Source organism: Callorhinus ursinus, unplaced genomic scaffold (genome assembly GCF_003265705.2).
Source record: "Callorhinus ursinus isolate GAN/ISIS: 27379988/994484 unplaced genomic scaffold, GSC_fseal_2.0 scaffold4, whole genome shotgun sequence".
Classification (NCBI taxonomy): Eukaryota; Metazoa; Chordata; class Mammalia; order Carnivora; family Otariidae; genus Callorhinus; species Callorhinus ursinus.
This window is the reverse complement of record NW_027397066.1, coordinates 139,777,217-139,921,395: the sequence shown is the minus strand read 5'-3', so window position 1 is coordinate 139,921,395 and position 144,179 is coordinate 139,777,217. Positions and strand designations below refer to the sequence as shown.

Here is a 144,179-nt window from a genome sequence, read left to right as displayed (position 1 = left end):
TTCATGTCACTTTTAGACATCTGTATGGGCATATTTAAGCTCCCCAAGCCTCCATTTCCTGCGTCACTTCTACTCTTTACAAATTTAGAAACTATCTCTTCCTGTATTCCAAACCTTTTATTCTCCCTTCCAAAGCCCCATCTAAAACTGATCTACTGGACATCAGTTCTGTGAGCACATCGCTCTATATCTATCCAGTGGTGTGCTGGTAAATGTTTACCACTCAGCTCTCTGGGGTGGGGGTGGGGTAGGGTTGGGAAGGAGTGTGGAGGACCTGATTTAGAGTGTTTGCTGATTTCCATGGTGTAAATATTCCCACCACGGCTGATTTCAAATTATCGATGTGACATCACCAAGCATGGGTGCTGAGAAGAGAGAAGCATTAGCACACCTTTCTATGGTGTGGTGGTGTGTACAAAGTCTTTATATTCCTCCCTTTCAAGAGGTAGAGCTTAATTCCCTACTACATGAGTGTAGGCAGGACTTAGGGACTCAATTCTAATGGACAGAATACAGCAGAAGTGATGTATCTACCTGTCCATCAACAAAGGAATGGATAAAGAAGATGGAAATATTGTAATGTTACTCGGTTTTCATGAACCTTCTACATCAGAATCACCTGGTAAGCATAGCCACATTCCAGACCAATTGGATCCAATTTTCTGGGGATGGGGTTTGGAAATCTGCATTTGAATAAGCTCTCCCCACCCCACCACTCCACCCTCTCAGGGTGATTCTGATGCACGGTATGATTGGAGGAACCCTTATTCCAGAGACTGGTTTTGAAATTTGACAAAACAGTGTTCTAATTCCAGGACAACTTGTTTTGGAAAACTGCTCAATTACTTCACCTGAAAATGAGGGACACTATGAGCATTCCATGAAATAAGGCCTGCAAGGGGGTGGGCACAAGAAAAGGGCTCCATAAACAGAAACCTTCCATTGCTGGGACAAACTGCCATCATGGTACCCTCTTACTGGCCACTGGAATGCCCCATCCAGGTACTCCTGCTTCAGAATCCTTCCTCCTACCTTCTGAACACCAAACACCAATGTCTGACTTTCCTTGTTAGCACTGAGGAAATCCTCTCAGCCAGCCACCACTCAACCATCTCTCTGTTCACACCTGAAACGCTCTGGGGGATGCCCATATCCCTGGCCAGGGCTGGGGTTGGTCTCACTTCTTCCCTCACTGCTCATTTCTCACATCTCTCACAGTTCTCTCACCACTGGCTTGCGTGCATATCAAGGTCAGTCAGCTGTGCCACCAGAATGTTCATGCCACTTCCACGTGTGGTTGGGTCCTTACTTAAAGAGGCAAACACAGGGCGCCTGGGTGGCTCAGATGGTTAAAGAGGCAAACACATAAACAAGAGTAGAAAAAAGTTGAAAGCTTTGGATGCACTTGAATTTTCAAAGTGAATTAGGTGCAGATGAGGAAACAGTGAAGGGCTGAGGAAAACTTATAAAAATCTCTAAAACTTCTGCTCTTAGATTTGTTCCCAAACCTGTCACTTTACCATAAAAGAACCTGATACCATTACCACCATAACGGTAGGAAAAGCATTATCGCATAAAGGCCTTGTTCCTAAAACAACCAAGAACCAACCAAAGGATGAGCCTATGCTTATGTTAAATTTAAGTAAATTATTTAAATTGTGCTTGTATGCTTCATTTTTTGTTTTTCTTCTTTAACTGATTTTTTTCCATTAACCAACCCACTAAATGTCCCAGTTGTATCGGGTAAGAAGGGAGACGTGTACCATAGCCAGCGGGTCACAACCAAATGCATTCTCAATGTTCCACGTGAATCAGTGCTGATAATACCCCATCTACAAGTATCACCACCTAAATATCGAATTACCGACTCAAATTGAAGGTAGTCCAAAGGGTTTATCAATGTTTTTCTACAACTCTATCTTGTATCAATTTCTCTGTATCCTAGAGGCCACCCCAGTATTACCGACCTCCCAGCAACATTGTCCAAAAACATGTAATGTGAACCTGATGTGTAATTTTAAATGTTCTAGTAGCCATGTTCTTAAAAAGTAAAAAGGAACAGGTGAAATTAATTTTAATAATAAATTTTGCTTAACCCAATGTACCCCAAATATTATCATCTCGGCTTGCAACCACTTTAGGATCTATTAACGAAATATTTTTCCATACTAAGTCTTCAAAATCAGTTGTGTGATTTACATCATAGCCCATCAGTGCAATTCAGACTAGCCATATTTAAAATGCTCAATAGCCACTTATGGCTAGTGACAACTGTATCGGACAGCTGACAGATCTTGCTGTTCTTACATTCTGATCTTCTAAAATTATTCCTCCTGATTTATCTTCATAGTTAATGCTGTGGTCCAAGCGCTCACTGGTTATTTCTTTGCCTGGACTATGGCAACATCCTCCCTTGGAGATGACTCTTCTCCAGCACTGGTTAATCCGAGTTTTAAATCTTGCTGCCAAAACCACCTTCTCTATCATTCACCTTGGTTACACTATCTACCATTCCTGTCATGTCCATCATTCAGTGGATCAAAACCAAAGCTGCGATCCCCTTTGTGAAAATTTAATAAAGGGAAACCTTGCTCAGAATGGAGTCAGGAGGCCAGCAGAGGGAGCTCTCAGCCCTACCACTCCTGGCCCATTGCAGACCCAACAGGAAGACAGACCTTGCCAGAAGATACTACCTTACTACCCCAGCAGAAGAAAGGAAGGTTTCCTCCTCCCCTGGCAACAGCCCAGCCAATGAGAGACAGTTACAACTCAGCCAGTGAAAAGCCACTATACTTCCAGCTCCCAGTTTACTCCAATGAACTTTCAGTTTATAATAGCCTCTCCCAACACCTCCCCTCTCCTCTCTATAAAAATGTATTCCTCTGTTTAGTTCTGCAGACTCACCTGTGGCTTTGCCCTAGCTTGCCTCTCCTGGGTTAAAATTCTCTGCTATTCCTGACTACACCCATCTTTTTCTGGTGAAACAACTAGCCATTTTATTTTTAAGGTTAACGCCTTCTTCAGAGAATTTTACTGGAGAGCCCTGGGAAATCTTAACTTAGTGTATCTCCTGCTGCTTCTCTCACTACATCGTTTTATCTCCCAACCTATTACTTTGAATTCCTGCACCACCGTCCCCCAAACTACAACCATATTTCTATCTACACCATCCTTACCTCCTAAGCTGTCTTCCCTCCCCGCAGGGCCAACCCTACCCCCTAACCCTATTCCCGGCCTCCTCTCCTGCGCCAGGCATTCCCCCTCTCCTATTCTTTCTGGCATTCCCCTTTGCACCATTCTCTCCTATTCTCGTTGAAAAAAAACCGAAATTCTGACTTGAGTTCACCTTCCCCAGCTAGCACCCAAACACCTCAACTTTGTCACATCTCATTTACTCCTTCACTCAACTTCTACTCTGTAGGTTCTACACATTTAATAAGACTCAATATTCATTGACCTTTCCTGGGCTGACTCAGGACCCTGCACCCAGCTTAGTGTTCTTCTCCCTCTTCACATGCTCACGGTTTCAGTTATCACCTCCCTGTTCCCAAGATCCAGAGTCCCATATCCATTCCCTCCCACTCAGAGACAGAGTCCGCCTTCCTTGTGTGTTTGTCTCCACAGCCTACCACAGTGGAACCACAATCATAGGTCGATATGTTTGCATGTGAATGAAGGAGTTAGTAAATCTGCTAGCACCTTCCTAACTATGGCACTCAGACCCCTCCCCATGTTTGCAATGTTCTGCTTACTCAACAAGCTGTTGGATTCCCACCTTCTCCTATAGGAGCCCTTCCTCAGCATGACCCAACCACCACAGCTTTCTCTTCACTCAGCAACCACAGTTACCAAGTCGTTTGCATGTAACGTAAGTCATTTGCCAATTTTCTCATCTGATCTGTGTACTTATTCAATGGAGTTTCTATTTCTCTCTCCCTTATTATTGTCCGTATTTTAATTTCAATTGTACCACACGACAAATACAATATTCAGGAAAGAAAATTGGGTTTTCTATTATGTTCTTACCTTTGGAAACCACACTGCTGAAATGAAAATCAGATTGCCAATTTCCATTGCCAAAGAATGACTGGTTTTGCCCTCAGCTGCTGGAAGTTTACCAGTACAAACAATGCAGAATAACTTTATGATGGAGGATGTTAACAACTTTATGGTGCTCAAGAACGTTAAGTATTACAGAGATGTACAAACAAGTACTGGAATCTTTCATTATAAACAACAACCATGCCTTATCTATTGCGTCACTTTTCAATCCATAATATTTCTTGCACCTTTTTAAATTTCAAGTGTCCTTGGGGCGCTTGGGTGGCTCAGTAGTTAAGCACCTGCCTTGGGCTCAGGTCATGATCCCAGGGTCCTGGGACTGAGCCCCGCATTGGGCTCCCTGCTCAGCGGGAAGCCTGCTTCTCCCTCTCCCACTCCCCCTGCTTGTGTTCCTTCTCTCTCTGTCAAATAAATGAATAAAATCTTTAAAAAAAAAAAATTCAAGGGTCCAAAAAAGAAAGAAGTTCACCTCTCTTCGTTTCATACAACTTACAAGACATCAGGGTGAAACAGTCTCTTATTTAGTGAAAGCTGCTCACTTCTTCACAAGACTACAGAATTATCAGCATATGTAAACACATTGTGTGTCCATACATATATGTTAAAGTATCTCCTGCCCAACACTTTGGAAACCTTTCTGCTACTAGATGGACTGACCAAGACGCTAATTAAGTCAAAACTAATGAGGGTAATTATGTACACAGAGAGCAAAACAAACAAACCTCTTACTCATGATCAGGACTATGCCCTTAATTTCAGGAAAGCTTTGTGCGTGACAACAAACCCAACTCCACTGAAGCTTAGGTTAGATGGCTGTAGGTGAATGAGTGGTCAGTCATATTATATTAGCAAAAAAAGAAAAAAAAATATACAGCACATTCATCAAGTAGATGCTCAAACAATATTCACAATAGCAATGATTTTCATGTAGTACCATTACACAATTATTGCTGTTATGCTCCTCAATGCTGACTGATTATAGGCCTTGAAGTTAAATCAGGGTCCTCCTACACCCTGAACACAACACTTGTATTGGCCCTTTTGTTGAAAAGTAACCCGTATGTGGAGTCAGTCCAAGTTAATGAAGAAGGGGGCTTGGTTTGCTCCCCATGTGGTTGCACGATTTACTTCAGGGGCCTGCATCCTCAGATATGTAACTTGGGAAAGGGTGGATCATTCCACCAGGTGGATGAAGGGCCTGGAGGTATGGAGTGGTCACTGCCCAGCACAGTCCCATTAGTGGCTGAGCCTAGGTCTTGGGGCCACGCTTGCCTTCTCAAGAGTGACTTCATGGATTGTGTCTTTCAGTGGAAATCCTGTGGTCAAAAGAATAGAGTTCAGATGAGAACTTACCTCAGATTTGTGTAAGCGAAGAATGGGGAGTATGGGGTGGAGAGAGAGAGAGAGAAATAGTGAAAAAGAAAGCAAAGGCAGAGGAAGAAGAGGAGTAGAGGAAGGGGAAAGAATAAGAAAAGAAGGGAAGAGGGTCACCTGGGTGGCTCAGTCGGTTAAGCCTTGGACTCTTGATTTCAGCTCAGATCTTGAGCTCAGGGTCATGAGTTTGAGCTCCCCGTTGGATTCATGCTGGATGTGGAGTCTACTTTAAAAAAAGAGACAGAGAGAAGGGAAGAAAAAGCAAAAGTAAGGCAGTCAAGAATCCAGTACTATCTCTATTCAAGGGCTTTAGAAACTTTATAAACTTCATCTACTTTAGTGTGAAAAGTGTGGGAAATTTACCTTCCTTATGGATGATTAATCCTAAATCAAACTGAGGAATCTCTATATCTTATGCAAGACACACAGTAGCATAACAAAAACAAAAAGCCTAACATTTATAAAGTATTTCAGTGGTTACAAAGTGTTTCTCCTGCATTTTCCAACTTGATTCTCCCAATGACCTCATTTTATTAACCACATTTTACAGATAAGCCACCTGAGTTCATGGAGGATAAATTCAAAAGCAGTGATACACAAGATCAAAGAAAAATATTATTAACTCAAAGACATATTTTAGAATTACCCCTTCATTTAATTTTTTGGAGCTGACCTCTTTCTCCTTTAGGAAAACGTACTCTAAATCTAAAGTCTCAGCATGTTACCCCAGCCAGGAGCAAATTGATTTTCTGTGTTTTTCTCCTGTCTATGAAAAAATTATTATTTCTGTGCCTTTAACAACTATAAAATGTGGTGTTCATCAGACTTAAAATGATATACTCTACTATTTTAAAAAAAGGTATCAAAAATGGAATAAAAAAGATAATACAATAACTTGCTTCTAAAATATTATACTAGGCCCTAGTAACTAGGGGAAGGTATTGTTTTTTAGTCCTTAATTTTTCCACTAATATAATACATAGAAAAAAATCAAAAGTGCATTTTCTCTTATATACCCATGTTTGGGAATAAAATTACTAAAATGAAAATCAGGTGCCAGGCTCTCATGAGACAAATGTCACAAAGGGTGGATGGTTTTCTCTTTAGCTGTAAGATGTTGGCCATCTTATACATTTTTAAATCTTATAAATTAATAAATCTTGTAAATAAATAAGGTCTTTAATTCTGGATCAAGTTAAGTTGCTCAGGAATCTACCGTGGTAACTCTAAACATTACACAGATGCACACAGCAGTACACGAACCTTTCATTATAATCAATAATCATATCTACTTGGATCTTTAATACTCTTGTCAAAGAATGGTCCCCACTTCCCTTCCCGACACACACACACACACACACACACACACACACACACACACAAAAAAAAAAAAAAACCCGTGTGTTTCTCCCAGTGTGTTTCATCTCAGAAATGGCCTCATTTTCAGGGTGCCTGGGTGGTACAGTCCATTAGGCATCCAACTCTTGGTTTTGGCTCAGGTTGTGATCTCAGGGGGGTTGTGAGATCCAGCCCCACATAAGGCTTCACATTGAGCAAGGAGTCTGCTTGGGATTCTCTCTCTCCCACTCTGCCCCGCTCACACTCTTGCTCTCTCTCAAATCAATAAATAAATCTTTATTTAAAAATAAAGAAATGACCTCATTTTCTATTTGTTCAATAAAATTACAGTTGACAGCTCGATCTTCCCTTTCTCCTCATGCTCCACATCAGCAATTTCCATCAATTCTATCATATATATAGATATCTATGTATATATCTCTATATATGGCATCCACCCCTTCTTGCCACAACCACTGCTACTACCCTAATCTCAGCCACCAACTTTTCTCACATCAACCATTGCGATTGCCTCCTAACTGATTTCCCTGCTTCTATACCTGCCCACCCTGAATTTATTGTTCACACTGCAGTCCATCTTCAAAATGTAAATCAGATTATATCATTCTCCTGCTAAAACATCCCAGGAGCTTTCCAAAGTACTTGGAATAAATTCCCACCTTCTTACCATGACTTTCGTAGTCTACGGACTCTGTCTCCTGCCTACCTCGTCCATCTCCTCGAGAGCCACTCTCTTGGGATCTCCATGTGCAGTGGGCACTCCCAGGTACTATCTATCATATCTTCTTGTCCATTACCTTTGACACACTGATCACAAAAATGCTGTTTCTTTACTTATGTTGCTTTTGTTTCCCCTATAGAAGATGAACACCTGAGGGTAGGTTCCTACCTCCAGAGTCTAACCTACGAAAGAGATTTAATAAATATTTGTTGAAAACATGAGATTTATGTCCACAAGAACTTTACACCTTTTAAACTTTAAAGATTTTAAGGAAATAACCAATCTGTCTCTAAAAGAAGAATATTATCCCTGATAGACTTAATATCTACAATCTTTTTTAAAAGATTTTATTTATTTATTTATTTATTTATTTATTTATTTGTGAGGGGGGAGGAGAGAGCATGAGCGGGGGGAGGGGCAGAGGAAGAGGGAGAAGCAGACTTCCTGCTGAGCAGGGAGCCTGACACAGAGCTCCATCCTAGGACCCTGGGATCATGACTTTAGCCAAAGGCAGACGCTTAACCCCCTGAGCCACCCAGGCGCTCTGAACTAAGCACTGTACTAATTATTGGCTTTAACCTTCCACCTTGTACCACATTTTACAAATAAGAAGACTAAAGTTTAGAGATGTTAAATAATTAGTACAAGTTTATATAAATAGGAAATGATGAAGTCAGACTGGTGAAGAAAGATAGCATCATTTCCATGGCATGGGCTTTCAATTCATTCATTTATTCATTCAATAAACTTTTATTTAGAACCCACTATATGCCAGGTACCTGGTAGTTACTTGGTGGGATGTGGTCAGTGAGGAATTGTAAATGGATTAACATATAGTCCCTGCCGAGAAGAGCTCAGAGTTCACTTCACTACAGATATGAGACTGCCTTGTCCAGCGATAAACATGTTCTCTGGCTAGAACCGATCACCATGCATAGGAGAGTTTACTTCAATTAGGATGTAGCAGAATTGAAATTTGGGAAAAACACAACCTGTTAAGAAGTGACTTGTTGAGTATTTTTAACACTTTGAAAACAATATACAATAAAAATTCCAATATCTAATTAATTCACAGGTTCAGAAGACACCACACCCCAGCTGCTTAGGAACCCACTTGTGGCAGGAAGTGTTACCAAACACATTGAGTCATTAAGACTTCCTAGTTGGGTAAAACAATTAGGTTCAGCTGCCACATTGCTCAAAATTGCTTCATGACGGATTCTCTCAAGTTTCAATGTGTTATTTATTCTGTCTGGTTCCTTGCCTCAGCAAATGCATATGTGGACTCCTTGACTTTGCCTAAACTTTATTTAACACTTACAGAAACCCCAACAGCCCAACCACTGTCCCCTCTTTAATCTAGTTTTACCTCTTGCTGGGGAGTAGTTTCTTATCTCCTTGTCATGTTCAGGCTGGTATTCCATCTACCACTTCAGTGACCCGCCCCTGGATGTCTTTGACTAACCCACGCTTGGCTGGACAGCCAACAGGGGCCGGAACAACAGCACCAAGTAGAGAAAGGCTCAAGTGGTCCCTTGAACTGATGGGATTATGTAGGAGTGGAAATAGAGGGCAAGTGAGAAATGAGTCACACACAGGTGCTCTGATGGAAAATAAGCCACAAGCCCCCTTGGCCGTTCTTCCACCTTGGCTTGTCTCTTGCTCACTCCTCAGAGCAAGGCAAGCTCCCTTGTCTAAAGTGCTTCAGAAACAAACTCCAAAGCACATCATGAGCTAGCATTATTCTCCATCTTCTCTCATCATCGCCCCCATTGCTTCCATCCTTCTGTCAGTATGTGGCATATTCCACACTCTGACCACCGGATCTTAGTGCATATTGTTTGCTTTACTTGGATTATTCTTCCCCTTCTGTCCCCACTCCCTTTCTGGGTAACTTTTGTTGTCAGTCAGGTCTCAGATTAGACATCCTATGGAGGAAACTTCCCTAACAGCTTCCATCAGGCAAGGCTGATGTGATCCCAAAGTTCCTTGTGCCTCTCTCCCTTCTCAGAACTTTTTAATAATTACTTCTTTAATTGACCATAATCTCCTTTACACTATAAATGCTGTGAAGGCAGGAATCATGTCTCTCATGCCTTCTAGTGTCTTCTAGACACTAGCGTGTTCTAGTGTCTTCTAGGGTCTAGCAGAGTTTGATACAAAAGTGAAACTAAACAAATATTTATTGACTGGATGAATACATAAATTCTTAAAGAGATCAAACTGTGCTTCTCCATTGACATCTGATACTCCACCATTTAAATTGAGCTTCATCATCCAAAAATAACTTGCTCAAAGTCTACATCCATTAAGCTGCCACAGCTTGCATAACTATAAAAAACAGCTCGTGGTTATGGATGTATGTAGATCTGAGGGAAACGTTGTCCTAAGCTTGAGGAAGAACCCATCACCACTGCCTACTTCTGCCAGTTCACATGGAACCTGGAATAGAACTCTACTGACTGAAGTCCTGAGTAGCTGAACTAGTCAGGACTTGCTTCGTCGCAACTAAAATAAACCGAATTCAAAATGGCATAAGTAAACAGGAAGGAAGGGCAGAGGGACGTGAGGAGGGAGGAAGGAGGAAAACTAATTCACAAAATAGAGTTGGGGGCACCTGGGTGGCTCAGTCGGTTAAGCGTCTGCCTTCAGCTCATAACCCGGTTATGATCCAGAGGTCCTGGGATCGAGCCCCGGGTCAGGCTCCCTGCTCAGCAGGTTGCCTGCTTCTCCCTCTCCCCACCCCCTCGTGCTCTTTCTCACTGTCTGTCTCTCTCACATAAATAAAATCTTAAAAAAAAAATAGAGCTGGCCTCTTTCCCAACTTCTTCCAAAGACTCCTCCAGCACCAGGAATCTCCATCTAGCTATCCATCCACCTGTGGGTCCCTTTCTTGCCACATCCTTCTGTGTTAGCGTCATTCTATCCGGTGAGAAGGACTTCCACAGGGATTTCTGCAGACGCAGTCAGCACATTCAGTCAATGACCATACATAACTTCCTGAAGAAAGATGATGGATCAGCTGCAGACTTGGGTCAGGTGCCTATTTTCAGGCTAATTACTGGAGATAAGAAAATGGAGCACTATGGTAAGTTACACCTCAATTTTTTTTTACCTAAAAGTCTAGAACAAGTCCAACCCCCAACAGGGTCTCTATAAAGACTAGAAGCACAGGTAAAGATACATTATGTCATCCAAAACATATTCAATCTGTAATAAAAATAAAATAATATTATCTGTGTTTTCGGGCTTTAAAGACTTCATAGACTAGAGTTGTGCCTTTAAATAATGTTCATGATCTAAGTTGAGGTCAAGATCTTCTTGTGACTTTTTTCTAGCTCAATCCTTGTTTCTGGAAGACTTTCTCCACCCATCCCTCAGCCAGAATCGGATGGAAATCATTGCCAAGTTCTCAGTCTGGGACTCTTCAGGCTGTAAACAATTAAAGCTGCAGAGCCGGCGTGCTGCCATAGGAAAAGGGAATATTTTTGAGTAGAAGTCTCAGAATAGTGACGGCTCGGAGTATTTTGCCATCTTGTGACTTGTCCTCACTACACTGAATTAGTACTTTAGAAAATCATTCTTTACTCAGTTCTCAGAGTCTCGTGTAAGAAATTCTTGCTAAGGGACGCCTGGGTGGCTCAGCCGGTTAAGCGTCTGCCTTCAGCTCAGGTCATGATCCCAGGGGTCCTGGGATTGAGCCCCGTGTGGGGCTCCCTGCTCAGTGGAGAGTCTGCTTCTCCCTCTCCTCCTGCCCCTCCCCCCTACCACTCATGCTCTCTCTCTCTCTCTCTCAAATAAATAAAATCTTAAAAAAAAAGAAATTCTTGCTGATACGTAAGCTAAGGGATGGCCGTAGACTACCCATAGACTACATGGTAAAAATAAACTGGAACAGAATGAACAAGACTCAAGAAGATCATTTGCTTTGGTAAACAAAATTGTCTGGGGGAATAGCCACCTGGACTATCTAGTTCCAGAATTATTTTACGATTTCAATCCCGCATAGCATTCCTCACAGTAGGAAAATCACTTCATTTTTGAGGTGTTGTAAGAGATGCTGCAAAATAGAACATGATTCATTTGGACTAAAATAAGAAAAACTGATAAAATGCCTGATAAAAATAATTTTCATGTAGAACTTCCAATCGAGTTGAAAACAAAATTTTAAAGTTTTTGTTCTTATAAACCTGCTAAATTAGAGTGAACTGATAACTATCTGAAGTTCAAATGTGCACTTGGTATTTCTATCAATTCAGTTTAATTTATTGAATATATCTACCCTCCATATTTTATGGAAAGATATTTGTAAAATCTGTGTATATCCATTGGTATAAATAGGGGGAAATAAGAGCTTCCAATGAAAAGGATAATTAGGGGCACCTGGGTGGCTCAGCTGTTAAGCATCTGCCTTCAGCTCAGGTCGTGATCCCAGGGTCCTGGGATCGAGCCCCGCATCTGGCTCCCTGCTCGGGGGGAAGCCTGCCTCTCCCTCTCCCTCTCCCTCTCCCCCTGCTTGTGTTCCCTCTCTCACTGTGTCTCTCTCTGTCAAATAAATAAAATCAAAAAAAAAAGAGAGAAAAGGATAAGTATTGGTTCCAAATTGTCCATTTTCCTAACAGATCATTTGAAAAATATTAGTCAATTAATTCAGAAAATCAAACTTCAGTTGTCTTCTTCAATTTTCAGCTTTTTGTTGCTGTTGTTTCTATTTTGTGTTGGGCAATTTGCTGGGTTTTGTTTTTTGTTTTTGCATGACCTGAGCTAAATGTGTTTAATCCTTAAACCCTTGTAAGATAAGCATGAATACTCCCATCTTACAGACAAGGAAACGGACACTCCAGCAACCTGCCCAAGATCCCAGGGAAAACAGCCAGAGTCTGACTCCAAACTAAGGTCGGCACAGCTCCTCTGCCCTTTCCTTGGGCCTCACGCCTTCAAGCAAAATTGCATCGCCAGATGGGGGAGGGTGAATTGGCTCCCTCGTGGGCTCAGCTCGAAGCTTTTTCTCGTGGCTAATACAGAAAAGAGATTCGAGTCTAGGTAGGTGACCAAATTAAACAACTTTTAAGGTGACTGAATCACACAGAAGCATTATTTTTTTTAATATTTAACAAAGCCCTGCGTGTGTCTGCGAACCCCTGGACGGTACTTCCAGGGAGTTGGTCCGACAAAGCGCAAAGAGTTTAGCAGCTGAACACGTAGGATGCTTGGACAGACATCCAGGGACTGTGTTTAGTGCTCTATTTTATGGGGAGAAAAGGACTTGGTGTTTGAGGGCGCTGGCGCATCTTTACCTTCCTAATTCTTCTCATCTGATAAAAAAGCTGTGTCTCTCAACAGATGACAAGAAAAATCGATTCAGGGTACCTGGGTGGCTCAGTTTGTTAAGCGTCTGCCTTTGGCTTAGGTCATGATCCCGGAGTTCTGGGATCGAGTCCCGCATTGGGCTCCCTGCTCGGCGGGAAGCCTGCTTCTCCCTCGCCCTCTGCTGCTCCTCCTGCTTGTGCTCTCTCTCTCTCTGTGTCAAATAAATGAATAAATGAATAAATAAATGAATAAATAAATAAATAAATCTTAAAGAAAAAGAAAAGAAAAATGGATTCAATAGGGGAAGGAAGAGAAGCGAATACCTGGTTCAGTATGTGGTGATTTCCCACAGACCCAATCATCACCCTGCTTAGCACACACCCTGGGGTTCCTTAAAACCCTGAAATGAAAGACACCCATGGAATTCTCTAGGTCATTCATTCATTCATTCGTTCATTCATTTATCTTTTATTCTGGATGACTTCAGATACTATGCTGGGATTTTTTATTGAAAAATAATTGACATAAATATTGTATTAGTATTGGGTATACAACATAGTGATTAAATATTTATATACATTGTGAAATGGTCACCAAAGCAGGTCTAGTTACCATCTGTTGCCGTAAAAAGTTTTTACAATATTATTGACTATACTCTGTGCTGTTTCTTACATCCCTTGTCTTATCTATTTTGCAGCTGGGAGATTGTACCTCTTCCACCCCTTCACATGTTTCACCTTTCCTCCCACTTTCCCCGCCTCTGGCAACCACCAGTGTGTTCTCTATGAGTCTATATCCAAGCTGGTTTGTTTTTCAGATTCCCCAAAGGCGTGAGATCATACAGTATTTGTCTTTCTCTGTCTGACTTGTTTCACTTAGCATTATACCCTCCGGGTCCATCCGTGTGGTTGCAAATGGCGAGATCTCATTGTTTTGATGGCTGAGTAGTATCCCATTGCACATGTAACTATATATAGACCACATCCTCTTTATCCGTGGGCTAGTGATGGATACTCAGGTTGTTTCTGTATCTTAGCGATTATAAATAACATAAGTTGCTATAAACATAAGCTTGAATATGTCATTTTGAAGTAGTGTTTCCATTTTCTTCAGATAAATACCTAGAAGTAAAATTGCTGGATTGTATGGTAGTTCTGTTGTTAACTTATTGAGGAATTTTTATACCGCTTTCCATAGTGGCTACACCAGTGCATGAGGGTTCCCTTTTCTCCACATCCTCCAACACTTGTTATTTCTTTTTCTTTCTTTCTTTTTTAAGATTTTATTTATTTATTTGACAGAGAGAGAGACACAGCGAGAGAGGGAACAAAAGCAGGGGGAGTGGGAGAGGGAGAAGCAGGCTTCCCACCGAACAGGGAGCCCGATGCGGGGCTCGATCCCAGGACCCTGGGATCATGATCTGAGATGAAGGCAGACGCCTAACGACTGAGCCACCCAGGCACCCCTCTTTTCTTTTTTTTTAAAGAATTATTTATCTATTTTAGAGAGAGAGAGAGAGAGAGAGAGAGCATGAGCAGGGGGAGGGGCAGAGGGAGAGGAAGAGAAACAGACTCCCCACTAAGCATGGAGCCTGACACAGGGCTTGATCTCAGGACCCTGAGATCATGAGCTGAGCTGAAATCAAGAGTAGGATGCTTAACTGACTGAGCCACCCAAGCACCCCTCTTTTTTGTAATAACAGCCATTCTGACGTATGTGAGGTGATATTTCATTGTGGTTTTGATTTGCAGTTCCCTGATGGTTAGTGATGTTGAGCATCTTTCCATGTGCCTGTTGGCCATCTGTATGTCTTCTTTGGAAAGATTTCTATTCAGGGGGCGCCTGGGTGGCTCAGTCATTAAGCATCTGCCTTCGGCTCAGGTAATGATCCCGGGGTCCTGGGATCGAGCCCTGCGTCAGGATCCCTGCTCAATGGGAAGCCTGCTTCTCCCTCTCCCACTCCCCCTGCTTGTGTTCCTGCTCTCACTGTGTCTCTCTGTCAATAAATAAATAAAATCTTTAATAAATAATAAGAAAAAGATGTCCATTCAGTTCCACTGCTCATATTTTAATTGGACTGTTTGGTTTTTCGTGCTGAGTTGTAGGAGTTCTCTATATAATTTTAATGTTAACCCCTCATTGGATATACCATTTGAGAATATCTTCTCCCATTCATTAGGTTACCTTTTCATTTTGTTGATGATTTCCTTTGCTGTGCGAAAGCTTTTTAGTTTACTGCAGTCCCATTTGCTTGTTTTTGCCTTTGTTTCCCTTGCCTGGGGAGGCATATCCAGAAAAAAGTTGCTTCACCATTGAATTCTACTAAATATATAAAGAATAGTTAATACCTATCTTTCTCAAACTCTTCCAAAAAAATTAAAGAGAAGGAAAAGCTTACAAACCCATTTTATATGGCCAGCATTACCCTGATACCAAAACCAAACAAGAATGCAACAAAAAAAGAAAATTACAGGCCAATGTACCTGGTGAATATACATGAGAAAATCCTCAACAGAATATTAGCACACTGAACTCACCCATACATTAAAAGGATTATATACCACAATCAGGTGGGATTTATTCCAGGGATGCAAGAATGGTTCAATATCTGCAAATCAATCAACATAAGACATCACATTAACAAAGTAAAAGATAAAACAATATGATTAATAGATGCAGATAAAGCATTTGACAAAGTCAACATCCATTCATGATGAAAACTTGCAACAAAGTGGGTATAGAGGGAATATACCTCAACATAATAAAGGTCATATATTAAAATCCTATAGCTAACATAATACTCAACTATGAAAGACCTGTCCCCTGAAAATTATAAGATACCGATGAAAGAAACTGAAAAAGATGCAAATAAATGGGAAGATATTCTGTGCTTGTGGATTAGAAAAATTGATATTGTTCAAATGTCCATATTACCTAGGTCAATCTACAGATTCAATGCAATACCTATCCAAATTTCAACGGTATCCTTCACAGAACTAGAACAAATTCTAAAATTTGTATGGAACTACAAAAGATCCTGAATAGCCAAAGCAATCTTGAGAAAGAATAGCAAAGCTAGAGGCATCAGTCTCCCTGATTTCAAACTATACTACAAAGCTGTAGTAATCAGAACAGTGTGATACTGATATAAAAAGAGACACAAGGATCAATGGAACAAAACTGAGAGCCCAGAAATAAACCCACACATCTATGGGCAATTAATATATGACAAAGGAGCCAAGAACATACATCAGAGAAAGGACAGTCTTTTCACTAATGGCAATTGGAAAACTGGACAGCCACATGCAAAAGAATGAAACTAGATCACTATTTTATACCACACATAAAAATTAAAGACTTAAGAAATTAAAATAAAATAATAGATTAAAGACCTGAAACCATAAAATTCCTAGAAGAAAACATGGGCAGTAAACTCCTTGACATCAGTCTTAGCAATGACTTTGTGGATCTGACTCCAGAGTCAAGGGAAACAAATGCAAAAATAAGCAAATGGGACTACAGCAAACTAAAAAGCTTCTGCACAGCAAAGGAAAACCCATTATCAAAACAAAAAGACAACCTACTAAATGGGAGAAGATATTTTTAAACCTTATATCCTATAAGGGGTTAATATACAAAATATATAAGAAACTCAACAACAACAACAACAAAAGTAAGCACTCTGATTTAAAAAATGGGCAGAGGACCTTGGACTTCTCCCCAAGGAAGACATACATATGGCCAACAGACACATGAAAAGATGTTCAGCATCACTAGTCAGGGAAATGCAAATCAAAACCACAGTGAGATATCTCCTAACACCTGTTAGAATGACTGTTATCAAAAAGATAAGAAATAACAAGTGTTGGAGAGGATGTGGAGAAAAGGGAACCTTCAGACACCATTGTAAATTGGTGCAGCCACTATGGCAAACAGTATGGAGATCCTTCAAAAAAATTAAGACTAGAACTACCATATGACCCAGCTATTCCAATTTGGATATTTATCTGAAGACTATGAAAACATTAATTCAGAAGGATATATGTGCTTCTACATTCATTGCAGCACTATTTATAGTAGCTAAGACACAGAAACAACCTAAGTGTCCAAAAATAGCTGAATGGATAAAGAAGACATGGTAAAATTATACAGTGGAATATATCATAACTCAGCCACAACAAAAAAAAGAGAGAGAGAGAATTCTTGCCATTTGCACTAATAGGGATGGACTTGAGGGTATTATGCTAAGTGAAATAGATCAGACAGAGAATAACAAATACCATATGATTTCACTTATATGTGGAATTGAAAAAGGAAAACAAATGAACAAACAAAATAAATCAAAAACAAACTTACAAAGAACAGACTAGTGGTTACCAGGAGGGAAAGGGGATCAGGGAGTGGGTGAAATGGGTGAAGGGGGTTAACTGTATGGTGATGGGTGGTAACTAGACCACTAGGTGGGGACCACTATGTAGGGTATTCAACAGATGTTGAATCATAAAACTGTACACCTGAAATTTATATAATAAAAACATAACAACAACAAAATTAACTTTACATTTCTCAGACGAATGCCATCTGATAATGTATAAATAATCCTTCTTTATATCATACTGGATTTGGTTTTCTAGTATTTTCTTATGGATTTCCACATCTACATTCATAAGGGATATTGCTCTGTAGTTTTTCTTTGTTGTGATGTTATTGTCTAGTTTTGGTATCCAGGTAATACTGGTCTCACAGAATGCATTTTACTGAGTTTTAAACACTGCTGTTCTCTCTCTCTCTCTGTCTCAATCTATCAGGTCACTGTCAAGTGTTTTCACTTTCTTGAAAAGTTTATAGGCCTACAGGTATTCCTGATATGGGTCAATAATGATTGATTAAATATTCATCCACTTAATAAATAATTACAATGAAATCATTTTTTAGAAGACTTTTGTCAGCCTATTCTGGCTTCAGTCCAAAATAGTGATATTTTAACTAGCATTCCTAGGAACACCCAGACTCTGTGTAGGAACTAGGAAGGTGACTCTGGATAAGATAACCACTATGACAATCCCTGAGTTTAAGTCTGTTGGGAGATACAGACCAGCACATTGCCCTTTGCATCCAGTGTGCTAAGTGCCATGATTAGGAGAAGTCAATAGTCAACAGAGAAGTACCTACGTCTGACCTGAGAGAAGAGGTTAGACAACGTTCAAGTGATGTCTAACCTGAGACCCAAGAGAGTAGGTTTATTCTTTCGGAGAAAAGGAGTAGAAATTGAGCAGAAGAGGCTCAGGTATCTCCAGATACTAGGGAGGCCTTGGATGAGGTGGGCATGAGGCCAAGAAGAGAGGGATTCTGTGAAAGGGCACTACTGACCCAGGGCTCCTAAGGCCCTTTCTACACCTGATTCCCAGAATGAATCTGGGCATCAGGGTATATTCTTCCCCAGAGATTGGAACAGTCTTCTCTGGAGAAACTGAACCCAACCTACAGAAAAAGACAAAGTCTGAAATGACTCACTTGCTGTCTGATTATCTGAAATGATTTCACAATCACATTTGCAAATTCTTTCCCTCCTCAGGAACTTGGAAATTTCAAAGTGCATTTAAAGCTACCAGGCAGGGGTGCCTGGATGGCTCAGTCAGTTCAATGTCTGCCTTCGGCTCAGGTCGTGATCCCAGGGTCCTGGGATGGAGCCCCTGCTCAGCGGGGAGTCTGCTTCTCCCTCTCCCTCTGCTTGCCGCTCTGTCTACTTGTGCTCGCTCTCTCTGTGTCAAATAAATAAATCAAATCTTTAAAGCTACTAGGCACTTGATGAACTATTTCCTCCTCTCTCCTGGGATTCAGTTCTCTCTTAGCAGGGCAATCTTGCTTCCTTTCCCAACTACAGATCGTGTTCCCTTGACACGGGAGTATAAGAGCGAAGTCGTTCAGACGGCTACTCCAGAGCAGTGACCTTGTTCTTACTTCTTACTCTCTCCTTCTTCTATTCCTAGCAGATGAATGATTTTATAGCAAAAGAGAGCTCACTGAATCTTCATGGAATACAAGAAGTTTCACTCAAATCTGCCAGAAGGCTAAATAAAATTTTAGATGTTCTTTATTAGGTGGACACAGTCTTTTGTCAAGTTCAACAGACATGCATGCCCTCCGAATATATTAAGCTGCATTCTCCATAGCAATCTACATTAATGAAGTCAGACTCTAAGCTGCCAAAGCATGAAAGTGCAGCCAGACCTCAGCTGACCCAGGCAGCCCCAACGCAGGGTTCCACCTCCCGCAGGTACTTCAAGAACCCCACTTTGCCCTCTGCTCTCCCCATCATTTGCTGTTATTACTTAAGACTTTCTGAATTGATCGTTACAATAGCAGCGCAATCGCTAAATCCTATATTAAGATGCTGTTACAGGCTCTCCCCTTTTTTTAATCGGTAGACATTTCTCAAACTATCCCATAGGAGGCATCATGTCAGATGTACAAAGGATACAGGGGAAAATACAGAGAAGAGGAAAATCCCAGCTCTGCAGGCAGCTTAGCCACTCATGACCTTCATGTCTTTGACCATATGAATGCCCCTCACTGAGCCTCTGTTTCAGGCGGAGAGATTAGTATGAGCAATGACACAGAAGAAGGGAAGCACATGGTGCAAAATAGGTATCTTTGGCTAAAAAGAGGTAGCAATACATAGTAGCATGTGCCAAGCAGTGATAGAGACGAGTGATGCAGAACCCGGAGTGGGGAGAGCCATGAGAGATTGCGGTCACCCGAAGCAGGAATAAGACCTTCTAGGAATAAGAAGGTGGGAGTGGTTCGGTGAGCCTTGAGCCGGGTCCTTAAGAATAGGGAACGTAGGGAATTTTTAGCAGAATAGTTAACATTTATTGCACACGGCAACACACACTTCACATGGAGCATCTTACTAAATCCTCACAAAACTCCTATGAATTACTATTAGCCTCATTTCATAGGTAAGGAAATGGGTTTCAAGGAAGAGGAGGGGAAAAGGCTTTCCAGGAAGTGAGCGTGGCTTTGTCTCTCCTGATGCTGTCCCTGCAGTGTTGGGTTCAGTCTCCCATGAGCAAGCAGCTCCCGTGGTTACTTATGCTGTGCCCTTCTTCTCTGCCACCAGCCCTTTCCTTTCTGTACACAGTGAGCATGCCTCTGTCCCCTGAGTTCTGTGATTTTCTTAGTAGGTTGAAGGTAATTTCAGATACTGGATTTTTAGCCTCCCACATCCCCTTCCTTTTGACGTGTGGAACTCAACAGCTAAGTACACGTTCTAAAGACATTTCACATGGTCCTCCACTGATGTTAGGTAAGAATGTCAGCATTTATGGTGAGCACTGTGAATTGTGCAAGACTGTTGAATCACAGATCTGTACTTCTGAAACAAATAATGCAACATATGTTAAGAAAAAAGAAAAAGAAGAAGATAGCAGGAGGGGAAGAATGAAGGGGAGTAAGTCGGAGGGGGAGACGAACCATGAGAGACGATGGACTCTAAAAAACAAACTGAGCGTTCTAGAGGGGAGGAGGGTAGGGGGATGGGTTAGCCTGGTGATGGGTATTAAAGAGGGCACGCTCTCCATGGAGCACCGGGTGTTATGAACAAACAATGAATCATGGAACACTATATCAAAAACTAATGATGTAATATATGGTGATTAACATAACAATAAAAAAATTTTTAAAAAAAAGAATGTCAGCATTTGACGGTCACCTGCCATTCATGTGACCAGAGGCACATCACTCTTCAGAATACTGGCAGAGATTATAATCTTCTGGAAGAATTGATTAGGAGCTAAATCCTCAGAGATGAACATACAACCTTCTGACCACCCGCTACCGAATGGTTTAGAGTCTTTCTCCAGCAAGGGAGGATATGGGACTTGAAAATGGATTTCATAGCCCGAGGCTTTATGTGAGAGCAGGAGACCTGGGAGCTGCAGGACAGAGGGAGGTCTTGTGAAATATTGCAAACACAGGCTTTTCTAAAGGTCTAAATGTCTTTAGCCAGAAGATGCAGAAGAGTAAAATACTAGTTAATTGTGACATTATAGATGTAATTCTAACATATTCTGCTATTCATTTTAGCTACAATGTTAACCTTAAGCTTCAGTAAAGTCCCATAGGTAATCCAAGAAACAGAACATTTTACAATTTTCTAGAGTAGAATCAGAGCTATGTGTTGTATTTGTACTCTAGTCTCCATGTGTTATTTTTGACAAGTACAAATAGAAAAGAGATAGAAGCTTAACCCAGGTAATTTTAAAAGAGGTTGGCCAGTAAATCATATTAAAATTTGCACTAAAGTGTTGTATGTGAACCTTACTTTCTGGGTAGCTACTGGTTTAGAATTTCTTCTCAGACAACCTCACATAATGAGGGAAAAATTTGGAAACCTATCCTGTGAGATTTTTCTAGAAGATGCAAGTCTCCAGTGTAGTGAATATAGTAGCTGCAAGCATAGCTTCTGATGTCAAAAGGCTCGCCCAGTGATCTTGAGTAACTTAACCTCTCATATATCAAATCCCTCACATATAAATGGAGAAAATGGCATTTGCCTCAGAGACTTAAATGAGATTATGCATTAAAAGCTCATGGGAAACAGTACATTAAAAGGATCGTTCACCACGACCAAGTGGGATTTATCCCTGGGCTGCAAGGTTGGTTCAACATCCACAAATCAATCAATGTGATACAACACATTAATAAAAGAACGAACAAGAACCATATGATCCTCTCAATAGATGCAGAAAAAGCATTTGACAAAGTACAGCATCCTTTATGATCAAAACTCTTCAGAGTATAGGGATAGAGGGTACATACCTCAATATCATAAAAGCCATCTATGAGAAACCCACAGCGAATATCATTCTCAATGGGGAAAAACTGAGAGCTTTTCCCCTAAGGTCAGGAACGCGGCGGGGATGTCCACTATCACCACTGCTATTCAACATAGTATTAGAAGTCCTAGCCACAGCAATCAGACAACAAAAAGAAATCAAAGGCAACCGAGTTGGCAAAGAAGAAGTCAAACTCTCACGCTTTGCAGATGATATGATACTTTATGTGGAAAACCCAAAAGACTCCACCCCAAAGCTGCTAGAACTCATACAGGAATTCAGTAAAGTGGCAAGATAGAAAATCAATGCACAGAAATCAGTGGCATTCCTATACACCAACAACAAGACAGTAGAGAGAGAAATTAAGGAGTCGATCACATTTACAATTGCACCCGAATCCATAAGATACCTAGGAATAAATCTAACCAAAGAGGCAAAAAATCTGTTCTCAGAAAACTATAGAATACTCATGAAAGAAATTGAGGAAGACACAAGGAATGGAAAAACTTTCCATGCTCATGGATTGGAAGAACAAATATTCTGAAGATGTCAATGCTACCTAGAGCAATCTACACATTCAATGCACTCCCCATCAAAATACCATCCACTTTTTTCAAAGAAATGGAACAAATAATCCTAAAATTTGTATGGAACCAGAATAGACCCTGAATAGCCAGAGGAATGTTGAAGAAGAAAAGCAAAGATGGCGGCATCACAATTCCGAACTTCAAGCTCTATTACAAAGCTGTCATCATCGCTTCTCAGCCTTTTGGCTAAGATCAAGTGTAGTACAAAGCTGTCATCATCAAGACAGTATGGTACTGGCACAAAAACAGACATATAGATCAATGGAACAGAATCGAGAGCCCAGAAATGGACCCTCAACTCTATGGTCAGCTAATCTTCGACAAAGCAGGAAAGAATGTCCAATGGAAAAAAGTCTCTTCAACAAATGATGTTGGGAAAATTGGACAGCCACATGCAGAAGAATGAAACTGGACCATTTCCTTACACCACACACAAAAATAGACTCAAAATGGCTGAAAGAGCTAAATGTGAGACAGGAGTCTATCAAAATCCTAAAGGAGAACACAGGCAGCAACCTCTTCAATCTCAGCCGAAGCAAATTCTTCCTAGAAACATCGCCAAAGGCAAGGGAAGCAAGGGCAAAAATGAACTATTGGGACTTCATCAAGATAAAAAGCTTTTGCACAGCAAAAGAAACACTCAACAAAACCAAAAGACAACCGACAGAATGGGAGAAGATATTTGCCAATGACATATCAGATAAAGGGCTAGTATCCAAAATCTATAAAGAATTTCTTAAAATCAACACCCAAAGAACAAATGATCCAATCAAGAAATGGGCAGAGAACATGAACAGACATTTTTCCAAAGAAGACATCCAAATGGCCAACAGACACATGAAAAAGTGTTCAACATCGTTCGGCATCAGGGAAATCCAAATCAAAACCTCAATGAGGTATCACCTCACACCAGTCAGAATGGCTAAAATTAACAAGTCAGGAAACGACAGATGTTGGCGGGGATGCGGAGGAAGGGGAAGCCTCCTACACTGTCGGTGGGAATGCAAGCTGGTGCAACCACTCTGGAAAACAGTATGGAGGTTCCTCAAAAAGTTGAAAATAGAGCTGCCCTACAACCCAGCAATTGCACTACTGGTTATTTACCCCAAAGATACAAATGTAGTGATCTGAAGGGGTACATGCACCCCGATGTTTATAGTAGCAATGTCCACAATAGCCAAACTGTGGAAAGAGCCAAAATGTCCATCGACAGATGAATGGATAAAGGTGTGGTATATATATACCATGGAATATTATGCAACCATCAAAAGGAATGAAATCTTACCATTTGCAACGACGTGGATGGAACTAGAGAGTGTTATGCTGAGCGGAATTAGTCAATCAGAGAAAGACATGTATCATATGACCTCACTGATATGAGGAATTCTTTTTTTTTTTTTAAAGATTTATTTATTTCGAGACAGTAAGAGAGAGCACATGAGAGTGGGGAGGGCCAGAGGGAGAAGCAGGCTCCCTGCTGAGCAGGGAGCCCGATGTAGGACTCGATCCTGGGATATGAGGAATTCTTAATCTCAGGAAACAAACTGAGGGTTGTTGGAGTGGTGGGGGGCTGGGAGGGATGGGGTGGCTGGGCGATAGACATTGGGGAGGGTATGTGCTATGGTGAGAGCTGTGAATTGTGCAAGACTGTTGAATCACAGATCTGTACCTCTGAAACAATACATTATATGTTAAAAAAAAAAAGAAGATAGCAGGAGGGGAAGAATGAAGGGGAGGAAATCGGAGGGGGAAATGAACCATGAGAGATGATGGACTCTGAAAAACAAACTGAGGGTTCTAGAGGGGAGGGAGGTGGGAGGATGGGTTAGCCTGGTGATGGGTATTAAAGAGGGCACATTTTGCATGGAGCACTGGGTATTATATGCAAACAATAAATCATGGAACACTACATCAAAAAAAAGCTCATGGTAGTGGGGATCCTGGGTGGCTCAAACATCCAACTCTTAATTTCAGTGCAGGTCATGATCTCAGGGTCCTGAGATTGAGCCCCACATCAGGCTCCATGCTCAGCAGGGAATCTGCTTCTCTCCTGACCCCACCCCTTGCTAGCCCACAGTCTCTCTCTCTCTCTTGCTCAAGTATTAAAAAAAAAAAAAGCTCAGAGCAGAATTCAGAGTATACAGTAAGTTAACTAGTGTGATGAATTAGGCATACCAAGTTGTTTAGTACCATTTCCAACGGTAGAGGTCACCCTCCCCCCAAGTACTGAGAGTCACCTTTAACTAATTAGGTGCCTGTGCATTCTATCAATATTAGAGAACAAAAGGTAGAATAAAACTTCCTATAGATTACAATTGAACAGCACGATTTTAAGCACAGCCCCCAAATCGGCTTGAGAATGAAGAGCTAACATATTAAACCCACACCCATGAGAGTAGGGGAAGGGACAGAAAGGGCAAATGGAAAGGGTCATAGGACTAGGCACAAGTTAGAAAACATGGTCTAGCAGATTATTGTTTAACTTTCTGAATCCTTATTTGATCTCTTTACTGTGTGTTTTCAAAAGAAGGAAAAGAAACAACAGAAAATGGCTCCATACTATAAATAACAATTTGGTACTATCATATACTGTTAGAATTATCAACTGTTTTGAGTTAGAATTTAGATACCAGATTTAAATCAGCCTTAAAAAGTTTAACTCTAGGGGCGCCTGGGTGGCTCAGTTGTTAAGTGTCTCCCTTCGGCTTGGGTTATGATCCTAGGGTCCTGGGATCGAGCCCCACATTGGGCTCCCTGCTCGGCGGGAAACCTGCTTCCCCCTCTCCCACTCCCCCTGCTTGCGTTCCTGCTCTATCTCTGTCAAATAAATAAATAAAATCTTAAAAAAAAAGTTTAACTCTATTCTTCCCTCTGTACAGAAAGCATACATCTTCTAACCAGAGAAGAGCTGTCTCAATACTAGGTCACTGGAATTCCCCACAATCATAGCTGATAAATACATGTTGAAACTGCCCAAGAAGTTCAGCAAATGAAGCACTTAAAAAACGTAGAATTATTCCTTTTATTACAAAACTTAATGATTTCTGTACTTTTTCCTTATAAGAATAAAATAAAACTGATGTTCAAAATTGGAAACTGGATAATCAGACAAAAAAATCACATTTATTTCAATAGTCCAAAGTGCAAATACAGCAAGTCAGTTCACGTTTCAAGATACAGCTTTAAGTATAATGAAAACTTGAAATACAAAAATGAAAGGGTAAATAGAAATAAAGCTCAATTTTTTAAAAAATTCAAGTAACCCGAAAACCTTTAGACTAAAATATTCCACTTACAACAATTCAGAAATGCCTTAATTTATACATACTAGTACAGTGCAATCCCAAAAGACTTCTCAAAGAAAGAGAATCACCCCAAACCGGTCAGCTCAGGACAAGAGCGAAGTTCTTGGTACTGGCTATTCCTGATTCGGCAGCCTCACTCACTGTCAACTGATATGGTTCAACCCATGATACTTTGATGTTTAAGCAAATTCTAAAAAATGTTTAAAGTTCAATATGAGGCCAACACCCTACTAAGAGTTTCTGAAATGGCCACTATATATTTAAAAGAGTTTAAAGACCAATTTCAACTTCAGGCCTATGGTATTACTAGGCGAAAGACAGAAATTAATATTTTTTCCATTACTTAAAACCTTTCTGTAAGGTTAGCAACATGGCCTTTACAACTTCCTCATGAAAATCGTACTTAAATATATACTTATTTCTACACATACAGAACTTTTATGTAAAGTAGAAAAAGTTCCCACTAGGAAGATAATTAAAGGTTGTTAATGTTCTTTGTATCACTTAGCAGCCAAGACATGTTTATTTCTGCTCCGCAGAAGCAATGTTAGCTACTCGCTTCAATTCAGGAAAGTGTGTATGTTCAGGAAGGTTTAGATATTTATTCAGTCTTTTTCTCAATCTTCTTCATCTTTTCAATGTAGGCAATAAATTGAGAGTCTGTTCCAAAAATTCTATCCCACCATGTAAATGTTGAAGCATAGTTTCCGATGAAGTTCATGTGGTGGAAATCATGATGCCGAGAACCAGCATAGAAAGGGATCAGATTTAAAGGGTTGAGAGGAATGTCATAACCACTGAAATAAAAATGATAAAGATTATTAAGGAAATAAATACATTTTAAATAACTGACATTTTCATTGATAGTAATATGCCTGTTAACTAATTCAAATAATATTCCACTTTACCTAAGTCACTTTGTTTCTGACAGGTTTATACAAGACAAAAACTCACAGAAAAATGGTACATATTCCAGAAACCATTTTAAGAAATTAAAAAAAAGCCTTGAAAGATCTATGGAATTTATTACACAACAGGGGATGAAAGAGGGGTTATGGTAATGAATCTTTAGACACAGATTTTCAAGAATTATTTTTCTTTTCTGTTTTAGAGGAGCTTTCTCACCAGTTTGTAATGCCCGTAACAGTCTATGTCCTTTAGGAAAAGTTAAATGAAATGAGTATCAAGCACTAAGAAGGTTAAACCTGAGAATCACTATGTAGCAATTCTTTTAGAGTATCCTCCTTTATTTCCAACAATAAATCTAGAATCTGAGAGCCACAACTGTACAGCTCTGAATCACCCACCCCCTCCCTTCCTCAGAAAGCTGAGAGGGCAGGAGGGAGAAGACAACAGTGGAAACAAAGAATGAAGGAAGGAGACATCCTTTACAATTTAATCTGTCCTATTAGTCTGCTTAGAAATAAAGATGATCTTATGACCATGAAAACAAAGATATTTTATATTTTGATACCTTACACCTGAATAGAAACCATAACTCACCTATGGACATCAATAGTTTCTATCAAACGAATAGTCACCCATGCCCAAAGGAGAATGACATGATCACATAAAAGCATGATTCCAATGAAAAATCCAGTTCCAAGAATCAGAGTTTCTAAGGGATGTGCATATTCAGCTTCCATTCCAAATGGAGCCTAAAATAAATAGATACGAATTCCTTAATATATTGTGACTGTTAATTTTATGTGTCAGCTTAGCTAAGCTACAGTGCCCAACTGGTTGGTCAAACACCGTACGGCTGTGAAGGTATTTTGTAGATGTGACTACTAATCAGTAGTAAGGGAGTAAGTAAGTAAGGGAGATTACCCTCCATAATGCAAGTGGGCTTTAATCAACCAGTTGAAGGCCTTAAAAGCAAAGACTGAGGTTTCACGAGGAAGAAAGAATTCTCACGGCTACAATAGAGAAACCCTGCTTGAATTTCCAGTCTGTGGTCTGTCCTACGCATTTCAGACTTGCCAAGCCCCACAATCACATGAGCCAGTTCCTTAAAATAAATGTGTGTGTGTGTGTGTGTGTGTGTGTGTGTGTGTGTGTGTGTGTGTGTATGTATCTCCTACTGATTTTGTTTCTCTGAAGAACCGTGACAAATACATATATTCTAATTTATGCACAAAGTTTTATAAAATTAGATTGTTTCTATAGGTAATGACATATATCTAACCATAGATATATAAACAAGTAACAGTAATTCTTAATAAAAACATCTTTTTGTTCCTACCAAACATCAAAAGGTCTAGGGATATCCTTAATAGAATCTTAGTAACTGCCTTTGATGGTTTAAGATAAAGGCATTAAAAAATTATTCAGTCTTCTAAATAAAGTCTAACAATCTGAACATGTATTTGGCAACCTTTGTTTCCTAGATACGTATGAATTCTTGTATTTTCTTTCAAAAGTTTCCAGTAAAAAGAAGATGAGCTAAGTGGGTGCTCCTCTTTATGGTGATGAACATGGGAGGGGTATGAAAACATGTGCCAAACCCTTCCCAGATTCCCACATCCCCAGGGGCAAGAATCAGTGAAATTCTGGATCAGACAGTCCCAAAGAGTTTCCCTAATCTTGAGCATTAGTCAGAGCCCAACCTATACCTCAAAGTGCTCATGATCTGTCTATTATTCTTTATTTGACACTGTAAATTCAAATTCTTTGTCTTCCTGACGCCGGAAAATTTGTCAAAAGAATGACTCACTGGGTTCAACAAGCAAACATCAATAAAAATATTAAATATAAAAAAGATAAAGGCATTAAACAATTGACTTAAATTCTAATTTTGGTTTATGCTTCTGAATTTGTTCTGCTAAGAAAGGGATACTTGATTTAGCATACCATGTAATCAGGACCAATGCGGAACATATCGACGAAACCAGTTTGACAAAGGTACATTCAAAGCAGTTCTGATAAAATCAGTTTTTGTGGGGGTCAGAATGAGGTGAGAATGTGTTCATCAAACAAGTTGGTAATTGTTTTAGAAATTTAAAGATGAAAAGTTCATTGTTTTGGGGTCCAATTTAAATGACCTTAACATCACTATGGTCTCTATTAATCTGCCACGTCCAACCGTGACAGGATAGCAGTCTGGCCCCAAATGAAAGACTGAACTATTTCATGTAACACTTCTCTTGAAAATTTATAGAACTGGCTGTGTGTGTGTGATGTTCTTAACATGTTCATGCCAAAGAGAAAGAAATAAAAACATCACTGACAATTTTTTTAAAACCTCGGAAGATTTTAAAAAAGCATTTTGCCTCTAATAGAAAAAAAATGTGTTAAAAATAATTCTAACATACCTGAAACTCATGATGAACTTTATGAATATATTTATATATTCTTTTGTGATGTAAGAGCCTATGCAGGAAATAGTGCCAGGTATCCTCAATCACTGCACAGCCGAAGCATCTTGCCAAAAGCAGATACCTTTAGGATGAAAATACTGTAATGAGTATAAAATAACTTTTACTTAACCTAAACTTTTACTTGGGATCACTGTTTGAAGAATTACATGAAACCAAATACCCACTGACCAGCTTGACCAACCTCGATACATAGCAACAAACTCTCACAACTGCTACGTACAAGGTGGCTATATAATACCTCCTGCAGCAGGGTTAAAGGGATTGACCACTATTCCAATTCTAGTTCATTTTTTAAAAATTCCCATGTACAGGGGCGCCTGGCTGGCTTAGTAAGTAGAACATGCAACTCTTGACTGCAGGGTCATGAGTTCAAGCTGAATGTTGGGCATGGAGCCTACTTAAAGAAAAAAAAACTGAAAAAATTTTCACATGTATAAAATCAAAGTTAAGAAACAAAATCCAAAACTTCTAGGAAAAGAGTAATATTGATAAGGACGGATGAGGGATTTGAACTGAGATTATCAATAGTAAAATCATCACTTTTTTCCACCAAAGAGAGGGACATAAGTGCAATGGGCAAAACATTTTATATACAAATAAACACATACACAAAAACTTTTCTATTACATATATTACAAAGAAAAAGTATACACCTATATATTGGTATATCTGTATTCAGATTATGTCAAGAGCAGATAGTTGAATTATTTGAACACAACTACTAGTGCTCAGGTAATATATATTTGCATCTATATGGACACAACTTTTATAAACCTCACAATTACTCTTTTCTTTTTATTCATTTCAGACTTAAAATGTAATATAGTTTTTCTTGGTATAAGCGGGTGTATCTGTATAAAATAATATAAAGGATGCTACCGAAACTTCTGATGTAAGAAATCACTTTCCAAAATAATAAATACATAAGTCACTTTCCAATAAAATATTACATTAGAACACAGGACGACAGAAAAATGGAAACGTTTTAAGTTTCTACTATGGCTTACTTTTCTACATTTTATTTACTTCTAAAGTTTAGAACAAACAAGAAGAAAAAGATAAATATGAAGGGTATTTTAACTGGACGATAAACCATGACTGAGTATCAAAATCAAATCTTTATCTACATACCATCTTGGCATTCTTTCCCAATCATAAGGTATATTAAAATACTCTGTAAAATAATAAGTTCCACAGATCAAAGGAAGCTGGATACAAAAGTGATTAAAGAGAAGTACTTTAAAACATTTCCATTGGTTTTCCCATGTTTCTGGTTTATCCTATGGAGAAAAATCACAATATTTACTATTAGCCTCTGCTATCAGTAGTTTGACTTGATACTTAAGAGTGAATTCCTAATTGTTTCTGTAATGTTTCTAGGTGACCGTAATTCTACATTATTTAATTAATCTTATGATGTGAATTCTATATTACAGTGACTATGTGACAGTAACTGAGGCCCAGGAATCACAGCCTCCTCCCCTTCTAACTTCTTGACAACTGTGATCACTAGTTTAAATAGGTAAAGAAACTGTTAATACACAAGCCCAGACTAATGATCTCAAACAAACCAAAGAAACACTACAGAATAACTGTCCAGTCTCTGCAGCCCACAGATCATTCGCTTCTGTCAGCCAGGACTCTCAGAGCAGAAATGTGTTATGCTAAGATCACAGGTGGGTTCTCCCAAATGTCACGGCAGTCCCGCAGGCAGCACCAGAAGCCTCTATTACAAAGGGAAATCGATGTTGCCAGCCATTCAGCGGTGCTCATTCCCAGCAATAAGCATAGTTTTGTTCACATATGATGACAGAATTATAAACTCTCTGAGCTGGAAGAACTTCAGAAATGGGTCCAGTGGTTCCCAAAGAATGGAGAGCTACTGCCCCACAGATAACGATGTTCAAAGATGAAAGCCAAAACGAGAAAAGTAAGATCAGTGTAGTAAATGTTCAAAAAAACCTCATCAGGATATCGACTTGCTTAGCAAGCCATATAAAAAACCCTAAGTTTATTCAATTTATTTATTTATTTTTTTTTTAAAGATTTTATTTATTTATTTGAGAGAGCGAGAATGAGAGAGAGCACATGAGAGGGGGGAGGGTCAGAGGGAGAAGCAGACTCCCCGCTGAGCAGGGAGCCCGATGCGGGACTCGATCCCGGGACTCCAGGATCATGACCTGAGCCGAAGGCAGTCGCCCAACCAACTGAGCCACCCAGGCGCCCAAGTTTATTCAATTTAAAGGGCTGCAGTTAGGATTGCCTGGGTGGCTCAGTCGGTTAAGCATCTGCCTTCGGCTGGGGTCACGATCCTGGGATCGAGTCCCATGTCCATCTCCTTGCTCAGTGGGGAGTCTGCTTCTACCTTCCCTCTGCCCCTATCCCCACTCATGTTCTCTCTCTGACAAATAAATAAAATATTAAATAAAAAAAAAAAAAAAAAAAGCTCAAAGTAGGGATTTTTAACAGTTGTGAAACTCAAAGGAAGACAAAGCAATGTGAAGCCACACTACCCAGTCTTTCAATTCTGTTTATAGGGTGCCTAGATGGTTAAGCATCTGCCTTCGGCTCAGGTCATGACCCCAGGGTCCTGGGATCGAGCCCCGCATCGGGCTCCCTGCTCGACAGGGAGCCTGCTCCTCCCTCCTCTCCCTCTACTGTTCCCTCTGCTTGTGCTCTCTCGCTCTGTCAGATAAATAAATAAAATCTTTAAAAAACTACCCGTAACCAACTAGACAACTACTTGTACTGTCTTTTGCCACAGTTTATTTTAAAATCATACATAAAACCATGACTGAAAAAGGCCTTCCTCTCTCTGGAAAATTTACCACCTCTGACCAGCGAGTCAAGGGCCAAGGGGTGGAGGACAAGGGTACTGTGGCCTGGCCAGACACACCATGAACCAGCCCTACCAACCAACACAGGGGTGACACACTGCAGCCGGAGTCACCCCAAACATGCATGAGAACTTCACACCCAAACCGAATTCTGCTTTTCAAAGCAGGCCCTGTTATAAAAAGCATTTTGGAAGTTCTGTCCTTAATTTAGGGTAACAGAATACTCCCCTTTGGACATGTCCCTTTTTATTTCCTCCCCCTTTTCCTTTTACTCCTCCCTCCTTTGGCTTAGAGTCTAGTGGCCTGACCCCATGCACTATCCCCAGAGAGGATCAACAACAACACTTGAGTGAGCCCTTAAAGTGAGACTCACTGGGAGAGGCAACGGGGCTACAAGACTGATGGGAGAGAAGGTGCACGATGACTGCCACCCGATGTGAACTTGGTGAGTACAAATTAGTCTCCACAGGTGAACACTCTCAAGATGTCCACTTTCTACCAAGACCATGTGCCCCCGAGTTTCAGTTTGGCATGACTTTTTAGAAAAGTAAACAGCAAGTATTAGACACAACTATGGCTTTGCCAAGTGCTGATAAATCATCTCTGATAAGCTAGTCCAGATTCTGTTCCTGGCACCCTGTCAAGCTCTAGTCTTCACAGTGGTAGAGCTGTTTTCCCCAAGACTACAACTAAAAAGAGGCACTGTGTCTACCTCAACACTTTGTCACACATGGTGGGAATCTCAAGGAACTTAGTGCATTGGAGCAAATACCTAGATTCTAGGAGCATCGTGACTTCCTCATTTGGGATAACATGAATCCTGCAGAACCACCATCATATATTTAAGGAAAAAACAAAACTTTTAATAGCCCTGATCAAGATTTTACCATATTAAACATACACTTAGTGGCTGAGAAATCAAGGGTTGGAGTGAATTGCAAAGTATCTACAAATCCCCGTAACTTCTCTTTCCAGCTAGTTTAAAGATTATAAACCCAAATTAGATAAATGTCACACCTACTGAAAGCACAATTTAACAAATTACTCTTGAAACATTATCAATAGTGATCTAGGGTTGTCCAACGTGGCAGGAACTAGAAATATGTGGCTAGAGAACACTTTAAATATGGCTAGTCTAAACTTAGATGGGCTAAAATTAATGTAAAACACCCAATTTCAAAGACATTGTGAGAATATGAACATAAAACATCCCATTAAGTACTTTTAAATTCTGATTACTTATTGAAATAATTTCAATTTATTGTGTTAAATAAAATATATTAAAACTAATGTCCCTATTTCTTTATACCTTTTTATGTATTCTATCAGAAAATGTAAAATTACATTATGTTCCTTCTTTTTCTATCTATTGGACAGTCCTGATCTAGGTTCTCTTAAAACCAAGTTACATTTACTTTTAAAATAGTCAACATGAATAATAACATTTCACTGCAAGTCCATCACACTCACCTTTTGAATTTTGTACTTTTTCATGTAAGGTATAAATTGAAACAAAAATCCAGGTAAACAGAACAAGAAATAAAGGACCTCATGAACTATCAAGGATCCCCATGTTGCAATCTGGAACTTTGTATAATTATTCAACATATAGTTCCAAGCATTTTTAAATGTTTCTTGTAGAGGGTTTTCAGGTAAAAGTGAATCTACATACTCCACAGCCAAGGATGCTGAACTAAAGATGCCGATACTTTCATTTGTTGCCATTTCTCAAATCTCTGCTGAAAGCCTTAGAATTCTGTAAAAATAAATAAATACATAAGCAAGCAAGCAAACCAAGTAAGCCAAACAATGAAATTCCCAGAAAATAATTTTTAAAATTCATCTTCTGTTAATTTTAAAAACCACAAATACTAAGGTACCAATTCTCAGATCCTAAACATGTGATTAAAAAAAAGGTCTACTGGATATCATCACCATGTCCATTTGTAGACACTGATTTAAGAGACACTCGATCTTACGAAACAAAGTGTGGCTTGCTGGAGGGAGGGGGTGGAGGGATGGGGCAACTAGGTGATGGATATTACAGAGTGTAGGTGTTGTAATGAACACTAGGTATAAGACTGATGAATCCCAGACCTGTACCCCTGAAACAAATAAAAGCATTATGTTAATTAACTGAATTTAAATAAATAAATAAATAAGCAAGCCAGCCAGCCAGCCAGCCAGCCAGCCACATGTTGGGGCACCCGGGTGGCTCAATCAGTTAAGGGTCAGGACTCTTAGTTTCTGCTTAGGTCATGATCTCAGGGTCATGAGATCTTGCTCGGCCTCCACTCCGGCCTCCACTCCGCAGGGCAGAGTCCACTTGAGATCCTTTCCCCCTCCCTGCCCCTCTTTCCCTGCTACTCCCCCTCCCTTATGAGGGTGAGGGCTTGGGTGAGGGCATGTGCGCTCTCTATCTCAAATAAATAAATAAATAGGGGCGCCTGGGTGGCTCAGTCATTTAAGCATCTGCCTTCGGTTAACCATCTGCCTTCAGCTCAGGTCATGATCTCAGGGTCCTGGGATGGAGTCCTGCATCGGGCTCCCTGCTCAGCGGGGAGTCTGCTTCTCCCTCTCCCTCTGCTGCCACTCCCCCTGCTTGTGCTCTCTCTCTCTGTCAAATAAATAAATAAAATCTTTTAAAAATAAAAAAAAGCCACATGTTAACTTTCAAGAGCAGGATCTAAACAACAGTGGACAAAGAATTTCAAACTACCTTTAAAGAGACTTTTCAATGTGGTCTCCATGGAAAAATTTGTAATTTCAATTAGCAATAGTGGCATTCGGGCGTCATTTAAAACAAAACAAAACAAAAAAACCCACAAAAAAAACCACCAAAAACCCTATAAAGAAACCTTACTTACTCTGCCAAGTAAGACTACATAAAAATTAAATACTTCTAACTGGGGGATAAATAGACAATTATAAATAAAGTCAAAGATCAAATGACAAACTGGAAAAAATATTTCCAATACTTATGACAAAAGGCTGAAAAGTGTGCTTTAGAAAAAGACTAAAAACCCAATAGAAAAATGACAAAGGCCATTCCCAAGGGGTTCACGGAAAAATAAATACAAATGTTCACTAAACAAATAAGCAGTTCAGTTTGACTCAAATAAAGAAATACGCCCTAAAACAAAAATCTTTAAAAGTTTTAGTGTTCGGGACCCAGTACTGGTAAGGGTAACAATTTGGGGAAACAGACACCATTATACTTGTTAATGAAGGGATTACTAGGCCTTTGAAAAAAAATTCACAATATTTGTCACAATTCAAAATAAATATACTCTTTGACCCAGCAATTTTCTCACTAAGGCACACTAAGACTGAAAGAAGCATTGCTTATAGCAGCAAAAACAAAGAAAAAAGAAAAAGAGCAGAAATAGGTCCATCAACAAGAAAGGAGTTAAAAAAACCCTAAGTCCTTCCACAGACAATTATACAGCCACTTAAAAGAACAGGAAAATCTCTATGTTCCACACAGAAAGATGTCCAAAATACAATGTTAAGTGAAACAGCATGTTGTAGAATAATGCACATAACAAGAGCACCCCCCTTTTGTTTTTGTGAAAAGGTTATATATTGTGCACTTTCATGCCTATGGACAGGCGGACACAGACACACACAAAATGTATGGAAGGATATCCAGGGAACAACTGAGAGTGATGACCTTTAGGGAAAAGAGATCAAGAGGTAATAGATGCTCGCATTTGCATATGTGCACACCCAGTGGGGGGGGGGACAGTAATGGAGGAGAGGAGAAAAATTTCTTTCCATTTTATAGCTTCTTACAATTATAATTTTCTTACGAGTATGCTTTATCTATACAACAAATAAGCATAATACGTCACCAAATCAAAAAAGAAAAGTTTATAAAGAGTGACATTTTCCTAAAAATGTTCACTGGTTGTTCCTAATTTATTATGATACACTACTTTAAAAACAAAATTATTTTGGGCGCCTGGGTGGCTCAGTTGGTTAAGCGACTGCCTTCGGCTCAGGTCATGATCCTGCAGTCCCGGGATCGAGTCCCACATTGGGCTCCCTGCTGAGCAGGGAGTCTGCTTCTCCCTCTGACCCTCTTCCCTCTCGTGCTCTCTCTCTCGAATAAATAAATAAAATCTTTAAAAATAAAAAATAAAAAATAAAAAAAATAAAAACAAAATTATTTTAAGCCTCAGAAGCACTCTTAATAGTGCTTAGAATGCCCCACTTCCCATACTGACCTCCGACCAGTTCCTCATGGAGGGTCTGGGAAGCTTACTTAGCCAGCTTCCTCAGGTCTCTGAATTCACTCTGCAGCCTTATTTTTTTGTCCTAGTCATTCTCAATGACTTATACTATGGAAGCTACAGTTACATCCTGGGCCATCCCAACCTCAAAATTCCTCTTTTCTCACTCCCCCTCTCTGAGAGTGACCAGTCTTCTGTTCTTATTTTACCTGAGAACCTGTCTGTCACTTATCCTTTCTCATCTTTCGTTCTTCCCTCTTCACTAAGTCCACCCCCTCAAGTTTAAAAACATACTCAAGTCTTCATTTCTAGAGCAAAGTTTTCCTAACCTGTATCCCCTCCTCCCCAAGCCACTGTCCCTCTTCTTTTTCTTTGAACCAGCTTCTTTCTCTAGGGAGAAATCAACAAAAAGCCTCCCCCTGCTTTGCTCTTACCCATACAACTCACTCAATTACTTACAATCTAGCTCCCGCTAACACCGAGGTATCTTCGGTCTTCTAACTTGCAAGGTAAAACAGTCATTCCAATCCTCATTTTTCATGAGGTCGTCGCCAAATTTGGCAATGTTGAACCAACACCACTTACTAGCTGTGTGACCTTGAGCAAGTTATATAACCTCTCTGAGCCTCAGTTTTATCATCTGCAAAATGCACAGAATAACAAGAATAACAACAGTAACTAGATGGTGGGGATCTTTTCACAAGGTGTGTGTGTGTATGTATATATATATATATATATATATATATATACACATATATATATATTAAATCACCACAATGCACACTTTAAATATCTTACAATTATACCTGTCAATTATACCTTGATAAAGCTGAAAAAAGAAAAACAATAGTTCTAATGGGTCTAAGACCTAATGTTAAGTACTTAACATACGACCTTACACATAGTAGCTACAAGAAGCTAAGAATTTTGGGCACTTCTTATACGCCAGGAACTGTGTTTTAAGAGTTCTGTATGCTCTCTCTATATTAAAGACTTTAATCCTTACCATACCTTCATGAAGTAGGTAATTTTATCATCTCTATCTTATAATTGAAAAACTGAGGTTTAGAAAGAGTAACCCAAGTAACTAAAATACTAAGTGGGGGAGCCTATGCACTCATCTCTTATGCTCTACTGTAATCAGAAATAATAAAGCACACAGTAAATATTATAGTAAAAAGGGAATAATTCCTATAGCTTTCCCAAGGCTCCTTTAAAGATTATTCTATACAGGTTGTCTTCATATTCACATTTCCCATTTACTCTCCAGCTTTTACAATCTGCTTTCTGTGCTCATCACTGCACTGAATTCACTCTTACTAATATAATCACTAAGGCTCTCCTAGCTGCCAAATCCAACAAACATTCTTTACAGTTTATTTTATCTGACCAATCTGAAGATTTGCTACTTCTCTCCTTAAAAGACTCTCCTTCCTTGGTTCTTGGGATTCACACTCTGATTTAATTTGCGCTACTACGTGCAGCTGCTGTGCTAGCTGCTGTCCCCACCCCTGACTTCAAAATAAATACAAACTCTAAAGAGGAATACAAAGCAATAATCAGACTATCATAAAATTATGTGATAAGAACAATAACGGGTTGGAAATATAGAGTGCTGGAGCACAGAGGACCAGGAAAGAGTTCTTAAAGAAAGATGCCATCTAAACTGAGACCTGGAGCTAAGGGGGAGGTGGCCTGATTAAAAGAGAGTAAAGTAGGGTGGGGTGGGTGGGAGGAACAGGGAATGTTTTGAGTAGAGGGCACAACAGATCCAAAGACTCAACCAGGAGGCGAGAAAGACAGCACTTTCTGATTTAGTATTTTTGTGCTACAGCTTTTGAGAAAGGAAGACTTGAGAACTGAGGCTAGTTTCCCAAGAATGCTTTCCTTACTCCTTTCTAACTATTTCAGAGTACCTAGAGTGATAGTAACTATTTCCTGTTTTATTTTTATTTTGTTTTAGATTTTATGTCTTTATTTGACAGAGACACAGCGAGAGAGGGAACACAAGCAGGGGGGAGTGGGAGAGGGAGAGGCAGGCTCCCCGCGGAGCAAGGAGCAATCCCAGGACCCTGAGATCATGACCCAAGCAGAAGGCAGATGCTTAACGACTGAGCCACCCAGGCGCCCCTATTTCCTGTTTTAAAAATACACTGATAACCTTTCTATCCTTAGCAGCCCTCTCTCCTAAACTCCAGGTTCTGATTATCTAAAACTCTACTGGCCATCTCCCATCAGTTCAGAAGCCCATCAAACTCAACATGTCCAAAAGTTCAGCAACTGCCCCCTGCAACCCTGCCTAAATACTCTACCTTCTTTAACCTCTAATTTGGTGAATTGCACCATCACCTATTTCGTCATTTCTGAAGGCATGTTCTAAGTCTCTCCTGTCTCTGCTGCCTAAGTTAAGCCTTCAAACTCCCGCTCAATTTAGAAATACCTGGTTTAATTAACATTCAGGAGTTTACTCTCCCAACACAAGAAAGTGGATACACCTTTGCCAAACGAACCAACACAAAAACTAGGAATTGAGGAAGGAGAAATAGCGAATTTTCTTTTCCTTTTCTCATCCTTGTGCAACCTGATTGACTGAAAGTCTGCTCTATCCTCAGAAAAAAATTAGTTACCTGTGGATTCTCTGAGAAACCGTTACGTTTAGCCGTCCGAGGACGGTCAGCCAGTGTCTGTCCTTTGGCCCTATACCTTAGTTGAGCCTGGACTGCCTAAGATTCCTCATTTGTTGGAGTTGCCCAATCTCCAACCTTGCCCTCCTGAACCGATACAATGCCAGGATATTATCTAAACAGGGGAGTTAACCCCCTTCTCTAAACAAATTTCAAGGGAGTGCCTCCCTTAAAGACAAAGACCAAGGCCCTCAGCCATGCAAAACCGGCCCCGCCAGGCCTTCCCCGCTCTCCGTCTCTCGCATCTCCCGCCTCGCCGTATTCTTATATTTCACGTGTAACGTTCACAGCATTCATCCTTTGCCGGTAATATCCAACTCCTACTCATCCTTCAGTAACCTCCTCTCAGACGCTCTTCCCAACCACACCACGTCCACTGCACAAACACAACAGATCTTATCTCCCCGGTAGTGCTTCCGTTTTGTAAAGCTGTCATCACTCCTTCACCCTGTGCTGTTAACTCTCTCTTACTATCTCCCGTCTTCGATGACTATAAAACTCTTCAAGGGCAAGAAACATGCCCCAGCCCAATTCCATCATTTAAGATTTCATTCCGCTTTCACCTGTTCCCCTTGCCCGCGGTCCTCACATCCGGCATTGGCGCCCCGAGCGCGCTTCCACGCCGGACCCCGCTCCCCTCAACACCACGGAGCAGCTGGCCGGAGCCAGCCGCTCCCCCTCCCTGACCTACCGGACTCTCTCCCAGCTCCCTCACCTGGACGACCCCGCGGGAACTGCGGGCCCCCGTCACCCAGACTCGGCCGGGTGCTGCAGCCTCGGAACCTGCCTCTCGGCGTCGGGGGTGGAGCCAAGAGCGCGAGGCCGGCTTCTTTTGCCGTTATTGGCTTGTGAGGGCTCCCAACCCGCCTTCTCAGCGCTGTGATTGGTCCTTGAGGTTGCAGGCATCGTGTGACTCACGCGAACGAATCCCTGGCGATCTCAGCCATTGGCTCCGCGGATGGAGTGAGGATAGTGAGACCGAGACGTCTAGCCAGTAGTCAGCCCCGCAGCGCGCCTAGGGGCGGGGAAGCGCGAGGACGCGTGACGGCGTGAGGGGGTTGGACTCGGACGGCCACTACGTGCGGGCCGCCGCGAGGGGTTGCCTTGGCAACCATGGTTCCTTCGTGGTTCCTGCCGCGCCAGCGCTGTGCGGGTAAGAGGGTACCAGGCCGTCCTCCCCGCGACTTTAAGATGTGATTTGTGTAGCAGTCGTTTCGCCAAAAGAGAATAGTATAAATGCAGTTTGACTGTTTTGTGTTTACAGATAGCTCCGCCTTTCTCTGGCGTACCTTGGATTTAGGTCTTTCTCCTTCCTTGCTTCTTCCCCAGCCCCAGTATCCTTTAATCAACTATATATATGGAAGATGGAGAATTTCCATTGCAGTATATCTCCTGCGACCATCTAGAGAGTTATCATTATCCCCATTTTGCAGATGAGAAAACCGGAAGCTAGAAAAAGTTTAGAAAATGATTTGACATAACAGATGGCAGATGGCTGCTCCCCTGAGGGGGGTTAAGGCCTTGACCTAGCCAGTAGTGCATGGGCTGCGAGAACGCCCAGGTGGTATAATCTACGGGGAAACAGGGAGCTCCAGAAGCCCGGGGGTGGAGGGGCACAGAGGATTTGACACACTTGCAACTTGTCTACTGCCCTGGCCTCATCTCAGCCATCTCTCAACACTAAACCACTTGTGTACAAGGGAATAAGAGTAGCGTGTACAGATGGTGTAATAATATACGAATTTAAACCTAAGAGTGCCTTCTAAAAATTCACACAAAGGCACCATTTGGCTAGTCGAAGGCACTTTCTATTCAGTAGTTTGGGGAAACAGGATGCTGTTCTCTCAGGGCTATGCTCAAACTAGTTTTTCTGCCTGAAATAATCAGCCATCTCCCCACCCCCCCATCACCTATCAATTCAGGGTCATCTGCTTGAGGCAGTTCCTTCTTGAGGGATGTCTCTCGTCTAACTGTCCCATGTCTGACAAGGACATCTCTGTAAAGTATCATGACAGTGAGGTCTAATCAAATGAAAAGAAATGGGATCTACCCTTTGGGTGGTCAGAGCCCTATCTTTAGAGGAGGCCTGTGAAGGAAGGTGAATGGTGTCCTGGAGTGGATGCTGCGGTGCACCACTCAGGTCCCCTTCTTCAGGACTGAAGCAGGCATTCAGCTACTGAGTGTTGGCAAGGAGAGCCACCTCTCCCCACTGGCACATCCTCTCTCCAGGGGGCAGCCTGAGTCCGGTGACTGGTTGATGCAGGATTACAATGGCCGAGCCCCTCACCAGCTCCAGAGCTCCCCCTCTTACTGGCTGAGGTTGTGGGTGTGACTGCATCTGCAGTCGGCTTTTCCATCTGCCCAAACCTGCTGCACTTTCTCCAGTACTGTGAAGAACATGCACTAGGGGTCAGATTTACCAGGCTTTGTCAATTAGCAGTGTGCTAACTTCTCCAAGTTTTATCTAGTACCTCTGTAAAAAAGTTTGTTAAGAGGGTAAATATTATTTATGTAAGGCCATTTGCATAGTACCTGGAATACAGGAAGTGCTCAGTAAATGTTGGTTATCATTTCAGACTTGGAGTCCTACCACAGTAGATATATTTTCTAAATCAGAACAGGTGTATGTATTGGAGGGGTCAAATTACTACTTTAAGTCTTGGACATTTAGAGCTGAAAGGAAATACAGATATGGCAGCTCACTTATTTCCCTACAATAAAGAAAGGGGGGGACCAGAGAACAGTAACAAAAGTGGTAATTTATTGAGGGTCCTCTGTATTCTAGGCATATTCACATACATCATTTCTTTCAAATTCCACAATAACCTGTGACGGAGACACTACTGTTGCCATTTTAGAGCAGAAAGATAAGGATCAGAGGTTAAGTAAATGTCTAAAGTCACAGCTAGCAGCTAATGGGGGGGGATGCAAATTCAGAGCCTTATAATTCTTATGCCCATAGATTTTCCAATACACACACTGCTTTTTTCCTTGGAGTCATGAAGCCAGGTTGGAACCCCAGAGTCTTGATTCAAAGTGTGATTCCACTCTCCCATGTAACCTTTTCTCCAAAACGAGGCACTGACTGCCATACAAGTCAGGACTGAAACAAGAGGCAGCCTTGTTTAGCACATCACAATGTAGTATTATGCTGTCCTTGTATCTATTAAAGGAGAAATTTCATAACCCGTCAGCAGCTGAGATTATAAATACCCAGGTCCCCCTGCTATAAGGGATGATAATAAAAACCAGGAATCATATGCCAGAGTCCACAAGGAAAAGGAAGGGAAGTCAAAGTCTCCTAGCAGTATACACATCATCCACCTTAACTGTAGCCACCAGCGCTTTTGGCTAACAAGGCATAGATCCAAGCAAAGCAGGGAGCAGAGTTGCTTCACAATGCGGGTACCCAAATCTAGCCTTGAACGCTGCTCAAACCTGGTGCTGTTTCCTTGGCACGATTTCTAAAATGCCTCTCTGCCTCAACTTCTGATCTCTCTTTCTCATACAATAATAGAACAAGCCAGGAATACTTCTATATGCCTTTTTTTTTTTTTTTAAAGGTAGGGCGTTCCAAACTGGAAAGACAGAGGGGTATGGGGGAGCAGGGTATATCCAAAGCCTCTGAAGACAGTTATGAATCTACCTACTGACAAACCTTGGCAAACTAGTTTATAGTCTAGCTATTAAAGCTTTGAAGGAAGTAAAGACAAGGAGGTACTTGACATGCTAAGTAAGACTTTATAACCTTAATAGATTGCATTTCAAGAAAAGCTTAAAAATTTATTTTTTTGATAAATCTTTAATTGATAATTCACAGAGGTTTCATAGAATATTAGTGTTTGGAAGTGATCAGGAAAGATAATGACACACATTTTCCTTGATGCCACCAAAACAGCTAATAGTGCTCCAAGTTCATTAGATCTTGAACATGTTTGTTGACAGTGGATGTGCCTGGAGCCACACTGATGCAGAAATGCATTCATTTTTTTTTTTTTTAAGATTTTATTTATTTGACAGAGAGAGAGACAGTGAGAGAGGGAACACAAGCAGGGGGAGTGGGAGAAGGAGAAGCAGGCTTCCCGCTGAGCATGGAGCCTGATGCGGGGCTTGATCCCAGGACCCTGGGATCATGACCTGAGCCGAAGGCAGACGCTTAAGGACTGGGCCACCCAGGTGCCCCAGAAATTCATTCTTTCTTAAGGTAAGCAGAGGCTTTTTCTTTTTCTGATTAAATACCTTATATTTCCATTTATAATTAAAAGTTCAAATAAGTATTAAGTATGGTTTTATGTTTAAATTTCAGTACTCTGTATTAAACTAAATGGAAATTTTATCATAGGTATAATTCTTGCTCTTGATTATCGATTGTTCTCCCTAAACTTCTGTTCATGAGTTAATTCCTCTTCCGAGGCAGAGCCACCATACCCCATCACACTTTCTCCTTCTCATCCCCCTCCCCTCTGCACCCTCTCAGGGTCCGCAGCCTAAGCTGTCCATCCCACTCCTCCACCCCCATCCTCTCAATTCCTTTGATTTAGTATCAAAACCACAATTTATTTCTCAGTTGCTCGGGAGTAGGTATTTTTTCTTTGACTTACTTTTTGGTCCTTTGCTATCTGTTTTATTGTCATCTTCGACTCGTATTAGGGACAAAGGAATATAAAAACTTGAAATTTCACCAATACTTGGGAGACTTTTCCCTGATGGTTGAGATAACTTTTTCTTGGATCGCAAATTTTCAACGACTTCAGTTACTTATAAGAGACTTGCTTTTTAGGTTCCTTTGGCAACAAGTTAAAAATACTGACTTGTGAAGTTAGAAAATGCAAATTTTAAAAAAGAACAGAAAAACAAAACAGGCAACTTTTTAATATGAAACTAAATAGATAAAAATCAAGGACAATGTGAAACAAATAATATACAAACTTTTATTCAAAGATATTCAAGAAAGACATGTTTTGGTCATTTTAAAGTGAGATTAATTGAAGATCTCAGAAAAACTGTATTTGATCAACACACATGGCTACTCACAGAAAATTCTCTCTTCTGTTAATAGCAGCTAAATTTATACACACAGAAAAAATTCTTAAGACCATGCAAATTCAGTTGAATTCCATACATTCATTATATTCATCAAAAACCTGTAGTAATGTTCATGCCAAAGAGTTACTTTAAGAAAAAAATTAAAAATACACACCAAAACATGACCAAGATTAAACTAAAGAAAATAATAAATAAGCATAATTTATATTTTATTTAAAAAAGTTTGGCATCACACATATTTAAGTGTGTTACACCATGTTCATTCCTCAGAAGTGGCATTTTAAAGTGTTAAGCATTGTTAAATATCAAAAAATACAACTCTGTTTTACAATGTAGTACTGGCATAATTCAAAGTACTGTGCCAATTATAAATAGTATAATCAAGTTTCAAACATCTTTTCAAACATATTTAAAGGAAAGCATATGACACACATTTATATGCACACAATTTATTATACTCATGTAATCAAAGATATTTTATAAAAGCAAACAGTTTTATCCCTCAGCTACTTTGTATACTTACACAGATTTTAATACCTGTTCAAAGATTTTCAGTTCCTGTGTATACAGATTTTCAGGAGAAGGAAGATAAAATTTAATTTTACAAGAACACACATTACTTTATCGTCCTTCACAAAATAATCCATAGTCATTCAAGGTTGGTAAGAACTAGTCTTTAAGAAAGCAACTGTTGTCTAAAGACTACAGAATAAGTACTGTAGTCCTGGTTTCTTATTAAAATTCAGTCAGCTGCTGCTCATTGCAGAAAAAGCCTATGCAGTGCTTCTACCAAAAATAATCTTCAGTATCTGAGGCCTATTAAGGCAGCCGATCTGATCTTCTGCTGAGACTTAAAGAGCAGCCACAAGTGGAGAAGTGCTAGACTCTGAGTCGCTTCAGAAATACTTGGTGAAGCCTGCTTCTCATGTATAAATATGCCAAAAATGTCCTTCCGGCTCATAATGGTTTATCAATAACTGTGACCCCTGAGCAAAGAAAGAAATAAAACAGAAGTCACAGGCAGCATTCTGTACGTCTGAGAAAAGAGTGAATTCTTTATTACTGAAACAATAGGGACTGAACGAATCATGGTGTTTCAAGATCTTTCTTCAACTTGAATACTACTATCATTTTAATCTAAATGACAGTGAAATCTCTACTCAGTTATGGACTAGAACTATATCAGACTACTTAATCCAGAACTACTCTTTTGCTCTTTATGGTTATAATTAAGGCAAAATAATTTAAGTTAGGAAATATCAAAATTCACCTAATACTCAAAGGGACACAAGAAACTTTTGGGGGTGATGGATATTTTCATTATCTTGATTGTGATGATGGGTTCATGGGTATATACATATGTCAAAACTAATAAAACTGTACACTTTAAATATACACTATTTATTCTGCGTCAGTTATATCTCAATAAAAAGCTATTAAAAAATTTCACCTAATTTTGAGCCATGTTATTCTTGGAGCCTACTGTATATAGTTCTTCTATTAGGTGTTGTTTTGGATGATACATAAATAACAGTGATGGCTAATTAGTATAAACTCTTTAATCTCCACTCCTGGGTCAATATTAGAATGAATATTAGAATTTAAAGCAATATACATATGTATCTATCATCAGAATAATATGCAACATAAACTTTAAAGACTCATCATTATATTCATTAAAGATTATTACTATTTCTCTTACTAAGAGAATGGACCCAAAATGGTATTTTATCATTCACCCAATGCTATGCTTAAGTAAGAAAAATTACTCCACAGTCTCACTAAAGTACTATTGCATGGCACCCTGCCAGGGGAGATGTTGTAGTAGTCCTATTTTTTGGATATCTGAGTAATGAAAGCCTTACCACATAGTGAACTCCACTCTACTCCATACAGATTTTAGCCATATTAGGTTTTACTATACGATTCTGCACTAGAAAGGTTTGGGATTTTGAATTCAAATGACTGGAGAATGACAAAACAATACCAGTGCTTTATTTTAAAATATATACATCCAATATTAATTATTTTGAGAATAAGAAATTACTTTGAGAAAATTCTCCCTAGAACATTCTTAATATAAAAATCATGACATAATTTTTTTTCATTTAATAGAAGACCGTAAGAAAATTAGACAATTATTACCTGCATAACTTCTCCCTGTGCTCATACAAGATGACACAACTGTCCATTTATCAGTTGTTGGATTATAATATTCTACAGATGCCAAGTTACAGGAACCATCATCCCCGCCAACTACATATAACAGACCATTAACTGCACAAACTCCTTTAAAAAAATTATGCAGAGAGAAAACAATTATTTTAAAAATTTGGGTAAATATAAATATCCCTATATGTATTTGGTGAGGTCATCCAGAGACACTTATTTCCTTGAAAAGGGGCAAGAAGAGAAGATGGTGAACATGAAAACAATTCCCTTTATATGTGACAGTCAATACCACTTCCAAGCTCCTCCTCGTTCCATTTATGTAGTAGTTGTTTTATATGGGCATTGTTTCAATTAATCTTTATAATCTTACTTTATAGATCAGAAACTATTTTAATTCTTACTTTGTTAAAAAAAAAAAAAATTAAAGGTCAAACAGTTTAGTTAACTCTCCCGAAGTCAGCTTCTTAGGAAATCCTAAAGAAAAAATATATATTGGTAGAAGGTAAAAATTATTCTGAATTCTGAAATGATACTGAATGATTAACTATTTTATCTCCTGTAAAAGGAGAGAAAAGCATTATTTATTTCATTATTACTAGAATAACTCATTTTTGGCAAAAATTCAAAATATCTAGAAAAGCATATATAAAAAAAGATCAGGGGTGCCTGGCTGGCTCAGTCATTAAGCGTCTGCCTTCGGCTTAGGTCATGGTCCCAGGGTCCTGGAATCGAGCCCCGCATCCGGCTCCCTGCCCAGTGGAGAGCCTGCTTCTCCCTCTCCCACTCCCCCTGCTTGTGTTCCCTCTCTCGCTGTGTCTCTGTCTGTCAAATAAATAAATAAAATCTTAAAAAAAAAAAATCACCTCTAATTCTGTGCTAATTAGAATAATGACCATTGAAATTCTGATCGCTATTCTTGCTGACTCTTATCTATGCATATATACTCAGATACTTCTTTTTTTAACCTTAAAGTTGCTTATACTACACACACTACTTTATTACCCACTCCCAAACAACATACCTTGGACACTTCCCTAAGTTAATAAATATACATATACATAATGTTTAATGGCTGCATAGTATTCCATCTATAATCCATAATGTAATTGTCTTTTGCTGATAGATATTATTTTCAGTTTTTTTTTGCTCTTATCAATGATGTTGCAATGAACAAGGATCCCTCTTGTATACTTTTTTGCATACTTATGCAACTGTTTTCTAAATGTAAAGTTTTAAAAAGAAAATTGAGTTAAAAAGTAAACTTGTAAAATCTCTTTATTTTAATATATACTTTAAAAGCATATTTTTAATAATTTTAAACAAGATTCAGAGCTAACTGGTACCAGAGAGCATCAAAACATCCAGAAGGATGCTGCCCACACACTGGTTTCTGTAGTTTTGTAGATGATTTTGCTAACATAATTAACAGATGCTTGTAGATTTTTAACATAACAAAGTAATGAGTCCAAACCTCTATACAACATTTAAAAGTGCACTATCAATAGTATCTTTTTTTTTTTAAGATTTTATTTATTTGGGAGAAAGCAAGAGAGCACAAGCAAGGGGAGTGGCAGAGGGAGAGGAAGAAGCAGGCTCCCTGCTGAGCAGAGAGCCCAATGTGGGGCTCAATGTGGGGCTCAACCCCAGGACCCTGAGATCATGACCTGTGCCAAAGGCAGATGCTTAGCCGACTGAGCCACCGAGGCGCCCCAGCAATAGTATCTTCTGTGCAAATGGAATGGATATTCTCAAATTCAGTTGTGTTACTATTCTAATCTCTTGACAAGAAGCAAACTCATATCATTTTAATGTAGTTCAGCTGCTTAAAAAGAGCAAGATGATAGTTCTGCATATACAAATTACTGCCTTATTCTTCTAGCTAGAAGAAATGAGCTAATTTTGATTTGAAAACAATAAAACATAGGTAGAGGGGGAAAAAATCAGACTATTCCAGTGTTTAGGAAAATAATGAAAGCTCAAAATGCAAATAAATTTCCCAATGCAGCAAGGCACATGCACATATTACTGTGGCTTTTCTAATTTAATATGTATATTAGGGTCAAGCACTTATTCTATTTAGGGCCCAGATTTGTAGGTCTTACCATGGTTCTGGACTATCTATAGCCAAGAGATTTTTAGTACCTCACCAAATACAACTGATTGGATGAAGGGAAAGATCCTTGCAGTCCCACTTACTTACTTTTCCCTCACAATCACATCACTTAATTAGAAATTTTTTAAAAATAAAGAGAAATTAAGAAGAGCATTTTGGGGGGGATGGAGGGTGCATCTTGCAAAATCATCCAGTGGTGTACAGTGAGTTTGAGAATCAAGAGGAACTTATTTTGGACTATGGGAAATGGCATGGAGATAATGGCATTTTAAAGATGACTCGCATTTCCTGAAAAGACGATTTATCTATCCTGAATCTATTTTCCATTTCTATTTCCCTTCCATCAGTCTTCTTTTTAAGCAGTTAGTTCCCTAATCGTGAAGACCTCAGCTTTCTTAAAATTACTTGCTGTTGTAGGGCACCTGGATGGCTCAGTCGATTAAGTGTCCGACTCTTGATTTCGGCTCAGGTCATGATCTCAGTGTTCTGGGATCAAGCTCTATGTCGGACTCCATGCTCAACAGGGAGTCTGCCTGAGGATTTCTCTTCCTCTCCCTCTGCCCGTCCCCCTGCTCATGCTCGCTCTCTCTCTCAAATAAATAAATCTTTAAAAAAATTACTTACTGTTGATATGTTGTTTTAGCTTTCCCAACTTTAGAAATCATGAACTATATTAAATTAGGGTTAGCTTCTTCAAGCTTCAGATTCAAGATAAACAATGAGCTTTTAACCTGGTATAAATATTTACTCAACCAGACTAAATTCCCTGAGGACTGGGATCTCCAGTACGTGATACATGGTACGCACTCAAAAATATCTGTGGTAAGAATGGATGAATTTAAGCATCAAATATAGAGGGCTCTTCCTCTAATTTAGTCTACATTATCACCAATAAGTAGCCACTATGCTAGGCATTCACTATATAGGATTACTACATAAGTTTCTGTTTAAAGAGCTCATCTATTAGAAAACCCAAATCAGTAAAAGAAGAATGAAAATATACGGCAATACTAGTAAAACTGAATACAAATCAATATAAATTCCATAATCGTAAGCTAGACAGATACCTGCATTTCTTCTGCACATGTTCATATCTGCAACCTGTCTCCATGTATTGGTGGTAGGATCATACACTTCAACACTTTTTCGTACTAAAGGACCATCATGACCCCCAACAGCATACAGTAAGTTGTTTAACACACCAACACCTATAAAACACAAAGAACCAAACTATAGTAGAGTAAAAGTGACAAATTTGTAACATACTAGGGTTTATTCAAATGACTTACAAAAGTAAGTCAATATTAAAGCACACAAAAAATGGAAATGAATTGATTTGACAAATGAGAATCTCAGTAAGAACTATTATTCTATGTTTAGAGCAGCAATGTCCACGATAGCCAAACTGTGGAAAGAGCCAAGATGTCCATCAACAGATGAATGGATAAAGAAGATGTGGTATATATACACAATGGAATATTATGCAGCCATCAAAAGAAATGAGATCTTGCCATTTGCAACGACGTGGATGGAACTGGAGGGTGTTACGCTGAGTGAAATAAGTCAATCAGAGAAAGACATGTATCATATGACCTCACTGATATGAGGAATTCTTAATCTCAGGAAACAAACAGGGTTGTTGGAGTGGTGGGGGGCTGGGAGGGATGGGGGGGCTGGGTGATAGACATTGGGGAGGGTATGTGCTATGGCGAGTGCTGTGAATTGTGCAAGACTGTTGAATCACAGTTCTGTACCTCTGAAACAAATAGTGCAATATATGTTAAGAAAAAAAGAAGAAGAAGAAGATAGCAGGAGGGGAAGAATGAAGGGGGGGGAATCGGAGGGGGAGACCAACCATGAGAGATGATGGACTCTGAAAAACAAACTGAGGGTTCTAGAGGGAAGGGGGGTCGGAGGATGGGTTAGCCTGGTGATGGGTATTAAAGAGCGCAGGTTCTGCATGGAGCACTGGGTGTTATGCACAAACAATGAATCATGGAACACTACATCCAAAACTAATGACGTAATGTATGGTGATTAACATAACAATAAAAAATTTAAAAAAACTATTCTAAGAAAGGCATGTCAAATAAAATAAAAAATAGTATGAGGATGAAACACAGGGAGGAAAGTCATTTAACATAATCCTTCTGAAAACAACTTTCACGGGAAAAGGAAACCAGTTTTAAAGCACAAAACTTGTAAGAAATGGATATGAAGAGACTTGATTATGAAGTTCGAGAAGAACTAAGAACAAAAACTCAAAGAATGCCAAAAAATATAAATAATTAAGTGATACAAGAAGCCTTTAATATAGCACTTAGGAATTTTACAAAGTGATCTTTAATTATAATTAAAGATAATTAATTCAAAAGATTTAACATTGTTATTAAAATCAGTATATATATTTTCTGGTAATATAAAGAGAAGCCAATGAATCATTTCACTTGTTTATTAATTCTTTTCCATCATTTTTGTGCTTTAATCTAAATGAGTTTCCTACATACCGGCTCCACTCCGTCTGGTGCTCATTTCTGCTATATAGGTCCATTCATTTGTTGTAGCATTATAGCATTCTACTGTGCTAAGACATTGACGTGAAGCTCCATCATACCCCCCTACAGCATAGAGCAAACCTAAACAGGGAATCACAAAGAAAGCCAAATTCATAAAAAGCTATTTTTTCAAGGCATAAAGTATTTTCCTCCAGAGTAGCAGTTTCCCTTTTATTACTGATTTTTATAAACTATAAAGATCTTGCCTAATGGTGATCGAAGAAGTTACCAAACCACATTATGAAGATCTGCAGGGTGTATTTGATGATATTAATTTAACATTTTCATTAATAAACCTGAATAATAAAACAAAGTACACTCATTGCATCTTTGGATAATATTATTTGGTAAGCGAACAACATCGTGGGAAACAGAATTAAATATCCTGGTAATCTTAGTAAAATGGGAAAAAAAGTTAAATCAAGAATTAGTACCAGTATACAGTGGAATATTATTTGGTGATAAAAAGAAATGAGGTACTAGTAAATGCTACAACACAGATGAACCCAGAAAACATTATTTTCAAAGAAGCCAGTCACAAAAGATCACATACTGTATTATTTCATTAATATGAAACGTCCAAAAATGGGAAATTTATATACAGACAAAGTAGATTAGTGGCTGCTGAGGTCTGGGGAGATGGGGGTGACAGCTAAGGGAAGTGGGGCTGCTTCTTGGGGGAATAAAAATGTTCTAAAATGAATTGTGATGTGTGCACACTGAATTGTACACTTTGAATGGGTGAATTGTATGGTATGTGAATTATATCACAATAAAGTTTTTAAAAAAAGTTAGTACAAAGAATTATACCAATAGTAGGGAGAGAGCGAGAACCCACAAATTTGCCCAAACAGATTAAAAAAAAAAAATCACACCAAAAAATAATAGCTATAGCCTTTCTTAAGCTCTTTTGGTGGACAAGGTAGGATATAAATAAATAATCGTGGCAACCCATCCTCTTAAATGTGAAACAGCCTTTCTCCAGAAGTAAAATTTTGCACATATGTCATCTGATTTGTTCCCTAAACAACTGAATTAAGATCAGTTAACAGTTTTATATAGGTCACACAGACAGAGAGAGAGAGAAAGAAAGGGGTGAAGAAGACGGAGAGAAGGAGGGGGAGAACGAGGGCTTCCACAACTTAGGTTATATACACAAGCTAATTTTTAAAAAATAATACAATTTGGCAATGGCTTTTCCTTTCCTTGTTTAAATGATCGTTTGCTTGCCCATTTAGAAAACTGGTGTTTAGGTTATTGGAAGACTCCCCTGGAGCAATCAAGAAGCCATCCGTGCCTGGAAAGGTTCACCTGAAACGACTGTCAGCACCCACCTCCGACAACACCGACACCTACGCTGCTCCTCCTTGTGTTCATTGGAGCCACGTGAAACCACTCATTAGACTTTATATTATATGCTTCCACGGATGATAAACCTGTAATAAAGCACAATGCTCTTCACTTCCTCCTCTAAAAAAAAAAAAAGTGAGGTGACTGTTCCTTTATATATATTATTAAGGAAGAGTACTTCAGGTTATGTTAAATTGGACTAAATTAAAAGAGGAAAATGCTGGAATGTAAACATATCGATTACATGATACATAGGACTAGCCTCTTTTTCCCAGGGCCCCTACCCAAGCTACTGACACTTCTTACCTTTTTAAACGTGATTAAGAGGACTGATGGTGATATGCATAAAGAAGAAAATTTATATACTTAGTACTCTTCCATTATTTAAAAGAACTATTTTTTTTAAAAAAAGATTTATTTATTTGAGAGAGGGAGAGAGAGTGAGCACACAGAGGCAGAGGGAGAAGCAGGCTCCCTGCCATGCAGGGAGCCCAATGCAGGACTTGCTCCCAGGACCCTGGGATCATGACCTGAGCCCAAGGCAGACGCTGAACCCACTGAGCCACCCAGGCGCCCCTTATAAGAACTCTTCATGGGAGATTTTAAACTTACCTTTATAATACCTGTAGAACACTCAAATGTCTCCTAATTTTGCCCCAGTTTATTCCCTAAACTTGACTGCTATGTTAATTCTAATGCAACATAGAAAAGACCAAAAGGAAGTTACCTGTGCTGCCATCAAAGCCTCCCACAGCATATAACAATCCATTCAATACAGCGGCCCCCAAAGTGCTTCTGCGGTCCCGCATGTTTGCAACGCTGGTCCACTGATCTTTCACGGGGTCATAGGAATCTACAGTGCGGACTCTCAAGGAGCCATTAAAGCCACCCACAGCAAAAACAAGCCCAGCCATGTAGACCATCCCTGCAGAAGAAATCCGGCAGTTAATGATGAATATGCAACCAGACTACCACACTATCTAAAGGCTGTATTCCAGTAAGTCCACAGCTGTTTTCAGAATATAAACTGCTCTTAGGAGAACACTAACTAAATAGAACTCTATTTATTAGCAAGAATATCTAACCACTAAATTGTCCTCCTTTCTAAGATTATTAAAAAATGCAATGGTGTGGGCTGAGGTATTATTTTGACTCTTGGCTTTTTCAAATATTTATTTACAGACTTAAATACTGAAGCAATATTTGCCAACTACTTAAACCTGTATACAGCTCCCACAGCTTTCAAATTTTGGATCTTCTACTCTGTATGTTTATACTCAATTTGCATAACATACTCCTGATTTATCATGTTAGTGAGCTAAATCAGGGGTCGTGATTATTTTTTGTAGAACCTATGAGCTAGGAATGGTTTTTACATTTTTTTAATGGTTGAAAAACAACCAGAAGAAAAAGAATATTTTGTGACCCAGAAAAAATTAGGCAAAATTCAAATTTCTGCACCCACAAATAAAGTCTCACTGGAACACAGCCCCACCCACTCATTTATGTAGGTCTGTGACTGCTTTCACACTGTTGGGGCACTTGAGTTGTGACAGAGACCATATGCCCCACAACTCCTAAAATACTTACTCTCTGGTCCTTTAAGAAGTTTGCTGACCCTGGGCATTAATGAGGGGTTAGGGAATCCCTGGATGGAGAAGCCAAATTGCTATCCTCTGGGTTTAACCACCTTTTCACTTTTCTAAGCTTTTTCCTGTGGCTGCCCTGACCTGAGAAGCCCCTCTCACCATCCATTCTGCTTTCTTTAAGTTTCAAGTCACAGTGAAAGTTCTACATTCTCTCCAACCGCTTTAGCCTGAAGGGATTACCTCTAGCTCCTGAACCCCCCAGAGCAAATCACACCTAGATAGTACATTTGAGATTAGTAAATCTTGCACAGTCTGCATTATCATCACTTTACACTGTTCAAAGTTCTACTGTTCTTCAATTCTACAGTGCTTATGTCACTGCTCGGCATGGGGGCAGGCACTGTGCCTCACAGTTCTCTGAATCCAGTTGGGAGATCAGGAATCACACCAGTCCTAAGTGTTGACCAGCTCAATGCCTCATATGATGTCATCAGGCAAGGCATATACCATGACCCCCGACTGTCTTACCCTCTGGTGCTTTATCCCCCAGCTCCCAAAATATGTATGGATGTGCAGTCCTTCCTACGGCATGAAGACTCTTTACAGTTCAAATGAAACTGCCTGTGTTGGCTGCTGTCAGGGAAAGGAATGACTTCTCAGTCCCTGGTTCAATGAGGAAATGAATACTCAAGCTACTTTCTGGTAAATCTCAAGTATTTGAGGAGAGCTATGGGCAACAGACATTTTAAGTAGGCAGAGAACTAATGAAGGATGAAGAGTAACCCCTGGATTTCCTGAGTGCCCTCGATAAAGAAAATGTGGTATGTCTCCTGGGAAGGCCTGGGCAGCCAATGAGCAGTGAACACAGCAGGCAGGATATTTCAGCATGAAAATGCCCTATATCCCAAATGATGAGGAACACTGAGAAAAGTTCACTATGGGAATTTGGACCACTGCAATCTTCATTTTCTTCTCTGTACGAACAAAACAAAAATCTATCATCTCTCAGAGATATGTAGTATGCTTACCAAGTGCTAGAGTATTTCAGGTGACAAGGAAGAAAACAATGTATGAGTCCAAACACTCTGGGTGGAGAGGGGGTGAACTAAAAGAACCGATACTCCCTAAAGTTACAGGGAAGCGCCCAGAAGTTTGAGTAATGTGGCCAGAATTCCACAGTTTAAGGGCATCCACTCTAGTCTGAAGTGGGTGGGGAGGCATATTGTGCTTTCACGAGGGCACAATGAAGGTAAAATTCATGCATGAACAGTACACTTCGGAATGCACCCAGTCTAATGAGTTATGGTGTAATAAAAAGGAAACTGAATCAGGAATCAGATACGAAGTAAGAAACCACTTATAAATATCAGGGAAGACTCCAAGAGTAACAATAAAGATAAACACCTAAGAATAAACTTGCCAAGAAACATACAAATCCATATGAAGAAAAAAATGTTAAAAACCTACTGAAGAAAGAAGATACAAGTCCTATCACCAGTCATGTAACTAGTTCCATCGTATCTTAAAACAAATTATAAAGCACAGTAATTGTAATGATAACTGCTCTGTTTTGATGCATAGACAAGATAAGTCAATGGAATAGAACAGAATATTTAGAATAAAACCAAATAAATGTAGAAACTTAGTATATGATAAAGGCAGCATTTCAAATGAATGGAAACAGCTGGATTAGCCAATAAAAAATCTTTGGACAACTGCCTACCATTAAAAAAACAAATTCCACGGGCGCCTGGGTGGCTCAGTTGGTTAAGCAACTGCCTTCGGCTCAGGTCATGATCCTGGAGTTCCTGGATCGAGTCCCGCATCGGGCTCCCTGCTCAGCGGGGAGTCTGCTTCTCCCTCTGACCCTCCCCCCATCTCATGCACTTTCTCTCTCATTCTCTCTCTCTCAAATAAATAAAATCTTTAAAAAAAAAAAAAAACAAATTCCACACTTACTTCTTATATCAAAATAAAGTCTAGATGCTTTGATATGAATATAAAAATTAAAACTCTGCAAATACTAGAAAAATTCATATTTTAAAAATATAATTTTGTTTTAGGGGAGAAACCTAGCAGACACCACCTTCACCAAGTGACTGAGGTTAACGTCACCAGAGAAAATCATGATAACCTCCATTTAATCATGAGAAAACATCAAACTGAGAGACATTCTTCAGAACAGCTGACCACAGAATCAAGGGCATGAAACATAAGGAAAGACTATGGAGCTATCACAGATCAGAAGAGACTAAGAAAATATGACAACTAAATGCAATATGGGATCTGAAACAGAATAAGGACACTAATGAAAAAACTCATAAAATATGAAGTCTGTAGTTTAATAGTAATGTACCAATGCTAATTTCATAGTTTTGAAAATTGTATCATAGTTGTGTAAGATATTAATATTAAGGAATGAATATATCAGAACACTTTGTAGTATCTTTGCAACTCTTCTCTAAATGTAAAATTATCTCAACATAAAAAGTTTAAAAATAATTTTTAACTTCAATAAAAAACATATATATGTATACACACACACACACACACACACACACACACACACACACACACACACAGAGTTTTGAATAAGGCTTTTCTACACAATAAACAAATCCTTAAATCCAAAGGCAAACTTTGATGTACAGGACTTCATAAAATGGCAAACATTTTTTATGGTGAAAATAATACAAGTAAAATCAAAAAAGAAAAGATTAATACAAATAAATATTCACACCACATATGACAGACAAAAATGATACCTGCCTTACCATATATCTGTCAAGCCAATGAAATAATAAAAAAATGGCAAAAATCATAAACTGACAACTCAGAAAGACATTGAACTTTCCTCATAATAAAAGAAGTACAAGGTAAGATGAGATAACATTTTCCATCTACCAGAGTGGCAAAACTCAAAACATTTAATCACAACGTGTTGTTGGGAATGTAGGGAAATGGGCACCTTCGTATTTCACTATTAGTGGTAGTAGTAATTGGTGTTTCCTCTTAGGATACCCTTTGAATCAGTAATTAAGTTCTAGAGTTTTACCCCACTAAAATATATTGGCACATGTACATAATGATGTATGTGTAAGGGAATCACTGTAGCACTGTTTATAACATAAGATTAAAAACAATTTTAATGTTCAATTAAAAATTAACAAAAACTATACTACATCCAGGACCCCCACCCCCAAATATTAAACAGCTCTTAAAGAATGAGGTAACTATGCTGATATGTAACCATCACCAAGATATACTGCTAAAGTACTACCTTCTATTTTGCTATGGGAGCTATGAATTATGGACCCAAGTTTGAGTCCCAGGAAGAACGCTTAGGGTTTACAACTGCCTTTCTGCTTGCAGTTTTGGCTAAATAAGGTCTATTTCAACAAATGTTTATAAAATGCATGCCTGGAAGAAGGCGACTAACTGTGGTTTATAGCAAAGTCGGGAAATCTCTTAGAACAAAGGGTCCCAACCTAAAGAATTATTTCTCAACACTTCAGGAAAGGTAACCAGGAAAATATCCAGCAAATTGCTAGCTAGGCCACCTTATACTAGAGAATCAGAAAGGTATGTAAAGGTGAAGACTGAGTGGCTATCCCCAACAATATCTTGGGGCATTAATGACACATCTATTTTAATCAAAGCTTTTCTAATAAAGATTCTTCTAATTAATAAAATAAGACCTGAGAGGGAAGCTCCCAATGACCCAGCAGCACAGAAATGACCAGAATGCATCATGCTTACCTGCCCTACATCTCCTGGAAGGTAATTCTGCTACTTGGTGCCATCGCTCTTCTTTAAAGTCATAGCATTCCACACTTCGGATAGCCTTTGGTGCCTGGCCCCCAACTACCACCATCAACTGGAAGGGCAGAAATGTAAGCACTTGAATAAACAACTATTGCATATGGAGGGATTTAAAATGTCTTACAAAGACACTGATGAGGAGAGTGTTAGGATGAAGATGGTAGGGTGAGCTGGGGAAAAACAACCACCTAATCAACACTTAATAAACATCAACAGAGGGGGCACATGTTAGAACTACAGTTCTATTATCTAGCACATTTAGTCAAAAATAAGGATTTCAGAAACTAGAATATGTTTCTGATCCTTCAAGCAAAAGCAGTATTAAAGCCAAAAAACAGCAGGCAGTAGCACTGGCAAGGCTGCAATAAGTCAGAGGGCTTGCTGTAAACTAGACCCTGGCTTTGTAACAACCAGGGATTAGGTCTCCACAATCCAGGAGAACAGACAGAAGTGAAATTCATGTTAGTGGGTAGGTGGGATGAAAAGGGCAGTAAGGTATTAAAAGAAACATGAAAAAAGGGGTAAAAAAAAAAAAAAACTATTGAAAAAGGGGGAGTAATTGAATTGGAGTTCACAAGAGAGCACACATTCCTAGATCTCAAGTAGAGACCTCCCTTGATGCCACAAAAACCAACCTAAAGGACAGATACTGGAGATACTAGAAATCCCAATGAATGAAAGTACAATAGGCTAGTGCTAAGAATAAACAAGGTCTACCAATTCCTTCAATTCAACTCAATCCAACTATTTACTAAGTGCCTATCATCTATATTTGTCCAGAACTGGGCTGGGTGTCATACACATAAGAAATATAAGACATGGTCTCTACCTCCCAAGAGCTTACAGATCTCACTAAGGAGACAAGACCCATGAAGTAGTTCAAGAACAATATACAATTATGTGTGACCAAAAAGGTGTATGATTAGTATAAACATGAATCACTAATGCTGATCAGAAAATGGAATGTTGCCATAATTCAGTGAAAGCTTCCTGGAGGGGGTGGAACCTTGAGAGACAGATGGAATTTAGCTGTCACTGGGTTTGTCTTTTACTGAGTACAAAGGGGCACTCTGGCAACACTGAAAACACAGCCATCAAATCGGAAGAACATAAAAGTTAATGATATCACACATGGAAAACTTTAAAGAATGGCAAGGACCCGGGGGGAAAGATGATGTGATGATAGGAGAAAACAGATGTTCAAAGGAAATAAAAAATCAAAACAAAAGAAGATGGAATGACTCATACACACAAAAAGGGGAGGTTTGTAACCTTAATGAAGCAATGACCTACCTGTACTTAGAACTACAGAAATACGGGTACAGAGAAAATAGGATTCCTGAATCAGAGTAAATCCCAAGTTTCCAAAAAGAAGCCTCTTTTAGCAATGTATTAACTGGAGAATAGAAGAAATTTTAAAGTCTTAAAAAAGAAGACTGAGCATAGACCAATCATATGATTTTTTTCAGATGTGTCATTCTTCTAATGCTGATGCAAATAAGTAAAAGGAAGAATTAAGAAAATCTGCAATACTCTCCCCGCTTTTACCCAAGAGGAAAAAAGTAGGCGGGGGGAGAAGAAAGGCAAGGTTGTAAAATCATAGAGGTAGAACAGACAGAAAGATCAATCTCATATCCAGCTATTTATGTAAGATCGGTCAGCATTTAAACTTCTAAACACTGCCTCGCAGTAAGGCAGTAGTTAAAAGAGGCTTGGTTAACATCTCTGAAGGTCACTTGAAGAACAAATCTCTGAAGGGAATGCTTTTCAAAAAGTCCTTGAGAAACAATACTGACTTATTAGATTTCGTGATTCTCAAGCTTTGAACCTCGTGTTTTCCATGCAGTAGCTCCCTTCTACATGTCACAGTGAGGACGGAAGGGAGAGTACACTACTGAATAGAGAGAGCAGCAGTATTATCTGTCCTGCACTCAGTCAAGAATAGTAGAATGAGTTGAGGATTCGTGACTCCAAGAATCACAGAACAGGGACAAAGAATGGATAATGGGAACACAAGAGAGCAGGGATATTTGTATGAGATCAAGAGACTGCATCAAAAACCACTGTGCTGCTAACCATCAAAAGAGTTGATCAGGACTCTGACACCCCAGTTATTTGTAAAAGACATCTGATCTCATTGGAGAAACACCAAACTAATTATGCTAATGTAAAGGAATACAAAACTGGGAACATTTTTTTGTATGGAAAAGTTAAATGTGACATAATATTTAAGGAAGGCAAGGAGTAGGGAGTTAAACAAATTCAAGCGACCATCCTAAAATGTAGATTAAACTTTGTTTTTTCATTTTCTTCACCTATTAAATTATTAGTTACAAAATGCCTCCTGAAAAATCAAGTTTCATAATTTCCCAATTGGAAATTTCAAAAGATATCCTGAATAGAGAAAAATACATACACAAATAATATAACGCTTGTAAAAATAGATTCCAAAGTGAAAAAGCAACCTAGTAGCAAACATAGTTTCTCATTACGATGTCCAAATCCAAGACTGCCTAACACAGTCCCAATACTGTTTATTGAAGATGCAAAACTAATGTCTGAGATATAAAAAGAATCATTCATGCTAATCTGTATGAGTCCGCAGAATCAGAGCCTAATATAAAAAGTACTAAGTCACTGTCATGGTAGAAATATTAGTAAATATTACACAAGTTTCCTTAGCACTACTACCACATTTTGTCTGATGTGACTTGTTACTATGATAAAATACATCACTATTTTGAAATATGTAAGCATGAGAAATTAATCTTTGCTTCATTCTTACCTACCTCCTCAGAATTAATGTTGAATATAACCATTCTAAAATGACAGTGTTGCTGAAAGAGCATCCGATACAAGCATCTTTTCAAAAATATGTGTAGATAAATAAATTCTGAGAAGGGATCATGCGAATGCCAAGTCAAAGCAACAGTGGAGCTCCCTGCCATCTGCCAAGTCTGCTGGCCCTCCTCCCTAGCCACCCGAGAGAGCAGAATGAATCAGAACCTTCTTGGATAGTATGCCCACCACAAAATAAAAGCTAAAAAATTGAGAAATCCAGAAGTATACATAGAGTTGGAAGGGCCACTCCAAAGCCACAACCAGAAAAGCCGAGAAACAATATAACTGAACAGATGGATCACAACTCTACAAAACAGAAGATAAAATACTTGATAGGACTTTACCAAAAACTCTTCAGAAAGTTTCCAAAAGTGACATGTTTATTCCAGAAATTGGAAGAGAGTTAGTTTTCACTCTAAAGGTCACAGCAGCATAGTTAAAGACAGCAAAACTAAAGATGCCAGAAGAAGGAATATACAAAAAGAGAACTTTTACAAATATGGAATGTTTAAAAAAGTGTTAAAGATAAAACAAACTACTTAGAAGGATGCTGAAAAAAACTAGCATAAAAAGAAATGGTAATTTAAATGGGCTAAGACTATGAACACTTTATAAATCTTTTTTTTTAAGAACAAAAACTGACACCAAATAATATGGACAAATATGAAGTGATGTAGACTTATAAAGATGGCTATTTATAAAAGCAGGTAAAAGGGTATTTGGAAAATGTAAACATTTATAAAATCAGCAGACCCGGATGGCATGCATACTAAAGTGTTAAGGGAACTAGCTAATGTACTTACTGAGCCACTTACAATTATTTTTGAAAAATCTTGGAGAACTGAGGAGAGATCAGAAAATTTAAAAACGGCAAATACCAATTTTCAAAACAGGGTAGGAAGTGAATGCCTTGTAAATACCTTCTAAGTGATAATAATTCTGAGTAAAAATTTAGAATATTTTGAGAAAAGTATCCGAACCTCTAGGAGACGACAAAATGATGAGTAACACGCAAAGGGATGTTAAAAAAAAAAAAAAAAAAAAAAGCATGCCAAATTTGAATCTATTTGATCCTGACTCTCACTGGATGTTACAGGCCAAATTACTTATTTTTGGCTTAGATAATAAACATAATCCTATGGACTGAAATTTTCTACAAATGGACTATGTCAGTGAGTGGGTATTTCTAGCAAGGTGTCACCAGGAAGAGTGCTGAGGTCCATTCTAAATTAAAATATTTACTAATGATCTAGAAAAAGGAGTAAATAGCATACTCGCAAAATACACAGTTGGTTCTAAATTGAGAACTGGTATTAACACTGGGCAGAACAGAAAAACAATACCAATATAGATTTGAAGAAATTAAAAATGTACACTCCAAAAACAAAACTTGAAAAAACCACTAAGTAAAAGCATTAAGTGAAAGAATTTAAAAGACAATTTAATGGAAAGGACAGAGTGGTAACTAAAGATGACATAAGAAAACAATGGGTAACAGATTAATTCTTATTTCTTAATCCATCATTGCCCCACACACATACAAGAGCTAAAAATAAATACATAAATAAAAGCATTATATTATGGATCATTCTGATTAGACCATACACAAAATGATGCATAAAGTGCTGGTTTTCTAGTACTGTGAAGATGGAAAAAGGCACAAGAAATTGCAGAGACAGAAATGCGGGGTTATTCTGTAAGGAAAATTAAATCAGTAAAACATAAATGGTTCAACTAAAAAGATAAAGGTAGAGTATGAACTCTCACACAAACGGAATGTGAACACTGGTGATCTGGGACAACAGAGGGGAGACCTATGCTGAAATGGCTACAGACGATGCATGAATGAACTGTCAGACAGTATACAACAGGAAAGATGAAGGAAATGAACCGAACAAGCTATTTATCAGCCTTAACTCTAATATGTAATTCTGTGAAACTGCTTGGTTTTCGGTTATTACCTAAACACATAGCTTACAGACAAATCTTTCTACCTACTCTGATTTTCCTTTCTACTATAAAGCTAACAAAACTCTGAAGGGACAAAAATCAGTTGCTTTCTGTTCCAGAACAGTGACATCATGTGGTTTATAAAGATTAAAGGAACCAAACAATCCCCACCCTCCACACACAAACCCAAAAGAGAAGTTGAATTATATACACTACAATGAATTCTCAGGCACATGGAAATTCAGGTGAGTAAAAATATTAACAGCCTCACTATGGGCCTTTCAGATGAAGTAATAACAAGTGTGAACAATAGATCCTACTTTGGGAAGGTTCATGGGTGTCCTCAGTCGGGTCCGAACACTCTTCATTAATATACGCTGTTCTGTTGGCAGCAAATGATACTTCATAGCTTCAATGAGGTAATCTTTGCAAGCACTGCTATTCTTGACCAATGCTTCCTCTTCGACCCTCTGTAAGAAGAAATAAGACATACTCCATGATGGGGACAACTATTTCATGATAAAACTGGCAAAGAAACAGAAGTAAAGAAGAGGGAAAAAAGTAATAACTATCCTCTCTGGTTCACACTAAGAGAAAAATAAATGAAGCCAAAAAAATGCTCAAGTATCTGGTCTGCAGAGAAAAAAGTATGTAAGTAATAAAGAGAAGAACTGCAATCAAAATTATATACCTCAACATCAGCTATAAAATAATCTTTAGATAATACTATATTCACCTATCTCTCTCTCTTTTTTTCCCCCCCTGGGTATATTCACCTATTTCTTATCTTTAAACATCAAGCCAAAGAGTAAGAAAAAAATTTAGATAATGAGTTCTTCAGGTGGAGTAGGCGATACTAATAATTAAAGACACTTTTCAAACACAAAAAGGCAAATAAAATATCCAAAAAAGGAACTCAAAATACCTATACCAACATGCCTACACCACAAATAAATCTTGTCCCTGCTACTCCTGATCTCAAATGCAGGACAGATTTTTCTATTCATTTTCTTAACAATGGAGTGCCAACGATTACGCAGATCACAACAAATAATGAGGCTTCAAGAAATCCTAAAATGCTCAGATTGAATCTCTTAATAAAGAATGTTTCCTTAAATGGTTTCAATTATAAAAATGTTGAAATGTTCCTAGTAGGATGCTAATAATAAAAAAATAAATTCAAAATTGTTCATAGACTGCTAAAATCCATTTATTTCTACTTATTTCAAATACCCCAGTTTTCCTAAGATTAGAAACCAAATGCATGCCACTGTAAAACTGTGAAGTAGAATTAAATAGTATTTGGGTCAAATGTCAAAATTCCATTTCTGCAGGGCAATCAGAAGCTATCAAAAGAAAAGCAAAGAAGATGCAGAGCAGGGACACAGAGGCACAGGTGCATTTATTCACATGTAAATGACCACAAATACTGCCTGGATAAGCTCTAGCATTTGCTTGCCCACGTCAAAAACAGGGGGAAGCAAATTTCTAAGAATGGGGAGTGGTCAAAGAAGGAGCAGCTGCCAAGGACTGCAGGTGCCTTTACTGTCCTCTGTCCTGTGCCCTGTGGATCTGTATTCTGTGTAACAGGCATCTCCATGCTGTCAGCCCAGTGACAAAGTGCTACCACGGACGAACTGCTATGTGTACTCATGTGTTTTGGATATGCTTTTACCTGAACTAAATATTCCCGAGGAAGCAAAGGTAACCGCACGTGTTCCATCAGCCGAGCCATAAATTCTTGCCTTACATCCTTGTCATGGTTTACCCAAGCTATTACTGCTTCAAATACCTTGCAGAATATATGGGGAAAAGAAAAATAAGTAATGAGTTATGTACCATGGCATATGAATGAAGTATGAAGAGATTACATTTTATTCACTGTTCTTGCTAAGACATCCAAGTTTAATACATAGCTCAAAGTTTTCAAAATCCTGACCTGTGCTGTACTTAAAAAGCTATTCAGTCTATCTCTTTCTTTTAATTTGGTATTTGTAAGTACTTTATTTTTTTCCAGCTTCACTGAAATATAATTGACAGATAACATTGTATAAGTTTAAGATGTTCATTTGATATATTTATACATTGCAAAATGATGACATCATAGTTTTAGCTAATACCTTCATTATGTCACATAATTACCACTTCTTTTTCGTGGTAAGAACATTTAAGATCTACTCTCTTAGCCACTTTCAAGTATATAATACAGTTTTGTTAACTATAATCACCATACTATACGTTCCCCAGAACTTACTCATCTTATAACCAGAAGTTTGTACCCCTTCACCAACATCTCATTTCTCCCATCCCCAAACCCATGTAACCACCACTGTACTTTGTTTCTATGAGTTCAGTTTATTTAGATTCCACATATAAGTGATATTATACAGCATTTGTCTTTTTCTGACTTATTTCACTTAGCATAATGCCCTCAAGGTCCACACATGTTGTCACAAATGGCAGTATTTCCTCCTTTCTCATGGTTGAATAATATTCCAGTGTGTGTGTGTGTGTGTGTGATATCTTCTTTATCCATTCATCCACTGATGGGACACTAGGTTGTTTCTGTATTTTGGCTCTCGTGAATAATACTGCAATAAACCAATGCACATGGGAGTGCAGATGTCTTTTCAAGACTCTGTTTTCATTTCCCTTGGATATAACCAGAAGTGGAATTGCTGGATCATACGGTAGTTCTACTTTTAATTTAGTAAGTACCTTCAGTACTTTTATGTATTAAGTATTTTTCTTTTGGTATTTATTAAGCATTTCACCAACTACATTATCTAATCTTCTTGAACTTAAGTGGTAGCTGTGATAATCTGATGAAACATAATCTAATTCCCTGTTGATAACCTTCCTAATTTGAATTTGGTTCTAACTTACCTAGATTTAAATCTCAAGTCTCTTTGGAATAAAGCACCCAAAATAATAAAGCAAAGTGATATTGTGGAATGAAAATCGCATGCCCTTATAAACAACTATTTTTGGCTTTTTCTTTAGGTTTACAAATAAATGTTAACCGTTCACTTCTAAATCAAGGGTCTGCAGAATAGATGAACTCTCTTTTCTCACAATGGAATATATTAAAATCTAGTATTTTTGAATTTTCTTAAAAAACGAAATAATAAGGGCATTACAACTTAATAACATATACCTATGAAAAAGCTAATAAGCTAATATGAAGACCGTATTTAGCTATATAATTTCCTTCCAGGCTGATGAATATATAACCCAGTAATTCTTAAAGGCTTGTAGAAAATGCTTGATGATAGCTAAGTGGATTATTGGAAACAAAACTTCTGCTGAGGCAGGAACAGAGCAAGAAACTAAAAATAATCTACATTATAATTAACATGCCTCTTTAATTCATTCAGTCAGCAGGTACCTACCAAGTACCTCTATATGTTGGGTGCTAGAAATAAAAAGAATCCTGTCAATTCTATCTACTATTTCTCACCTCTGCTCCTTTGCTCTCTCTTCTCCACCTGTTTCAACCATCCTACATCAGATCCTGTTGCTCAATGGTATGACTTTAACATCCTCCTATCTGATCCTCACCCCACTTTTGGTTCATTCAGCACACCACCACTGTGACAGCTGGCCTCCAAAATGGTCCCCTAATAAACCACATCTCTGAGTATCCATACCTTATATAGTAAACCTGCCATAGGGAATCTAAGTTGGCCCTGTGTAACCCCCCCCCCAAAAAAAGCAGCAGAAGCAGTGTTGTGTGACTTCTGAAAGCTGGGTGATAAGAAGCCTTTTGGGGTGCCTGGGGGGCTCAGCCATTGAGCGTCTGCCTTCTGCTCAGGTCATGGTTCCAGGGTCCTGGGATCGAGCCCCACATCAGGCTCCCTGATCAGGAGCCTACTTCTCCCTCTCCCACTCCCCCTGCTTGTGTTCCCTCTCTCACTGTGCCCTCTCTGTCAAATAAATAAATAAAATCTTAAAAAGAAAAAAAAGAAGCCTTCCAGTTTTCACTCAGGTCTCTTGAAATGCTCATTTGGGGGAAGACAGATGTCATGCAAGAAGTCTGATTTCTTGAGATCACCAGGCTATGAGGAACCCAAACTAGTCACAAAGAGGGAGGGTAGGGAAGGGCCAGGGGGAAGAGGGCAGAGGTGGAGGGAGATACCAACCAAACTCCAGCCCAGGAGCCAGAGAAGTGAATGAAGGAGCCACTGTGGATATTCTGGAGACATAAGATACCATGTGCAGACGGACTGAAGCTCCAGTATGGCTCATCTGGTATCATGCTGGTATCTCCAGACATTCAAGCCAAGCCAGCAGAAGCCCCAGACACTACAGAGCAGAGATAAGCTGTCCCAATATGCCCTGAATGAATTCTGCCCACAGAATTTTGAGAATAATAAAATGGTTATTGTTTTGTGTCACTACACTTTGCAGTGGCTTGTTATGCAGCAGTAGAAAATCAAAACAGCTTTCATGACATTTCTATTATGTAGGTGTTATCATGACATTTTCCTACCACTTAAAACCCTTTAAAGGCTCTACATCACTAGGATGAAGTCAAGGTTCTTTGATATGGCTGAGAAGATATTTTATGTCATCTTCCCATCTTATCTCCTACCACTCTGCCAAACATATTCTAAACTCTAACCATACAGAACCAACGTAATGCCATTATTCTCTCACACCTTTTTTTACATTTATGTATTCTACCTCTACCTGGAAGGCCCTTCCCATTCCCACCCATCCAAACTTCCCAGGCAAACTCATACTCGTTTTCTAAAACTTGGATCCTACATGTAAGACAGGCTGAACTGCCATGCCCATCCCAGGAATGATGAAATGCTCCTAAGTACCCTCTACAGCATTCCATAATCACTAATTTACCCCACTTGTTCCTCTAGTCTGTGGAGTAAAGATTTCTATTTTGTTAATATTTCTGTATCTGTGACGCTATGGCGGTGTCTGGTACTCAGCAAGCACTCAATACATGTCTGTTAATATGACCAGTAATGTCTTCCTCTTTATATTTCTGAAGTGCTAAGATTATACATCTAACAACCACTTCTCACATACTTTTTTCATATGGTAAATATAATAGTAAATGTGCCTTTTTATGCCCAGGCAAGATGGTTATCTTTGAAGAATAAAGCTAAATTTCATACAACTTTAAATGCAAAGCACACAAAGGAAAAAATGTTTCAGTTTCTCCAAACTCAGTGTGTTCACAAGCTTTTGTGTCCTGATTCCCAAAGAATACAACACCGACCCAAAGAATAAAACCCACTAAGAGAAGAAAAAGGCGCCATGGGGGGGGGCGCCTAGGTGGCTCAGTCAGTTAAGTGGACGACACCTGACTTCAACCCAGGTTGTGATCTCAGGGTTGTGAGATTAAGCCCCATGTCAGGCTTCATCCTCAGCACAGAGTCTGCTTGAGATTTTCTCTCCCTCTCTCTCTCCCTCTCTCTCAAATAAATAAATAAATCATAAAAAAAAAAAAAAAGGTGCAGGTGGCTGACAAAGGCAACTCAAAATGTGGAGAGAGGGAGGCTAAAGCCAGACAAAGCAGCTGCTCTCTGGAAGGGAGAAGGGAAGCACTGGTAGGGGTGTGGTATGAGTAGCAGGAGATCAATTTAAAGGAAGAGTATGGTCAAGAATGTTCAGTCTAGGGCACCCGGATGGCTCAGTCAGTTAAGCGTCTGCCTTCAGCTCAGGTCATGGTCCCAGGGTCCTGAGATCGAGTCCCACGTTGGGCTCCCTGCTCAGCAGCAAGTCTGCTTCTCCATCTCTCTCTGCTCCTCCCCCCTGCTCTCATGCTCACTCTCTCTCTCTCTCAAATAAATAAAATCTTAAAAAGAAAAAAAAGAATGTTCAGTCTAGAACAAGCTACTACTCTGTTATCCCCAGTAACTTCTTCCAACTCACGTGATAGTAAAATTACTTTGGTTTGAGAAATACTGCATTTAGATCACAATTTTTATAGGCATCTAGCTTTGGGAAGAAACCCAGCACCAAAGGACTTGTTTCAAACAGTTTAAAGTGTGCCAGTTCTTGCTGTGGGGGTCAAGTACAAAACTCTAATGTCTAGCAATTCAGGGAACTTCCTATGGAGTGAAGAAACAGTAATTTGCACAATCAACAAGTTAACTAATTGAGTTTCTAATAACTTCCAGATCAAAGATCACTGGCTGTCACTACACATATAGGATTACAAAGTTATGAAACAAAGTGAAATAAAGAAGGGAAAGGTACTACATCACAATATTACCAGAAAAGAAAAATTTAATTACCTTCTCTTCTGAGGAGATGGTAAGTTTGTCACTTGAGATTAAGCTGCACACTTGTTCAATGCCAAGATTGAGAAATTCTTCACTAAGTACAACATCTGCAAAATGCTGCTCTGTTTGGAGGTTAAAAATAAAATCCATTAACACCAACATTCCACTGTCCAGCTTCAAACTGCTTCAAAAGAAAGAGGTTTTTCTTAATCTAACCTAATAATGAGAAAAACAACGGCATTTCCTCAAGGCAAGAGCTAACGAAATCCAAACAATCTCACCTGGGGAAGTGCTCTCACTTGAGTAACAAAGTAGAGGCACAGGTAGGAAAACTGCCTTATATACTCAACTGAATCTCTTCTGCTTCACACGGTGGTATTTCATTAAACATGTATTCCTTATGTGCTAATAAGACTATCAATATTTAAATCCGTAAAACCTTTTGATTACATAAATCAGATAAAGTACATGGTATTAATATATTCACATGCTTGAATGTACTATGTAAAACATCAGAGGACTCCAAAACATAATGGAATTAGGAGGGAAACCTGCTTTATTTGAAAACTTTAAACAAATTTTAAACGGTGGTCAGTCTGAACATATGACCATCATTTAAAAAAAACAGAACTGATTTATAATATAGATAGCTCTGAATTCTGTGGCAGTTTATCTGGGACCAAAGTATACTATTATATACCCTCAACCCCTTTCCAGAAACTGGGAAAACTAGTAATTCTTGAAATACTAAGAAAACCTTTCTTTGATTTCACAAATATACCCAGTCCTCCAAAGGGGGGGGGGGGACTGTTCATATAATCAATGACTTTACAACTTTAAAAATTAATCATTTACAAAACAACCTTTCCTGCAAAGCCAGCTCTCATTTATAAAGTGTGAGTTCACAAGGAAATGTGGTGTTTGGGCTTTGGAGTCAGACAGAGAGAGTTAAATCCCAGCTCTGTCATATGCTAGCTTGTAAAACCTTGGGCAAATTATATCATTTCTCTAAAGCCTTGGTTTCCTCATCTATAAAATGGGAATAATAAGAATACCTTACCTAATAAGACCACTGTGAGGATTAAACAAATTAAAAGTTTATAAAGCACCCAGAACTGTGTATGGTAGAGAGTAAGGATTTAATAATTTAGCTCTTACTGTATTGCTATCCTTAAATTCTAAAGTAAAAATTTGCCAGGAAACCTAGGTATTTTCTAGGTCTTCACAAGTAATCATATTCTAATAGTGATTTTTTTAAAAAGGCTTTCTAAGATGAAATAAAGATTCATTTCAAATGTGTTTCAACGTACCATAGAAAGGATTAGTTGGCTTCCCTCTTTTCAGAAACACTTCAAAATCTGCATTTACATAAACCCCGTAACTATTCACTTTACAAAAGAGTCATCACAAAATGACTTTAAAAATGATAAGCAGCTCTAGGATCATTATGAAATGATTTGGATTTACAAAAATCCAACTGACACAATTTTTTTCTATTGGAATATATTTTTCTATTTCTTATTTTTTTATTGACGTATAGTTGACACTGTTAATAGTTTCAGGTGTATAACAGTGACTCAACGATTGTATCCATTATGCAGTGCATACCAAGGTAAGTGTAGTTACCATCTGTCATCATACAGTTATATTGTTATTGACTATATTCCTTATCTGTACTTTTCACCCCTGCAACTTATTTATTTTGTAAATGCAAGTTTGTAACTATTAATCCCCTGCCACTATTTCACCCTTCCCCCTCCCCCGCCTCAACAACCACCAGTTTGTTCTCTGTATTTAAGAGACTTTACAGGTTTCATGTGTTTGTTTTGTTTTTCAGATTCTCTATAGAAGTGAAATCATATGGTATTTGTCTTTCTCTGAGAAAGGTACACCGCGTTGTTGTGAATGGCAAGATTTCATTCTTCTCCAAGGCTAACATTCACTGTACACATACACTACTTGTTCGATAGATACCTATCTATTGATAGATATTTGGGCTGCTTCCATATCTTGACTATTGTAAATAATGCCACAGTAAATGTTAAGGGTGCATATATCTTTTCAAATTAGAGGTTTGGGTTTCTTTTAGGGAAATACTCAGCAGTAAAATTACTGGATCATATAATATTTCTATCTTTAACTTTTTGAGAAACCTCCATACTGTTTTCCATATTGGGTGCATCAACTTACATTCCCACCAAGGGTGCACCCAAGAAACCTTTTCTCCACGTCCTTGCTAACACTTGTCTTTTCTTGTCTTTTTGATACTAGCCACTGTGACTAGTGTGTGATGATATTTCATTGTGGTTTTGATTTGCATTTCCCTGATTAGTGATGTTGAGCATCTTTTCCTGTGTCTGTTGGCTGCCTGTATGTCTTCTTTGGAAAAATGCCTAGTCAGGTCCTCTGTCCATTTCTTAATCAGATTATTTGGGTTTTGGTGTTGAACTGTATGAGTTCCTTATATATTTTGGATATTAACCCCTTATAGGATACATTATTTGTCAATATATTCTCCCATTCAGTAGGTTGCCTTTTCATTTTTTTGTTTTATGGTTTCTCTCACTGTGTAAAAGTTTTTAGTTGGACGTAGTTCCAGTAGTTCACTCTTGCTTTTGTTTCCCTTGCCTATGGGGACATATCCAGAAAAACATGAAAGCTGATGTTTTCTTTTAGGAGTTTAATGGTTTCAGGCCTTACATTTAGGTCTTGAATCCATTATGAGTTTACTTTTGTGTATAGTAAAAATGTAATGGTCCAGTTTCACTCTTTTGCATGTAACTGTCCAGTTTTCCCAGCACCATTTATTGAAGAAACTATCTTTTCCATATTCTTGTCTCCTTTGTCATGAGATTAACTGACCATATTATTTATGGGCTTTCAATTCTGTTCCATTGGTCTACGTGTCAATTTTTATGCCAGTACCACCTCTTTTGGTTATTATAGTTTTACAATATAGTTTGAAATCAGGAAATGCAATGCCTTCATTTTTGTTCCTTCTTAGGATTGCTTTGGCTATTCATGATTCCATAAAATTTTTAGTATTTTTTTTTCTAAACAATACCACTGGAATTTTGATAGGGATTATACTGAATCTATAGATGGATTTGGGTGGTATGGGCATTTTAACAATATTAATTCTTCTGATTCATGAATGCAGGATGTTGTTCCATTTATTTGTATCTTTTTCAGTTTCTTTGATCTAAGTCTTGTAGTTTTCAATGTGGAGATTGTCTACCTCCTTGGTTAAATTTATTCCTAAGTATGTTATTGTTTTTGATGCTATTATAAATGGGATTGTTTTGTTTTTCAGATATTTCATTGTTAGTGCATAGAAACTCAAGTTTGCATGTTAATTTTGTATCCTGCAAGTTTACTGAATTTATTGATTAGTTCTAAGGTTTTTTTGGTGGAAACTTGGGATTTTCTATATATATGAAATCATATCATCTGCAAAGACAATTTTACTTCTCCCTTTCCGATTGAATGCTTTTTCTTTCTCTTGCCTGATTGCTCAGCTAGGATTTCCGTAACATGTTGAACAGGAGTGGTGAGAGTGGGAATCCTTGTCTTGTTCCTGATCTTAAAGAAACCTTTTCATTTTTTCACTGCTGAGTATGAAGTTAGCTATGCGTCTGTCATATATGACCTTTACTATATTAAGGTTTAATATATTAACGTATGTTCCTTGTATACCTGATTTGTTGAGAGTTTGTCTCATGGAAGGATGCTATATTTATCTTTCTTTCTATTCATGAGCTGTATGTACTGCATTTACTGATTTACACATGTTGAACTATCCTTGAATACTATGGATAAATCCCACTTGATCATGGTGTATTATTCTTCTATGGACTGCTGAATCCAGTTTGCTAATATCTGGATGAGAATTTTTGCATCTACATTCATCAGCAATACTGGACTATAATTTTCTTTTCTTGTAATGTCCTTGTCTGGCTTTGGTATCAGAGTTTTAACCCTGGCCTTTAAAATGAGTTTGGGAGTATTCCCTCCTCTTCTGTTTTGGAAGAGTTGGAGGATTAGTGTTAATTCTTCCAGTGATAGAATTCATCAGTGAGGCCATTTGGTCCTGGACCTTTCTTTTGCAGAGCTTTTGGATTACTGATTCAATCTCCTTAGTTGCTATTGGTCTGTTCAGATTTTCTATTTCTTCATGATTCAGTGTTGGCAGACTGCATGTTTCTAGAAATTTATCCTTTTCTTCTGGTTATATTAGCATATAAGTGTTCTTACTAGCCTCTTATGATCCTTTCTATTTCTGTGGTATAAGCTATAATGTCTCCTTTTTCATTTCTGGTTTTATTTACTCGAGTCTCTGTTTTTTAGTCTAGCTAAAGGTTTCTCAATTTTACCTTTGCAAAAAAACCAGCTCTTAGTTTTATTGACCTTTTCTATTGTTTTTCTGGTCTCTATTTCATTTATTTCTACTCTGACTTTTGTCATTTCCTTTCTTCTGCTAACATTGCATTTGGTTTGTTCTTTTTCTAGTGACTTGAGGTGTAAAATTAGGTTGCTTATTTGGATCTTTTTTCATAACAGGCCTTTATCATTGTAAACTTTCCTCTTAGAATTGCTTTTGCAGCATCCCATAGATTTTGGTGTGGTGTGTTTCTGTTTGCTTCAAGGCATTTTATTTCCCTTTTGATTTCTTCTTTGACCCACTGGTAGTTCAGTATGTTGTTTAATTACCTCACATTTGTGAATTTTCCTAGTTTCCTCTTGTTATTGATTTCTAGCTTCATGCCACTGTGCTCAGAAAAGACAACCAGTATGATTTTAATCTTAAATTTGCTAAGACTTGTTTTGTGACTTATCATACGATCTCTCCTGGAGAACATTCTGTGTGTGCTTGAAAAGAATGTGTATTCTGCTATTGTTGGATGGAATGTTCTATATATCTGTTAGGTCTGTTTGGTCTAAAGTATGACTCAAGTCCAACGTTTCCTCATTGATATTCTGTCTAAATGATCTATCCATTGTTGAAAATGGATACTGAAGTCTCCTACCATTATTTTATTATGCCTGGTCTGTTAGTATTTCTTACTATACTTAGATACTCCAATGTTGGGTCATATGTATTTTTAATTGTTACATCTTCTTGATGAATTGAACCTTTTGTCACTATGTAATTACCTTCTCTGTCTCTACTTACCATTTTTGGTTCAACATCTATTTTGTATGATATCAATATAGCTACACTTGCTCTCTTCTGGTTTCCCCTTGCATGAAATATCTTTTTCCACCTCTTCACTCTGAGTCCTTAAAGCTAAAGTGAGTCTCTGCTAGGCACCATACAGTAGGGTCTTGTTTTTTTAATCCATCCCACCACTGTACGCCTTTTCATTGGAGAATTCAATCTATTTACATTTCGAGTATTTATTAATAAGACCTTACTAATCCCATCTTATTAAATGTTTTCTGGTTGTTTTATATTTCCTCTGTTCCTTTCTATGGCTTTTGATGTCAAAATTTACCTCTTTTTATATTGTGCGTTCACTAACAAATTATTGTAGCTATAGTTATTTTTAATATTCTTGTCATTTAATCTTATGCTATACTTAACACAACACCATATTACATTATTAGAGTATTCTATTCTATTCTGTTTATTTATTTGAGAGAGAAAGAGCATGTAAGAGTGTGTATATGAGCAGGGGAGGGGCAGAGGGAAAGGGAGAAGGAGGAAGCAAACTCCCCACTGAGCCTGGAGCCCAACATGGGGCTTAATCTCATGACCTTGCAATCATGACTTGAGCCCAAACCAAGAGTCAGATGCTTAACCAACTGAGCCACTTAGGCACCCCTAGAGTATTCTTAATACAACTGTATACTTGCCTTTACCAATGTCTTGCATGTTTTCCTATGTTTTCATGTTACTAATAATTAACAAGTCTTTTTATTTCATTTTTGTCAGCATTTCTAAGGCAGGTCTAGTGATGATGAATTCCCTTAGCTTTTTTGTCTGGGAAAGTATCTTTCCATTTCTGAAAGACAACTTTGCTAAATAAGGTATTCTTGGTTGGCAGTTTTGGTTTCTTTTCCCTCTCAGCACCTTGAATCCCACTCTTTCCTAGCCTGTAATATTTCTGCTGAGAAATCCCCCCGATAGCCTTATAGGAGCTCCCTTATAAGTTACAAGCTTTTTTTTTCCTTGTTTCTTTTAAGATTATCTCTTTGTCTTTGATTTTTGACTGTTTTAGTGTAATGTGTCATAGAGAAAATTTCTCTAAGCTGATTTTGTTTGGTGACCTATAAAAGCTTCATGAACTTAGATGTCCAAATCTTCACACAGATTTAGGTAGTTCTCAGCCCTTCTTTCCTTTTTTTTTAAGATTTTATTTATTTATTTGAGAGAGAGAGAGAGAGAGAGAGAGCACAAGCAGTGGGAGGAGCAGAGGGAGAAGCAGACTCCCCGCTGAGCAGAGAGCCCAATGCAGGGCTCGATCCTGGGACCCTGAGATCATGACCTGAGCCAAAGGCAGGCGCTTAGCAGAGTGAGCTACCCATGGCACCTCAGCCCTTATTTCTTAAATAAACGTTCTATCCCCTTCTCCCTTTCTTCTTCTAGAACTCCAACGATTCACCATTTGGTCCTTCTAATGGAATTTCATAGATCATACAGCTTTTCTTCACTCCTTTTCATTTTTTTCCTTGTTCTCCTCAGACTGCATAGTTTTAACTTCCTAATTCTTTCTTCTGTGTAACCTTCTCAACTGCATTTTTCATTTCATTCACTGAATTCTTCAGCTCCAAAATTCATTTGGTTCTTTTTTTTTATGATTTCCCTTTGTTAAACTTCTCATTTTATTCATGTATTGTTTTCCTGAAATCACTGAATTATTGGTGTTTTCTTGAAGCTCACTGAGTTTTCTGAAAACAGCTATTTTGAATTCATTATCAGGAAAATAACAGATCTCAAAGTTTTTGCATTTGGTTATGGGAAGATTACTGTGATCTTTTGGTGGTGTCATGTTACCTTGATTTTCCATGTTTCTTGGACTTATGTGCTGCTGTCTCTGTCTTTGAAGTAGCAGTCATCTCCTCCAGTCTTTGCTATCTTCAGGGGAGTAACAACTGCCTTCAGCCCTGCTGGAGATTCTGAGGATTTCTTGGACCTTCTATGGATATATCTGCTCTAAGTTTCTTATTCCCTTTTGTGGAAGAAATCTTAAGCTTGTATGCTTGTCTTCATCCTGCAACACACCAAGCTGAGTGCTCACAGCCTCTCTTTTGTTTTCTCAAAGGTGGTGCTATAGCTGAAGTTTGTGGTCTCTCCCTGGCCCACAGATTTGGGCCTGCTGCATGTGCTTATATGTCACCTTCCAAAGCTCACTCTTGCCTCTTCCTACAAAAGCACAAACAGGAAACTGGCCACATAGTGGTGGTGGGGGGCATAGCACACAGGGGGTGGGGGTGCCTATGGGTCTGCTGAGAGGATCTGAGAGGGAGGCTTTCCCAGCAGCTAGTGGGCAGGCTTTTTGATGGGAGTCCACCATGCAGTTAGTAGAACTGTGTCCCTCGGTGCTCACTCACTCTCCATTTTCTGAACTTAAAGAATTGCAGACTGAGGAAGATCTCTCTTGGCCCTGAGCTGTACACCTTGGGGAGGGGGTGATATGGGTAAAGTCAAACTGTTCCAACCCACTCTAATGTATCCAAACTTCTTTTTTTCTCTGATACGTGCTGGATCTTCCCCTCTAGAAACCTGGACTTCTTCAAAGGCTCTCCTCTTGTCCACAGGTGACTGTCTAGGTCAGTGTTCTCCAGCAGCTCCCTGACTGTGGTCAAGAGGGGCTAGAATGGGTTCATGAATCACTTCAGAATCCACAACCAAGACAGGGGACTGTCTGCCTAGTATGCAATGCACAAGTAGGCAAGACTCCCACTGGATCCCTTGGTGTATGGTGCTGAACCCCACAGGTCCCACAAAGCCACTTTGTTCGTGCATGGATACAGAATACTTGTTGTTGGGGGCATGGGGGGGGGGCAAAAATGAAGAATGTCTTATGCCACCATGATTAAAAACAAATGTTTTTAGAGGAAGGGAAAAGACGGTGGAGGAGTAGGGGACCCTATTTCAACCGGTCCTGGAATTGAGCTGGATATCTACCAGACCACTCTGAACACCCACAAAATCAGCCTGAGATGTAAGACGATAGATCTGGATATCTACAAACAGAATATCACAGGCGGTTGGTTTTGAGGTATGAAGCAGTTCTGCAGGAAGATATCAAAGGATAAATGGAAGGGGGAGGGAGCTGACCCGTCGGGATCCTACACCGCCAGTGAGCAACAGCCTCCCGCGCTGGGGACCGGACACAGACTCGCAGATTGGTAGCAGCAGGGAAAGGACTTTAGGGCAGCCCCCCCCTGACAGAAACCCGGAGCGCATGCGAACTGGGGGCGGCTGGCGGTTTTAGAAGCACAAAGGGTAGAGATATGCCCTGACCTGGAGGCAAGGACTCGGAGTGCTGCTGAGAGGCCCACAACCCAGGATGCTGCAGTTTTAAGCAGCACAGACAGAAACGGAGATAGTGTGGCCTGGAGAGCTCACTGAAGAACAGACTGTGATCTCTCTGCTCTGAGGCAGAGAGTTGGAAACGGTCTTTTCTGCTCTGACTCTCAGAAGAGATGCAGAAAGCCGCCAGGGAAAACCGCCAGAGAACAAAAGCCCCCCCAAAACAGTTTTCACTAAGCCTATACCCCCCAACAGGAGGCAGGGCAACTCTGCCCAAACAGGGTTGCCAGAGTAACAGTGCAGGAGGCCCCTCCCCCAGAAGACAGGCTGGGAGAACAAGAGGCCAACAACCCTAAGGTCCCTGTAAAAAAGGTACATCTTGCTTGGGTTGTGGTCAATAATTTGGACTCTGTACATTCCCACAACCACCCCTCAACAGAATGACTAAGAGGAGGAATCCCCAAAATAGTAAAGACTCAGAGATTGTGACCTATGCCACAGATTTACAAACGAATACAGATATAACCAAGATGTCAGAAATGGATTTCAGGGTAACAGTTACAAAGCCCATAGCCAGAATGGAGAAATCGATTAATGGCAACATAAGTGTCTCTAAGGGCAGAAACGAAAGCTGAATTGGCAGAACTTAAAAATGCTATCAATGAGATCCAATCTAATCTAGATACTCTAACAGCTAGGGTAAACAAGGCAGAGGAACAAATTAGTGATCTAGAAGACAAACTGACAGAAAAAAAGGAAAAAGAGGAGGCCTGGGAGAAACAGCTCAAAATCCATGAAAACAGAATTAGAGAAATAAGTGACACCATGAAACGTTCCAATGTAAGAATTATTGGGATCCCTGAGGTGGGGGAGAGAGAAAGGACTAAAAGATATATTTGAGCAAATCGTAGCTGAGAACTTCCCTAATCTGGGGAATGAAACAAACATTCGTGTCCTAGAGGCAGAGAGGACCCCTCCCAAGATCAAGGAAAACAAGCCAACACCTCAGTAATAGTAAAACTCGCAAATCTTAGAACCAAGGAAACCATCTTAAGGGCAGTTAGGGGGAAGAGATTCCTTACGCACAGAGGGAGGAACATCATAATAACATCAGTCCTATCCAGAGACCTGGCAGGCCATCAGGGGCTGGCAAGACATATTCAGTGTACTAAACGAGAAGAACATGCAGCCAATACTTTATCCAGCAAGGCTGTCATTTAGAATAGATGGAGAGATGAGGGCTTCCAAGACTGGTATAAACTGAAAGAATATGTGACCACTAATCTGGTCCTGCAAGAAATATTAAGGGGGAGAGGGGTCTGTAAAAGGAGAAAGACCCCAAGAGTGATATACAACAGAAACTGACAATCTACAGAAACAAGGACTTCACAGGCAACATGATGACAATAAATTCATATCTTTCAATAACCACTCTCAACATGAATGGCCTAAATGCTCCCATAAAACGGCACAGGGTTGCAGATTGGATAAAAAGACAGGACCCATCCATATGCTGTCTACAAGAGACTCATTTTAAACTTAAAGATACATCCAGACTGAAAGTGAAGGGATGAGATCCATCTTCCATGCCAACGGACTGCAAAAGAAAACTGCGGTAGCAATTCTTATATCAAACAAGGTAGATTTTAAGCTAAAGACTGTAGTTAGAGATACAGAAGGATACTACATCATTCTTTTTTTTTTAAGATTTATTTATTTGACAGAAAGAGAGAGACAGTGAGAGGGGGAACACAAGCGGGGGAGAGGGAGAGGGAGAAGCAGGCTTCCCGCCGAGCAGGGAGCCTGATGCAGGGCTCAATCCCAGGACCCTGAGATCATGACCTGAGCCGAAGGCAGACGCTTAACGTCTGAGCCACCCAGGCGCCCCTCTAAACTTTTTAAGTTTTTATTTTTTTTAAGTAATCTCTACACCAATGTAGGTCTCAAACCCACAACCCCGAGATCAAGAGTCACACACTCGGGATGCCTGGGTGGCTTAGTCAGAGCATTATATTCTCCTAAATTTTCTTCTCAGGGTCTATAAACTCCATAAACTCCTAAGTCTTTTGAGCATTTCTTGTATAATATCACTTGGGGTCTTCACCATAATCCTGGATCCAAATTCAGGGTTTCCATTTGTCAATCTGTCTCAAAACACATAACCTAAAAATGAACTCAGTTCCATAGATAATTGTCTGACCCAGGAAGAACAGAATGAGATAACCACCTTACATCTTTCTAGACACAGTTACAGTATTGTTACTGAATACACTATCAGCTAAAACTCTAACATCTTTGGATTGGCTTGACTACTACAAGTCTAATACCTGTCACAAAGCCAAGATAAGAAATTCTTCTTTTTCATTGAATGAATTCTTATTAAGCTTACTGCACCTCAGTAAGGTACAGTACAAAATAACAGCTACTGCACACTGGAATAAATACGCACACAGTAAAATGCACCCACAAAATACTCAAAAAGTTATGCTAAAGGGCAGATCATGTCAGAGTTTGGTCTGTTTCCTCTACTCATATCCAGGGTTAGTTTCCATATCCCCAGTCTGGCTTCAGTCACCCCCTCTCTATCTTCATTACCATGGTTCTCCCTTACCAACCTCAACTATTGTTTCTAATCCTTTCACTCACATGTTCACAAATTACTCTGAGAGCTTTCACTGTGACTTCAGTAACTTGCCCTTACTAGTTTATCACTGCTACTGAATAAAGCCAACCTAGTTATGCCGACATTTAATAATTAGTTCCTTTTCTGTAGAAAAATCCCACAACTGCAGGAGGGCATAATTCCCAGCAGTACGACTATATCATGAATGTGCAATACACATTAAACACATCTATTGTGCATATATGATATACATACATATTCTTCCTTATATATAAGAATTCTCTTCATTCTCTAAGACAGCTGAACTTTCCTGTTTGCTTCCCTTCTGCACCTAAAATAAGATTATCAAGAAATGAAAGACAATCCTTAAGGATTTGTCACACAAGGTCTACTAGGCACGTTAGCTCTGGTCCCTCATCCTAAATTAAGCCCAATGAAATCAATAATAAAAGTCTAAAGTTTTGCTTGTTCAGTTTTGCACCCAACAATAAGCTACAAAGTATGCTTTATGTTTGATTTCCCAACACCAAACACCTTTTTGATCAAAATTAAGTGCCGTGAAGAATTCCTATAATTCCTCTATATTCCACCTAGTGCAGAATTCCATCTGAGAAATGAGGGTAAGTGCATGAATAATAACATATTTTAGACCCACAAACAGCTTATCCCTGAGAGACAAAGTGTTTCTGGAAAAATAAAAATCTCCCTGGTCTTCATTATCCTAATTAATAAAATAAATGTTAGACTAGATAACCACTAAGGTCCCTACAAGCGCTAATACTCTGTGATTCTTTCATTCTGAATACTATTAGTCTCTAGGAAAAAAAAAAATTACATATAGATCTCCAGCAGCTCCATTAACACATAACAGCTTTGGTGAAACCCAGAAACAGCTAACTCATCTGAATGAGAAAACTGTCAACCCAAAGCAGAGCAGAGAGATTGCATGTCGCTTACTAGGACACAAATGAGGACCATAATGAATGTAAAAATATAAAAATGATTAATTCTTGTAAGAAGCATCAATTAAGTCGGCATGAATTCATCAAGAAGCACTGTATATCAAATGCTTTCATGGTTCTCCAAAGGAAGAATCTTCCATATCAGTAAATTAACATTGCAAAGACCCTCAGATAATCAGCAACTAGTTTTTAGTATGCATATCACATAGTCAAGGCTAGTAATGCTACTATTAAAACCACTCTCTCAACACAAGTTTCTTTCAAAAGGGCAGCTTTCAAAATCATGGGCTTATTTTGACAGATGTTTACCCTAAGCAGTGATTCCTAGCCTAAATTATAGAATGGTGGGCAAATGACTGAAGCAAACTAATTGCAAAAAAAACAAAATAAAATGTTATAGGAACTACTTTTACAGAGAATAAGACATAATCAAGACACAGTGAATTTGGGCATAAGTGGAATATTACTGGCCTAGAAACTCCTTGCAAGCAGGGGTTAAATTGCACTGAGCCTCTTTAACACCCACAGCAGCCTGGGTAAAGCCAGGCACATAAAGAAGGTAGTTTTGAAACGACTGACCATTGCCTAAACGACCAAGAGATTGCCAGGTAAAGGGCCAAGAGATTGCCAGGTTAAGTGGCATTAGAGAGCAGATTTATGAAGAAATACAAGAGCATGAGGAGGCAGGAATATAGTCAGCACAAAGCTGTTTCAAATACCAACAAGGCGTTCAAAATACAAACAAGGTTCAACATGCCGTGGAACTGAGGTTTAAAGTGGCAGGCGGGTTTATGGAGGAAAGATGGTGGCCACAAGCAACTAGGAACAGGGAATCTCAACCAAGCCAACAGTATAGATCCTGAGATTGCTGATGGCAAAAGAGAGGAAGTAGAGAGGGAGGAGACAACCTAGGTGTCAAAGACAGAAGCAGACACGGAGGTCAGGAGAGAGAACAGGCTGCAGAGAGAATGCTGCAGGCCGCCAGTCACGCGGTGCAGAATGGAGGATGGTGACAGGGACAGAACAACAGTCTGAAGTCGTACCCCTTTACCCACCTCCCCGGCGAGTTGGGAGGGTGGTCCTCTAAAGAAGTTTGCCCCCAATTCTCAGGTTTAGAGGGAAAACAAAGTTTCATTTAAGACAAAGGGAGAAGGAACACACATGAAAACAGCTGGGCATATAAAAAGTGTGGTCACTGTGCAAGCATGGTGGAAAGGCTAAAAGTAGGGCAGTTCAGGCCAGGATGTAAACAGACAACAGGGTTAAGAGCAAGAGGAGGACGAGAAAGAAATTGAAAGTATATCAGGGACTGGAGAAGACTTCTTTTCAGGTTTTCCTGGTACTGGGGAATGCTGAGTGTTCACCAATCCCAGAATTTCAGCTGGAACACTGGCTTGAAAATGATACTGCAAATCTCCCCAAAGATCACTAAGAACTGATAGTAAGTAGCTTCTCAAACTTTTAGTGTAGGGAGTGGTGAAATGAAGGAATGATTAAGAATCTAAAACTGTTGTTTCCCTTAAATGTGTTTGAAATTCTTAAAATTCCACAACTGGCAACTTTTGTTTGTCAACACAGAGGCTAAACAAAATTCATATTTCAAGTTAAAATTAAAACCTAACTTCCAAAACAGTCTGGGACTATTAAAATGCCTTGAAACTAGTAAGTTTGGTTTTTATCTCCTCCATATTTTTATCCTGGAGAAAATGCTAAAAACAAAGGTATTCGTGATTTGCAAAACTGTTAAAATATGGACACCGCTCAAAACACATGGGAAGTAAAAGCATCCACAAGCTAGCCTTATCCAAACAAGTCTCTACAACCTGAAATTAGGTGTGAAAATTTTCTTTTTTAGGCATGCAGCAAAAATAATTTCATCTAGCTGTTTAGCTAAGAAAATAATCATTCAAGCACATCACAAAAGCTGATTACAGTCCAGAACACCATGCCTCAACATGCAGATCATTTAACCTGGCTGGTCTGGTCGCCATCAGCTGTCTATGATTTGAAGAACATGTCACTACAGGCCCTGGTGAAGCCGCATGGGCCAGCGTGACTGGCTGTGACTGCCAGCACCACATGGCCAAAGCCACGAGAGTGCAGCAGGATAAGCAGCAAGGATTTACACCCTCCCTGCTCAGGCTTTGTACCCCGCCCACTGGTTTCTCACATTTTTACTTTCTTTAAAAATGTGGTATTATGAAAAATAAGCATGAGTTCATAGAAGAGACTTCCACGGAGCACCTTAATTCTTTCATTATACCTGTACAATTTAATTCAATTATAATACACACAAGAGAACTCATTTCCACTCTGCAAGAGAAAGGAATGAGGCAGATCTTATGTCTAGAATCTCTGGTGAGTTTTCTTTTTTTTTTAAAGATTTTTATTTATTTATTGAGAGAGAGAGAGAATGGTAAAGAGAGAGCATGAGAGGGAAGAAGGTCAGAGGGAGAAGCAGACTCCCTGCCGAGCAGGGAGCCCGATGCGGGACTCGATCCTGGGACTCCAGGATCATTACCTGAGCCGAAGGCAGTCGCCCAACCGAGCCACCCAGGCACCCTCTGGTGAGTTTTCAAGGGACAGGAGTGCTCCAGGCATGCTTGGGATCAGAAAGTACCCTGAGGTTAAACAAGCCTTCTTTCCTCTCCCATCCTTTCTCTCTGTCAGGCCCCCTTTCTCCTCCGCTCTCTTTCCATGCCTGTAAGCATGTATGTATGAACCCTTCTATTGCTCTATGTTCCTTCCTTTCTCTCTTTCTTTCTTGCCTAGAAAGGCCTGTCACAGGCCTACTGTCTAGGACAGAAAAATGAAAAAGGAAGGTATTAACTTCTTTAATTGCCACTGTCCCCCTTCACTCTCCCAGACCTTTCCACATGCTCTATGATTTGAATTTGAAAGTAATTTAGGAGTTTGGGTAGATTTTCTGGATGCATAAAGTGCTTGAATTGCAAAAAGAAAGAAAGGAAGGACTAAACAATTATTTGTTCACGGCAGAAAAAAAGACCATTATCTTCCCATATGAACTCCTTACCTCCCCACCTCCTATTTGCGTAAGATATAAACAACAATCAGGTATTTTCACTAGGAAAAACAACTGTTTTTTAGGATTATTCTGAATTATTTACTTTAGAAAGTGTGTTATTAATATACCAAAGTATATGGAAATAGTTTCATTATATGAAGTTGGTCACTGCGATTTTATTTCTTTAAAATTATAAGAATGAAATAGATAATAATGACAAAATTGCTTCAAATAATACAAGAGGATGTAAAAATTCATCAAGATGGAGACTTGCCACTGTGTACTTTTCTATATACATATACATATGTATGTGTGTGTGTGTGTGTGCATATATATATATAGGATTTCATTAAAAAGTTTACATGTAAAAAATAAAAAAACATAAAATAAAAAATAATAACAGAAGAGGGGGATAGTTAGAGGGGTATATAGTTGAAACAAGATTTTTCATGAATTGACAACTCCTAACGTTTGATGAATAGTACTATTCTATTTTCGCGTGTGTTATAATTTTTCATAATAAAAGATGTTGTAAAATGTTACTTATAAACTCAAGCAAATATAAGATTCAAAAGCATGATATAAAAGCAGTATATCCTTTACTAGACTTTGATTTAAGATATAGTGCATTAGGGGCTCCTAGGTGGCTCAGTCAGGTAAACATCTGACTCTTGGTTTCAGCTCAGGTCATGATCTCAGGTCGTGAGAACTGAGCCCTGAGTTGGGCTCCACATTCAGCACAGGGTCTGCTTGAGATTCTAACTCTCCCTCTCCTTCTGTCCTTCCCCACCCTCTCTCTCTTTCTCTCTCTAAAATAAATAAATAAATCTTTTTTTAAAAAAGTAAGTAAAATAAAATATAGTGCTTTAAAAATTAAGCATTAGGGGCGCCTGGGTGGCTGGCTCAGTCTGTTGAGCGTCCAACTCTTGGTTTTCAGCTCAGGTCATGATCTCGTGGGTCATGGGATAGAGCCCCAAGTGGGGCTCCGAGCTCAGCAGGGAGCCTGCTTCCCTCCCTCTCCTCCTCCCCACACTTCCTCTCTTTAAAATAAATAAATAAATCTTTAAAAAAGTTAAGAATTAATTTTTCTTTATAATTTTGCTAAAAATGACATTAAACTGTCCACAAAAAATTCTTTGCATAATTATGAAGAAGGACTCTACAAACTCATATTTTATAGTATACCACACTAAATTTAAGATTTTAAATAAGAGAAAGAATTAAATCTAATAAAAAATCTTCTAAGCACACAGTACATGAGCTGGTTCTGATAGGAACAGAACTAAGAGTTCCAGTACATCTGTGAATTATGTGTGGACATCTTTTGCATGAGTCTTCTTTATTCATTCTGTTCCCAGTCCCTTTCCCTATCTCTTAAAAGTCAATAACGTGTATCAAGTCATATGAGACAACTAGCTGCCCAAGAAAGATATGTTTAACAGTGACTGTTTCATGCAGAAAAAATTATCAAAAAATATATAAGCCTCCTTCATTCTCCCAATATAAATCACTTATAACAAGCACCATTATGTCTAGAGTTAATGGATCTTACAAATTTAGACAGAAAATTTTCTACTTAGCTGAAGAACAGCTGAAGAACACTGAAACACATCAGTGAATCCAAATTTGTCTTTGGTTTTTCTTAAAATGTCTCATCCCACTCAGAAGGATTACATGAATATCATTACATATTATAGGCATTCCCCAACTTACAGAAGGGTTGTGTGCTAAAAGTTCACCTGTAAATTAACTTTCTGAAATTCAGATCACATCTTCCCACTGAAAGAATTTTATAAAGGGTAGTTGACTAATCAGGTCACCCCAAAGAAATCTATAAAATTCAAATTTACTGGACATATTATGTTTCACTGCAGCACTGCAGGGTTTTTTCTCCAACTAACCACTTACCATTATTTCTTTGATAAATATAATAGGGATGCTAGCATTACTCCTCTCCAGTGCTTTGTGCATGCACATGTACACACACACACACACACACACCCCTCTTATCCGGGTCAATGTGCTAGAGTGTCCCTTACTCATCAGAGTAAGCACCATGGAGCAGAGTTTAGACAAGGGGCTCCTGCATTTGAAGGTTGGAGGAAGTTGGGGTTCTCAAGCATATTAAGGGGCAGGGTCATGGAAGGTTCTATAGTAACTGTTCTTATTGGATCTCACAAATACAGGACAGAGATGGTGGGTTATAACTTCCACCAGGCTTATCGTCCCAAAGATGGTTAAAAAAATTAGAAACTTCCTAAGAATCACCTTTAATATGTATTTTTTAAAATGCTTATAAATTCAGAGCAAAATAAACTATAGGTTACTTTTGTGTACTTTACCTAAATCCAACACAATAACAAGAAACTCTGCTCCTCAAATGGAGATACAGGGGATCAGAGGGTCCTATGCAGCAACCAAAGTGATGGCTTCCTTGACAACAGCAATGGGCTGCCCTCTGCCACAGGAGGGTGCCAGCAGGTCCTGCGAACTAGTATCTAAGGAGAAAGAGGCCTATATTTCGGATCTACTTCTCCACTCTGCCCAAAGGCAACTAGACTTTAACACCTTGAAAATTTTTAAGCCAGAAAATTGTTCTGCTGGATTCAAGAAAAGGGGATACAAAGCGACAGAGATTAAATGACTTAATTTCATATGCAAATATTTTCTCGTATGTATGTTAATTTGACAATTTGAAAGAAAAAGACATAGGGATTCAATACTTGCATAAAACTATCTATTCTATTTTTTAGGCCCAATACCAATTTATAGGTTTTTTTTTTTAAGTTCAGAATTTTATAAACATGGTTCATTTCTGCAGTAATACATCGTAAGATTTTAGTATATGTGCTGCCAAAGCGAGCACACATCGTAAGATTTTAAATGTATTATTATAAAGTCCTGATCCAGAAACATGACACAACTTTCTAAAAATCACTATAGAATCCTATCAGAACTCAAGAGTTCCAGATTCCTCTGTCTCAAACTCAGCCGAGGTCTATTCCACTTGCCTGCATAAGTGTTGGCTTTGTTCAGGAGGTCTGTGCATGCATGCATATCAGCAAAAGCCCGAATTCCTAAGCAGTTGACAGGGTGAAGCTGAGACTCCAAAAATTCACAGCAGGTCTTCTTCACATCCTGTAACTGTAACAGACCAGCTGCTGGGAGAAGTACCTGCAACACACAAGTCAGTCCAGTTAGGCAGGTGGACAGAGGAACACTATTTACCACTCCTATACAGATCACAACATATGCAGCCATAACTTATGATCTGCATCCAGCCGCGAATACTCCATGGAAGTAATGGAATAATTATTTGCAAAAAGGGCGATGCCCCACATTCCCATATTTCTATAGAATCTTTCAAAGATCCCTTCTTGGTCATAAAAATATAAGAGATATCAGATATTAGATTAATCGTTCTTTTTTATAAGCATAAACAAAATGTACCTTTGAATTTTAAAAACATAAATTATTAGGATGCTAGGGAGTGCTATGGTTCAGTCAAAATTTTTTTTCCCCTCAATTCAAGCAGTCATGACCTTCAGTGATTTGTGGGGAAGGCAGGAGCCCAAAGTAATACATACCACAACAAAGCCTCATTTTGCTCTTCCACTGTCTGAATAACACAACAAACTACTTTCCTTAGGAGACAGAACAATTTTAAATTCAACAGTCTCAGTACAATCAGATAGTTTCTCTAAAATGTAATATATGTGCTAAAAAGGAAAACACAAAAGATAATTACCTAATATTAACTTTTTAATTTGTATTTGAGTAATTCCAAGAGATTTTGTATTAATTATGAGTTTTCCTATGGGATCTCACCAGTATCTTCACTATAAACACTATATCCAATACCACAACTGCTTTTCAAATAGGTCAATAATGGAAACATTTTTTTTTCCTTTTAAGCGAATTAGTGTGAAGCTATGCTAAGTACATTTGAAAGTCAAATTAAAGAGGAAAGCTTCATTAAAAAAAGAAGTTCTTGAACATCTGCTCCTCTTTTATAAAAGCCAAAAGAAAAAAATAAAACTCAACTATTAGAACAATGGTCGATTTTAGAAAAGATCACATTAGCATAAAAAAATAAATAAAACCTAAGTCCCTTCAGGAATTGACTCTCATATATGCCAAGCTGTAGACCAAAGAGAAAAAGAGAAAAGAAACAGTAGTTTAGGATATCTTTTATAAGTTTTCTCTACCAATGTAATAAATCCTAAATGTGGACAAGAAAGAGTGTGTTCATGTCTTTCTGTAACACAAACTAGTCTACTTGTTTAAATGAATCACAGAAGTTTTACCTCCCAATCTAGAGGCTGCATGTGTAGTTAACCCACATGTACACAATGAAATGGCCAGAATTAAGGACTGAGAGAATAATTTCATGTGTTTTTAGTGCAACTTCACCAACTAATATTAGTTTTCTCTAAAAAAATAGAAACAGTATCTAGTGCCCTTTTCCTTCTGAATTTAAGAAAAACAAAATGCCAATAATGCTGTTTATAGCCAAACCTTTTGTATAATATGTATAGTGTGTTTCATTATGTTATGAGAATGATCTCCATGGAAACCTTTAGTTGTTGATAATTTGCAAATTGGAGGTTTTTCTACACTGGTATAATTGTGCTCTGAAGCAACGTAAAGTACATTCCAAGATGTTTAACAGTGCTGCCATTTAATTCAGCAAACACATACAGTTAAGAAAGTGGTCTTCAGTGTAAGATTTAATCTCTGTGAAATCTGCACAAATACTAACGATCACCCATTTAGTTAGCATTTTCCCACAGACAATACAGTGTGAGAAAGTATTCAAACTGGTGGTAATATAGAAAGACAGGAGCCCTGGGGGGGGGGGGGAAGCGGTTGAGCAGAAACGGGCTCACTCATGCACTATTGGTAGGAGTGTATACTGACTCAACGTTGTTGAAAACCAATTTGCCAATATCAGTCAAAATTACAAATACACATATCCTCCAACCCAGCAATTTAACCCACAGATACACTAACAAATGCACAAAATCTCACATGCACAAGACATTCATTGCAGCGCTATTGGGAATAACAGCAGGAGTTAGGAAAAAGCCTAAATGTCCATTTCAAGGAGACTGATTCAAACACTTATATCCCCTTCACTCAATGGAATGCTCTGCAGTCATTCAAAACAATGAGGAAGCTATATGAATGGGACAGTTTCTAAGATATATTCTTAAGTGAAAAAAATTAGTAATTGATGCACACTATGCTAACATACACAAGTACGCCCTCACTTATATACACATCCATCTAAAAAAGCTACAGCAGCCTTTTAAAATTTTTATTTTGCTTCCTTACCTTCAACTTCATCACTACCAAGCCCAGATCTACCTTATCAGGAGAATGAAATTCATAAAACTGTGGAATATATACACCAGGGACAGAAAAGTTATTTCAATTGTAGGCCATGTATCTGGAAATTCATATAACTTTTAATTAATGGCAACGATGAGTCAAGTGGTCCCATGGCTGGCAAACAATATATATTAAATATACCTTAAGTGTTAGTCAAATGTATAAAACAAGTTTATTCATAATATCTTTCTGTCAGTAAATCCTTTAAAAATGCCTCAGTTTTAAATAACGCAACATATTTTAAGAAAAAAGAAAAGAAGAAGATAACAGGAGAGGAAGAAAAGGGGAGTATGTCAGAGGGGGAGACGAACCATGAGAGATGATGGACTCTGAAAAACAAACTGAGGGTTCTAGAGGGTAGGGGGGTGGGGGGATGGGTTAGCCTGGTGATGGGTATTGAGGAGGGCACGTTCTGCATGGAGCACTGGGTGTTATGAACCAACAATGAATCATGGAACACTGCATCAAAAACTAATGATGTAATATATGGTGATTAACATAACAATAAAAAATTTTTTTAAAAAGCCTCAGTTTTATGATGTAACTTTATTACGACTAAATTTTAATAGCTTGTTAATTATTAATTACATACAGCTTCAAAAACAATGAATAATTGACCCAGGCTTACTAACATGACCCATGGTGACCATCAGTTGCTCATAATGAAAACAGGAAAGCAGCCAGGGGCACACCAACTTTCTAGATTACTTTGTCTATTAGATAGCCAGCAAAAACAAAACAAAATAAAAAGTGCTAATTTCAGATGAACCATATCCCACAATCAGAACCACTCAAACAGTTGACAGCCTATGAGCTGGATGCCTTGAGATCAAATCAGATCAAACCTTCTAATTCGTCTGATAAAGAAACCAAATCCTAGAAGAGGCCAAAAGACTGGACCAAGTGGTACAGCTGGTCAGTGGAAAGCTAAGAATATCATCAAATTTGCCAACTCTTTGGTCTACAGTTCTTTCCACTACCTTGAGCCCTCTCCATAGGTGCAGAATGGAAATGTTTGTTCAATTTCCAAATCTCCAATACTTCTCTTTTCAGCAAGAGTAATAAAGACAACAATCACTTCAACAATACATTCTTGTAATTGCTTCCACTTAATGAGCAACTGCTACATCGGCACTGTGCTAAGCACTTGGCAGGCAATAATATCTCATTACCCCCTTTATATACAAGTGAACACAGAGGCTTGGAGAAGTTGGGTAACTTGCCCAAGGTCACACACCTGGTATGAGACAGATCGAGTCTGCTATGAGAGCAGCATTAACCAGAGTGAGTATAATGCTTTTAGATGGCACTCAGAGAAACATTCTTATGTCATTAGTTAGGAGTAGGTTTTTAAAGTTACCCTCTATTTATTTCAATAATATAAACTTTTTTTAAGTATATTTATTTAAGCAAGAATTGAGTCAACATAAAAACATTAAATATTTAATAGTGCCAGCAGTATAGAACATAGCAAAATCATGAAGGTGACACACAAATTATTAAACTTTAGAAACCTCTGATTTGGGAGATCACATTTAGTATTCTAATCTTTCAATATGTGATCTCATTCTGATTCTTATGGCTTTTGCCTATCACCAAAAAAGAAGGATATGCTTTAATCTGGAGCTATCGCAATCCCATGGCATATTTTCTACAGAGTGGATAAACTTTACTATTAGTAACAAATGTGGGAAACACCTTAGCAATGTAAAAGGTGGTTTCTTAATTTGCTATGTAGGTCACAAAAATATCTTGGGCATTGTAATTAAGAGGTCTGAAGAATAAATTTATGCCTTAAAAACTAATTTTTCTGAGCTCCCTAGAGCAAAGGTGCAGTTGAACAGTGCTTCTTCTTATATGAAGTGGAATTATATTGACACAATAAACCTCCAGCCACATAGCGTTATGACCTAATGGAAAATTTCCATTTGCTCCATTTTCCACATTAACGTTGAGATTGATGAAAATAACCCAAAGGCACTCTAAGATCTAGAGTGTATTCTAAAACATCAAAGAAAAAGCAATTGTTTGTTATATAATATAAATGTTAACAATATAGTCTAAGAATTGAAAAGTGATTAATTCCCATACAGTATATACACTGAGGGAGGGCCACACTCCAAAAACTGAAATATCTCTCTCGATTATGTTGTGTTTTTTTTTTTAAGATTTTTATTTATTTGATAGAGACACAGCGAGAGAGGGAACACAAGCGGGGGGAGTGGAAGAGGGAGAAGCAGGCTTCCCTCAGAGCAGGGAGCCCGATGCAGGGCTCGATCCCAGGACCCTTGGATCATGACCTGAGCTGAAGGCGAACGCTTAACAACTGAGCCACCCAAGCGCCCCGCTCGATTATGCTGAGGCCTAAGGAAAAATATACAGCTGGCAGTGTGTCTTGGGGTCCAGCCCTCCCTCTCCTTCCAGCAGCCTCTTCCACATTCCCTTTTAGTTCTATTCTATCAACCCTGAGCTTCTCCACTCAGACCCTGGTGATCTCACCATGATCTCTCAGTCCCTTTCAGGTCACCACTAACAGCATCACACCAGCTTCATCTGCTTTGTAACACTTACCATTGTCAGAAATTATTTTATGTATCTGCTCCCATGTTTACTGTCTCTCTCCCTGCAGAAGAATATATGCTCTGGGCCTGTGAGGTCATATCTGTTTTACCCCCATTATAGCCCCAGGTACTAGAAGAATATCTAGATGCAAAATAAATGAATCAATTGAAATGTATTCTCCTGGGTATTTGTATTTTAAAAGAGATACAATTTTGGATGTCCTTTGACCCAGAAATACAAATTCTATTTCTAGAATGTGTCTATATGGGACACTTGTGTCCTACTGCAAATCTTCTGAGCCCTACCTCTTGCTCAAGCCACCACTGCAGCAACCAGGCCCAAGTAGACTTTGATCACCTCCATGAAAATGTAACTTAACAGAGCCTCACCCCCCCCACCTCCACCTCCTACCATACCTCTCTCTGGTGTCCCAGCCAGGACATGCACTGGGGACTCACAGCTGCACCATCTGGAAGGTCAGGGAAACACTTGTGGGGCCAGCCCTGACCTATGAAGAATGGTCCAAAGAAAGATGATAGCTAAATGCTTCCCCTCTTTATTCCCAAGCAGATAGTTCTGAGACACATTTCATAAGCCTCCTCAGATGGTCCTGGTGGAAAGCAAGTACAAGAATGCACATCTGGATCTCTAGAATTCTAACCAAGGTAGCAATGGTAAAGGCAGCTATTTATTTGGTGATTATCACCCACCACTCACCAGACATGGCTTCAGTTTGGCCTGTCCTCTGAGTACCATGAGTCTCAAAGGCCTATGATCATCCAACTAGTGTTCTGTAGAATGTTACATAGGTTCTACACATTATTCTTCTTGTTCATGTGAAAAGCATTATCTTTAAGTGCCGGGAAAAACACGAAGTAAAAGAACATGACCAGCTAATTAAATAAACAACTTCAAATCAATTATTTTGGTAAATAGGAAAAATTTATTTTCACCTAGATGCGATTTCCAAAATACGGAGACAATAAAAGCCTAAACATTTTACACTATGGAGACGTTCTCTGCAATGAACAAAGAAGCAGGGGAAAAGCTACCACTGATTAGAGAAGACAAGTGGAACACCAGACATGGAAAACACCAGAGACAAACAATTAGCACTCGTGTGACACTCTTACACCAGCTGCACATTTTAAAGTAAGATGCTTTCATCCTACTTCACTTTGTTTGACAAGCCAAATTACACATAAGATGTTTCGCTTAGACAAGTACACTCCTTCTGCTTGGCTATTAGGATCTGCAATTTATTTTCAGCTTGGGCATTTACTCCATAGGGGGAAATAATTTATCTAGTCTTTTAAATCCTGAGCCATTAGCAGTGTGTTTATTAGAAAAGACTACCAAGGGGTCTGACTGTTCCATACACAAGATTTCCAGATGTCTATGAAAACATGCAAACATGAAATAGCTCAGCCACTATTAACTTTACAATGAGTGTACTGTTAAAAAGGTTTTTATTAATTTCCCAGCCATTTATATTCATATCAAAAGCACCTGTCTGTTTAAAAGCAAGGGGGTGGCTCAGTCAGTTAAGCGTCCGACTCTTGACTTCAGCCTAGGTCGCCCCACATCAGGCTCTGCACTCAGCAGTGAGTCTGCCTGAGATTCATTCTCCCTCTCTCGCTGCCCCTCCCCCGACTCTAGCGCAAGCGTGCTCTCTCTCACTCAAATAAATAAATAAATCTTTTAAAAATAAAGAGCAAGGGCCTTGTGTGCCAGGAATGACCTAAAAACAGAGAAACAGCAGTTCAAAAGACATGAAGAGAGAGAAGAAATTATTCCCAAACTTAAAGAAGCTATATGCTGCTGGACCAAAAAAATCTCATTATAAAATATAACCTATAACTTTCAGTACTATACATCTTCTAAAATCTGCATTTAGTCTCCAAATTATAAATAAATCATGTTCCACAAGTTTATTTTTTCAACTGGCTTCTTGATGCTCATTTAGTCACAAAACAGTATTAAAAATAGTTATAAATTACAGTATCAATTAATATACCACTTGACTGCTGCGGCCTCATGGGGCATTGGGTTCAGGAAACAAGGAGAAAGAAAGTTTCCTTCCTCTTTCTGGGATGTAGGCCTGGCTGGGTGCAGAGTTTTGAAATAGGAAGTGTTTGACCATGGCATCCTGCCACCTCATTCACACTTCCACGTCTCAAAACCCTAAATCTCAACCACCACGAGCTGGCCTCTGCTCTGTGCACCCAGCTATGATTCCCCACACAGATCCGCCTTTCCTGACTGCTAAGTGTTTCATCCTCTAAATAGATTTACCTCACCCCCCTCCTCCCAACCCCCCCACCCCCACCCCCCGTCCCAAGCTCCATCCCTCGGGGTAGCTACTGCCAGCAAAGTCAAAAGGAAAGCCATCTTATTATTAATTAATACTAATGGTTAATAATGCATCACCTTGGGGCGTCTGGGTGGCTCAGTCATTAAGCGTCTGCCTTCGGCTCAGGTCGTGATCCCGGGGTCCTGGTATCCAACCCCGTATCGGGCTCCCTGCTCCGCGGGGAGCCTGCTTCTCCCTCTCCCACTCCCCCTGTTTGTGTTCCCTATCTAGCTGTGTCTCTCTCTGTCAAATACATGGATAAAATCTTTAAAAAATAACAATAATAACGTATCACCTTCCAGGATATTTAAAGTTTTAAGAGAGGCTGACTCTTAAGCAGAATACATCTGTAATTGAGGTCATTTCCAATGGTATAATAAATGAGGCAGAAAGGCAAAAGTAGTACAGAAAGAGGAAATATGTGGGCAATGTGGCTTTCCCACAGGCTGAAAACTACCCCTCCTCTATTATCCTTTCTACAGCTGCTTTTTCCATTCTTTTTAACCTAAGTTTTCTCTAAAACTCTCACTTCTTCAACAGTGGCTCAAATGTATAACAAACATAGCACCTACCGTATAGAGTTGTTGAAAAAAAATAAGTTGGTCTACCATTCAACACAGTGCCTGGCACATGGCAAAGGAGCACATTAGCTCTAATTCAAAGTTTCTTCTTGGACTGAATCGAACATTCAATCCCATAACAACAGAATGCCAGGATTTCCTTTCTCCCTCACAAGATGATGTTCTATGCCAGATCATTTACAATAAGCATAAGGTTGCTTTCTTTTTTGATCAAATATTCCCAAAGTAAAAGATATAATCAGGGACAATTTGAAAAAGAACAAACACCGCATACAAAAACAGGAAATATATTTGATATCCCACTGCTTATTAAATAAATATGAATTAAAATAATGAGAGCATTTTATGACTATTGATATTCTTTTTTAAGATTATTTATTAGAGAGAGAGAGTGAGATAGAGAGAGAGCATGAGCAGGGGGAAGGGGAGAGAGAGAAGCAAGCTCCCCGCTAAGCAGGGAGCCGGATGTGGGGCTCCATCCCAAGACCCTGGGGTCATGACCTGAGCAGAAGGCAGACGCTTAACTGACTGAGCCACCCAGGCACCTGACTATTGATACTTTCAACCACATATATTCAGGCCAAGGGATAGTAAGCCTTGGCTCCTATCACATTTTTGCCCTCACTGTAAACTAGTTAACTCTCTTAGAAAAGAAACAGGCAATATTCATCAAGAGTTACCAAAAATTATAAAAGTTTAAAGGTTTTGATGATGGAAGTATGTTCCCAAAAATTTACCCTGAGAAAACAGTTCAAAAACTAGAACAGGCTACCTCCATGAATTTTACTTTAGCATTATTTATAAGAATAGGGAAAAAACCAGAAATAACTACAGATTTAGCAATATGGCAACAATTAGGTGAATTATGTTAAACCCACATGATAAAATATTATATTCAATGACAATGGAGACTAATAATGGTTTTAAAAAACTAATATTTCTAAAATATTTGCAATAACATATAAAATGAGATGGACACAGCTAGCTCTAACCTATTATTATATTAGAAAAACTTAACATTCAAGTTCCTTTGATCTCATGGAACTTTGTTAGTACAACAATGTTGAGACAGAAAAAACACGTAACTGAACATTTCCACATGATTTAGTTTTTCTAACACATAATGGACATAAGTAAAGAAAGCGGTTGCACGGGTCTTTTTTAAGAACAGCTTGGCTCCCTGCCCTCACATCTGTCAGCTCTATAGCTGGCAGCACTGGATCTGGATCCAATCCTGTCTCTAATCAGAGAGAACATCTCTCAGCTCTAACTAGAAGCAGCTCAACCTGGTCAACTTCATGTCAGTGCTAATGCGACCTTGGACACTTTGATGCTTTGTTTCCTAGACCAAGCTCCAGCCCACGGGCCTCTAACTAGGATCCTTCCCTAGTGGGCATCAGTAACTTGGTCCGACTTTACTGTGCATGGACCAGTTCTCCCAGGGGCTAAAATCCTGCCTCCGGGGTCCCAGCCCAGAAAACGCAGAGTGCCTGTTCCCAGACTCCCTTCCTCCTCTTCTCCCAGGACCTCCTGCCTGGCTCCGCTTCTATCCATCAAACAGGGCCTATTCATCAAACAGGCCTATCCTATGGGCATTCCCCCATTATTCACCTAACAAATATTTATTGAGTATTTAGTCTATGGTCCAATCACTAGTCTAAGGTTCTAGGGATACAGCAGTGAACAAAATGGATAAATATACCAGCCATCCTAGAGCTTGAATTCTAACAGGCAGTGCTTCCATTTAGTAGGGGCATATGTAATTTCCATCATCCCAGCACTCCTGCCCTTCAAAGTGGTCTTCATATCTCAAAGTCTAAAGTCCGGAAGCACTGGAGGACTTGAGAGCTATAGATTTTAATCCCCAACCTGTCGCTGAGTTCCAAAAAAGCCTCAGGGGCAGAATAGAGTTAGTATGAAAAGAATGGAGAACGGAAACCATACCACAGGCTCAAGAGAACACTGGTCTTGAATGCTGGACATGCTCCACGGTAACTGTGTGATCCAAGAAAATCGCTTAACCTCCCTAGCTGCAATTCTCTAAGTTGTAAAAAGACAACTCTCTGTCCAGGATGTTGGAAAAACTAAATGAGATCAGTACTTAGCAAAGTGACTGGAACATGGAAGGTAGGCAGCCCCTTCTTCCTAAATGAATATTTTTTATTCTATTTCTGCTGTCTTTTATGGGCATTCATCCACTTAAATTTCTTCTCATTTAGTCCTTCCTCTATAAAATCACCTCAAATCAAAAAAAAAAATGACTACTAGTCGCTTGACTGACTGATCATGCATTTTACTCCGATTACATAGATCAAAATTTTCCCTGTATCTCCTCTGTATTCTCCAGGATTCTTCCTTTCCACAACCTCAGAATTTCATGAATAAAGAACAGACTAACAGACTATCACTGACTCCACATCCACCTTCAGCACAGAATTTAAACTCGTTAGTTTAGGGTGGTGAGACTGAGGCATCAATCCACTGTCTAACGAAGAAAACGGGGACCAACAAAAACTGTCAGCAGGCCCCAAAAATATTTTTTTAAAAATTGAAATCAAAGCAAGCAAGTTTACCCCCACCGATTACGAAGTTTATTTCAGTGGAGTTTTTTCAAGACCAAAGAGACCGCTAATATTTTTTAAAGATTTTTCTTTGTTTTCACAAATAACATAACGCTAAATCAAAACACATGGACACCCATTTATGTGCACACACACCAACACTCACATACATCATATACTTCTTGGACAAACAACTCTTTTTCTGTCGCATGATTATATATTCTCTCCTTCCAACCCTGTCTGTAATCAATATTCATGTATCATCTCCCAACCCTGTTTGTCAAAGCCTAGGCTTGACATGAAATGGAGATTATAAGATCAAATTATTGCTGGAGAATGAAAAGTGAGAAAATACATAAGAAAGCACATGTCAAGCAAAAAACAACAACAAATCCCTTTTAATAGGCAATTAAATAACTTTATCCATCTTACTTATTAGCCTCTCCCTGACCCCAACCAGAGCTTAATTACAGAATATGTGTTTCTCAATGTCCTTTATCAAAGTGCCTTAAGTCTTATTCATAACAGCCCAAAACTTTAAATACATGTCCATCATCATGCTAAACTGCAATACACCCATACAACAGAATACTCAGCATTTATAAAAAGCAACTAATTACTGGAACATGCAGCAACACAGATAAATCTCACAAATGCTCTGTTATGCCAAAGAAGTCAGCCTCAAAAGAATACATTCTGTATGATTCTATTTATACAAAGTTCAATACCAGGCAAAACTAATCTGTTATAACAAATCATATCAGTGGTTGCCTGGAGTCAGAGGTGAGAGATTTATTAGGAAGAGGCCTGAGGTTATAAATGCTCAATATCCTGATTTGGGTGTGGATTAATGGGTGTATTCATTTGTTAAAACTTAGCAAACTGAACATGTATACAATAGCCCACTAGAGGAAAAAAAAGAATGCTTTAGGCCCACACTAAGATGCACCAGAAGTCAGTGGAAGGCATTTATAAATTATGAAATAAATTTTTAAAATGAAAAATAAAAATCCTACCTGACAGAACCCCAAATAAGAAAATAAAGGAAAATATATCAAATGTATTTACATAACCAAATTTCTATACTAGTATTCATAAAGTTAATTTAAAACAACAGCTTTTGAAGAAATGTTAGTAATATAGCTATATTCTATTTTCACAAAAAATGAATCATATAACCTGGGGAAAGACACATGTATACTTAAACTAGATGATGAGAAGCACATTAATTTTACTAACCTGACAATGGAATTATGACATTGAAGTCCAAAAGGTAATAATATTATTTAAAGTTGTGGGTCAATAATGCTAGGATTTATAAAATCTTTGGCTTATTTCAAACTAAATATGCCAGAACCACAGACAATTCAACAACTCTAGGCTCTCACCACCTAAACTGGTTTGGAGAGCAGGATCCTGAACACTGGCAGCAAGCCTGACACAGATGTGCTTTGCCCCACATAGGTCTAAACATAAACAATATGAGGCATAGGTCAAACATGAAGAAAAAAATCCACCTAATAAGGACTCTGAGGTATATCTAACTTTTCCCTGCTCAAATTATGACACTGCTATAAGATGCTAGATCACAAAAAAAAAAAAAAGATGCTAGATCACAATCAGGAAGGAGCGATTTTTTGCTCAAGATAAAATTCTTCTTATATACCACATGAAGCTAATTAAAATATCAATCACAAAATGACTCAACGGTGGACACCTTCAAAGATTATATATTTTAGGAGCATCTAGGTGGCTCAGTCACTTAAGTATCTGACTCTTGGTTTCAGTTCAAGTCATGATCTTAAGGTCCTGACATGGAGCTCTGCATCGGGCTCCGTGCTTAGCGCAGAGTCTGCTTGTCCCTCTCCCTCTGCTCCTCCCCCTGCACGCTCTTTCTTTCTCTGGCTCTCTCGCTCTCTGGAATAAATAAATAAAATATTTTTTTAAAAATTATATATTTTAATAATGTAAAGCCATAAGTACCTTAGTTATTAATATTTCTTGAATACCTAGCTTTTTAATACCTAGCTTAAAAAACCACTTCAAGTTTGATGCCCGTCTAAATTTTATAACATGTTCTTATGATAAACTCTCTAGATTTTTCTCAAACTAGCTGACCTCCAATGGCTTCTTCCATACTAAATTTTAAGTAAGTTTTCATTTATCCTATACTTTTAACTTATACAGAGTAAAACATAATTTAACTGGAATGACTGGAGAACAGATATTCTAGCTGGTCAAGTATTTTGATTAAAATTATGAGGATTAGGGGCGCCTGGGTGGCTCAGTCGTTAAGCATCTGCCTTTGGCTCAGGTCATGATCTCAGGATCCTGGGATCGAGCCCCGCATCGGGCTCCCTGCTCGGCGGGAAGCCTGCTTCTCCATCTCCCACTCCCCCTGCTTGTGTTCACTCTCTCATGTCTTTCTCTGTCAAATAAATAAAATCTTTAAAAAAATAAATAAAATAAAATTATGAGGATTACCAAGTTCAGACTTAAAATATAATAAAATGCAATTAACACCAAAACTCAATTGTAAATAATTTTTAAATTTATAATAATTATTAATATAAAATTATTGTGCCTCTGGATAATAATAAACTAAAATTATCACAATTCTGGTAAAGCAATAAAATACTAGTTTACCAGTTTTCTGAGTATTAGAATGTCAGATAAATTCACTTCAATGATAGGATTTCCCACTACTATCCCATAAATAACCACTAATCCTGAAAGTTTGATTCAACACATTTTTATGGGTTTTTTAAGTTTTAACCTGTGTTTTAAGCACATCATCTGCCAAACTCTTTTAGTCACAAAGAACTACTTTCTATCTCATAAGAGAAACAGAACATAAAAATGGAAAACCGGTAATGCTTCCAAAACCTGTGCTAGGAAAAACAGCACTTTTCTTGAACCACTGCCTGTCAAACCAATGGAAGAGGGTGTTACAAATTGGTACTGCAATCACCCCAGAGTGCTGTCTCCACACTAACCGAAATACACAAATCCTGTTGGGTGGAGAGAAATCTACAGCAAATTAAGATTTATTTTATAAAAAATGAGGGAAAGGTTACATGAGCCATTGTTTTTTTACCCAGTGATCCCAAACAATCTCAGTGTGTTCTTCTTCTTCCTCGTGGTCACGAGACTTTTAATTGCTGCCCGTTTCTTATTTCTGCTCAACATTTACAGAGCACTTTAATATTTTTATAAGCTTTAACTGGCATATTTCATATATCACAGCATTTCTGTGAGGTGTCAAAGCATTATCAGCTTTTATTTATAATAGATAAAAACCAGAAAAGTTAATGTCTTACTCAAGGCCATTCTTGAAATCAATGGTTAAAATCACGATTTGAGCTCTGAATTCTGATACAATAATTAACCAGAGTCCACTAGCCCATGAAGGTTTTCTAGCAGAGAGCCAATCTGAGGGGGCTCCTCATTATTTTCTGAGTTGTTCAACAGTAACTTAAATATACTTGATTTAAATTTAAACGAAAAACATTTACAAAACTGCTAAGATAGATGTTTTTGCTCACCCTGAAGATGAGCCTGCTACTGAACTCCTTTGGTACATGAGCAACTTCTAATTGTGTGGCTGAGAATGGAAAATGGTCATTCAATCAAGATAACTAAAGGGCAGATCTGGAATGTGACTGTAATTAAGGATAATGCATAACCAGGTGTAGAGTTATAGTCTCTGTCAGAAGAAATCATTCTTAACAGAAGTGCAAAACAGTTCTTATTATTCAATCTCTATATGGAGACAGATGAGAATTCAAAATTCTGGGGCCCTACCCTCTAATTAAGAATCCAGACCTCAATGAGCCACTATGGCTGGTAGAGTTCCTTACAGCCTCAAGGGCCTGGAGGTAAAAAAAACAACTACCAGATAATAAAATGTTCAGAAATGGGTCATCTAAAGAGAAATGACTTGTCAGTTTTTCTGGGTACCATGCAGAGGAGAGAGGCATTGGATCTGATGGCGCTCGATCAATTTCCTGATCACTAGAGATGTGTTTTGTAGTAGAATGATAGTCCATTAGGGCCCTCCTTAATCCATTTGAAGTAACCTCCCTTCTCTATGATTTCATGCTCACCAAACAAACCTCTGATTAGAAGTCTATCACTTAGAGACCTAGGTTCTGGGAATGATGCGCACTGGATTACGTACACAACTATCCAGTCACTAGAAACACCTATTACCCTGTAAAATAACAGGCTATAAAGGCTCTTAGGACAAGGGCCTTGTCTGTCTTACTTGATACTGCCTGGCATAAAACAGATGCTCCATAAAATTTTAATGAATTACCACTGAAAACTGGAATTCATAAGGATCAACACCAGCATTGGAAAAATGGGAAAGCTCAATACCTTTAGAAATAAGAAAGGGAAAGAGCAAGCCATGTATAAAGAAGCAGTGAAATGGTTATTAATCCTTACCTGATCTATCCTCATCTAGCTGAAGATGTTAAAAGCCTTAGATCTTCAAGTTCAGTCCAATTCAGTCCTAAACTAATCCTGACCAAGACTGTGAAGTTTATTAGGAGCCCAACCAGTGTTTCTAGTCTGTCATTAATCTTGCTGCCTTAAATGTGGTGTGCTCCCCAAAGCATCCTCATGCTTACCAAGCCACATTGTGAGCCCTAAAGCCCTGCCCAACTGAGCATGGCCTCAGATCCTGGATTTGCCATCCACAATCCCAACTTTACATAGCTACGGTATTACAACTGCCTAGCGTTTACCAGGTCTCTTTCCCAACAAGCGAGCTTGGGGCTGTAGACTTGACTCACTGTTCACTCAGGGCAGCTCTTCCTGGATCAAAGACACTGCCATCAGCCTAACAGCAGGTACCACCACCACCACCACCACTACCAAAAGACTTCCTGCTGCCATGCCTCCTGTAGCACCTCATTCAGACCTGAATCTGTCACTCGTCCTGGAACATTTTCATTCGGATTAGGCTGCCCTCAATTTAAAAAAAACACTTATTGGGGCGACTGGGTAGCTCAGTTGGTTAAGCCTCTGCCTTCAACTCAGGTCATGATCCCAGGGTCCTGGGATCGAGCCCCACATCAGGCTCCCTGCTCAGCGAGGAGCCTGCTTCTCCCTCTACCTCTCCCACTCCCCCTGCCTGTGCTCTCTCTCTCTGTCAAATAAATAAAATCTTTAAAAAAATAAATAAAAATTAAAAATAAATTAAAAAATACTTACCAAGTGCTTGCTCTCCCAGATTGGTGCCCCTATTCTTGGCCCCATTCATTTCTGGCCCTAGCCTCAATCCCAACTATGCCTTTAGTGAGGTCCCAGAATGTCTCACCTGTACATAAACCAGTTATCTAATGAGTAATGTTTCACAAGCTCCTCTATATGAAAGAACAGAATTTATCCCCCTATTTCAGACAAGAAAATAAAGCTCAGAGAAGTTAAGAACTTTGGACAAAGTCACGTGGTATTTCAATAGCACAGCCAACAGCTATACTCTATTTACTATGCTTTGTTCCTTGTTCATTTTTGGTAGCATCAGGACCAAGCACAAGACTGAAGACTTAGCAGATACTCCATCAGTCTGCTTAACTGATAGGGTGTTTTCAATATCCATTTTAAAATAAATATCCATCTAATGGGAATCTCATTTCAGTGTTTATGTACACAATGCAGAAATACACACCGCAAAAGCACTGGTTTACCAGCCACTGCTTCACCTGCTCACCTGACTAACCAACTCTCCCAAGTTCTCTGTACTCTCTAATATGCTTGCACAGTTCTGCCCCTCCAGCTGAGTTGCATTTTACCAACTCATACATCTTGATTTCACTCCCAAATCTGTTTATGACACTTGCACTTGTTATTGAAATTACATAATTTAAATAAACATATATAATCCAACGAGATATAAGTGTAAAAAGAGAGCTATTTCTATGAAAACTAAGTTGATTACTTTAGAATGACTTGATCAATGTGTTACTGCCAAAAAAAAAAGCTCTCAAATTACATATAGGAGGAAGGAAAGAGAAATTGTGTAACTCAAAGATGACTTTGCACTGAGATTTCTTTTCAAGTGTCTCAGTTCTTGCTGCACTTTTTTAAAAACTAGAAAATTAGTTGCTCCATCATTATGATGTCCTATGTGCAAAAAAGCATATGGCTCTCTGAGCAGCTAACCACACTAGTTTTACAACAAAAAATTGTCATACAATTTTACAGTTCCATCTTGTAGGTTAAAATAAAATATTTGGGGTATACATGTTTCTTTTTTGATGGTTTCTCCACTTTAATAGCCTTTTGTTGATTAAGTGGTCAACCATGTCAACAGGTCTCCTACTGTGGATGCTCTTTCCCTCTGATGCCTTCTTTTTACAAATGCCTCACTGGTAAAACATTATACAATATACTGTTAGCACTTCTGGTCTGAAACAAACAAAAATAACTTGCCCTACACCACCAACAAAATGGACACACTATGTTGAATTTTCTACTGTACTGAGATTGTGTAAAACACTCTGGTGTGTTTATTGCCAAAATTAATTTTAACTGTCTCTTGAAAAATTCTCACTTAAATTCTGTTCCTTTTCCAAAAAGATGAGATTTTCTATCCCAAATCATTTCAATTTATGCAACATATAAGTTTTCTGAAATGTTTAAAATCTATCCACTCACAATTATCAGATGCTTCTTAAATTCTTCTGAAATGAGAAAAGTTCTAATGTAGACAGAACCTGTAGATGAACACTCATATAATATTAATTTGGAAATAAGAGTATTTACTTACACTGGCACTGTCTATTAAGATCCTTACCTTTGTTTCTCACACTTACATCAAGTGAAAACTCTTAGCTACTTTTAGCAAGCCAAAACAAATACACAAAAGCTGAGAAGTCAAAATGTATGTAACAAAACCACAAATTTAGCAATGAAGTAAATGTTTTGAAAAATGCAAGTTGCTTTAGGATTCTCCAAAAATGTTGATCAACACATCAAATGAAGAAGAGTTAAACCTCCAATAATTTTTAGATAATGAAAAAAATATTTTTGGTTATAAAGGTATTTTTATTTTCAAATTTATAAACTCTCTTTTTAAGCAACACTAGTTAATGGCAACTTAACAGCTGCTTTGTGATACTGAACAAATTACTTAGCCTTCTTGAGCTTCCTTAATTGCAAAATGGAGTAATACCTATCTAATAAGGTGATGAATATCAAATGAGACATATGTAAAATGCCTAGTACATAACTGAAAATAAACCTTCATACACACACACACACACACACACACACATATAAAGCTAAGTATTCTTTTTTTTTTTTTTAAAGATTTTATTTATTTGACAGAGAGAGACACAGCGAGAGAGGGAACGCAAGCAGGGAGAGTGGGAGAGGGAGAAGCAGGCTCCCCGCCGAGCAGGGAGCCTGATGTGGGGCTCGATCCCAGGACCCTGGGATTGTGACCTGAGCCAAAGGCAGACGCTTAACGACTGAGCCACCCAGGTGCCCCTAAAGCTAAGTATTCTTAACAGTGCGAGAGTGAGGGGGGGAGAGACAAAGTACATGAATTACCTAAAGTGTATGCAAAACTCTCTGCATAAATGGCTATGTGCACTTTACTTGGGAAAGGGTCCATAGTTTTTCGTCATTCTCAAAGGAATCCATGATGCCCCCAAATTTAAACAGTTTTTGTATTTGTTGTATGTGTTTTTAAGAGAGCTCGAGCAAGTGGCAGAGGGGAGAAAGAGGGAGAGAGACTCTTAGGAGCCCGATATGGGGCTCAATCTCACAACCCTAGGATCGTGACCTGAGCTGAAACCAAGAGTCAGATGCTTAAGCGAAAGAGCCACCCAGGAGTCCCATGATGTCCTCAAACCTAAAAAACTACTTTATAATAGCCTTTGACTTTATTTTTTCTGCTCCCAGATATATAATGTTTATAAAATTTGACTGGAAACTCTAGAAACAAGTTAAATTTAAATTACTCAATAGCAACAACGAAGTTCAATTAAAAGCATGATCGTGGTAAGATATATATTCTTTTATTTCTCCTTTAAAAAAATACACAAACAAATTCATTTGGCTCAAATTATTCCCCAATCTTGCCATAAATAAAAGCAAATACCTAAATTCAAAACCAAAATTTAAAAACCTAAACAAAAAAACAGTGACATCAGAAAAAAAAAAAAAAATCAGGGAAACCCTAAAGAGCCAAGAAATTAAAGTGCTATTACTTATATGACACAATAATAATTATTCCTTTTTTGGAGTTAATGCTTCAAATTGATTCATTCCCTCATTCTGACTCAAAGTTCAACCTTCACTTCAAACAGTTGTGATATATATATTTTTTAATTTGTGTAATAGGAGACTATATAGTATCACAGAACAGGCCCTAAAGTAGGAATCAGGGAAACCAGGGTTATGGTCCTGTTCAGGCACCAACTGACTAAGACAGCTGGCCCTCAACATTCTATGGCACCATGATTCTACATCAAAACATGTAATCCCAAAGTAAAACACTAAGATATCTGCTATGCTAAAATCGTATTTTATTATTACTAAAACAGAAACTTATTAAAAGAGAGGTTACCTGACCAGAGATTTGATTCTAGGTCTAATAAGAAAATATACCTATAACAACAAACTTTTGAACTACAGAAAGGTCTACTCCCACTGTCAATTCTCTCAAAACATATATACTCAGAGCAGGCTCCCAGTTGGGGCCATTTAAAATTCTAGCTTAACTTTAACAAGAACACCACATACCTCCACCATACCACTCCCTTCCCTAAGGTGAACAGTGCTTGTAAGAAAGATGTAACAAAGTGTACACAGACAAAAATAAACAAGACAGAGGAGAGAGCAGTTTTGCATATCCTGATAGGTAAACCCTAATTTTGCATTTCACTGAAAAAAACTTGTTACAGAAAAGGCAACTTATTGTAATCAATTTTATTTCCAAACTGCCTTTTCTAAAATATTTTTCAATGGAATATAAATGAGGCTAAGCTCTCTCCCCCATGCCCCCCAAAATAAAAACTACACAAATATTAAGCATTTAGTAAATCTGCCAAATACAACTCTTTGAATGTACTCCTGTAGGAGCTGAACATATACACAAAAGGCAAATCAACATGGCAAGAGGTTTTCTGAAAGGCTGTGATGACTAATATTCAGGACTGGAATGTGATAGTGATAGAAACAAGAGAGGGGCACCTGGGTGGCTCAGTCGTTACACGTCTGCCTTCGGCTTAGGTCATGATCCCAGGGTCTGGGATCGAGCCCCACATCGGGCTCTCTGCTCGACGGGAAACCTGCCTCTCCCTTTCCCACTCCCCCGCTTGTGTTCCCTCTCTCGCTGTGTCTCTCTCTCTGCCAAATAAATAAATAAAATCTTTAAAAAAATAAAAAGAAACAAGAGAGGCATTATCCCAGTTCCTCATAGGCCAACATCTCCACCACAAGAACTACTACAAACAGCATTGAGGGCTGAATTCACACAGCCTATTAGGCCTAAATCATCTTAGGCCTAAATCATCTTCTGCAAATTTCCCCCGTGTCACATTTTATGACAGCAATTCATTGGCTGAAGGTCAGATACAGGGCACAATGAGGCCCATGAACTCAAATGAATTTTTAAAAAGGAGCAAAAAGAAAACTAAGATAAAATCTTGTTGAAAATGATGTCCCAAAATCCAGCAACTAGCATAACCATACAGAAAAAAACAGATTGTTGGTACTGTTACTTCATGACATGAACCAAACACTTTCCTCCAAGCTAAAAAAAAAAAAGTTCCCATAGCAGTTGATTCACACCTTTATACACGATTTTAATATCAACCAAGGTTGTTTCAAATGCCTTACCTCATGAACTGGATTCCCAAGCAAAAGCAAATGAGACCACCTGGGAAAGATCACCAGAAGGCTTCACCACTGCCATTATTTCAGATCAGATTTAATAACAGCATGTCTTAACAAGTTAATGTCCAAAGATTTCAGTCTCCAAACTCAGAAAGTTTGTATTATATTTCAACTAATTATAAGGGACAAAAGATTGAGCCCACACTTTCCTATCTGAGCAAGTAGAATTTAGAGATTATTTCTTAAGTTAGTCCTAATTCTTTTTGTTGTCCTCAAAACACAGTTTACCTGTTGGAATAAGGAGTATAAATAAACTTTCAGTTGGCAAATTTGGCATAACTATCAAAAATTAAGGGTGCCTGGGTGGCTCAGCTGGTTAAGCGACTGCCTTCAGCTCAGGTCATGATCCTGGAGCTCCGAGATTGAGTCCCGCATTGGTCTCCCTGCTCAGCAGGGAGTCTGCTTCTCCCTCTGACCCTCCCCCCCTCTCATGTGCTCTCTCTCTCTCAAATAAATAAATAAAATCTTTAAAAAAAAAATTAAAACATGCATGTACCCACTGATCCACCAATTACATTTGAGAAATCTATTCTATGAAGTTTTGGATATAAATATAAAAATGTCCATTCACTGCAGTACTTTTATAAAGGTGGAAAAATCATATATGCTGATTAACATATGGGATGCCATTCAAAAGAAGGAGCTGGGCCCACATATACTGACGTATAAAGAACTTCAAGATACTTTGTACAGTGAAAAAGCAAGTTTCAGAATAACAGGCATAGTGAAAATATACGTGTATCAGGAAAACTGTGCAGGGGTATGAGTGCATGGGTATATATAATTGCACAGAAAATGGTCTGAAACGATTCACACCAAGCAGAAAGCAGAAGCTACCCTCCAGGGCAGGAGAACAAATCAATGTGTGTGGGTTGGGGTGGGTGAGAAAGGAAGGGCAGTTTAAAAGAGGCACTTTTACCTTCTACACTACATACACCTGTATTATTCGTTTACATCATATATATATAAAACATTTGTTCTTTAAAGAAAGAAAATGCAATGTCAAATTTTAGCTAAATTCTAGAATCACAGAAGATGCTGTTATAGTAAAAGTAAAGACTGTTGATAGTCAAAAACATCCTTTGTAGATTTTAACCTCAAGGGAACAGAGAAATGTGGGCAGCATCAATCAGTAGTTATAAATGAATATGACAGCGTTTTCACAAACAGTGTCATTCAGAGAACTGAAAGTTGGAACTTCAAGACTATAAAAGATACTGAAATCAGAAACATCATTAGAGAGATGTAATCATTCCAAATGTCCCTTAGAAATTCAGTTTTAACAATGAATTCCATTACTTTGCTACAAAAAGTATCCTGTGGTATGGGTATGCTCTTTTGATTTAAAAAACTGGCATGTACGAAGAGCCAAATGGTATGAGGGGTTTACTCCCACCTGTACATTTTCTTCCGTAACCTGAATTTCTGCAGTGTAAACATAATCAATCAGCATCCTCAGAGTCCAGCCGTCTACCTCTTTTATTCGAACTCTCTTTGCTCGGCTCTCGCTCATCTCACCTAAAACACAAAGGAGGAAAAGTGACGCTACAGCAAGCCACTGCTGTGAAAATACCAATACCATTTTCTTGCCATTCACTGTATTTTGTAGGCAACACAACCAGCCACTTTTTGCAGGCCTAAAACATTCCATCACCTCCCCTAGCAGCTTACCTGAGCAAATCATAAAATGTACTTCTATTACCCACTTGTACCTGAAAATGACATCAAAACAGTGAACATGCCACGTGCCCAGCTATAATACCTGTGGCATTATTAGGTTCAGTATCTGATGCTGTCCATGCTTTTTTTGGTCCATGCTTGTGGGCAGCTTGTTTTCTTTTTGGATTTCTATTCATGACTAGAAGAGTCACAATGTTACCCCTTTTGACTAATAGCAATGAGCACTTGCTAAAAAGGACCCACTTGGTTAGCAGCATTCATTCAATAAGCACGGCAGTGGCTGCCATGGGCATGAGTGGCCTGCACTGGACACAGAGGCTTTGTCCTCGGGGACAGCACGACCCTCATGCAGGAAACAATTAGGACACAAACAGAAGCTGCTGAGGGAATGCAAGACAAAAGAAAGATCACAAAAGGGCTAGTCAATGACAACGGTTTGTTACAGAGATCTTCTAGTCCAAGTTCTACTCCTCTTTGTCATCTGTGGTAACCATCCACAAACCTAAGTCACTTCCATACCAGCCTTTCTTACTAAAGCCAGATATTCTTCTATCTCACTGCCTGCTAAAAAGTGCTATAAGACCTCTCTCCTTTACTCACTGAACTAGTGAAACATTTAAGGGTCATAAATAAGGTCCTCTCTTATGGAAAGAAACAGGGAAGCAGAAGAGAGAAGGGAACTTAGGGAGAGAAAGCAGCAGGTTTGAGCTCATATGTGTGGACAACATAAAATGACCCAAGACATAGGGAAACATAAACTATCGAATGGTTGGGAAAGAAAACTTCAATTTAAAATGATGAAGGCAGTCTAAAAATTATGTTGAGTACTATGAGACACCTAGCACAAGGGTTTGGATCCATTAGGTTTCAAAGACAAAAGAAGCAGCATCAAAACCATTAATCCTTCACCTTAATCGAATATCTGTTAGAAAAACAACATAACAGTCTCAGGATTTCTTGAAAGTTCATTTCTTTTTTTAGCCATGGTACACTGTCAGCAACCATAAACTATCAGAAAAGCCTATGGGAATCCATAATTACACAAAATTCCTTTGTAAACACAAACTCTGGGAGGACAGAAATAATAATAGTGATGTACATTTAACTGCATGCTTCCCTGGAGATTATTTCTGACAAGATCTCAGAAAGAAGCTGTTCTCCTAAGAGCTAAAATATCTCAAAAGTATCCTGCCACCTCCCAGGGAGGGGTGCGGGGGGTGGGGGGGGCATCCACCGGTATTACAAGAGAAGGGAGACAGTTAATGAGAAAGAGGTATATATGCCTATACAGCAGGAAGACAAGGGACTGGGTTATGTGTCTGTTGCCTCAGCATGTTTCTTCCCCTCTAAAAAAAGGGAGGAAAAAGGAAAGATTGAGGAATACAGAAATTTAATTCTTCATTTGCATGTAAGGCACATTCCTCTATCTTACTCTCTTGGATCTTGTAGACAGATGGGATTTGTATCATCTCAAAGTTCTTTTGTGTCTAAAGTGAAGACACTTTGGACTATAGACTTGGACTTTGGACAAAGGTCACATCTAATTCACCTACAGGGCTGTGGCGATGTATGGCGATGTGCAGGGCCTGAGACCACACAAGTATAAAGTCATGTACTTAGTTCTCAAGGAGTGAATTCAGCTCTCAGGACTTAGGCATGACCTAGCTTAGACAAAAACAACTCTGACTTTAATTTACATATTTGAGTGAAAAATTAGTCCTTTGCCAAACAGTTTTTAATATTCTAGTTTTTAAGGTATTGCTATAAGACATACTTTGCTAATTCATATATTCCATATGCGTCATTTTTAATAATGAATTTTCTTTCCCCAGAAAACTGTATCTGCTTTCAACAAATTCAATCTCTATCATATGTTGCTTTAAAAATGTTTTAATCTTTATGTTTCACATTAATCTACAAAAACAATAACAAATAGCTTGCCACAGACTGCATTAATAGTTTACAAATTCCAGTAAATACTAAGAATTAAAACACATACCAAAGAGAGTTGTAGGGATGCCTGGCTGGCTCGGTCAGTTAAGTACCTGCCTTTAGCTCAGATCACGATCCCAGGGTCCCCCACATTGGGCTCCTTGCTCAGCAGGGAGCCTGCCTCTCCCTCTGCCTGCAGTTCCCCCTGCTTGTGCTCTCTCTCTCACACACAAATAAACAAATAAAATCTTTTAAAAAAATAAAAAAATAAAAATAGAGTTGTAAAAGCTATTGAGATCTAATTCTAGTTGTTACATATTGCTTGAGTTACTGCCCTTTGCTGTTTATAGAGAAAATCTTTAGGCACTATGGTTTTGTGAGATTTATTTTTGATAATGCATTTTTAAAAAATATTCAATGATACTGTACAGAGTTTATTCACATCACTTTTAACTTCAAAGTTTCTCTCCAGATTAGGGTGTTTTGCTTCTGTATCTTGATCATGTAGACCTGTGAAGCTCTATGAGGATATCTGCACAGATATCATCACTAAAATCCTGAGAAGCGCTTTTGACTCTCCCCTCTTCCTTACCCACCCATCCCATCATTCACTAAAACCTTCAGAATGAACCTCAGAGAGATCTCAAATAGATGCCCCCTCTCCTCTCCATCCCTTCTGCCACTATGTCACCAGGGTCCTACCACATCTTGCCAACACCAGCACAGCAGCCTCCTAATTCTTTCCTTGCCCCCGGGATGACTCCACAGATCTGACCATGGTAGTCAAAAGCCTCCAGCTGCTCCTAGTTCAGGCATGTTGAGCTCCTTCCATATTCCATCCCTGCTTCACTATCCAGCCTCCTCTCTCTCCTACTTCTAGCCTTAAAATATATCCAGAAGAATATTATGCAGCCATCAAAAAAAAAAATGAAATCTTGCCATTTGCAACAATGTGGATGGAACAAGAGGGTATTATGCTAAGCAAAATAAGTATCATATGATATCACTGATATGAGAAATCTGAGAAACAAGACAGAGGATCATAGGGGAAGGGAGGGAAAAAGAAACAAGATGAAACCAGAGAGGGAGACAAACCATAAGAGACTCTTAATCTCAGGAAACAAACTGAGGGTTGCTGGAGTGGAGGGGGGTGGGAGGGATGCGGTGGCTGGGTGATGGACATTGGGGAGGGTATGTGCTATGGTGAGCGCTGTGAATTGTGTAAGAGTGTTGAATCACAGACCTGTACCCCTGAAACAAATAATACATTATATGTTAATAAAAAATATATATATCCAGAAGAAAGCTCCTGTAGTTTTCCACATGCAGCGAATAATTTTCTGTTTTGATGCCTTTTTGTTGAGCTTTGTCCTCTTGTCTCCCCATGCTCTCATTCCCCAGGCTAATCCCCATTCCTCAAGAGTCAGCCAGGTAGGCTCACCTACTGGTGGCCCAAAGCCAGGTTAGGCTCTCACCCTGGGTACACTTGGGTACCTCCTGCAAATCCACTCTGTCCTAATAATACTTAGTTCTCCCTACCTGGATCCTTGAGCTCCCTGAGGGTAAGAGGTCTTTCTCATCTTATCTCTGTATCCCACAACACCTGACCTATTATAGATACCCAATAAATTCTGGTTGGATAAATGAATGACTAGAAGAATAAAAAGTGATACACATGCCAATCTAAAATGTAGCATCTTTACTCAACATAATTAACACTTGAACTAGTCTTGAACATGGCTTTCTAGCTATGAAGGATTTCAGTCAACATTCATTGAACATCCACTATACATTCCAGGCCAAGCTAAGTACTTCACTAGTGAACACTGCACCATCTCTGCTTTTTTTGAGAAAAAAATGTCCTCCAAATTGTAAAGTTTACAGACATATTTGTGGATAGAAACATTTCCATCTCAAAGACCTTTCCTCAAGGCTCCTGAAACCTAGCACAAACTGATGACTTTATTTATGCACTCTAAAGTTCTAAAAAGTGAACAGGTTAAGACAGCAAACCCTAAGGTCCATTTCAATGCAAAAATCTTATGATTCTAATTTCAATTATTGTTTAGCATATAAAAATATCTGAGAAAAACATAAAAGTATAATACAGAATCTTTTACTATGCTGAAATGCTAAAAAGTGAATGGCAAATTTACAGCGACATGTAATAAATAAATTTTATTCCATTACTCTTCAGGTTCATTTGTAATCTAATCATTATTACGCCCTTTGTTTGTCATTAGTCCTGGGTTACAAAGAAGCTACTGACACACAGGTATTTTCATTCTGGCAAGCTGACCCGGATGCCCCTGCCAGCCATTCTCTATGATGGTCATGGCACATAATTCCCCAATCCTACCACTAATCTGAGGCAAACATTGTAGCCACATTCCCCTGCCAGTTTTGGTCTAGTCTGAGTAACTTCTGGAAAAGGTCTACTAGACCCTAAAGGGAGAAAAAAAGAAAAAGCACACCCTCCCTCTCCTTCCTGAGATGTTGGGTCCACTCTGATTGGCATCTTCCATTCACAAGGGGAAGCAACCCTGGGGTAACATTTTTACTGCAAACAGCAGGGCAGAGAGAGAAGGAAGCGGATCCCTGATGAAATTCTCAGGCTGCCGATCTGACCATGCCTGGTGTCCAGCCTACTTCCCAGTTATGAGAGAATACATTTCCTTACTATTTAATAAGCCAGTTTAAGTGGAGTTTCTGTCATGTGCAAACTAAGGCATCCTAACTTGGGCTCTTTATGCACAACACTCTATTTAATTTTCTTCACAGCATTCAATGATATCAGAAATTATCTTTTCTATGCATTTACTCTCTAACTTTTCCTCCTCTTCCAAGGAGAATCATGAAAGCAGGGACTTATCTGTCTTGTTCATCTCTAAAGTTCTCAAACCTAGGATAATGCTTAGCACACAGAAGATGCTCAATAAATATTCCTTGATGAAAGAAAGCATGAATCTTAGACAAATATAACCATGAAAACAACTTTTTAAAAATACCACTTCTTAATCATGCACATGATAATCTACCTTTTCATATTCTAACTTACTGAATCATGTTCAATATGACAAAAGAAATCATCAAAAAGCACAATACAAAGGAGTAAAAGTAAAAATTCATTATTTCCCACTAGATGTCATATACTTTAGACTGTGGCACTAAATAAGCCTCAAATGTATCTGTAAGAGAAATAGCATTTTAAATGCCATATTTGTAACAAGTAATTTAAAAACACAAGAACCCAATCTGATATATGCTTTCTCAAGTAACAGTTAAACCACCTGGCCTTGCTCTAAATAGGCCCATACTTCACAGAGTAAAAACCTGTGAATACATCACAAAATTACTTTTCACCTCCCTTCTCTACCCAAATACTTGGAATTACAATGAGTAACAGAATTCTTTTTTAGGTGATATAATTTGAATGAAAAATTTCCCTACAATTTATGGGAGATTAAAAACAAGGGCCAAAAAAGGACATCTGCATATTTCCTAATAGGGGAGTCAGAGGAAAACAAAAGAAAAGTAGGTAATGCCCTGTGCCATTGCAAACACTTCTGATTACCACGAAGCAGGAGAAAATAAATATACATAATGTATGATGCAATGGAAGCATGCAACAGTCTACTGGTTGGCCTCACCATATTTTTTATAATAAAATTTAACAGGGCTTCAGACCAAAAAAAAAAAAAAAACAGGAAAAGAAATAATAGAGTCATATTCTAGCAAAATGTAAATAAATGTATGTACACTAACCACCTAGACCAAATCTCCTTATGTTCCTTACCTAATCTCTGACAAACGATGAACTACTCAGTGGATTCAAAAGTAGAAAATGTACAAAGATCGCCAGAAAGGTGACCAGCATCTATTGCTGTCACTATCACTTCACCATAAAAGTCAAGCCTAGTAAGCATGTCCATTTTTTAATTGAATTATTTGGTTTTTTGGTGTTGAGTTCTATAAATTCTTTATATATTTTGGATTTACCAAAAACAAACCCAAAAAAATTAATTTGAAAAAATACATACAACTCCTATGTTTATTGCAGCATTATTTACAATAGCCAAGACATGAAAGCAACCCAAACGGCCATCAATAGATGAATGGAAAAAAGAAGATTTGGTACATATATATGTGACAGAATACTACTCAGCTGCAAAAAAAAAGAATGAGATCTTGGCATTTGTGCCACCATGGATGGACCTAGAAGGTATCATGCTAATGAAGTAAGTCAGAGAAAAATATATACCACATGATTTTACTTATATATGGAATCAAAAACACAAAACAAACAAACAAGCAGAAACAGACCCATAAATATAGGGAACAAACTTGTGGTTACCAGAGGGGAAAGGGTAGCAGGACGGGCAAAACGGGCGAATGGGGGTTGGGGATACAGGCTTCTAGTTAGTGAATGAGTCAGTTACAGGGATGGAAGGTACAGTAGAGGGAAAATAATCAACGGTACTGTAATACTGTTGTATGGTGGTGGCTGGCAGCTAGTGCTGTGGTGAGCACAGCGTAACATACAGAGATGCCGTACACTCTGCTGTACACCTGACACTAACACTGTATGTCTGCTATTCTCCAATTAAAATAGTAATAACCACAATTACGGCCAAAATTAATGACATATTTTCTATGTGCCAAGTAAGAAAACTGCTAAGAAATTCACATATATGATCTCATTTAATTTTTACAAAAATCCTAGAAAGTGGGTAATATGAACGTCCCCCTTCTCCAGAGGGGGAAAAGGAAGCATAAATTGATGACGTGAGTTTCCCATAGTTTCCAACAAGGAAGTAGCAACAGCAATGTCATGGGAGAGAACGCCACTTACAGGGGACAGCACTATACAGGGAATTCCTAAACTAGGCCAACACATTCCAGCTAGAACCCTCCTCTCACAAGCCTAAAGACTCTGTTGAGAAAACCATCCAGAAGAAATAAGTAAGATGTGAACCACGAGACTGAAATGAACCCTAGGACATAAAAATTTGACTAGTCTCACTTCATCAGAATTGACTTTTCAAATCAGCCTCAGCTAAAAAGAAAGGCACCCTCCCAACTTGGCTCACTGCCCCTCTGCTATCCTTCCTACATCCTTGATTATTTAACTCTGTTCAGGAACAGCAAGGCTACAACAGGCTAAATAGTGAGGGGCTCTAGACTCCTCTCTCCTCCTAAAACACTAAGCCCATCCTCTTCACGTGGCCTTCTGCACTCATCTTCATCTGTGTGAGTCCTTTAAACCTATCAGGTTTCAGGAAATGTCAGATCCCCTTCTCTCAGTGCTGCCCATCACAGCCCTTCCAACAGCATCACTGCTCTGGGCACTCAGATCTTCCACACACTACTGCATTATTTAAAGTGTGCACATCATTACCGGGGTGGGAAGCACACTTACACTGGTCTGTATTCCTTGAAGTATCTAAGCAAAATGTTAAGCACAAGAAATACTTCATGACTTCTAAAGTATGAATAGCTTTGGATTTGTGCTTTTTGGTATAACCACACTTGTTTTTATAAGTATTTTGTTTGCCCTACCAATACTCTTAAGATTATAAGCTCACTGTTGGAACAGATAGTAACTTCATTTCTTTGTACAGTAATATGTTTAAATTTATTTTATTTTTTTAAGAATGAGATTAAGAGGGCACCTGGGTGGCTCAGTCGGTTACGTTTCTGACTTCAGCACAAGTCATGATCTCAGGGTCCTGTTATTGAGCCCTGCATCAGGCTCCCACTCAGCAGGGAGTCTACTTCTCCCTCCCTCTCTCTCTGCCCCTCCCCCTGCTCATGCGCACACGCGCTCTCTCTCTCTCTCTCAAATAAACAAAAACAACTAAAAAAAAAAGAATGAGGTTAAGGACTTCAAGTGTTGCAGGCATAAATTACTTTTTTCCAGAAGTACTGAAATCATTCTATGTATTTTTTTACAGTTACCTAAGTGTCCACCCTATTTTTTTTATGTAACCAAGTCAAAGGACACTAAATAAATATCTCTTTATTCATGGTAAAGAATAAGTGAAGCATATGTGAAAATCATTTGAAAAAATGGAAACAGTAAAAGTGCTTTTCTTTTGCCAAAATAATGAAGTGCCAAGTTGTCAATAAATAGCAGGAAAGTAAACTGAGCCAATATATGTAAACACAAATATAAAGGGGGAAAACTGAACATAAAATTGTGAGTATCTGAATGTACACATACACACGATTACAAAAATGAAAAATAATGAGGAAGAGGAATTTGAAACAAAGCAAGAGCATTTACTTCCATTACGATACTGAATTTCGTAACAGTAAAATGTTAGTAAGAAAAGAAAATATGGAGAGAAAAGCCCAGATCTGTATACATTTAAAAAACACCCATAACTAAGACATTTCATACCTGTAAACATGGCATGAAAGTAAGGACTACAGGCAGCCAGCACCACTCTATGAGCAGAGATTTCCATGTCTTCAGCCACAATTGTGACATCACACAGCAAATTTTGACTGTTTACAAAGCAGAGAGAGAAAAAAATTTTAATGATACCAATAATAAATGTATTGAACATTCTGTGCAAATATATTATAGTAAAAACCCACTCTTCTGAAGTTAAGGCTAACTTTTAAAAACTGCGATCCTGGGGCGCCTGGGTGGCTCAGTCATTAAGCGTCTGCCTTCGGCTCAGGTCACGATCCCAGAGTCCTGGGATCGAGCCCTGCATCCAGCTTCCTGCTTGGCAGGAAGACTGCTTCTCCCTCTCCCACTCCCCCTGCTTGTGTTCCCTCTCTTGCTATATCTTTCTCTGCCAAATAAATAAATAAAATCTTTAAAAAAATAAAATAAAACAAAACCGATCCTTTGGGGCAACTGGGTAGCACAGTCAGTTAAGCAGCTGACTCTTGGTTTCGACTCAGGTCCTGATCTCAAGGTCCTGAGATCGATCCCCACCTTTGGGCTCGGGGCTCGCACAGAGTCTGCTTCAGATTCTCTCTCCCTCTCCCTCTCCTGCTCATGCGTGCGCGCTCTAAAATAAATAAATAAATCTTTTTAAAAAATAAATAAATAAAACTGCCATCTATTTAAAATAGAATTCCTAAACATGAAGCGCACAGAAAACAGTCATGACAAAAGCCTGACATGCATTGGGCCCTCACTCAGAATCTTGCCTTTGTTTAACAGACAAATCTTTCCCAATTTGATTACTGATTTCTCAACCTAAAGTAAATTACTAGCAGCAAACCATCAGTGGATTGTAAAAGGGGAGGTTGTTTGAATTAAGAACATCAGCAGAAGTGGCAGATGGCAGTCTGACATTAAGATGAAGACAAAATAAAACATATGTAGAAAACCAAATTGGGTCAAAGTACCAAAAAAAAAAAAAAGATACTTAAAATGATGCTGGTCATCAAGCAAAGATAAAATTATATTCAATTACACCTGCTATTTAAAAGGCATATAAGAGGGGCACCTGGGTGGCTCAGTTGGTTAAGCGACTGCCTTCAGCTCAGGTCATGATCCCGGAGTCCCAGGATCGAGTCCCACATCGGGCTCCCTGCTCAGCAGGGAGTCTGCTTCTCCCTCTGACCCTCTTCCCTCTCGTGCTCTCTATCTCTCATTCTCTCTCTCTCAAATAAATAAAATCTTAAAAAAAAATAAAAAGCATATAAAACACTTGAAGCTTAACTTAATCAGAACATTTTACCAGTGAAAACTATCTCATTCCTCAAGGCTAAAAAACATTACCGTATACAAAATTAAAAAGCATTTTGTTACCTTAAAACAAACCATTATTCAGCAAACATAATTATACCTCCAATTCTGAAATATCCATTTTAAGTCATTCAAAACCATGTGAACACTTCTTACATTCTACACAAGCTGCTAGATGAGACACTCCAGCTAAGTAAGAATGTCACAGAATATCTTTTTGGCAAAAAGTGGTGCTGACGCTTCTTCCAGAACAAGCAAGAGGGCTCCAACTCTAAAACCCACCTTACTGGCCATCATGTTATTAATGACTGAAACAGGTGTGGTGAACCCAAAAGTCCTTTCCACACCTCCAATACCCAAGCACTGAATTTATATGTATAGCACACATAGGTCACACTTGGCCCCCTCCTCCACTACTGTATTTCCTACAAGGCTGGCCTGTCTGCTTCTGTAATTTTCTAGGAGCTCACAAGCAACATTTTCACAGGAGCTTCACCAAGTCCTTGATGTTTTCCACTTTTCCACACTGCTTACAAACTTGTTTCTGTGGAGATCGCACCAAAAGTTTTCGGAGATCCTACTGGCATCTATTTTCCCTCCAGTCCAAGAGAAACTAAGAAAAACTAAGAAAAAGGAGCCCCACAACACTGGTGGTAAGTGTGTTCCAGGCCTCACCGCTGATGAGCTTGCTATGCCCTTTAGACCGAAGTATGGCTCATGGGTGTCACTATAATGGCTCACGATGCTGTATGAGACATCAGGCAGGTCGCACATTAGAGTCATCAAAGGTGGCCTCAGGTCACCCATTTGTGAGTCCTCCGCTGTGGAAAACTGACAAAGTCTACTGTCTGCTTGGAGAATACAAAACGACTCTGCAAGTCTATGAATTCCATGGGTTCACAAGTAACCCGGGTGGGAAAAGTCAGTGGCGTTTTCAGGAGAATACTATGCAAGAGCTATACCTGCATGTATTATCTCATTCTGACCTCACCACAATTCTTAGGAGGTAGGTATTATTATGATTTTCACTCCCAAAATGTATAGCTGGGGAAGTCAAGGTTAAAGATGAACAACCAGCCATAAGTCCCCACTAGTGGCAATGCCAGGATTCAAATCCATGGAGTCTGGCTCCAAAGCCTTTTAACCACTACACAAAACCACCTAAAGCCATGTGGTTTCAAACTTGGTAAAGCTTGAATAAAACAGGAAATAAAATGTATAAATCAAATAACACCAATTTATTAGTTGACATACTATAAACTAGAAACAATTTTTAAAGTTCTATATATAATTTATAAAAGGCCTAATTTTAGTGGGTTTTTAGCACTACCTCACCAAGAATATTTAGAAAAATCAAATTCAACAAAGCACTGCAAGATCATCTCTGCCCTTAAGTTGTCTAGCAGAAAGGACTGACGATGCCAAGATTATAGGATAAAGTGGAAAACATCATTGTAAAGGTGCTATGGGAGGAACTAAATCAGACGAGCGGTCAGAAGAGTCTTCCTTCAGCTACTGACCTTAAGCTGAGTTCTAAAAACAAGTAAGCATTAGCAGGATGGAGAAGGCGCAAGAGAACTTCTAACAGAACAGTGTGTGCTGTGGAGACCTGAAGCAGCACAGCACCATGGGGACCCCAGAAGAAGAAAAGCAGAGAGAGAGAAGGGAGAGCCAAAAGCAGGAGACAGAGGGGTCAAGGTCAGCAGAGTTGCACACAGCCTCTCAAGAATGGGGCCATCCAGGTGTTCCTATAATGACCAGGGCATCTGGACACACCTCAAACATGAGTCAAATAATCTTTACACCTATTTTCCTTCTGTCAGTAGTAATCCTTCTTAGTGTTCTAATTTCAAGATGGAACTTAAGTGGAATTACACTTGAACACCCCCAAATCACATAATTAATTACATTTAGCTTCAATTACAATTACTCATTGATCGAAACCATCTAGCATAACACCTGCTGGTTGTCACCTAATTAGCTTGGCCTTCCCAGCTTATTAGCTGATGTTAGTTAACTAATAAGGTAAAAACACTGTCAAATTAGCATGCAGCCACACCCTCCATTGGGTCACACAGAATCTAAGGGTCACATTCTAAAACAATAACATATTTAGTTCTAGTGTTTCATTTTTTTTCTTTTTGTCTCCAGCAAAATCATATTTTAAAACAGCACTCAAAGACAAAGATCTGACCAAACTTCTTCTTTCAGCCAGTGTGTGTCTGAGTCTCACCCTTCTTTCCAAATGTGCACGTTCATAAGAAGCAGAATAACTTTTGGGTGAGGAGGAGTGAGCTACAAATGAAAAGTCTGGCAATTAAAAAAAAAAAAGAGCAACTAGTTTAGCAGCCTAGATGGTAAGTCTCTGAGTTTATATTCCTATTACTTGAAATCTAATGAGCATGAACTGTAGAAGGAAAAGTCTTCCAGAATAACAAGACAAATAAACCCAACAACTAGGTTTTAGCAAAATTTGCATTTATTCATTCATTCATCAAATACCCAGGGTGGCTACTGTGCGCCAAGCACTATGTTCATTTACTGTGTGTGCTGCCGAAGCAAGCATGCACTATGCTCATTTACAACAGCAAGATAACGTCCATGAACAGCAAGGAGTTTACAGTCTAATGGGGAGAAACAGACAAGCTAACAGGTTAATTATAAAAATCAAACCTGTAACTTTTAAGATGGGGCAGGTATGAGGTGTTTGGGAACACACAAGTGAGGCCAAGCCCAACCTTAAGGAGGCTTTGCAAAGGAAGTTGCCTCTAAGCTCAAATGTGAAGAAGAGCAATTATACAGGCCTTATGTAAAACTGAAATTGCCCAGAAAAATGAAAGGCACTCCATCTCCTAAATGAAACATCATGCAAATTGATCCTTCTCAGGAAAGATACTGTTTTGAAAATTAATGAAACATGCCCGAACATACCAAGACATCCTTTAGTTTTCTGATATAAAGTGACCAATTCCCAAGACTGGAAAAACCTATCACTGCTGTGTATCTATCTTCTCAAAGTAAAATAGGCCATCCGGCTCAGAGGTCAAAAATAATTAGCAGTCACCTAAAACAAGAATTTACTTTCTACTGGAAGTGGGGGTGGTGAGGCGATCACATGGCATCTGTCCATCTGTCTCCCTCGGGTGCCAGGAAAACCTGGAGGCACTTCTGCCACATGGAGTGGAATCAGAGGAACAGCCGAAGCACCAGGCTGGTGAGATGAGCTGTCAGCCAGAGTCCATGGGCAAACCACAAACTACAGCCCAGGACAGTGCCCAAAGTCATCTCTGGAACAGCATCAGGTATTAGAATAAAAGAAACAATAGCAAGACATGAAAAGAAATCAGGCAAGGGGTCAGAAATCAAGGCAAGAAGTAAAGGAGCCAAGGAAATTAAAAACTGGCCAGGAACCAGAGGGTGAGCCAGACACAGAGATGCTGTTCTGGACATGGCTGCATCATGGAGTACTGGCCTTGGCACGAAGGGAGGTGGGGTGGGGAGATGAGCTGGTTTAAAGGTGAAACGCTTCCCAACTGCTGACTCAAGTCATATTTAACCAAACCTCCTGTAACTGACAATTTCATTCAACAGACAAGGGAGATACAATCTGGCTGTAATGTCAATAATCTCGAAGAGCAACAGAACTCCATGACAAGTGTCACCACTGTCTTCCTTCTTCTTCTTCTTCTTCTTCTTCTTCTTCTTCTTCTTCTTCTTCAAACCATGATGGTTTGATTTTGATATGAATTTGAATTTCTGTTGGCAGGTAAGCACAGGGAAAAACCTAGATGTTGGGTTTAATAAGATTCACCATCATAGTAAAAGTCCTGAAAAATAGCACAGCCCCCTCAACAGATTTGCACCTGCTGAGATTTTCAAACAGGAAGCAGAAAGTGGTGACAGTCAACTTGAAAAGTTAGGGAAAACTACTATAGCCAGTGACTTAGAAACTGCCTGAAACTACTAAAGGGTCCCAGAATAGAGATTATTCTTCTTTTCAAATAGAATCGAGACAGCACAATGACGTGAAAAATGACAAAATGGAGCCACAGGAAGACATGGGGGAAAGCATGTCACCGAATACCTCAGAGAAGGGAAGGTAACATCTTCAGATCTGACAGCTGCAAGAACACTTGGCCACAGCTGAGAGGAGAAGATGGAAAGAATAATTGGAAATAAAGTGAAAGAAGATATTAGGGACAGAGGAAAGCTGGTGGGGAGAGGGAGAACAGAGAAATGAGGAAGGTGAGGGATTTCGGAGGAAAAATAATACAGAGATGAGTTTCTGAACATGCAGATGAAAAGCCTATGTGGTAGAAAATGTAGGATGTATACAAAGGAAACTTCCTCATTAAAAGGTTTTTTTTTAATTGGTGAAATAAATCATGAGTACTCTTAACTACAATAATTTAAAGAAAAAAGCCAGAGTAAGATCTTCTGATTTTCTGATTTAAGAGGGCCTAGTGAAAGCGAGCTTTGAAACAGAACACTATCTCACATGTGGTAGGTATTCAACAACATGGAGAAAGGGAAAAGAAACAAACTGGGTCAGTAAACTATTTCACTACTATCCATTATTCATATTCTTTGAAGTTAAATGATTCTATCTATGCTCAATAAACACCACTTAAAAAGAGATCAATCACATGCTTAAGAAACTCTGTAGAAGATTACTAGTTAAGACTAGAAATTACAAACTATATCTTAAACTTTCTAAATAAACAAGTCTATTTGATTTGGGGGCTATTCCCAACTGCTCTTTCAAGGAATGTTTCATATTCTACTCTAGTACAACATGAAAACAAAAGAACTTCACAATGTCTTACCATAGAAAAAATATAGGTATTAGAGCAATACAAAAAATTCACATCGTATGTAATTTCCTAAAATCTCTTTTAAAACAGTAATATAAAGCTATGAAGAGAAAGACAGACTCACTTAGGTTTGTTCTTTAATTCACTTGCCATTTAAGCAACAGAATACAAGTAACTAAAGATCCACAACTCATTATTTTCAAAGATGCAAAACAGATCATTTAACCCTACTAATGACCTGGATCCACAATGTCTAAAAGTCCTGGAGGAAAAACACAATAATCACTCCTTTAAGAGAGAGCTTCAGGCTTTTTTGTTTAAATTATCTTTTGAAACGTAAAAACTGCTATTATAACTGAACCAATAAATATTTATGACTTATATGTATAGGGGAGCATCTGAATTGCTTCATATGATTTATCCTTACTAAAAACTTTCAACTCCTAAATACAACTTAAGGATCAAAATAATCTTCCTTCTAAACAAGTAACAGGTTGGCCCCAACTAATAGTCACTGAAATTTTTAAAGCTCAAATACAGTCTTATCCCATGACCTACAAAACTGAAATTTTTCTGTTTAAAATTTATTGTGAAGGCAAAATGCTACCTCTTGACATTTCCTTTTTTTGGTCATCTCAAAAAGCCCACAGCGTAATGTTCTCAATAAAACATGTCTGAGATTTAGTCTGCTTGTCTCCTCCACAGACCCAATACAGTGTGTTGCACGTAATAAGCCCTCTGTAAAGATCTCTTGATTTGATTTTGAAAATGTTAGTGTTCTGAAAAACTCCTACCCCCACCAATTCATGCTAGGGAAACTGAAAAGAGCTGCATTTCCTGCCAGAGATGTGTTGCTAAAAAGACCCGTCCTTACACCACACGGCCAGGTTGCTCCTCCAACATCATTAATCTTACAATGCTGTTCCCCTTTCCAAAAACTTTCCCTGATTCCCACTGCCCACAGGACTAAGTCCAAATTCATCCCGCTATTTAAGCCTGCACAATTCTGTCCCTCTCCCGCTTCCTAGCCTTGTCTGCACAGACTCCCCAGCATGAACTCTTGATTCGCTTTATCCAACAGGTTCTGTTCATCCGCTCCCTCGCTCAGGCAGTTATCCAGGCTAGGAACTGCCTTTCCTCCCCTGTCCTTTGTATGAATCCTACCGCTCGCCATCAGGCCCAGCAGAAACCACTTCTGTGGGCCGCTGTAGATTTCTCCTGTGAAAATCCTCTTCGGCCCACGATCTTCCACCGCCTCATCCTCTTCTCTGGACATCTCCTGCAGCAATCCAGACGCTTGCTGGGAACGGGCCAAGTCTGATACTGTTTCTGGCTCCCACACAGCCTCTCGGGCAGGCAAGCTGATTTCAAAGGAGAACCAGCTGCTTACAAATACTTGTTGAATACACTGTTTAGAAGTGACTGCAGGGTTTTTAAACCAAGTAATTTTAAGTTATTCAAGCTCATATTGGGCTGGGACATGGAGCTATACCTGGGCTTCCTGTCTAAAAAACAGAACAAAATCAAAAATCAATCACTTCCATCAGCCGAAGGTTCATAAACACAGTCCCTACCATCCATCTGTTACCGTACCAGGTAGAGGTGAGGGCACAAGAGCAGAGTGGTAAGAACAAGGAAGATCTCCCTTCCCAGAAGTCAGGAAACCCACTCTCAGCTACCCCTTACTGGCAGCAGGAAGCTGATGCAATGGCAGGAAATAAGATTTCCAGCTGTAAGGAGTAGGCTCTTTAGAGATTTTTTTTTTTTAATTACTCAGTGGGCCGTAAGGGGTAAGAGAGAAGTGAATGACATTAAAAACAAACCAAAAAAAGGGTTCTGAGGAACCCCAAAGAGAGTTTATTTTTTAAAACACTACCTGCTAGTGACTTTATTAAAACAATCACATGGTCATAGAGCTGGCAGCCAAAACCCTCCCGCTATTCAAAGGTCATTCTTTGTCCTGAAAATCAGAATCAACTACCAGCCTGCTGACACATTAGCTCCTGAAATGGTGACACGAAGAACGAGGTACTATTTCACAGCCATACACCTCACACCCAAAATGGGACAAATAGGTACATGAAGGCTAGCGCTAAATAATCCCAGGACGAGGTGCAGGCAAGCAGGAAAAACAATCTCACAGGTTCAGAGAATGTCCAAGCAACAACAAACCTTACATTCCATCCTGTCCACTTCCCTCATTTCATAGCTAAGCCTCAAAGACGTAAAACAGCTGGCCCAAGGCCAAAGAGTTTGTCCCCAAACCTGGATCATCCACTTCAGGGGCAGGTGTCACCTGCCCTGACATGTAGTGAGTTATGCCTGAGTCAACAGAGAGCTACTCACACCAGTGGAAGGGCCACAGCTACTGCACCCCACAGGCGGGGGAGGAGATATGAACAGACCTAGAAAAAGTCAGTCTTTCTAGACTTTTCAAAGAAAAAGAAGAGCCATTAAAAATCTCAGTCTTAAGAAGACCAGCCTGTTTTTCTTACTTTTCTTACAGTTCTATTTACTAACCACTGCAGTTTACCTTCTCATAACGACTGTTACAATGGAATTAAAAAACTAAAACAGTACAGACAGACCTGCTAGATTATCCCACCTATATATTTGGCCAAAGCCTAAAATGAAAACACACTTATTAAAAATGCTGTCATTACACTATGTGTTAACTAGAATTTAAATAAAAATTTGGGAAAAAATAATTAGTAAAAATAAAAATAAAAAATAGGGACGCGGGGCACCTGGGTGGCTCAGTCGGTTGAGCAACTGCTTTCGGCTCAGGTCGTGATCCCAGGGTCCTGGGATCGAGCCCCGCATTGGGCTCCTTGCTCTGCGGGGAGCCTGCTTCTCCCTCTCCTCCCCACTTGTGCTGTCTCTCACTATCTCTGTCTCTCTCTCTCTCAAATAAATAAATAAAATCTAAAAAGAAAAAAAAATTAAAAAAAAAAATAGGGACGCCTGGGTGGCATAGTCAGTTAAGCATCAGACTCTTGGTTTTGGGTCAGGTCGTGATCTCAGGGTCCTGGGATGGGACTGCGTCTGTCTCTACACTTAGCTGGGAGTCTGCTTGTCCCTCTTCCTGCCCCTCTACTGCTCCCCACTCCCACTTGCGCGTGTGCGTGCGTGCACACTTTCTCTTTCAAATAAAATCTTTAAAAATAAATAAATAAAAATAAAAATGCTGTCAGAGCAGGACCAGGAAGCAAGTCAAATATGTAATAGTCAATTTAACTTTTTTGTCTCTCTCTAATCCACTTTCCACCTGGCAGCAAATATGTTCTTTTCAAAATGAAAATCTGATCATGTCACAACCCTGCCTGCTTAAAACTCTCCAATGGCTTCCACCCATTGACGACTCCTGATAAAGACCAAAATGTATATATAAAGACCCTAAGTATACTGGGCCTCACCTGCCCACTCAGGCTTCTTCCTTGTCATGAACCCCCTGGCCATCTGCACCCCAGCTGCCCCTCAGTTCCTCCAATGAGACCAGCTCCCTCCCACCACCAGACTTGGGCACTGCCATTTCCTGTGCCTGGAACCCTGTTCTCTAATCTCTCCCACCCTCATCCTGGCTTCATTTCTTTTACCTATATTTTGCTCTAGATCTCAGCACAATTATTTCTATCTTTCCAAGGAAGCCTTTCCTGACCACTGTAATCCACCTTCATAGCACCAGGCAGCCCTCCTTTGTAGCACTTACTGCCATTAAAATTTACAGTAAATTATGTGTGTAATTCTCTGATTAAGGCCTGCTTCCTGCATTCAACCATAAGCTACATGTCTGTTTTTCACCACTGTATCTCTAGCACCCAACAGATAAATATTTACTGAATCTTTAAGTAAAGAAGAAACAAATGATGGACCTAAAGCGTGGGCTTTTAGGAAGACATAGCACAGACAGATGGAAGGAAGTATGAGTTATTCCCTTCTTTGTAGTCCAAGCTTTTAAATATATATACTTTCACAGAGAGAACAATGGAGTAAAAAAAAAAATACATGTCTTTCACAAACAGCTAAGAAAACCAAGACTGTTACTACATACATTAGTCTTTTAATTAAGAAAAAAATTACTTGTGGCTCAATCAATTTGGGGGTAGGGGGCAGAGAAAAAGGGAGAGAATCTTAAGCAGGCTCCATACCCAGCATGGAACGGAGCTCGATCCCACAGCCCTGAGATCATAACCTGAGCTGAAATCAAGAGTCAAGACATTTACCAGACTGGGCCACTCCAGGCGCCTCTTGATCAACTTTTAAAGTCACTCCTTTCACATCAGTGACTCTCAAAATACTCTAGAATTACCTTAGCAATGGACATGTCACCAATCCTCAAAATTCCTACCACTACGACTACCACTACCACCAGAGTCACATTTTTCTCTGACAGTTTTCTTTTTTGTCTTTTTTTTAAGATTTTATTAATTTATTTGTGAGACAGAGCGCACAAAGTGGGAGAGTGAGAGGGAGAAGCAGACTCCCCGCTGAGCAGGGAGCCCGATGTGGGACTCGATCCCAGGACTCCAGGATCATGACCTGAGCTGAAGGTAGACGCTTAACCAACTGAGCCACCCAGGTATTCCTCTCTGACAGTCTTCTTTCCACGTTCTTTGTGGTAAGTTAGAAACCCTAGACCAGTGCAGTTCAGTAGAAATATGGGATATACATATATAAAATATATAAATGCAAGGTCAAAATCTTGTACTAATCACAAAAAAAGTGAAAATAATTTCAATAATATATTCTATTTAACCCAAAATATCCCACATATTATCATTTCAAAGTGTAATCAATATTCCTTAAAAAAATTTTAAGATTTTATTTATTTGAGACAGAGAGATACAGAGAGAGAGAGAGCATGAACAGGGGAGAGGCAGAGGGAGAGGGAGAAGCAGGCTCTCCGCTGAGCCAGGAACCAGACATGGGGCTCGATCCCAGGACCCTGGGATTATGACCTGAGCCACCCAGGTGCCCCAAAAACTTATTAATAAAACATTTTACATTCTTTTTTGTATTAAATCTTAGAGATCCATTATATATTTTCCACTTACAGAACATCTCGATTCAGACTAGCCACATGTGGCTAGTGGCTACCATATCAGACAAAGTAGTGTTATACTATTCATGCTTCTGATAAAAAACCTGCAGAAAAAGCTTTTAATGTTCTCTGTATCACACAAAGCAACAATGAGGCATGAAGATTGTATATTCAGTATAAACAACTGAAAAATAAAGGGAAGAGACCCATGGTTACACATATATTAATGTAACAATACCTTCTTAATTCATTCATGACTTTAAAAGCTTTCTTCATATGCCAAGGATTCACTGTCACTGGGCAGTGTTTTTCAGTATTATCATCTTTTGAATCGAGAGGCTTCTGATGACCCTGCTTTGTGCATCTGTGCATAAAAGAAAAGAACAAAAAAAAACAGAAAAGACTTTATTATAGATAATTTAGTTCAGGTTTATCAGGCTACAAGAGATACAATGAATCTCCCAAACTCATTTAGAGGAAGTCTCACGGTATATCCCAATGTAAGATTAAGACACAGTTTAGAACATTTTCTGATGGTCACTATGATTTTAACAAAAAAAAGTAGGTAATCACCTCCACGGTGTTAAAGCTCTGTCAAAGATGAGCACAGAAAATTCAGTAAAAGTGGTTCGGCAGACAACTCAAAATAAAGATGATGAGAAATGATCCCCTGTGTTGGAAATTAACCTGCTTTTAACAATCTGTTGTAGTCACATATTATTTACAAACATTACGAGACAGGAACAGGATCGTATTTTACACAAACTTCAAAAACCCAGAATCTGATTTGAATTTTGCTTTCCACCTGCCAGGTTATTTACCCCACATATTTCAGACCTACTCTTGTAACGAGATTAATCATGTTCGCTAGAGTTTATTGAGTATTTGCTATACAGCAGCCACAGTGCTAAGTCATTTACCTGCATTATTTGCTTAATCTTCACAACAACTCTGTGAACTCATTACTGTTATTATCCCCATTTAACAGCTGAAAAGATGAAGGCAAAAAAAAAAATCATTTGGGTAACTAAATAGTAGAGCTGGGTGAGACTGAAGCCAGTCTGACTCTTCGAGCTCATTCTTTTCACTCATGTTCAATACCATTTCCTACTTTAAGCAATGATACTTAACTTTATATTTAAACGTAATTTTTAAGAGCATGGCGTATAAATTATTCTTTTGAGACTTGGGGGCAAAAAAAATTAACAAATAAAATCAAGGTACCACGGCAGGGAGGGGGGATTAACTGCTAATGGACACAAGGGAACTTTCTGGGGAGATGGCTGAACAACTCCAGAAACGTACTAAAAATCACTGAATTGTACAATTATAATAGTTGAATTTTATGGCATGTAAATTATGCCTCAATAAAGCTATTAAATAAAAAAATCAGGATACCCAAATTAAGCCTAAAAATCATACTTGTGTATATGTATCACACAAAGAACAGGGAAACATCATCATCTATTGCCGCATTTCTCTTCACATCTCTTCCTTTTCTGACCCATTTTGAAAGGATCGTTCATTTTTAAAACATTCTCTCTCACAAATTCATTAAGCACATATTATCTGAGTGCCAACTAGGTACTAAGCACATAGTTGGCCCTTGGAATACATGTGAACAATAAACAAAAAAAGACTCCTATCCTCACAGAGCTTGGAGTCCAGCAGAGGAGAGAGGAGAGAGGGAAGAGACAATACACAGAACAAGCCAGTGAAGTAGGAAGCGTATTAGAAAATAAGAGCGATGGATGGAAGAAAAAAGGCAGGGTAAAGAGAAGCAAGAGTACGGAGTGATGCAACTTGCACCAGTCAGTACGGTCATCAGGTCATCAATAGCCCAACTGAGAAGTGAGATTTGAACCAGGACCAGGAGGTGAGAGAATGTCCAGAAGGATGAAGAGCTAGAGCAAAGGCCTGTATGAGCCTCGTGTATTCCAGGACTGTGAGACCAGGGCTGGCGCAGGGGAGCAGAGGGGAATGCAGACCGTGAAGGGCTGTAAGATGCTGGAAGACTTTTATCCCGAAGGCAATAGGGAGGCCCTGCAGAAGAGTGACACAATCCAACTTACGTTTTCAAAGGATCACTTTGGCTGCTGGTTGAGAACAGTCAACGTGGGCAAAGATGAAGGAGGGTTAACTATTTAGGAAAGTAATGCAGTAGGGGGTAACAGGGGCTCCAAGCACGGCAGCAGCAGTGGAGGTCGGAGCAGTGATGAGAAGCGACGGGGCTCTGGGTATATTTTAAAGGTAGTGCCAACAAGATTTGTTGACAGAATGCATGTGGCACGTCAAAGAAAATCGGAACGATTCCAGTGCTTTTGGTCTGAGCAACTGGAAGGATAGAGTCTCTATTAATTGAGATGGGGAGGCTGCAGGTGGAACCAGTTTGGGGATAGGAAGATCAAGGGCTTCGTCTTCGTACGTGTTGCTTTTAAGACATCAGACGTCCAAGTGAAGATATCAAATTGGCATATCAGAGTCTAGAGCTGGAGAGAAAATTTTAGCTGGACAGAAATGTGGAGATCACTGATTCCATAGAAGGTACATGAAGCAGTGAAACCCAGGCACTCAAACATTAATGTAACCTCCATAATCAACCATAGATGCTATCCTTGCTCGTTCCTCGGAGCCCCAGGAATCAATATGAGTTGAGGCATCTGATTCTTCCAGGGTTTGCATACTAGATGTGGATATAAGTCCTGTTTCCCCATCCCTTGAGAGTTTTTAAAGGGGCCTTACAAATAAATTAGTACAAGATACTGCCTCCAGTGGGTGAGCCCCCAGCTGGAGTGGGAGAATAAGATGGTGCACTCCACTACCCGTGGCCTGTGTGTGTGTGTGTGTGTGTGGAAAGAGGGACGAGTTACACCTGGCCTGAGAAAAAGAGCTAGTAAGTCTAGGAACCAAAGATGAAAGAACATTCAGATCTGGCAGAGGAGACTGGGAAACATTTTAGAGTATAAGACATATTCTCATAATGCTACTTCCCACCATCCTTTCATAAAGAAAATAGTAGGAAAAATGAAATTATGTAGATATATGTAACCTAGGCAACCTTTCTGACCACATAACACTTACTGTCCACATGTATAGGAAGTTAAGATTTACATCTGCTTCTAGTTTAATAACTTAAGAGTTTACAACAAAGGGGAAATACAATATTGAGGATTGGCAAAACTATCACAGGCTTTTCAATGCTCAGAATGGAAGCAAAAGCAGATCAGGCCTAGAAAGAATATTATATAAGAGTCAAGAGTGTTTATATTTGCTTAAGAAATTATTAATTAAAGCTTCCTGCATTAGAGAATTAACTTTAAGACAGCTACCATACAATAATCAATATCTATATTGGGGCATTCTTAAAGCTATTTTCAGCTCCTGCTTTTCCTGATGTACTCCAAAAACTCTACAAAGAGAAGACTTTATTCAAAGGCTTAAAGGAATAAGTAAGAAATAACACTGAATTTTTTTTAAGTGTTCTCTGTACTGAGAGCTACTTAGAAATACAGCACCCTGCTGCACAGGGCTACATTTTCAACACTAAAGTCCTTTCCATAATTTTCCACTTCCTATGTGGTTTTGTGTTAGTCTCTCATTCAGAAGCAGAACTGAGTAACAAAATGACACATCATGCCTAAAACTACAGATTTAGAAAATGAACATACACTAGGAAGCAGGTAAGTGGGAGGTGAAGGTTTATTCTTTAAGTTATACCAGTGTAGTTATACCTTCTCCCTGCTTCCCTTCTAAAGCAGGGAGTTAGCCTTTTCCAGAGAAGCTTCTTATTCTGAGAACTGTCTTCTTTAAATTATCCGGAGATACTTTTTCAAGGTTCTTTCATTTTTAAATCTTTCCCCAACTCTATACTCTGTAACCAGTCTTAAAATTGTCCAACAGCCTATTGTTATCAAAACATACCCTAAGGTAGAGGTTTCCAAGGGTTTGGATCCCAATACATGGCTACACCTTATAAGAGGTAATTCTGAAGCCTTCCTCAGTGACTGACTCTTCTGTAAATTTCCAGCTGCAGGCAGAGTTGGCTTCTCAGACAAGGTAACTAGGTAACTCTAACTCTGCCCCAAAACACACTACTGGCAGTAAATGAATTCTCAGAGAAGAAGAAAATAAAGACTCTAATAGGGCTGTCTCCCTCAAAGAGTCAAGATCCATAACCAAGTGGAGGTTGGTTCTGAGGCCATCTTAGAAATGAGGTATAGTTTCTTCAGATATAGAGTATTTGCTCTGGAATAGTGATTCCCATTGGTGGGGGACAGGACCAGCATGATCCAAGCAATTTTTTCAAACTGCATACAACAACCCATTTTCACATGAAGATTCAGGCAAGCCCCTTTTATAGGACTAGGTATATCAGAATGACAGCATCTCCAGGAGTAGGGGTGAAAGGCAGCTCTGTATAATTTAAAATTAAAAAAAAAAAAAGGTGATTTAATATGTCCCACCCACTTACCTCCCACCCTGGGACAATCAACTCAGATTGAGAACAAACACTTTAGAAAATATGGGTTGTTCATGTTTTTAGGGTTTTCTGGTAGAAGCAATGCTATAATTCATGTGAATGATGCAGCTGCAAAATTTAACAGGGCACCAGACATTTTCACATTCAGGACACAAATACTTAGCCTCTGTATGGCCACCATCTCTGCTCTCCCCTCTGCCTGTTCACCTCAAAAGCTGCAAGACTCCCTTGCTTGCAATGAGTCACCCACCATTACTCACAAACTTCTGCCAAGTTCACGTCACCAGCTGTTGTTTTCAAAGTCAACATCCATCCTGTACTGCTCTGAAGTTTCTCCATTACCTTATAACATCTCTCCTACTTCCTCTGCTGTCTTCCTAGCTAAACTTGCATTCAGAAGCTGATCATCATACTAACATTGCTCCCATTCACAAAACCAAGATATCAGAAGTAGAGATTCAACCATAACTAATATTTTAACTAGTATTTGTTACATCACTCTACAGTTTCCCAACAAAATACTCTCAGAGCCTTCATCTCACCCAAATAACCACTACAGTATTTAGAGGCTGTAAAAATAGAGGGCTTTCTCCACTGGAAACATGTTTTGGTTTGTGGCAGAGTTGTGGTTTCAGTTTTTGCAATTAGTTAAAGACAAAGAGACCTTCTCTGCAGATTCCCTTCAAGTGTTTGGAATTTAAACATTTATTAGTACAGAGCCAGCAGACTAACTAGAATTTACAAACATACAGTCATATTACCAAGTAAATGTCCCTTAAAAAAAAATGTTAACACCTGCCCTACTGACATGTAAGAATTTGGATTATACCTTCAGTATGAAGACCTTTAGGAACTGAATAGGAAGCATCTGTGAGACAAACCCAAAAAAGAAAAAAAACCCTGCCATCTAGTCAAAGAACATACATCATAATATTGCCATTGAAATCTTGCCATTTGCAACGACATGGATGAACCTAAAGAGTATTATGGTAAGTGAAAAAGGTCAAAGACAAATACCTCTTACAAATTTCACTTACCATGTGGAATCTAAACAAACAACAACAAAAGAGACACAGACTCATACATATAGAGAACAACCTAGTAGTTGCTAGAGAGGAGAAGGTTTGGGGGGGTGGGCAAAACAGGTGAAGGGGATTAGGAGGTACAAACTTCCAGTTATAAAATAAGTCACGATGATGAGAAGTACAGCCTAGGGAATACAGTCAACAATATCGTAGTAACTTTGCATGGTGACAGAATAAAAGGTAATATCCCTGAATACATCAGTATAGTACATATATTGCCAAAAGTTATGTTTCAGATTTCTCTGAGCTGGAAAAGCTGGAAAGGCCCAATTTTACTGAAATGGATTAGCAAAGAAAGCAGAACACTGAACCTACTGGAGGACGAAGGGAGAGATCACATACGTCCCCTCTTCTCCCCCTAGAATTTAGTTGTGTGGTTTTATGTTCAGAGTGTGGGGAAGCAGTGGCAGGAGGAGGTGGTTGGGATGTCTGAAGTGGAGATGTTGATGGAAGCCGGAATATAATTGTTCTCTGATAGTAGAACAATAGAGCTGTAAAAAGCTCTGCTTCAGTTCAACCCAGCTCTCTCTCCCTCTTTCCCTCCCACCTACATGACAAACAGAGCACAATCAGGCACTTTTTGTCCCTGGCAGTGACTATTACCAGGAAAGGGACCAGGGTAAAAGTATGTCTTATGCAAGATCAATCTTATTTTAAAGAATACGTTATAAACGGTTAACAAAACACTATCAGAGTGGGATATTTATGACGTGCTAAAATCGGGAGGAGGAGGTTGATGATCCATTTCAAACACTTCCATGTCTTTTATCAACTCATATTTCTGGACTTTCTTTCACCACTTCTCCTAGGATTACCAGCACTTGGCTAGTAAGAGAGGGCTGCAATTTGATTTGACAATTCAGTTGACTAGGCTACATTTTCCAGCACTTGAATGAAAAGGCACTAGAAGAGGACCAGAATCTGCTGGAAGACCTGAACTGTCGTTCTGCCTATGCCAAATACTGACCAAGTGACCTTGGGTACAGTCACTTGCGCCTCTCTGGGCTTCAGACTGTTTACTTATAATATAAGGTTTTGTTACTCCACAAATATGTCTAATATGAAATGCAACAGGAAAGTCAAAGATAATAACACCTCACCTACTTGCCTCAGGGAGCTGTACAAGCACTAAATACTGTATGAAAGTAAATACAGAGTTAAGAAGAAAAATGTTGAGGTTAGAAGCTAACCTGAATATAGAGATAGATTTTTATGGACTTTACTGGCCTTCCTCATTTTTAATTGCAACATTTGATCAAAAGTTATTAGCAATAGTCCAGACAACCACCACTGTTAATAAATCAAGTAGGTAAGTACTGCCTACATGCCGATTGCACGCCCTAACATTAAGCAGAGTGAGGGATACACAGGAGGCTGGACGCAGGAAACTTCTCCACTTAGCATCTAACTGGGGAGGCGCATCTGAAACCACTAGGGAATGGCACAAGTCAGGACACAAGTGCAAGATGATGGGTTACTGATACTGTAGGATTGCAAAGAGTAGCTGGAACAAATTGGGGTAAACAGGGAAGACTGTGTGAAGGAAGACAGGGTTCCACATGGGCCTTGGAAGAATTCCAAGTTGTTTTAACTGGGGACGGGATAGGAAAAGGCTGGAGACTCCTGCCTTGTGATAAGGCAGAGATGACTTTTAAGAGGTCAAAAGCAAATAATAATTTTGAACATAATATAAGATTAGGCCAAAATGAGAGAGGGTTCTGATCATCTGGTTGAGATAACTGGTTTGGTAAGTCATTGATGTGACTCTAAGATGTTGAGGTCAAAATAGTAAGTGGACTAAAAGGTGAGGAAAGAACACATGGAGGTTAATAGGAGAAAAGGTAGGAGGAAAAAAATGCAGGTATCAAGGGATAAAATCTGTGCATCAGAATGGTAGTGGTCAGAATGGATGCTTGAAACCAGGACTCTACAGTTCCTGGAAGCTGATAAGATGTGGAAGACGATGAGAGAGAGAGAAATGAGAGACCATTCCAAGGCTTTGGGTATCGGGGACAAGAAGAATGATTATTGCACTGAACAACTGCAGGTGTTATAAAGGGAAGTCAGTTTGAGAACTCAGTTTTAGGCATGTTGAATCTGAGACATAAGAGTAGACGTTCTGTAAGAAGCTGAAAATTCAAGGCCGAAGCACCAATCTCGAGCCCAGGCTTAAGATATAGATGGAGCCACAACTTAGTGATTAATAGTTGATTAAAAAGAACTGGCCAAGACCTGCATTTGGGAGGAACTGCCACTGCCAACAAACAGTAACAGAAGAGAAGCCATGTAAAACCGGAAAAAAGTGATCGAGTCCCAACTTCTCCTCTACTTGATAACCTATGAAAAGTAACTTACCATCTGAAAAAAAGACAATAGAGACCTTAAGGGTGTTGACAAGATTAAATGAAATAAAGTAAATCACATTTAGCAACCTAAAAACTACAGGAGGAAACCAAGAAAAAGTAGTGTCATGGAAAGCAAGAGCTTATTTTTAAAGCAGGATCAGTGAAAAGAACTGGTCAAAAAAATACTTCAGCAAAGGCCAATAGTCTGAAATGTAAAACAGTAAAGTACTTAACACACAAAATATACTGACCCATGCACTACAGTAATTGTATTATATATTTGTTCACTATCAGTTTCAACCTCGAGGAAAAGGACTTTGTTTTCTGAGATATCCCCAAAGCCTCGTCATAGTAAGCACCCAATAAATATGAATGAAAAACCTGAACTCCCTTATTATAAACAGTAAATACATTTGGAATTTGGAAGAATTCTATAGAAGAACATCTGAAAAGCAATTTTCATTCTCTGTATCACCTTGAAAGAATTTTCCATCTGATCTTAAGAAGTTCAATTGTTTTCATAAACATTCCTGATGCAGTTCCATAACGGCCACAGGTGAGTAAATTTACAGTAATGTTCATGAAAGCACACTTACTAATATTTATTGAATGTCTACTGTGCGCATTAGGAAATATAGATCAGAAACAAGGTTTGGGGCTATTTAGTGGGATGGGGATGAGCGATTTCCCAACATCAGAAAATTTAGACCACTGCAGAAATGTTACCTATTTCCAGAATCCACTTCTCAAGTTCCCAAATACACCTCAGAATTTTCCTTATATACCACTTCCTTCAACACACATTGATCCATGTCTTCTCTCAACATTACCTTGTCAGCCATTATTGCTCCTAAATATTTTAAACATCTTTGTCACTGAGGAGATTCACCTATGATCTGACAGATGCCCAATTTACATTCATGTCTAGTTAAACAAAAACAAGAATACCTTTCAATGTGCTATAAAAGACAAACCAATGAATATTGGGGTAACCTCTGTCAAGGTTCCAAATTCACAGTAATTGAATCTAAAAAGTAGAAAACCTTTAAGGTCATCTGGTCCAGTGGATCACAAATGTCAGGCTTCAGGGAACTTTTTACTGGTCTGTGACAAAATAAGGAAAATGTAGTAAGTTTTCATAAAACTAAATTAATTCAATTTAAGGACTATCCTTTAGTCTGAGATAATGTCCTTCTTTGTATTTGGAAAGGGACACTAAAATGTCCTTTCTCTTACCAAAAGATGGTGAGAGTTGATAATTATTTTATCGATTTTTTTTCTGCTAGGCAAAACAAAAAACTTAGCAATTCTGTGTTGGACCTCAGTTTTTTCTTTTAACTTCACAGGTCAGTGAAATCCAAAATTCTGAAAACCTCTGTTCTAATTCAACCCATCTTCTGCTGTCTAAATCCCTTAGAACATGGTCAACAAGAGGTTTGTCTGCCTACACTTGAACAACTCCAATGCCAAGATACGGCAGTGATGTGGAAACACTGGTCCAGGATATGGTTGTATCTGAGGCACGTTTGCTTAGTTTTGTGAAGGAAAAACAAAAACATAAGGCTTGGAAGGAGAAAGCCAACTTGTGAAAGAGGAGCCAGTAAGAAAATGAGGGCTAAGAAACTGTTCAGTGAGGGGTGGTCAAAGGAACGCACTCCATCCTATACCCCGGTCTTCCCTCAACTTAATAATTATGAAAATCCTTTGCAAAAATAACTATAAAAGATAGAATCTGTGAAACGTTCCTAAGGTCAAGGCTGCACATCTCAGTTTACCACCTGAATTTCCTTTACTACCCTACATCTAGTTTTTAGTCACACACCTTCAGGTTCGGTCAGAGGCAAATGTCCCATCATCTTCCTATCACCCAGATTCCAAAATGCAGGAGAATCTAAATGCCACATATAGGATGCAAAAAACAATAAGCAGAGATATGACGCCCAATGACAACATGAAAATCAAAAAGGATGAGGAGAACTTGGAGGCAAAGAGTGGAAAGAGTACAAGAGATCAAAACCTAATTTCAACAAGCCTATCCCAAAGGAATTAGGGAACCTCTACCCCTCCAAGACAATATGCTAACAGGCCAAAGGGCAGCAAGGTGGGATTTGAAAACAACGTGAAACTGGCTGTTAGAAAAGAAGCAGGAGTATAAGCTCCTACACAGTGCCAGGCAGAGACAGGCATTCAAATATTTGCAGAATTAATGAATTAACAAACAGACATTTGCCCAAAGAGGATCTGAATCCCTGCTTCCAACCACATCACATCACCCAAGGCATATTAAGCCCACATCAAACATCTTGCCTTGCCTTAAAGCTCAGGCTAAAAATCTAACCTTATGAAAGGCTGAGCCCTCCCAATAACTTCCACTGCCTCCATCCACCAAGCTCTAGCCAGTGAGGCCCAATAAAGCTCCTTCCCAAAAAGATACTGCCTTGCAATTCTCAAACACAGCACCCCTGATTTAGTGTGTAAGGGAAAAGTAAGCTAATGGAAGTGAAGGCAAACAGGCCAAGGGGTCAGAAGGAAAACTATTTCTGATTCTAACAAACTCTGACCTGAGGGTTAATCCTACATAGACCAGATGAAAATAAACCCTATTTACATTTATTATTAAATGAACGTGAACAATGAATAAGTCTCACCAACTTTAGCCACCCATGATTAAAAGAAGTTTTAACAGTTCTTTCATTCCTGCTGGTATTCCTAGCTTTCCATTACATCTCAGCCTGCCATTGTTCCAGCATTACTGATGGAGTCTCAATACCAAAGAATTGTGCTAGATACCAAAATTATGATTAATTGATCTGTCCTAAATTTTGTTTATCAATATTTGCATGCACACATATTTCACTTTCAATTATGTCTATTTAAATCATTTTCTGTGCCTCTACTCCCTCCCTCCAGAGCCTGCTTATTGTCCACACCCTTTTTTCACCTGCATTTCTGAGAGCCCCTGTTCTTTCCCGTAGTTTCCTCTGCTCCAAAAGTAAAATGGGACTGCAGAAAACAGATATAAAGGGGGCAGATTTACTACAGATAACATGCCTACATGGTATATTCTATATATTATGTGCTGTCTATATACAGATAACATTTCCTGCCTTAATTGACTCTAAGCCTGGACAGAACCCATGTGCTGGTGCTGTATTCACGCTACTGATGCTAACAATCCACCACCATGTTTCCTAGGGGTTCAGGAGCTTTCCCAAAGCTGCTGAAGAACATGACCAGAAAACGAAGCCCTCAAAACCACAGTGATCAGGAAGCAACTGAGCCCCTGCTTCTACCAGCTCAGGAGGGTCAATTCATCAATCTTACTCCTTAGATCCCCATGACCTGTTCCACTCAAGCTAAAAATTCTGTAAGGCACTTTTAGAAATTGTAGTTCTAGGACCCTATTAGCTCTCCTAAAAGGACTCAACATCAAAAAATTATTCAGCCCAAGCCAAATATCCATATTTTGGCTGGAATATATCCAGCCACATATCCACAAGAGGCTGGTGCGGTACAACTGCCATGGAGTGAAACTGGCCAAATCTAAGTGAAAAACGATAAGACTCTATGAATAAGATCTCATGAAAAGGTACACCGTTCTCAGAATGAGGTTTGCTTCGGTTTGAAGTCAGATTCAAAGGGCTCTTGTTCCTTCACAAAGGTTAACCTAAGGAAGGCAAACCAAAATTGAAATTTTCAAAACTCCTGGGGATTTATAGTCCACTTTTACTAAATACTTTCAAAAAATAATATTGTACAGAATAATGCAAATCTTCGATATCTTCCACAATAATTGTTCGACTGTTATTATTTCTGGGAAGTAGTTTCGTTGCAGGTATCTTGAATGTATCTAGCTACCAAGGAAAAAGACACCTGTGCCTACTAATTTGCCCAGGGTACCAAGGAAACAGAAGATGCTCTGGTTTCTGGATACAATTTTCTGCAGTGCCAGGTAAAAGAGGTCACATGCCCTGAAGAGCCGTGGCTCATTTAGAGTGATGTCAAAGCTCCTCACATATTAATTTTGCTAGAAATCTAGAGAAGCAAGCAACCTAAGATCAATTCATTTAGACACCGGTGTCTGGTACTTTCCAGTTTCCTTTTTTTCAACGGACTCCCGTGCAGCACATCTCCATCCCTCAGAAAGGGGTTGGCAAGCTGGGCACTAGCAGCCCATGCATTCCAGTGAGGCGTACACAGGACGGGCAGAGTCCCCAAGCCCAGCCCCATCCCGAATCTTCTATTCGCCTGGACCGGGGAGACCCTTCCCTGGAAATCCTGGACAGGGTTTTAAGTCCCTGCCTGGCCAGGCTGAGTTTCCGACGGCGTCCGCCTCAGGACTGCGGGAACCGCGCCTCGTCACGCCCCGCACCTCCCACCTCCCGCCGCCCCCCGGCGTCCGCTCCCCGGCGGCTCCCGGCGGTTTCCGCCGGCGGGCAGCCGGCGGCCGTCCCCGAGCAGCACCCGCGGCCGGCGACACGCGCCGCAGCGGCGCGCTTATCTGCAGCAGCACAGCCCGCCCGCTCGCCGGCTCACTCACGCGGGAGGTAGCGGCGGCGTCTCCATTGTGGCTCCTCTGGGGCTTCAGAACGCAGGCACCGACCGCCGCCGCCAGCACCATTCCAGCCGCGGACGCCGGCACTGCCCGCCCGCCGAGCCGCGTTCCATCCGCCCCAGAGGGGGCGCCGCGCTCGCCTCACCGCGCGCCACCACCTGCGGCGGCGGCCCCCGCGGCCATGGCCCGCTCGGCCGGGCGCGCTCCGTCTGCCTGCGCGGCTCCCGCGCTCGCCGGAGTGCGGGGTGGTGGCGGCGGCGGCGGCGGCGGCGGCGGGACCGGCGGGCGCGCGGGCTCGGCCACTTCCGGGTTCGGCCCCGGCCGCGCCGACGCCGTGACGGGACGGCGATGCGGCCTCCCGCGGCGGCCGAGGACCCCTCCCTCGGCGCCTCCCCTTTCTCCTGCTCCCGCTGTTGCTGCTGCTGAGGGTGCTGCCGCTGTGGAGGGTGCTGCTACTGCTGCTGCCGTTGCTGCTGCTAGTGGTGGAGGCGGGCGGGCGCCAGCCGGGAGCGGGGCGGGCGTGCCCAGACGCGAGCCCGCGGGGCGGGACGGGGGCGGCGGCCGCCCGCAGCTGGGGCTGTGGGTCACCCGGGCGGGGGGAGCTAGGAAATGGGAGGGGGTGTTGTCTCTGCGGGGAAAGGGAACCCAAAACACAGCATATCGGCGCTCGCTATTCACTTACTGCTCTGCTTCGCGGGCGGGTTCACATCGTTCTCTTTTGATTTGAGCCTGTGCCCAGGCAGATGGGAAGGGTAGGCATTAACCAACCACTTCCTTCACAAATGGTGAAACTGAGGCAAGAAGAAATGAATTTGCCTGTCCAGTGTCCCAAGCAAGGACCTGGGCCCCCCTTCTCAGTGTATGATCCATTCGTTGGACAAGTGAAGTGAGCACGTACTAGACAAGGTTTTGGTACAGGATACGATAAGAGAGCAAAGCCATCATGGAGCTGTCAATCTAGACGGGCTAAGAAACAAACGAAGGATGCGTGCTGTGAAGAAAATCAGAGTGAGGAAATGGGATGCTATTTTAGGAGTAACCAGAGAAGGCCCCTCAAATGATATCATTTAAACAGAGATGGAATAAAATGAATCTTGAGGAAAGCAAAGAGTGCTCAGGGCAAGGGAAGAGTAAGGCAGAGACTCCGATGCAAAATCTTGCCTGGCTTGTTGAGGAACAGGAAGGAGAACAATGTAGCAGGTGATAGTCCAAATATGCCCGCTGGACACCAGTAGCATCTGGCAGTTGGTTAGAAATGCGAATTCAGGAGGCCCACTTCAGATCTACTGAACCACAAACTCTGGGGGTGGAGCCTAGGAGTCTGTCCTGTAACAAGGCTTCCAGCCGATGCTGATGGCGCGCTAAGGTTTGAGAACCTCTGCTGTAGCTGAAGCAGAGTGAGGACAGGAGACAGTCCGAGGAGGTGTTGTGTGGGGAGTACTGACAGGTCACAAAGGCCTTGTAGGCCATCATAAAAGATTTGGCTTTTACCAAGAAGAGACACAACTGTAAAGTTGTGAGCAGATTAATCTGATAATTAAAAGGACGCCTTTGCTGGTATTTGTTTTAAAATACTCCACCAAAAAAAAGAGGGGGGTAGGGAATAGAAGCAAAAAGATGGACAAAATGCTAATTTTTGATGCTGAGTGATGGGTGCATGAGGATGGTCATCATTTATGTGTATGTGTATGTTTTTAAAGGCCCATAATAAAAGTTATTTTTTTCAAAAGATGACTTGTTGCTGTATGAGTGGTATATGCGGAGAAGTAAGAGAGCAAACAAGGAGATTAGCCTAGCTGGAATGAAAAATAAGGATGGCCTAGACTAAAGTCAGAGTGATGGAGAGAAGTGGTCGGATTCTGATTCTATTTAGAAGATAAAGCACACGGGAATTGCTGATAGGTTCGACATGAGGATAGGAAAAAGATAGAGGCAAAGATAATCCCCAGCGTTTTGATCTAGGCTCTTGGGAGAATTGACTTGACATTTACTGAGATTGGGGAGATAGAACAAAACAGATTTGGTCAGGGGAGGGAAACATTTGTAAACTCTGATTTAGACATGGTTAAGTTTGAGGTGTCTATTAAACATCCATGTGAAGATAGGTGTAGACAACTAAATAAATATATCTGAAGTGGACATAACTGTGGAGTTGGTCAGCATACAGATGTTATTTAAAGTCACGGAGCTGGAAACCAGAGAGGGAGACAAACCATAAGAGACTCTTAATCTCAGGAAACAAACTGAGGGTTGCTGCAGTGGTGGGGGGTGGGAGGGATGGAGTGGCTGGGTGATAGACATTGGGGAGGGTATGTGCTATGGTGAGCGCTGTGAATTGTGTAAGACTGTTGAATCACAGATCTGTACTTCTGAAACAAATAATGCAACATATGTTAAGAAAAATAAATAATTTTAAAAAAATAAAATAAAGTCACGGAACTGGCTGAGATCAACTACATAATGTAGCTATGGAAGAGGACAGAGAAACGAGCCCTGGGGCACTCCAACATTAAGATATTAAGATGAAGAGAATTCAGGAAAGGAGACAAAGAAGGAGCAGTGGGTGGGGGAGGAGGAGGACCAGAAATGTCTTGGTGGCCTACTGAAGTGTTCCAGAAAAGGGCAATATTTTAATATGCCTTAGAATGGGCTAACCTTGATCTACCATGAATAGGACATACATCATAAGTTACTGATGGGTTGTTTTTTTTTTTTTTCAGATTCCAAAGAAAACTTCCTACTTTACCAGGTCACTGTAAGAATTAAATGAAATAATCTATGTAAAGCGTATAACACTAAGTGTATAATGGAAGCATTTAATAAATGGTCATGGCTATTATTTCTACATATTTCCATGATATCAGTCATACCTGACTGAGCTAAGAATTGAGGTTAAGTGCTGGACCCAAGAGATACACACTAACTTAGGTTTGATCAAAACTTTGGTCTGACTTCTTTCTTCTGCATGCAAGGTGAGTGAGCAGAGCTGTTTGATCAGCCATTTCAGGAACTCTTTCAAGAAAAAACAAAAAAAGTCTTCTATTGCTTGTGTATATTCCCACCCAAATGAAGATGTGTCAGTCTGACAAGTAAGTACACAACTCCAAACCATAGCTCCCCTAGGTTAATTTTTTCTGTTATAATTCTCTCTTCCTTCAGGAATCCAGATCATCTAGAATGCTAAGTATCTATTCAAACCTTTTCTTTTTCATATCTATTTCTAAATTTGTAGACTTTACAAATGGTCTGGGAAAGAGTACTTTTTTACCCTTGTACAGCTCAACCTCACTGAGAGTCAAATGTCAGGTAGATTTGAAGGCAGTCCATGTTTCTAATCCAAGTCTCTGCCCTGGAGCACATTCCTTGCAAAGAAGGGGAACAACTAAACCCACAACTCAACATCTCATCTAAGAATCTTGAAGCAATTTGGGAAAATGTTAATTAATCTCCACTGAGCTTTTGTTGTTTTCTGAAAAGACAGTAATGGAATCTTTGGCTTTCAGATGTAAGTAGACCTGCCCAAGATCAGTAGCAATTTATGAGGCCAGTTTCCATTTTCATCTTTGCATGGGCCAAGTAACTTCACAAAGCTGGCCCTTGGCCAGATGCAACCTCAAGACCTAACCCTGCCTTACATTCACAAGAAAAGTGAACAAAAATGCTTGACAGGATGAAGACAAGTCCATTTTGGGGGA

At 39.3% G+C, this 144,179-nt stretch overlaps 2 protein-coding genes and 1 long non-coding RNA gene across 10 annotated transcripts; 1 reads left to right on the top strand and 2 right to left on the bottom strand.

Annotated features, from left to right (window-relative positions):
- Positions 1-25,356: 25,356 nt before the first annotated feature.
- On the bottom strand, positions 25,357-39,567 carry MSMO1 (methylsterol monooxygenase 1). 4 transcript variants are annotated; one of them, XM_025874417.2, is made up of 6 exons: positions 39,410-39,567; positions 33,246-33,531; positions 30,070-30,218; positions 28,873-28,999; positions 27,062-27,216; positions 25,357-26,355 (listed from the first exon to the last, which is right to left on the bottom strand). In XM_025874417.2, the coding sequence occupies exons 2-6, from the start codon at positions 33,498-33,500 to the stop codon at positions 26,160-26,162; spliced, it is 882 nt and encodes a 293-aa protein (XP_025730202.1). In that variant the 5' UTR covers positions 33,501-33,531; positions 39,410-39,567; the 3' UTR covers positions 25,357-26,159. The 4 variants fall into 4 exon arrangements, with proteins under 4 accessions (XP_025730202.1, XP_025730203.1, XP_073748557.1 ...); XM_025874418.2 differs by having other exon boundaries at positions 39,386-39,501; XM_073892456.1 differs by lacking the exon at positions 39,410-39,567 and adding an exon at positions 39,258-39,369.
- Positions 39,568-39,753: 186 nt separating this feature from the next.
- LOC141372667 (uncharacterized) lies at positions 39,754-49,651 on the top strand. Of its 2 annotated transcripts, none has more exons than XR_012378070.1 (3): positions 39,754-39,847; positions 42,715-42,898; positions 49,408-49,651. It is a non-coding gene; the product is annotated as an uncharacterized lncRNA (long non-coding RNA). The 2 variants fall into 2 exon arrangements; XR_012378069.1 differs by having other exon boundaries at positions 42,697-42,898.
- Positions 43,612-140,634, bottom strand: KLHL2 (kelch like family member 2). 4 transcript variants are annotated; one of them, XM_025874414.2, is made up of 15 exons: positions 140,470-140,634; positions 128,258-128,383; positions 116,854-116,960; positions 108,235-108,356; positions 86,484-86,646; positions 68,396-68,505; positions 63,808-63,924; positions 62,453-62,602; positions 57,279-57,396; positions 52,658-52,855; positions 51,915-52,016; positions 50,533-50,661; positions 49,093-49,233; positions 45,886-46,029; positions 43,612-44,726 (listed from the first exon to the last, which is right to left on the bottom strand). In XM_025874414.2, the coding sequence occupies exons 1-15, from the start codon at positions 140,493-140,495 to the stop codon at positions 44,698-44,700; spliced, it is 1,782 nt and encodes a 593-aa protein (XP_025730199.1). In that variant the 5' UTR covers positions 140,496-140,634; the 3' UTR covers positions 43,612-44,697. The 4 variants fall into 4 exon arrangements, with proteins under 4 accessions (XP_025730199.1, XP_073748559.1, XP_073748560.1 ...); XM_073892458.1 differs by lacking the exon at positions 45,886-46,029; XM_073892459.1 differs by lacking the exons at positions 128,258-128,383; positions 140,470-140,634 and adding an exon at positions 124,143-124,177.
- Between the last annotated feature and the right edge of the window lie 3,545 nt (positions 140,635-144,179).

Excerpts from the sequence above, each read along its gene's own strand:
- MSMO1 (XM_025874417.2), bottom strand. The coding sequence starts at position 33,500 with ATGGCAACAAATGAAAGTATCGGCATCTTTAGTTCAGCATCCTTGGCT. Across the intron at positions 29,000-30,069 it reads TGGGAAAGAATGCCAAGATG|GTATCTGCTTTTGGCAAGAT; the intron begins GTATGTAGATAA and ends TTCATCCTAAAG. Across the intron at positions 27,217-28,872 it reads AAGTTCATCATGAGTTTCAG|GCTCCATTTGGAATGGAAGC; the intron begins GTATGTTAGAAT and ends TATTTATTTTAG.
- KLHL2 (XM_025874414.2), bottom strand. The coding sequence starts at position 140,495 with ATGGAGACGCCGCCGCTACCTCCCGC. Across the intron at positions 116,961-128,257 it reads GTCATGAATGAATTAAGAAG|TCAAAATTTGCTGTGTGATG; the intron begins GTATTGTTACAT and ends CTTTGTAAACAG. Across the intron at positions 57,397-62,452 it reads CACCCATGAACCTTCCCAAA|TTGATGGTGGTAGTTGGGGG; the intron begins GTAGGATCTATT and ends CTGCCCTTCCAG.